Here is a 108,838-nt window from a genome sequence, read left to right on the forward strand (position 1 = left end):
TGTCATAGGTGCTTTTAAAACTTCTGGGGAAGTTCACACCAACAGTGGTAAGTAGCAATGCACCCGGACTTTTTTTGCTTGTTTGTTTTTTGTTTGTTCTGTTTTTTGTTTTGTTTTATTGTTTCAAAACAAGGTTTCTCTGGGTAGCTCTGGCTAGTCCTGGAACTCAATTTTTAGACCAGGCTGGCCTCAAGCTCACAAAGATCCTCCTGCTTCTGCCTCCTGAGTGCTGGGACTAAAGGCGTGTGCCACCACACCTGGCTTGGCCTGTTTTTCAGTATTCATGTTGCAGACTGTAGGGATGCCACAGTTGCTCATGTTCTGCTCTTGAGACTAATATGAGTAACACCATTTGTGTTAGACACCTATTGAGAAAGTGCTGTGATGGCCAGCAGTCCAAGTGAAGTCAGCCCTTGACAGAGACGTTGTAAAGACAGTTGACTTTATATACGTCCTTGAGCCGTGTCTTCCCACCAGAAGGCCTATAATTACCCTTTACTAGGCCAGCCTTTAATAAAACACTTGTTTCTTTTTTAAAACAGGTATCCCATGGTTTGAATTGGGAATGAACTCTTCTGAAATATCAGGACAGAAATCTTTTTGTTCAACATGGACGACAAAAGACGCCGAGCCCGGGTGCAAGGAGCCTGGGCTACTGCTGCCAAGAGCCAGGGTACTGCCCAGCCAGGCAAGAACCTGCAGGGACTGTGTGTGGATGTGGACAGCTGCCATCTAGTTTTATGATGATCTCTCACTTGAGTTGCTAACAGTTTTCTTTACCTGTGACTGGCATTTTGTCAGATCTAGTTGATGGTGAGCTAAGGGCATGAACTCAGTTTCTCCTGCTTAGTCAGTACCCTTAGTCAGAGTGTATGGAGGCTGTTTGTTGCTTTTGTCAATTACATTTTGAGGTCATAAGTCATCTTCAAGGAGGGTTATAGGCTCTTGTGTGAGACTCTTCTCTCCTATCTCAGGTACTACTGCTAGGAACCATCTTTCCCAGACACCGGGGCAGGCCTGGAGGACCAAGGATCAGCAACTGCCTGACAGAGAGTTTGTATTCAAAGAACCTCAGCTGGTAAATTGTTTCTCCTTCAGTAGTAACAAAGTTGTGCTTATACTATGGTTCTGTAGTAGGTACTCCACAGTGGCTGATAAGTTAACTTATGAGTAGCAGAACAAAGAGATTCTAATAATAATGAAATGTGAACTATTTTAGTTTTCTTATATGCCCGAAGTGTCTTTGTATTCTATCTTCATTGTATGGCTGTGTTTCTCTCCAAACCTTCCACCTTTTTTGGTGGGGTTTGTGTGTGTCAGGGAAGCTATACCGTGACTACCAGCTTAAGGTTATATTGTGACTAGAGTTTGCATGGGTTAGCCTAGGTCTAACAATTCTATAATGATGCTATCTTCAGAACTGTTACAGAAAATTCTTCTGAAATTTCAGTGATTATAGAAAAATGCCTGATTTTTAACCCCCCCCCCCCATTCCCCATAGGGAATAGATGTAAAAAACACAGATGATTCAGTTTTAGGGGAACAAGGATGTTGAAAGGGCTGGGGATCAAGCCCATAGTCATATGTATGGGAGGCCAGTGCTCTCCCTTGAGCTTATCTCCCAGTTCTTATTTATTTTCATGTATGTGTTATGCAAATACATGTTCATATGTATGGGTGCATGTGTGTGTGCCTGCATGTATGAGCAGAGGCCAGAAATGGACATCAGGTATCTTCCTCAATTGCTCCTCACCTTTTGTTAAGTCAGGATCTCTCAGCTGGATATAGAACTTTCTAATTCAACTAGTCTAACTGGCCAATTTGCCCTGGGAGTTCCCTGTCTCCACCTCCCACCTTCTGGCATTGCAGATGAGCCTCTGTGCCCAGTCAGCATTTAGTGTTGAGGGTTTGAACTTAGCCTCTTATGCTAAGTGCCTTATCAACTGAGCCATCTCCAGCCTCTTCACTTAAATAATAATAAATGGAAAAAACACAGTTTTAAAAGTAGGCATAACAATCAAGTAAATCAGTGGTTCTCAGCCTTCCTGATTCTGTAACCCTTTAATAGAGCTCATTACGTTGTGATGACCTCAACCATAAAATTATTGCTATCTTGTAACTGCAGTTTTGCTACTGTTATGAATGGTAATGTGAACATCTTTGTTTTCTGATGGTCTTAGGTAACTCTTGTGAAAGGGTCATTCAACCCCCAAAGAGGTTATGGCCCACAGGTTGAGAATAGCTAACATAAATAATTATTTGAACTCCTCTCAGAGTGTATCTTATAATTTTTTTTTTTTAAGTCTTCTTTTTTAGTAAAAGGTTTCTGCAGAGTTTCTGGCCAACAGGAAGGTTGATTAGGTTTTTTTTTTTTTTGCCAGCTGGAGAGAGGGACATAGTTCTAGGAATCGAAGAAACAATGCTCTGTTGGGGTAGTGGGGGTGAGGATGAAAAAAGGATAGCTACAAACATGGCTTGTTTGGGCTAGAAATGAGCGATATGGGTTCTTGGGAACCATCAGAATTTACATCTGCCTGTTTGCTTGCAGGTTGTGCGGACAGCCCCAGAACCCAGAGTGATTGAGTAAGTAAGCATTGTCCACAGTGCAGTGGGTGGCCAGGATCTTTCCCTCAATGAGTTTTCCATTTAAAAGAGAATGGCCCAGTAGCTTTTCATTTTTAGCTGGAAGGAATAGTCCTATCTCACTCTTTAAACTTGATCTTTTGAAGAGACTTTTTGGGTTTGCTGATGGTATAGAAAACACAGCAAGATCTCTGCATGTTGAGTTCTGCCTCTGGGGTAGATTTCCTGGTGTCTGTAATAGTAGGCTGGAAACGGAAGAGGCTTTTTCCTGAGTCACTGGTGCTTGGCTTGTTGAGAAGCCTGTAAGTACCATTTTACTAGCAGTCCTTATAAAAGCTGCTATCACCTAGATGACCCTGCAGCCCATTTATTAAAACCACAGGGTTGTTCCTGAGCAACTTAAGCAATACTGAATGTTCCTCTTGTATTGATCTGTGTCAGAAATATTCTCCAAAGCTGGTGAAAGATATTTTGGCTTCTTTTCTCCTGCTTGTCACTTTCCACCTGATGTATCTGTCTTTTTTCTGTTAGCATAAGATTGATGTTCTTGCCCATGAACGTCTGTTATACTATATAAATATTTGTAGGTTGACTTTTATAAGAATTTGAAAGTAACACAAATGTCAACATAATTTTAAAAATATCTACTTATATCTTTGCAACTAGTTATCTATATATTTAGCCCTGAGTTCTTTCTATCTCCATAGAGTTTGATTTTCTTCCTTATATGCTAAGGATTGGTATTCAGTCTAGGTCTTTTACTATTTGAATAGTAGCTGTACAATATAGCCTCCATCAGTGATAGAATGATCAAAGCCATGAAACCATTACAGTCAGGCTTAAATGGGAGGGATGCAACTGCAAGTTTGCAAGTCTAGAGAATAGTCACAGTATCTACCCCTGTTTGTTTAGGATTCAGCCTTGCTGTATCTAAGGTTAACACTCAAGACGTAGTTTGTCAGTTCCCAGAAATGTGCTCCATGTTTAAAGTGAGACAGTTTCTAGATAGAGCTCAGCATATCTCATTAAAGCATAGTATTCATCCCTTGGAACCTATATAGACAATTTCTGTAGAAATGTGGTCATTGTGACCTTGTGGTGCAACAGTAGCACATCTGACTTCAAGAAATGTGGTTCTTGTGAAATATATGCTAGCTATGCTCATTCAGCTGCCGAGGCTGAGAGGCTATAAACCACTGACCCCTTGAGAGAGGTGACATGAAAACCTTTGAAGTAGTAAAGACCTGTCTGCTCTGTTGCTTTTCTGCCAGAAAAAAAGAACATATTTGTGTTTCATACCTTTCCACATTTGTTTAAATCCATAGAACTTTCATCACCCATCCACTGTGTGTAAGCTGTGAGAATAAGCCACTCTTTGCCCCTTAAGGTACTCACAGTCTAGTGAATAAAATAGCCGTGTAAACAAGTAGTAGTTTTGTTCATAAGATCTAATACTGGCACAGGGTAAGGTGGGTGGTGTTACTGGCTCAAATTAATGGTCAGGGAAGGTTTAGAGGTGGGACTAAGTGAGATTTTTATAGGGGATGTCAGAATTTTTCACTGGGCCAGACTAGTTGACTAGGGGCTGCTGACTGGTAGGGAAGTATTCTAGCATACTATGTTAAGGGAATGCAAGCAGTTGATGCTGAGGATGGTGACTCTGTGGGCATTGTCAGAAGACAGGTCTAGGTCTCAAGGACCATGAATGCAATTATGGGGACACTGAAGGCTTTTTACTCAGAGGAAGAACTCACAAGACATCTATCTTTGAAACTAATGGAAGCTCTAGGTCTTGAGATGCATGCACTTGCCACCTGGGTTGTATGCCTCATTCCAAACTCTCTTTTGGTGATACATTCTTGGTTGTATCAGCCTAAAGTATGGATGAAACCTAGAGGGGTAGATAAGAGGTTACTTTCTCCCACTTTTGTCTCCATGGCCTGATCCTACCAGGGTTCTGTTCCCAGTACCATTAATGATTCACTGCCATTTTGCCCCTTGTCTAGCAGTTAAGGAGAGTGGAACTTATGCCTCCCTCACAGTGTTCTCTTTAGGTAACCAATCCCGGTGAGCCAGGACCTTGGGAAGGGGCAGGGGGAAACAGGGTGGATTATTTTGCCTCACACTAACATGGGCTTTTCCTCTGCTCTTTTTTTAGCAGGGAGGGTGTGTATGAGATCAGCCTGTCACCCACAGGTGTGTCTAGGTAGGTGACTTCTCATTGGAATGTGACGTCAGCTGTCATTGAGTTATCATCTCTTGAAATTGCCTTCTCCCTATTAAAGAACAAGACTTGGGTAATACCTCCTTTTTACAAAATATTTCTAGCATCAAAACATTTTCCCAGCTTCTGCCAGTTAGTATGAATACAATCTCATGAGAAAGCAAGGTCCAGAGAGACAGTCTTTTTCTGTATCACCCCCACTCCCACTCACAATAACTTATTGTCAGAGCTGGCTCTAGTCTTTGGTGAGTGCTTCATTACTATTGCTGAGTGTCATTGACTGTGTATATACCCATTATATAGTGTTGCCACATCAAGGTGAATTGAAGGTAAAGTTAAATCATATATTAAGTATAGTCACAATTTTAAAATATTTTTAAAATATCTTAATGTACATGTATATTAATTATCAGCATAAACCAATGAGATCAACAAATATATCAGAAATGACAGGAGCCTCTACTGGATATGGAGCAGCCCATAAAATTGGTTGGTGTGGCTGTTTAATTCCTTTTAGAGCCTCCCTGTCTTAGTTTTTATTGCTGTGATAAAGACCATGACCAAAAGCAATGTGAAAGGAAAGGGTTTACTTCATCTTACAACTCTCAGGTCACAGTTCATCACTGAGGAAGTCAGGGCAGGAACAGAAGCAGAGGCTATCTATGAAGGAATGATGCTTGGCTTGCTCTCCCTGAGTTACTCTGTGTTCTTAAACACCCCAGGGCTATCTGACCAGGGATGGTATTTCTCACAGTAAGCTGGGCCTTCCATCTCAACTGTCAATCAAGACAAACACCCACAGACTTACTATAGGTCAGTCTGATGGAGGCAATTCCTCAGTTGAGATTCCTTCTTCCCATATGACCCTAGCTTGTGTCAGGTTGACAAGCAACAACAAAGCAAACCAATCATCCAACTCCCTTTAAAGCAAAACTTTAATGTGAGAACATCGGCATTGTCTTGGTCAGCCAGGTCTTGTATTAACTAGGTAGCTTTAGATGATCCTCAGGGTCTTGTAAATCATGGGCACCTTCTGAGGTCTTGCCGCTGTTAAGACTGCAGGAGAGTGTGCTTCCAGGCTTTTCTTAGCAAAGATATACAAAATTACATTTTGGCTGAATCTGTAACAGGATGAGAATATATTTAGTAAAAAGAGACCTCATTTGGGTATGTTTGTTTTGATAGCCACGATAGTCTCTGTCTTCTAATGGATGCAGTTTTAAACACTATCTTTTGACCCCTGCATTTAACTAGTTACTCTCCATAGTGACTTTATGAAATGGATGTCATCTTTAGGTTACACTTTTGGAAACTGAGGGACATTAAGTGTCTGCCCCAAGGTTTTGAAACCAAGCCATGCTGGTAATCTCTGTCTCTCATCTCCTGGACAGTATCTTGAATACTGTTTGAAGCAGAAACCTAAAAACAGCCTCACACATCCCTCATCCTTCCTTGCGTCTTTAGTGGTACCATGAGTGGAGTTTGTTTTACATGAAGATCATGTGGGAGGACAGTGAAGTAGTCCCATCCTCCCTTTAAAGTGACGGTCTAATCAACCAATCCTCCAGTAGTTACTCTAGTCTGCCTTTGCAGTGTAGTTCAGCTAATGATGGTTCTTTCTGCCTTAAGGGTGTGTCTATATCCTGGCTTTGTGGACTTGAAGGAAGCTGACTGGATATTGGAGCGCCTTTGTCAAGATGTCCCCTGGAAACAGAGGATGGGCATCAGAGAGGGTAAGTAGGCCTCTGGGCCTGCACAGTCCCCATCAAGTGTTTTTAAATTCCTCACATCTGCTTAACACAGCTGGTCTCAAACAGGTTAAAACCCAAGACTCCCTAAGGGACAGATAGGAAGGAGTGCACCAGGGAGAAGCCATAGCCAGCAGAGGCCCAGATGTCAGGGAGAGTGGACAAGAGAGAGGCAAGAGCTCAGAGAGCCAAGAAAGCCTAACTGCCTCCTCTGTTAGTTCCAATGGTGCTCATTTCTTCTTTATAGAAGTTTCCAGAGCTTTCTTTTTGCTAATCCACTTGGCACACATTTTTCTGAAGTCCTTCTTACTGACTTTGTGTTCTCTGTTTCCTTTCACTGGAATCGGCCAGGCTCCTTCAGTTACAATATCTGCTCTCCTGATCTTGTAGAGATGCAGCACAATCGATTACCTTCCTGTGATTTGCCCCTTACTGTTGCTCTCCCTGCACTTGCAATGCCTGTGATACCACACATGGCCACGAGGTGGCATCTGTGCTCTGGCATAGATTCTTCCAGCAGGCCATGGCCTTGGAATTGCTTGTGAAAAAAAAGAGGCAAAGTGCAAGTAAACTGGCTGCCGTTGCTGCTTCCTCTTCTCCTTCCTCCTCCTCCTTCCTTTTTTTTTTTTTTTTTTTTTTAACATGGATGTCAGAATAGGAGCCAGCCTTTTTAAGGAATCCTTCTCCCTACTCTATTGTTTTAGCAATGCAAGTAATTGTTAACTTTGAGCAAATTACAGTTCAGTGACTCTGTAATTCTAAGTTTTCTTATCTTTTAAATTTATCTAATAGTACATAAATTATAAGATTCATATGTGAATTAAATAAATTAAAATGATGCATATCATCTGGTGTGTGTGTGTGTGTGTGTGTCCTTTAACTGGCTCCCCCCACCTCTTTTTTTTTTTTTTTTTTTTTTTTTGGCAGTTATGGGTCAAACCTGGGTCTTATGTAGGCTTACAAAACTCTACCACTGAGTACCCACCCTTATACTTAATCTTGTTGTTGTGCTTGATGTCTGTTGGGGAGAGATGGAAACCCCCTAACCTCTCTAAAGCAGTTTAGACACCATATACTTGTAACAAAAGCAGGTGTGTGTTACAGTTGCTGACACTTTTTAGATCAGAAGGCCATGTATAGTGTTGCTAGGACACATAGGTGACAGGGTTCTCTTGTTTTTCAAATGGATTATTGGTACCACAAATTCCTTTTCACAAGGTCCAGGATTCATATTCTGATTTTTGAAACCTTTTTTTGTTTTGTTTTGTTGCCGTGACTGAAACAAACTGATCATACACATTGCTTCCCAAGAGCCTTTGCCCAGGCTGTCCCTGCCAGCATGACTGCTTTCCTGTGTAGCCCTTCTAGCTTCCACTAGCCACCTCCCATATCCTGTCTGAGGAAGGGACTGGGTCAGCCTCCCTCTTCCTTTGTGCTCCTCATGCTTTTCGTCCAGTGCAAGCACAGATTGGCTGGTGGCAGCAGGCACACCTTATCAGCAGCAACTGTCTCAAGAGCCCTGTATTTTCTTTCTTAGATATAACTTATCCGCAACCAAGACTTACAGCATGGTATGGAGAGCTTCCTTACACTTACTCAAGAATCACTATGGAACCAAATCCTCACGTATGTTGAAATGTCACCGGTGTGGTTTTCTAGTCTATGTGTTGAGTCCTGGAAGTAATTCCTCAGAGAGGCACATGACAGTTCCTACTTCAGAAAGTCTCCTCTGGGTTCAGAAACCTCCTATTCCTCGTCCTCTGTGTGCTCGCGATTTGTAAATGAGCACAGACGATGGGAGGAAACTGGCACAGTGAGTCGGGACTGGAGTGGAGGGTCCCAAGGGAATGAGCTCTTGCTTCAGATGCCTCCTCCATGAACACTGCGGTGTTTGCTGTGCAGCACATCCCTGTGGCTGGCCAGTGAGGGTAGAGTGCCTTTCCATTTCTCAGCTCCGTTGTTACTTGTGAAAAAAAATCTGGGTTTTGTTAATTTTCTGTTTGTTCTGTGAGTACACTTTCCAGACTTCCTCCTCACTTCCACTTGGGCCTGTTTCTGCTGCTGCTTTTGTTTTTGAAGATTTCCATGATAGCTAGGCATGGTAGCACATACCTATAATCCTACAACTCAGGAAGCTAAGGCAGGAGGAGCATAAGTTCAAGGCCAGCCTTAACAACACAGTTAAACCCTATCTCTTAAAAAAAAAATTCCATGACAGTAGACAAAGATATTTTGGTATATAAATAAGCTTGTCCAAAGGCTAGAGTTGAGGTCCAAGAAATAGCTCCCTGTTTAGTTTTTGGACTCTTGCCGTTGACAAAAATGTTATGCTTTATTGAAAAGAGACTTTGAAGAAATGGAGTTTTGCTTATTCCTTTGGACACACAGAAGTGTGGCATGTTTTAGAGCCCTAGCAATGTAAGCACAAAGCCCCTGTGTGCTGAAGTACGGGTCAACATGGACCCAGTGTGGCTGTCACAGGAGGAGACTGATGCTTTGATGGGCCATTGCCTAGGCCTGGTTGAAGGCACACTTCAGAAATTGTGGAGGCTCCTTTCTCTGAAGTAGATTTGGAGACACTGAGGGAACAGAAGCTGCCCCCACTGTGTTACAGCCATTTGCTGGTTTGTCCATGGTCACAGCGGCGAAGGCAGGGGCTAAGCAGGAAGGCAGGGGCTAAGCAGGCTTGGGGAGAAGGTCCTTCATTTGTTTAGCTTGTCTTTCAGTCAGCTTTCTCCGCAGGCATTGCTGTGTATCTGTTGGGGGTAGTTCCTGGGCTAAGACCCACCATCTTTTAGAGTACACAGAAGCCACATAGCCTTGCTAAATACTATCTTTCACTTTGGAGGCATTTTTAAAACCACTTTTCAAAAGAATTTTTTTTTTAATGACAAGCTTTTTGACTCTTATTGAAATTGTAGTCTCAGCACTTTAGGAAAAGGTAAGAGGGCTCTAGGTTTCAAATAGTTAGACCCTGCCCTAGAAAAACAAACGTGGCTTGGCCAGTGCTAACCTGGCATGCACAAGGCCCTGGGTTTTGTTCCTAGCACCACAGAACATAAACCAAACAAACAAAACAAAACCCCCTTAAATGAATAAAACAAAAAAATTGTATTTCATTAACGAATCTTAGAATTAGTAAATGCACTACATGGATTTAATACCTATATAATATTTAATAGTTTTTTAATGCATTAATTTATTCAAGCAAGCCTCTTGTTGGACATTAAGATTGTCAGGATAGGGCTAGAAGGAGTCTTCAGCCAGGAAGTGCTTGCTGCACAGTCATGCAGACCTGAGTGTGAGCCATGCCTTCCAACCTAGGTGGAACAGCATAGTAGTTCACATTTGGAATCCAGCCTGAGAAGTATGCTGGTCAGTTAGTCTAGCCTACTTGGTGAATTTGAGCAAGTGAAAGATCTTGCATCAAAATAATAATGATAATAATAATAATAAAGAACTGGGCTACACCTATAGAATGATACTAGATGTTATCTTCTGGTCTCCAAGCATATACATGTACAAACACATATGTACACAAACAATTCTCAAATTATAATTCCTATTGTGTAATTTTGTGTGTTTATTGCTACTGTATTTAATACACACACACACACATTATTTTGAGATGCCTTATTAGATAGATAGGCTGGCTCCAAATTTCTGTAGCTAAATTGGCTTCAAATTCAAAATCCTGCTGCTGTAACCTCCCATAGTGATGTTAGAGGCATGGCCATAACACCCAGCTTTAGTCATAGGTTTTGAAGATTGTTTGTCTTTGTACAAACTGAATTATAATGGGCCCAATGTATAAAAGAGATTAAAACTTGGTCAGCTGCAAGTCTGCCAACATGACCTTCTTCCTGTAGACCCAGACCCCCGCTGTGGCACTGAGGCCACTCTGAAAACTGTTTCAAGTCTGTTCTGTGTTCTCACACTTTCCCTTGTGTGTCTTTTAAGGATAGATGCCTTCACTGAATAGCAAGATGATGCTGAATTTTAATTTAGACATTGAGTTCTAAAGGATCTCTATTTAGAGAATTGGTTAAAAGAGTCTAAATTAATCCTCCATTACCCAATCCATATCTCCCTTTCTCTATACTTCACTACCAAAAATAACCAAGAAAAAAACATACCCACATAGAAACATAAAGCAAACTTGATGTTTTCGCAGTGTTGAGTCCCAAGCAAGTCAGGCAAGTGCTAATGAGCTTCTCAGTCACATTCTAGAAAAGCCATCTTCTTTACATTCTTTTTTCTTGTTAAGTGTGTAATCCTAGCATCTGATCTCTCTCTGTGAAGGTAGATTACAGCTGGGAGATGGGCAGGAAGCATAGCTTGCCCATGTGGTAGCTGGGATTTCACTTTAGAATCTGTGCTCTTGAACAAGGGCCGGCTTATTAACACATATGTTTTGCTGTATTGACCTAAGTTCTGTTGGTTGTTACTGTTTCTTTTCTAAAGCCTCTGTTTAGTAAATGTGATGATGACAATTACAAAGAGGCCTGTCTTTCATTCTGGTTTCACATTGCTGGGCTACTCCAGTGCTTATGTGGCAGGGGCAGGGCCAGACTTGGTACTGCACTGTCCTCTCTGAGTACTCATTCTGTCACTACCAGGTGGAACACAGCTGTTCCAGAAGCTTCCTGAAGCAGCAGTTCTTGAAGCACAACCTGTGGGTCCAGGAAGTCTCTGTAGGGACTGCACTATGTTTTCACAGCAATGCCAAGAGTGTGTGTAGCATCTACTCTGATGCACCTCAGCACCTACAAACTGCCAGTGATCTCTGTGTTCCCCACCACTGTGCTCTCCCACTTAGAGCCTTCAAAATACCGAGTTTAGTTAGTGCCCATGAGATGGCTCAGTGGGAAAAGGCACTGGCTCCAAGCGTGGTGATCTAAGTTCAATCCCATGAACCCACATGGTAAAAGTGGAAACTGACTCCTGTAAACTGTCCTCTGATCTCCACATATATGCTATGCAAACATGGGTGCAAGTGCACATACACTAAAGAAATGCAGTTTTAAAAGTAAAAGGGCTATCGAAAGTTAAGAGCACTTGTTTTTGTTAGTGGACTTGGATTCAGTTCCCCACACTCATGGCTGCTCAAAACTATAACTCCAGTTATAAGAGCTCTGATGCCCTCTTCTGACCTCTGTGAGCCCCAGGCACACTCATGGTATAAATACATACATGCAGGCAAAACACTTGAACCCATAAAATAAAAATATGTGCACACAAAGTAAAAATAAACCTATTTTTTTCCAATTAAAAATAAAAATGCTAAGCCAGGCATAGTAGTGAATACTTTTTACTAAGACATCTGCCAGCCTGATCAACAAAGTGGGCTCCAGAATAGCCAGGGCTCTATAGAGAGACCCTGTCTCAAAAAACAAACTAAAAACTAATTTCACTTAAGGTTGGCCTTTTGAAAACCATAACCTTAGTTTTATTAAATCCTGGAATCCAAGTACATCTGAAAAGTTCACTTGATGATATTGAAACAATACATAAAGCATGTCTCCTTTAAGAACTGAGTGTGATTGAGTTGTAAGCTGCCCCCCCCATAGATTACTTTTATATAAAACTGGCAAACAGCTGGGCAGTGGTAGCTTATGCCTTTCATCCCAGCACTTGGGAGGAAGAGGCAGGAGCATCTCTGTGAGTTTGAGGCCAGCCTGGTTTACAGAGCTCCAAAGCTATAGAGACAACCTGTCTCAAAAATATAAAAACAAAACAACAAAAAGGACTGGCAAATATATCTCTTATTCAGATCTGAGAATCTGACTACTATTTCCTCATCAACAAATGAAATTAGTTTCACTTCAGTGAAAACAGTAGACAGGGTTTGTTGTCAGTGATAAAAGTTGAATTTTCAAGCAAACACCAGACTTTGGGGAAGCTAGCATCCATCACTTTGAGCCTGGCTTCTTCCCATAACCTAGACATCTCTGATGAGATTAGTGACTATTTACAGTCACAGTATTTACAGTTTCATTACTGTGTAATGAAATGTGTGAATGTTTAGAAGGTCTGTATAATTCAGCAACGGGTGTTTCCCAGGTGACAAGGGGCAGGTCTCACAAAAACCATACAAGGATAAACGGTCCATTCAAACTGTGATGTAAACCACTGGGTTTAAGTGTAAAAAAACAAGAGAAGTTGGAGGTAGTGTCAGATTCTTAATGGGGCTAACTCAAGAACCCCACCAGGCTGAGCTCAGGATGCAGTCACAGAACCCGCTCTCTGACAGGCTGTGACTAATTTTAGCAGAGTGAATGAAGAAGCGGGAGAGCTGGCTGCCTCCTGTGAAGACAGACATTGTATTTGCAAAGCAGGGCCACTCTTGCCACATTTTTATACTGAAATTACATTTTTCATACAAAGTTGCACAGATTTGTTGTTGCATTTTGAATGAATTACTAATGGTGTATTTATTATCTTGAGACAGGGTCTTGCTATAGCCCAGGCTGGTTTTGAATTCTTTGTTCTTCTGCCTCAGCCTGCCTGGCATTATAGCATGTACTACCACTCTCAGTTCAGCTTTAATTTTAATGAACAACAAAGGTTCAAGCTGGGCATGGTGGTGCACATCTTTAATCTCAGTACTTGGGAGGAACTCTGTGAGTTCAAGATCAGCCTGAACTACATGGCAAGTTCCATAGGCCAACCAGGTCTACATAGTGAGACCCTGTCTCAAGCAACAACAGTAAAATTCAACGAAGGTGTTTTTGAGACATCAATCTTTTAGTCATAAAAAGTTTCAGAACCACTGCCTAAAGTGTGTGCTGGGCTCTTGACACTTAGTGAGACACAGAACTCTAGGGGAGCCAGTGCACAGCTAAGACTGATGCTCTCAGCTTCCTGTGCTCATGGCCACACAGTGCAGACTACATCGCTGAACAGGGTATGAACAGCTAGCAGTGCTGGGCAGAATAATTAAGTCTGTAATTTTATAGCTCTTAAGAGTGTGTTCTGGATCCCATTCTATAGAAAAGAAGACCCGTATGTGTTTGTTGACATAGCATAGGACAGGATGGCCTCAGACTTGCCTCAGCCTCCCAAGTGCTAGGATTACTGGCACACACTACCATGCCAGGCTTTGGGTTCTATTTTTAGACAGTTAGCTACTCTAAATATTAAATATTTTTCAAGAGAGCAAATCTGGTGTTGAGAGTAAAATAGGAATAGGACGAATGAAAGGCCTCCAGGTAAGAGTTCTCTTTTTCCCTTGAGACTGTGTGTATGGACTCACTGGCTTGGTCAGCTTCACTGATGTACTTAGCACAGCACTCACTTTGCAGAACCATCCTGAACCTACTGGCACTGGCTTCTTTGCGAGGACATGCACTGCAAGAGAAACAGGAGATGGTAGACAGGCTCCAGCCTTCAGATTTAGTGCTCTCCTATAGTGGAGGAGGTTGACTTTCTTTAGCATAGAGATGGAGGGAGGAGACTAAGCTACTCCTCTTGCCTTCTGTTTATTACGTTGCCCCGCTCAGAACTTGTCTGATTGTGCCTTTCTTTCTGTTTTTTCATGGCTGCCTACTATGTCTTGTGTGCCTGTCCCTGCACTTGCTTTGGCTTGCTGGCAGTGGCATCCTGTGCTGTGCACTCTGAAGAGCCGCATTGAGGAGAACACTGGCCACACCTTCAACTCCTTGCTGTGCAATCTTTACCGGGATGAGAAGGACAGTGTGGACTGGCACAGTGATGATGAACCCTCACTGGGGAGCTTCCCCATCATTGCATCACTTAGTTTTGGTGCCACTCGGACTTTTGAGATGAGGAAGAAGCCCCCACCTGTAAGTATTCTCTGCCTTAAACACATGCTTTCTCTTACCTCCTAATCAGTGAAAAACATAGATCTTCTAAAAGGCTCTGTTTCCAGGACTAGAGGGTAGGAGTACGTGATATTGGTAAAACATTTTCAACTGATTGTTTCCTCCATTGGAAACGTGTGGCTACCAAAGTGCCCACTCATGCATTTGCTTATCCAACAGGAATTGTCTCCCCTATGCCAGGTCCTGTGGGTGACATAGTCCTTATCCCATGCAAGGCATCTGCTAAGTAGAGAATTTAAATGATTGCAACTGTGATGCATGCTATGACTGAAGAGTTACAGAAGGGTGACTTGGAGTTAGGGATATTCCGGAAACTCAAGAAACATGCCGTGAAGTGGTTGTCATTTCCTGTGTTCCTGTGTGGCATGCCACTCTTCTGTAAGGGAGCATCATGCAGATCCTCATTGCCTTCTTATCTTCTTCTGAAAGGTGTGTGAGCCTGTGACTTCTTGAGTGAGAAGAAGCTCAAACCAGATTATCAGGCAGTAGTATGCCTCAGTTGAGGTTGGGAAGCAGTGACCAAACTGACCTTTAATCTCAGTTTCCACCCTAGCTCTCATGTAGATTACATGAAAGGGTTAGGACTGTTGATCCCCAAGTCCAACCTAATGTTTTGAATCAAAAGCAAACCTTAGAACCAAGAAAGAGAGCTAGAAGAAACTCCCAAGAGAGGAAATTCACTAAGTCATCCTGAGTCTAGTGTTCTGGTTATTCAGTTCACATCCACATGGTTAAACCAGGCCTCATCAGTGTAGAGGGCCAGCAGGCTGTTTTGATTATGACCTAATTCAGGCCTCCTGACTTACTCAGAGCTCCTGTCTCTTCTACATCAGATACTTCTATAAGAATGCAATTAACAGGCCTATGCAGTGCCATTGGGTTTCCATGTGAGCCGTCTTATAGCACATTGAGTTATCTGGCTTACATGACATCAAACTCCAATTGCTGCTGCTCAAGTTTGCTTTGGTTTTGTTTCTACCTAAATTTTGCTTGCTGTTGGTAGAGCATTCTCAATCACCAGTTTAAGAACCGTGACTGTATTCTCCAACAACCTCATTGGAGACCAGGGAGTAGGAGTTTAGCACCAAACTGCCTGGCATTTGCTGGTGTCTTTTACATGGGCCTGCACTTGGATCCCAGGCCACACATGTGAAGAATCTTCTTGCCTTTGTAAGACTCCTGTATTAGAGATATTGGAGGAAGACTGTGTGCCTGATGGCTTCTCAGACCCTCTTCTCAAGCAGATGCTGGGACAACAACCCTTTTCCAAGTGGGTCCTGGGACTGCAAGTGTAGCTGTGAGTAAGCAAGACAGCTCCTCCAGCTCTAGTACTGTAAACTTTGGTGTCACCCTCTGTTTGGTTCTTCTCTGTTGTTTGCTTTGTTGCCAAGTGTTTAAGTCTTCAATGAGGTTTTTCTTTACCCATGAATATTCAGCACCACCCCCTTATGAAAAAAATGGGGCCCCTATTTATAGATGGGAACTTAAGAATTCCCAAAGTATGCTTTCTGGGTAGTTAGTTTCAGTGCACATGCAGTTCCCAGCTGCTAGACATTAGCAGTGTGTTGGTACCCAGAAACACCCCTGACTGTCTCCTTTCCCAGCACTAAAACTCTTCATTCTCTCCTAGAAAGACCTGTCTCAGGGACTAGGGCTGAAACTCAAAGTGCATGTGCAAGACCCTGGTTCTATCAGCACCATAAACAAACCAAGCAAAAACCCAGCACATGGTGAACAAGAACAACTTCTTGGCAATGGCCTGTTATGCTGTAGGTTGGTGCGTGGTCAGCAATCACATATAGCATTGTTTCTGGGTGTGGCTGTGTGGAACAAATCTCTGTTCAGAGAGAGATTGCCCACATTGGGGATGTCTCTTCGGGCTTCCTAAAGTCTGTTTTCAGGAACCTGGTGAAAGCATAGGTTGTGGAGTGATGAAAGAGGTCAAGTCCCCTTGGTATCCCTGGACTGCAACTGTGCCAGCCGAGTTAATGAAACATAATACATCTGCTAAGTGAGAAAATTTATCTGAGGTCTTGAAATAAAGTTGGCTGTGGAAATGAGTTTGGGAAGAAACATAAACTGTCAGGACCCCAGGTTACTGGCTCTAGTAAGTTTGGCTTCTGGCCTCATTTTAACTGGGATTGAATTTGGCACAATTCTTGTACCTACTCTCAATTTTGACTTTTGTTTAAGATGGAGAAACTGAATGTTATTGTGTTTGAGATTATAATCACACATTGGTGGTTACAGCTTAGAAGTTCCGCTCTTGAGTAAACACAGCACATGTTTAAACTTCTGAGGACTCACTCAGACTTCATTAACAGATTCCAAAACCCCGGAGCCCCATAAATGTAACCAAATGCAGAAGCCTTTCTTTGAGTTGACAGCCATGGAAATACTTCTCAGGGCATATATCTTATTGCAAATGGGCCTTTTCCTCAAGGATTCAAGGGAATCAACTCTTCAAATCTTTGTCTACTTTTCTGTCTAAATTCAGGTACTGGCTCAGAGAATAAAACCCATGACTCATAACCCAGAGTTAAACAGGATGTCACTCTTCTGTGTGGCACTTGGAGGTCTGACTCTTTGTACTCTTAGGTCCTGTCTCTGAATGTCACTACTGGTTGTAATTTTCCTGTCTGTCAACAAGACATTTGAGTTAGGTAATGGTTGTAGGAAGGACTCTTGTACACTCCTGTTAGCTTTGACCTATCAGAGGAGAGCTGTCACCTGTCTGATTGGTTTCTCATATGAAACAAATAAAAGGCCAAGAGATTTCCTGGGTTTCACACAGCTATGGAATTTTGAGACAGAGGTCCTTGGGGGCTACTTTCAAAGATGTTTTTTGTTTCTTGAGACAGCATCTCAGGTAGCAAAGCTGGCCTTGAACTTTTGAGCCTCCTACTTCTACCTCCCCAGTGTTCGAAATGCATTCACCACGATGCCCAACAAGAGCCAGAGAAAGTCTTGTTCCCACTCAGCTGCTTTTTTTTTTTTTTATCCCCCACCATTGGAGCAGTTGCTTGCTTTGCAGTCTGGCGCCTAGATCAGTTTGGCTGCCCCATGTTCTACACACTATTTCAAACAATTTTTCCCTTGCTGACATGGAAGGCGATCTCCAGTCCCTGCACACCCTCTGATTTGTGGGTTAAACATGGAATAACAAGGTGCCCATCCTTCTTCCTTCACTGTCCTCTGCTCCAAGCCTGTGGAGTCTTGCTCTAATTTTGATTTTAGAGTAAACTACTATTTCCTCTGGTGGCACACTAGTCTTCATTGGTCTTGTTCTGTACCCTGACCCTTCCTTTGTGTGGGTTAAATCAGAAACTGGCCAGTGCCAGCCTGTCCTGTCCAAAGACAGGAGAAAGCAAACCAAATACAATCAACAGACCTTTTGTACCCTATCAGAGTGGGTTCCTGAAAGCTTTTCTGCACTGCTTATCCCGAGCCCAGTTGTATTATCCAAACTACATCATGTTCCTGTTTGCAAAAATTAGCCTGGTTCTTTCCCCCATCTAACTCTAATTCTATATAGAAGCGCAAACTAGAAAAGGAGCTACAAAAGCCACTTGGCAGGCTGCTATTTCTCTGTCGGTTACCGTGGAAACAGTGATGGCTGGGGGGTTATTAGATAATAGCAGGAAGTTTGTGATGCACTGGAGGGTTAGATGCCAAAAGCCTTGTTTTTGTAGCAAATTACCTTGGATGAGCTCTTTTCCTGATCAGCTGAATCGTGCCTTTAGGAGGGGTTTCTCTCCACCTTGAGATGATTGAGTTGAGGCAAAAGTGGTTTCTCTCTGGCCATTCCTCTCCCCAGCACCTTATGTGCATCACATTGGAGGGGGTGGCTATAAAAGCAAGACTAATGGTAGAGTCTCTGAGAACATACTTCACTAGATGATTTGTTATACACTCCTGGGAACACTGGAGTATTAAAAAGTCAGCTTGATCATAAATATTGATTTTTCCCCCCCAGGACTTTAGAAAGAAGGAAAATATTGAGATCTAAAATGTTATGGCACTGAGCGGCTTAACCTTAGAAGCTGGACATGCTGGAACTGTGTGACATTCAAAGTTATTGACTGAGCCTCCACCACAGGCAGTGACCCCCCTCTGCTACAGTTTTCAGTTATTATCATCTGTCCTTTGAATTGTTTTGAGGCAGAGTCTTGCTTGACGTAGCCACCCTGGCCTCAGGCTCACAGTTAGCCTCCCAAGGACTGGCATTACTGCTGACCACCATCCAGGCTCCCTCCTTTTCACTGAGCCATCTTGATCGCAGCATCTGCCCTGAGAGCTTACAAGAAACACTTGAAAGAGGTTCTTTATGACCTGTTATTCTCAGACACCCTGCAGTGAAGGTCAGAAGATCAGCCTTGCTTCCTGATCCTGCCCCTGGGCTGGGAAGCAGCACTTACCTATATTCTTTTCTCATAAAGGGAAATGATCATTGGTAGTGACTTCAGGGGAATCACTGAAACGCTTTCCAAGACAGTTGTTGGGGTAATTGGTGGATTTGAGCTATCCTAAATGGTATGTTCATTGAATACTTAGAGCTAAAAAGGGAAGTAAATATAAGAGTGTAATGGGGTTCCTGGAATGGGACAGCCACTGGATCAGAAATAGTGAGGGGGTTTTTGAACTCCTTGGAGGGTGGAGGTTTGGATGAGAAAATAAACATGCATGGTGAAGTGGCGAGGAAATAAAGATACATTGTCCTGTAAGACTTGAATTGCCTTCAGACTTGAAACCCTGAAAGACTTGGAATTGTCATTTGCTACCTGGGAACCTTGTCTCAGCTAGAATTTGTGTCTGATAGGTTCTGGAAATAACTAGTTCCCAAGTTTTTGTTTTGCTTGTTTATTTGTAAAGAGTGTCACTATGTGGCCCAGGTTGACCTGGAATTTTGGATCTTCCTGCTCAGCCTTCTGTATGTCAGACTGTAAGTATGCCAGCACGTCCAGTGATTTCATTTTTTTCTTGTCATTTACATGTCAGTGCATGTCAGTGATATGTGGATGTGTCAAGGCATGGGTGTGCCACATCACACAGGTGAGATCAGAGGCAACTTGTAGGAGTTTGTTGGTTCTCTCCTTGCCTGGGAATCAAGCTAGATCACTGGACTGGATGATAGAGGAGCCTTTACCTGCTGAGCCATCTTGCCAACCCAAGGTTTAATGGTTTTGTTTGTTTTTAGTGTTGGGGAAGGGTGTTTTGTGTGTATGTGTTTAGAAATCAGAGGTTGACTCTGGATGACATCTTTGATTGACCAGTGTTTCCCACTGTACCTGGAATTCACTAGTTTTTCTGGACTGAGTGATTAGTAAGCCCCGGGGGATCCTCCTGTCTCTCTCTGCCTCCCAGTGCTGAGATTGCAATCACATGATGCCATGCCCAGCTTTTTGTATGGATAATGGGGGTCCAAACTCAGGGTGTTGCACTTTACCAACCATCTCTTCTTCTCTACTTCTGGATTTAAAACCATATTGCTGGCAAAGGCTGCTAAAGCCTTAGCAGAGCAGTAAAGTTTTCTCCTACCCTTTACAGTACTCTAAGACTGTCCCTGAGGGTTCTGGTGATTCTGTCATCTTTCTTGAAGGATGGCTGAATAGCTCAAGCAGCAAAGGACTTAGTGTTTTTGAAGATGTAGGAGGTTCCTTCCTGAGTCACAGTGAGCATACATGAGGAGCACAGCAGGTGTATGGATGGGCAAAGCTGGATCCTGCAGACACTTGGGAACATCAAGGAGGAGCATTTCAGAACATGAAGAAGCCATTGAATGTGTGGAGCAGAAGAGCTTGGCCTGGGTGACTGCTATGAAAGGCTAGAAAGAAGCAAGAGCAGAGCAAGGCCAATGAGGGGCTTATTAGACATTGTTTATACCTGGAACCAAGGGAAAGTAAGACAGAGGAGAGCAAACTTGATCGCCTGAGATGGAGGGAGCGTGGAATTTAAGGAGGTAAGGTAGCAGTGGTCCATGCATGTTAAGGAAGGGGAAGGATACTCAACCCTTACTAGATCGAAAGGTGATCATCTTTTGCATGAGAGGCCTTCAGGGGATGTTCAAGCTTGTGGAGGCAGTAAGGTTTCAGTTAACATAAGGAGGAAGAGGGTCCCTTCAGGTTGAGGATATAGGCAGCCTTCTCTTCTGAACAGGAATGCCAAAGGATGTGATGGAAGGTACAGGAGGAGGTGGGGTATCAGATCATGTCCAGGAATGGTCTGGGAAGGAGCGTTCTGCTATTGATGGGTCACCTCTGGAGTGACTGTGGTCAGCTGGATGCCAGGCATGACTGGATGTGCTTGCCTGCTCTTAGAAGATGAAGGCTGTTTCTGGTGCTGCACTCTTGAGGGAGCTCTTTCATGATAGCACTTCCTTTGAGCTACATTTTTAGGAAGTGTGTGTTACTGAAAATGGCATCCTCATCATTAACTTCAGATTTCAAGGTGACATCCAGGGTAACTGGAATGGCTAGAGCTGTGAGTGGAAAGCTAGGTTTGTTGTTGCTTCAGTTCAGTAACTACCTGCCCTCCCAGTCCCCAGGACTGCACCAACCATAAATCTGAACAGTAAACATCATCAGCCAAGTGCTTCCCTCTGGATTCTATCCCTTCTAGCATGTCTGCTAGACATGGAGGAGGCAGGGGATCCGCCTGCTAGTGGAGGCTGCAGTGCTCTGCTTTGGTGCCTGCAGAGAACTGTGCTGCAGCCAGGAGTCCTCAGACCTCCAGACCCTCTTGTGATCCTGCAGGATCAATGAGTATGCCTGGAGTGGATTGACTGGTTGCACCCACCTGCCCTGTCTTCTTGCTTTTCTTATCTGAACCTTTCAAATCAGGGGGAGGGGAGGTTGTTAAAAAATGTGAAGAGTTGCACGTGGCAGGAGAATTTCAAACTGTTGGCTTTGAACCACTAAGTTCTGGGGTCCAAAGCTCTTATTTCCAGATCTCACTTCAGAGGCTGCTGCTTCTGTTTTTAAAGTAATGTGCTTCAGATCAATGCCCAGGATGCTGCCACTTCATTGTGGGATGAGTCAGAGAGGACTTTGAGGGGTCCCCTTTTCACCACTGTGCACATGAGCCTCTCTGCATTCACTGCTGTGGCAACCCTCAAGCCAGAGGATTGATTGCTGCAGGTGTGCTGACCCATGAGGCACTGTCAGTGATCCCAGCTGGCTATTCACAGGTAATGCAAACACCACTGGGGGGAACCAGCTGCAATGAAAGGATATTGTTGACCAAAGGAACATTATTGGCATAGCCATGCATTGGGAAGGGCAAAAAGGGGACATGTGGCCTTAGCACATAGGTAGCTGCATTTACTTTTTAAAATATCATTGCAGACTGAAAAAAGAAGTTTTTATCATACTTACCAAGCAATTTTATTGGATTTCTGATCCCTGGGCCAGAGAGCTGGGGTGGGGTGGGGTGGGGTGGGGTGGAGAGTCTCCATTATGTCCATTATCATGTGAAGAAGGGTTACTTGCTCCTGTCCTTCTCAACACTGCTTCCCTGTGTGTGGGGTGTGGGTGGCTACTGGGGAAGTGAGAATTAGAGTAAATGTGCAAATGCAGCCAACCAGGGTGATTGCCTAGCAGATAAAAGCACTTTCTATGCCAACTTGACAACTTGAGTTTGGTCTCTGGAAAAAATTCAGGATGTAATGATACACATCTATAATCCCAATATTCCTACTGAGAGGTGGGAGGTGAGTTGCTGTGCCAGCTACCATGGAGTGAAATGACAGAAGTGAGAAACAGAGACTGCCTCAATACTCTGGAAAGCTAAAGGCTGACCTCTGACACACGCTTGTGCAAGTGTGCACATGCACACACAAAGAAAAGGCTGGGGAGGGGGAGGTAAAAGGAAGAGGGGAGGGAGAAAAGAAGTGAGGAAGGGTGTTTGGAATGAGCTGTCTGGGTAATCCCCCTTACATCTTAGCTCCTCTTGAAACATCTGCCCCTCGTCATCCCCCACCTCCACCCTGCCCTAGTCTGTTAGACATATGTGGATGCTGTTATCTAAAAATGAAAATCCCTGCTTTTCCCCAGCCTTCATCTCGTCATGCACTATTGCTCACTAGTGTCCACTTTTGCAGGCATGAAACTCCATTTTTCTCTTACAGCTTCTGAATTCCTATCTTATCTGGATTACTCATGTACTTTCCTTGGTGCTACTTATTTCCTTTGAGTTATTTCTTGACATTCAAAGGTGGATTAAATATGTATGTTAGCGCTCATCTTTGGTTCTGTTATCTCTCTTATTTTTGAGAGAGTTTTGAGCTTCTAAATTGTAAATACCACATGGGAAACCTCTGTCATGTCACTGTGTCCCCAGGGCAGCACTGATGTGATTAAGCAGCCATAAGCAAACAAATAGGAGTCGCTGAGATCCCAGGCCTCGCCTGTGCTTTGTGGGATGACTTCTCACTCTCTTATCCCAGGTGCTACTATCTCTCTGCATTCATGAGACATTGCTACTTCACAGTAGCACATGGGAGCTCCAGACTCAGCTTTAAAGTTTGAGTTATTATTTTTTTCCAAAACATACCACCATCCCACTGCATATAAATCCATTTCTGTTGATTATATCACTATGTTCTTGGTCAGTTTATACCATTTTCAGTTCTTTGTTCCATGGTCATCATCAAATCAGTGTCTAAACTATCTTATCTCTTATTTTTCTGTTTTGATAATATATTGCCCAGGCTGGCCTTGAACTCTCAATCCCCCTCCTTCAGCTTCTTGGACTGTTAAGATTATAGTTGCTATACCACTTCCTAGCTCTCTGACTCTTGTTTCTCTCACTCTCTCCCCCTTCCTTTATCTTTATTTCATAAAACATGGCCTTGCTCTGTAGCCCAAGAGAACCTTGACCTTATGACCCTCTTGCATCAGCCACACTGGCTTGCACCCTCGCCTGCCCTATCTTGCTCTAGTTCTTCGCTGAATTGTCCAAGGTTTCGCACATCTCTCAGTGACCACATGTCCAGATGCCAAAAGCTTCCTTTTCCTTGAGTGCCCCATTCTTCATCACCCTCTGTCTATTGCCCCAGTGTTGGGTAGTAATTTTAGGGGCAGCACTTCCAGTCTTTCTCCTCCCCACCAACCAGATATTAGCTTAGTACCTACTGTGTGTCAGATACTGTGCTTAGCTCTGGGATGTGACATTGAGCAGGAGGAAGATGGACATCCCAGGAGCTGGGAGGACTGTGGGTTTTACTTTGTGCACAGTGGGAATCGATGGAGGCTGGGACATGATCCGTGTCCATGTTTAAGGGTAACTTTGGCCTTGTGTGGAGAGCAGGAGACTACCTGGGGAGCAGTAGACTCAGGGGAGAATGCAACCTTGAACCAGATGCTGTGGGAGGAATTGAAGTGAGTGGATTTGAGGTATGTTTGGAGAGATGAAGCAGCAGAACTTGCCAGTGAGGGCAAGAATCAGGAATGGTTCCCATGTTTCTGGCTTTCTTGCTTGGTTGATGGAGATGCTGTTAAACTTGGATAGTGTAGGAAAGGAATTTCTTGATCCTGAAACTTGAGTTACAGACAGTGGTGAGCCACCATGTGGGTGTGGAGAACCCAACCCAGGTTCTTTATGAGAGTATCAAGTGCTCTTAACCTCTGAAACATCTCTCTAGCCCCAGGAATCATTCTTCTGCATGCTAGGTTTGAGATGCCTGGAACTTATATGTGTAAAGTAGGCCATTAACTTGGCCTCGGTTGTCAGAGACATCATTGCGAATGTGAAAGTTCCACCTGGGAAAACACTGATAACAAACACCAGTCATAGAGTGTTGCCTGTCTACAGGGGCTACATTCTAAAAGTTTATCCTTAGTCTGTCCTAATCTTGAGTTAATGCTGTTACTATCTTCATTGTACAGATAGAGTAATAACAGACATAGCGTCACCTCATTGCAGAGGATGGCTTAGAAACTATTTGTTGAACTTAAAGTAATAATTTATTAATGAATATTATGTAAAGCAGTGGGATTTGTCCTGTCCAGGACAAGAGAACAGAGGGAAAGGGGTACAGACCCAACCTTGAGCTGTTTTTGTCTGTCACTTGGTTTAATCTCAGAAAAGTCCGTTGCTTCTGCTAGAACAATAGGAAGAATGAAACCCCTAACCAGATTGTCAGGTGTGCACATTATCCATGCCTGACCTGCACGGGGTTCCTGCTCTTCTTCATGTGGTTGCTCTATTTTTCTGAATTAACTCTTTGCCTATCAGGCATGCTTGGCACCTCCTTGTGTTAAGCACTGTCTGGGCTCCAGGACCATGGTAGCCTGTGAGTCTCCTCCAATGCCTCCAGTGTGCACCATGCTTCCTGTGAGCTTGGACAATGAGAAGCAGGTAGCAGGTGCTCACTTTGTTGTCATTGCCCTTTCTGCTGATCTGTGTTTTGTTTTTTATTAGGATCCTAGTAGCAAAATGAGTGTTTTCTCTTAAATTGCTCTTTGAAGATTCAAAAACACTCTGCTGTTAACCCAGCACACACTGGGAAGCATATTTTGTTTGAATAGCCTTTCTGCTGTGGGGGAGACAAAAACATGATACCTGAAGATAGAGTAGCTTATAGCACAGTGGAAGGGGTCAAGGAAGAGCAGCAGTGGCAGCTGGCCCTGGGAGATTATAGGGTAGCTAGTGTAGCTGGTGTAGGAGTAGGACGGTTATGCTGAGGTCCTGCTGAGAAGACTTGAGCTAGGAGTGGCCTTCAGTGTCTTTAAAGAGACTAAATTAACTGCCCACCTTTATAACTGGAGATTTCATATAAAGCCGCCACTTACTTCTTCCCCAAAACAGCCAGAGGATGAGACAACACTGGGCAGCAATAAGAGAGGCTGCTCCTCAACAGCATTCCCCCTGTATGCAGACAGACACTGAGCTCTTCAGGATCCCCACTGGCCACTGTGTCAGTCCCGGCTGCATCTCTCTTTTATGTTCCTTGAAGGTGGCTAGTTCCCTTCAGTAAGGTGAATATCGTGAGGAGGCAGCAGGGCTGGATTTGAGGACGAGTTCACCTTACCGAGGAAGCTGTGTGGGAAGTGATTATGGGCTTGAGCACTCATGGGTCTGTGCTGCCTTGCTCCTGCCAGCTTTTCATTCTACTTCCCCCAGCTTATGAGACATGGATACCATTTCCCTGTGGGTTTGCAGTAGGGTTAGTGTTGGCTGTGTGGTGTGTGCAGTGCATAACATGTCCACCTCCACCATGGTACCAGCACGGTTAAGCCTGTCTACAGGCCTAGCAGGAATCTTTCTATTCAGTACTTGGATATTGTTATGAGAGAAACATTGGATCTACTGGGTAGACCCCACCCGCAAAGGCATGGAAAACAAACAGAAACTCCTAAAATAAAACAAAAATGCAGTGTAGGCTAAAGAATTAAATCGGAAAAATGTGAACTTTTTTTTTCCTAACAAAAGGAAATGCAGTTGTATATTTAACTTTCCTCAGGATCGAAAAGCCTTTCTAAGCATAAAACACATGAAAGAGGTCAACGGAAGGTCAATAGAGTCACGTGCAGACACTGTTGAGCTATTCAACATCAAACAACACTTAAAGGGCAGATAGAAACAAGAACAGTTCCTGCAAGACTTATGCCAAGGTGAATGGCTTGCCAGCTCAATGTCTGCAGTCACTGGTGAGTTAGAAAAGTGTTAACACCCACAGCACAGAGACTGTGGCGGAGGAAAGACAGCAGCAGATGTGCAGGTGGGGAAATGTTGACCTGGGCTTCTTAGTTGTGCTGTTCTTTCCCTTCATTTCCCTACCACCAGCAATGACAGTGTTCAGCCAGAAGATTAGGACTGCCATATTTTCCTCATGGAATTACCAATTGCTGGAAGCTTTGTGAAGTAGCTTGGCACCATAATCAGGCATCTTAAAAGTTGTATCATTGTCCAGGAGTTCCATCTTTAATAATGTATCCAAGATATATGTGTTTAGTAATGCTTCGCCTCAAGTCTACTTGCAGTAACCTTTTCCTTATTCCTTTAAAAACAACAGCAAATCAGTAATACTGGTATATCTCAGTCTCACAATGTACTTTTCACTGCTATACCCCAGCACCGGTGCAATGCCTGACACACAGGTAGTCTAACGTATCTGTGGGCTTAAAGAAAAAAGGGTATGCTTGTGCAAAGCAATATTACATGACAATATTTTTGAACTATTATATATTTAAAGCCTAGTGCTCATACATTAAAATGGAAATGATCGTATAGATGGAATACTGCATGTGAACTCTGAAAGGGAGGAGCAGATGGGGTCTCTGTATTATTGGCACTTTCCTCAGTCACTTAGCATCTGTCCACTGATGTGCCCTAGTTATGGGTATTTATTGTTTCTAAGGAACAGCAATCCACAGCCTTTCCCCTGATTGTGAATGGCAAAGCCGACAGTGGCAAGTTAGAACTGAATTCCTTACATGAGTTATGTATTCTATATGATGTATTCTAGAAAGAAAATATGAAGATTTTGAAGTAATGATGAGCTAGGTGGTAGTGGTGGCGGTGCACATCTTTAGTCGCAATACTCGGGAGGCAGAGGCAGCGAATCTCGGTGAGTTTGAGACCAGCCTGATCTACAAAAGCTAGTTTCAGGACAGCCTCCAAAGCCACAGAGAAACCCTGTCTCAGAAAAAGAAAAAGAAAAAAAAAAGAAAGTGAAGTAATGAAGGCTGACTGAAACTTTGGGTTTGTTTTGTTGTTGTTGTTGTTTGGGTTTTTTTTTTTGTTTGTGTGTGTGTGTGTTTGTTTGTTTGTTTGTTTGAGACAGGGTTTCCCTATATTATTTTGGAGCCTCTCCTGGAACAAGCTCTATAGACCAGGCTGGCCTCCAACTCACATAGACACCTTGCCTTTGCCCAGTCCTGGGACTAAAGGCATGTGCCACCACCAACAGCTCAATGGCTGAAACTTCTAACATCCTTTAGGACAATAAAGAGGAGATTACCTGAAAAAATTCAAATTTCATAATGTGCATTTTACCTTTTTAATGAGAAGGAAATTGCCTTGTTTCCTGTCTTTAGTGGCCAATAATGATATAAACTCACCCAGGGTTTCCCCCTAAGTGCTGTCTTCCTAAGGAAACTAAATAGGGTGATGCCTTGGTGGGATGAGGGCAGGAGTGTGCGAGGCCCCGACATTCCTTAGGAAAGAGTCCCTGAGCATCCAGATGGGCTGCTATACTTGGAGAGTGAGGGTTCTCTTCAGCATGAATAGAAAAGCAAGCCACTTGTGTCTTTCTCTTCTATTTATAAGGTTTCAATATGTGGAAAACTCCAGAACATCTATAGTCACCACCAACTCCTCATAGGTTGACTGTTAGCCTAGAAGCTTCTTTTAGTTGATAGCAGGGATAGACATTTTTATCTTAAGCTGTGTGTGCTGTCTTGCCTGGGTACAACAGAGGGTCAGAGAGGTGATGTAGCCATTGGTAGCCATGAACAAGCTTCTCTGACAGTGTGGCCCCTGCTCCCCACATTACCCAGCCTTTGCTCATAGCATGAGTTTCCCCCTGGCCTTTCATCTGCTTCCCCTGAGTTGCTGCTCTGCCTTAAGAGGCTGGTCCATTAATGAGCTGGTCCATTGAAGGCTTCCTTGATGTCTTAGTTCGGATTCTCTATTGCTGTGAACAGACAGACACCACAACCATGACAACTCTTATAAAGAAATCGTTTAAATGGGGTAGCTTGCTTAGTTTCAAGAGTTTCAAGTCCATTGTCATGACAGGGAGCGTGGAGGCATGCAGGCAGGTGTGCTGCCAGAGCTGAGAGTGCTACATCTTGCAGGCAACAGGAAATTGAAGTAGACTGACAGTCACATTGAGGGAAGCTTGAACAAAAGATCTCAAGGCCCACCCCTATAGTGACACACTTCCAGCAAGGCCACACCTCCTCATAGTGCCACTCTCTTTGGGGGGTCATTTTCTTTCAAACCACCACACTTGCCTTCATTACTGCCCATCTCCTGCAATTAGGAATGTGTTTTCTAAGTCACTAGTATTAGGAGGAATAAATTACAAGTAGGGAAGAAACAATATCACCTCCACACCACATCCCAGTCCCTAGGGACCACATGAATGTTCATCCTCAAGGATGTGCCTTTTGGTGTGGCTAGTGGCCATGCTGCATATTAAATGTTTGAAATATGCCTGGAATTTTCTTTCACTTGAAAAATTCAGATTGTAAAGAGTAACTAACAATTGGAGAGTGCATCTGTTAAGCTTGTTTCCATCAGTGTTGATGGCTATCTTGCATATGGAATTCTCTTTGGCCTCTGGGATGCATTCCTGTTACATGGTTCCAGATGGAATTACATCGCTCACCCCTTCCCCATTGCTTTCAACGCCTCTACCTCTACAGTCCTATGGATGTTAGAAGATCTCAGAATTACCTCCACAGTCCTATGGATGTTAGAAGATCTCAGAATTGCCCTTGTGTGGTAGTGAAGTCTTTCCTCTGAGCATCATTTCACTCTCATCGTAGTCTCTGTACAATTTACAAATTCATGCCATGTTGCCCTCCCTATCTCTGTAGCGAGCAGGAGAGATCCTTCTGCCTCCAGCCAAGATTTAACTTGAGCTGACCTGCCTTTCAGTCTATGTTAAGCCTTGATAGCCCTTTGATGTTATGAAGAATAGACCCTCTCTTTTGCTGTCTTTCCTCTAGTGAGGCATTTATCTCCATCTGGCATACTCTTTCCAAGCACCAACTTTTGCCTTCTGAAGTGCAGGTGAGTGTGGAGGTGGGCATGGGTATGCATGGGCAAGGTCCATTCCCAGTGTGCTCTCTGGCCGGCTGAGCAGTCAGAGGTCAGTGTTTGCTGCTTATTCATTCCTGGAAGAGGAAAGGTGACAGAAGACACAAAACAAAACCAGCCAACCAATCAAAAGTTATTTCAAACATTGCTTATGTCTTCTGTCTGTAAAAATTCTGGCTGTCCTTGACAAAGTCACTGCCAAGGGTTGGGCTCTGGAACGTAGACTGTTTATACAAGTTCAGTATTGTTTTGATTTTAGATTTTCCTGGGGAAATCATTGTAAACAGTTAAGTTCTCAGAAAGACCCCTGCAGTAATAAACATAAACAGACTCACACTACAGTAAATCCTGCAGTAACCCAAATGTAACCGTTGCATGGGAAGGGATGCAGATGGATAGATGGGCCCATTGGCCCTGCCCACAGTGGAAGAGAAGAAACTAAGAAGCTTGGGTCTGTCCCAATCTCACCCAGGGAGCTCTTGGGGGCTGAGCCAGGAAGCCAAGAAGCTGTTCACTGCACCAGCTGCTTAAAGAGGAGCAAAGCACCTGTTGACCTCCTTGAGATGTGCTTGGTGACAGTATCTGCCACAGAGCTGAGCTATCCAATGTGCTGTTAGGGTTTAAAAGCACAAACACCAGGCTTCATTGACAGCACTGATCTAGTCAAGCCAGAGCTCTCGTGTTTGAGAAATCCCTGCCATTGAGAGAATTCCTGTTTGAAACAAGACAGGCATACATCTCCCAAACACCTAGAGTAGCCAAGGGGACAGCCAGGTTAGTTCTAAAACAGTGGCTCCTCACCTGTGGGTCGCAACCCCTTTGGGGGCCAGACAACCTTTTCATACGAGTTGCCTAAGACCATCAGAAAACACAGATATTTCTATTACTATTCATATCAGTAGCAGAATTACAGTTATGAAGTAGCAACAAAAATAATTTTATGGGTGGGGGTCACCCTAACATGAGGAACTGTACTAAAGGGTCACAGTATTAGGAAGGTTGAGAAACTTTGTTCTAAAGTAGTTAGTAATCAGTAAATTAACGTATTATTGCCAGGTGAAGCATGCCTTTGTCAAAGGCCATTTTCTTCCCATTATGTTGGGTCATAGCTCTGTATAGCAGAGGTAGGTGAGTCATAACCTCCCTCCTAGGTCAGGGTGGGCTTCTCTGAGGAGTGGTAACCACACACAACTCACTCTTACACATTTCTTCCTATTGCTGGTCCCCAAGTCATTTACACACCGTCTGAGGCACAGATCAGCTCTGTGTGGCAGATACTACTACTTTTATCTTTATTCCCATGTTACAAATAACAGAGAGGTAAAATAGCTGGCTTAAGGCCAAGGAGCTGCCGAGGGACAGAGCCTTCTGCAAGCTCCCACAGCCTGGCTGAGGAGTGACTGCCTCCAAGGTTCTCTTGCTTCTTGACCAAATGCATAAAAACTTCAGGGGGATGGCTGCTGTTTTGTAGGAAGAGAATGGAGACTATACATATGTGGAAAGAGTGAAGATACCACTGGATCACGGGACCTTGCTAATCATGGAAGGAGCCACACAAGCAGACTGGCAGGTGAGGGATTAAAAGTACTACCAATTCACTCTATGGGGGCAGCTTCTGCACTGGCTAAGGAGTAGTCATTTCAAAGTACACATGAGAAGGGAAGCAAGTGCTTATGCTGAGCAAGTAGCAGTAAAGTGATGTCATAAGCCAGGAATCAGTCAAAACAGACCTCTCTGCAGAGGTTTCTGGTTGAAGTTCTTGTAGTGATGAATGTGTCCGTATCCTTGCTGCCATTGCAGCCATTAGCCATTGCACCAATTTACTTGTAAAAATCTCAGGCTGCCATCTTGGGCCTCACAGCACCACAACTATCCAGGTCAATGTGGGTGAGGTCACATTAGATACAGGCATTTAGGGTAAAAGTAACAGGTGCCTTGCTGCCGGAGCACTGCCACGGGCTGCTGAGACTGGGGAATTTTGTTTCAGAGGAGGAGATCTCTTCCCACAGGCCTGTAGAACACCTAGAACTGTTCATTTAGACAGGGATAAAATGGGACTATTTCCTTATCTTCATAAATAAGTTGAACAAAAAAAATGCATGTATATTTATGCTGGACAACTATTAATATTTCCATTTAGCACCGAGTGCCCAAGGAATACCACTCCAGAGAACCGAGAGTAAACCTAACCTTTCGGACCATTTATCCAGACCCTGGAGGAGCATCCTGATGATGGGGCACATCTGCAAAGCTGGCCACTGAGATGGGGGGCTGTGCAGCCCCTCCCCCCACTCCTGGAAGAACTTTTAGAGGCTGCTCCACACCCTCTCTTTGTGTGGCTGTTTGGAAATTGTGGAGTTTGCCTCCCTGGTCCTTGTCCTTCTGCATGACAGCTACCAGTGCTTCATGTTGCCAACATGTCTACTAAGGGCACAAATTTAGACAAATCTCTAAATCAAGGGTTATCATTAAACAGATTGAACACTGCTGTGACTGCTCACAGATGATTTGGGCCATCAGCTCTTTTCTTCCTGCCCTCCCCCATTAATCTGAAGAAATACAAATGTCCTTGAGCCTCTCGGGAAGATCTGAGCATGTTTGTTCCTTATGACGTTAGCAAAATGGAGATATAAATACATGTCAGTGACTCTGGAGCCTTCCACAGGCAGACAGCTGCTGAAACCCAAACAGAGGTGGCTTCTCTGGGCTTTGTTGAAGTCTTCCTTGACTCCTTAACTTCTTGGCTTATGTGTTATTGTAATGGAAAGCTGTGTGTTCAGGAACACTGTTTATTCAGCTGAATCTCCCAGCTGTCAGTCTTCCTGGGGCACACTTAGGCTACAGGCCTCTGAATAAAGAGAAGGCAGCTTTGCTGCTCCTTCCTATACCCCAGGTAGTCCTACCTGGAAAGACAATGCTGTCTCCTGGAAACAAGGAATAACTGGGTGTCAGGAAACCAGGCTGCAGTTTTGGTTGAAGAACAGCAAATGCCCTGTTAGTAACAGCTGTTCCAATGGATTAGCTTCCCCTGGAGATTTCCTTGAGTCATTTAAACCCAAGCCAGATAGAATCTGAGCAGCCCTGCAGGGAATAGCCTGGATGACCTCATGGTTCTTCTACCTTAGATTTCAGAAGCCTGTGACTAAGGCCCTTCTGACTCAGTGTTCCTTTTTACTGGCTGACCAAGTTCAGGGTTTAGCCTGTGATGTCACCAAGGTTTCCAAAACAGAATGGGGTAGCTGCCCCTTGTTGCATCATAAAAACACATGACTCTTTGACCTAGGCTGAGGAGTAATGTACCTGATTAACTCAGGCCCCAAGGAAGAGTGTCAGTGGATGAAAGTAGGACACAGGGTTAGAGTTTCGCTCGTCCTGGGAGGAAAATTTACTATCTTGGTTTTTATCCTGTTTCCATCACATGGATGATCCCTGTGACATGGAAACGTGCCAGAGGCCTGCAAGCTTATTCAGGGCTCAGATGGAGCTGGCCTGGCCAGACTCCCTATTTCCTTGTGTCAGAGTCTGGTTCTTTAAAATGTATATAGATCCTTTTGTAAGAAATTCTAAAGGCTGTACTAGAATTTGAGCATTGTACTAAGCCTTCCTAGGAGGCAGTATGAATCACCATGAGCCTAAGCCCTCTATTTCCCAGCCATTCTCCAGTGAAAGCAAAGAGAACCTAGTATACTTGGCTTGGATTAGGCCTTCAATCACTGAGGCCGGAAATTCCTCCTCCCTTCCTTATAAAAAGACTGGCTGGTGGCTCCATCCTCATTGCAGGGGCTTGTCTCTTCCTACTTTAGGGCAGTGTTCACACTCTGCACTCAACACCATCCTATCCAACCACACAAGCTGGACCTCCACCCATGTTTCATAGGCAAAGAGCAGAAGCCACAGCTGCTGTTTCTTGTCCTTACTGTAGATTGCCACATGCTATTCCCCGCACAAGGACCCTGTGCCTTCTGATGTGTCTAAGCTGGTTCTTGCCATAGACCAGAGCTAGAGAGTTTTGGTGTAGGTAGGAATGGTGGTGTTAAATCACCGCACCAGCCTTTTGTAGATCCTGCCCTGACAAAACTGAGGCAAAGCTGTTTGCAGACACAAAGCACATGAAACACAGACCCAGTCAATATTGCAACTGAACCAGTCAATATGCAACTGATCGTGAGAAACAGTTTTGTTTTAGTTGCCCTCTGTGAGCTTTGGTTGCCTGAAGGCCCTGTACTATGAATTTTTATTGTCACTCTGTGGGGACAGGAAACTGAGTCCCTAAGAAATATTTTAGTGGGACTTGTGGTGGAAAGAGACAAATTTCAAAGGCTATTTCCAAAGCCGGTGCCCCCTTTCTCATCCATGCTGAACTGAGGTGGACGCCTCTGAAGCCCTTGCTCCAGCAGAGCTGGCCATAGCCAGCTGCAGGCCACCTGAGTGTCCCCTGATTTCTTATGTATCAGGGTAGATGCCTGCATTACATTTCTCCTCAGCCAACATGAGCATCTTGTCAGAAGCTGTGACCCACCGAATTCACAGTGTCATTAAACTGGGGAAACTCATTTTGGCTGGGGCTGGGTGCAGTGAATTTAGAAACAGTCTTGGGCAGCCTCCCTAGCAAGCGGTTCCTAACCATATCCAAGAGGATATGCCTCAGAACTTCCACCGATCGGTAAATTTTTCCCTATTGTTTCTTCTGTCATCTCTTGAGAACATGGCAGGAGGGAGCCCTGATGGTGTCCAAACTAAGTGTGAGGCATGGTAACAGCATCACTTCTCCAGACAGGTGCACTGCTGGGCTTTACCCCAGAAATGGAATTTGCCTCCAGGCACATGAAGGAACAGTGTGACACTCAGTGCAGAAATGGGCTTCTGCTGTGGTCCAGATCCACTAGCCCAGCTGATGACCTCTAATGCGTTCAGATCACAGCTCATACATGAATGTTCTTTAGATTCCTTTCTCCACCTCCGCTCCCTTGACTCTCCTCTGGTGCATGGCAGGTCTGTCTGGATCCCATAAATAAAGAGCCTAGGCTGCTGAACCATGCCATAGCATCCCTGAAAGAGTTAAGTAGGCATGCAGTGAGCAGAATGCTCCCCTCTGAGGGTTCCAGGGGAAAGCCTGACAGATGATGGGTTCCTGCTCTGCTGGGAATATTTCTTCCTTGAGTTCTGGCAGCTTTTTCTTGGCTGCAGAGTAGCTAAGACCCACTTTGCCTTTTCTGGTCATAAACACTTGGAGTGTTGAATCTGAAGTCTTGACTACTTTATTTTTTAACAGTTCCTTTGAAAAAACCGGTTGTTTCCATAGTGATGCATTCTGTTTGTTTAAATCTTTATACGTGATTCCACCTACAAGCTACCACCAAGGGACTAGTTCACAACTGCCCTTTCCCCTGGCTTCCCATTTTTTTGTTCTGAAGCACACACACAGACACAGACACACACACACACACACACACACACACACACACACACACACACACACCAGGCAGATTTGAGCCTCTAGCATCCATTCTTAGATAGGAGCCCTGGATCTGGTAGGCAAATGACTCTGATGTTTATCAGGGCAGAACCGTAATGGTGCTGCCCCCAGCTGGGTTAGTAGACATACTCCTGGGCTGTTACAAAAGCATTTCCCTGCTTGTGATCATCAGAACCTAGTTTTGGGCTAGGCTGTCTTTGTGTAATTTGGGGGTTGGGCAGTTTGAGAGAACTCAACTAGGAAGCAGGTAAGGCAGGCAGCACTTAACAGCCAGTACAACAGAAACCAGACTTCTCCAGTCAGCCCCCTTTGAGCAGGCAGTGTGTGTGTGTGTGTGTGTGTGTGTGTGTGTGTGTGTGTGTGTGGTGTGTGTGATCATAAGGATGACTTGTGCTGTCACTCCCCTCTGGAGAACGATGATGTCACTCAGCATAGGGACAGTCCCTTCTCATGTGCACTGTAGGAGTATGGATTTGTCACTGTTCAAGCAGGGCCTTGGTCCTCAATCCTACCCATTGGTTTGGCTTTGTAGACAAATCCTCTAGTCTGAAAGGGGAAGCAAGCCCAGAGAGAGAGTATGTTGCCGGCACATTCCATCAGACTTGAATAAAAGCAATCCCATGAGTTGTTCATTTGTTGTACCCTGGGAAAGTGAAGCATAGAGGAGGTGCCGTGTCTGTGCAATGGCAGCAGCAGGTGACAGCCGAGCTCCTGGAGCCACTGATCCCTGCCATCGGCATGCTGTGAACACTCTGGGCACAGGCAGGAGGAAGTCGTGGGCCACGCGAGTGCTGGAGGGCCGCGTGACCGGGATGCAATTAGCCTCCCACTGCAGGAAGGCCGTGGGCGTGCGTGACGAGCGCCAGGGTCCCCAACCGGAGCACGCAATACCTCGTCTTTCAGAGAGGCTGCAAGGGGAGGTGCTCCACCTTTCCCGGGCTCCCTCCGGAGCCAGCCTCACTACCAGCTCCACACTTCTGTGCCGGGAGAAAAGCCTCTGTGGGAGCCGTTCTGAGAAGAAAGTTGTATTCTCCCTGCCTGAGCGTCTGTGGGATGGTTTTGTGGATAGTATCCTCGGACTCCCCAAATTCGACCGAGGGATATTCCCATCGCAGGACCACCCAGGCAAGACTAGAGAGGAGAGAGCCTCACAGAAGCCAGGAACTCCCTCAGCCTCTTGGGATGCTACCTCTTGGGCCTCAGTTTCCCCCCCCCCCCCAAGAATCTTGGCCTTCAGCCTTCCCTCACTATCAGGTAGAGAGAAGGAGAAACTCCAAGCCAGCACCGAGGCTGCTGGGAAGTGAGCCAGAGCCTGAACTATGAGGAGCCATGAGTGCTTGCATACACATTCCCCTCCTGGCGCCAGTCCTGCCATGCCAGCATAGGTTAGAGACTACTGTCCCCACTGAATAGAAGACTGAGGCATAAAGCACACCATCTCCAGTCACCCAGGGGATGGGGCAGCACGGTATGTGGCAGGTTTCATCCGCCACTCCCAGTTACCTAGTGGACGAACACACAGCAGCCCCCAAAGGGCACTGTGCCTATGAGACAGCCCTGCAATAATTGGTGCTGATGGTGTGTACACCACACCAACCCTGTGGCTCCTCCATTTCACCTTGCAGAGTAAGGATGCCTCTCGGCCACAGTGCTGCCTGCAAGGGCAGAATTAGGGAGCAACTTGATAACCCTAGCCCTACTCCAGCATCCACCTCTTAATAGAACCACTGAGGAGTTCTTGTGGGGAGTGAGGTTAAGCATCGGCCTGAGTCACACCAGCCTGGGCTTGTGTCCCAACTCAACTCGCCCAGTGTTACCTAGGAGCAGCTAGCTAATCAATCTCTGTGCTTCAGTCTCCTCAACTATGAGATGGATGCACCAGCAGCCTCCTCTTCGGGGTTACATGTTACATGCCTAATAGTAGCATGTTTACTAATACAATTGTCTGAAGCACATTTCACATGCCCTCCTAACCCAAGCCTTGACCCTTGCACTGAGTGAGCGGTCCTTTTCTGACTGACACATGGCGTCTGACCCTGTCCATTCCCTGATGTCCCCTGACTCTGCATGTGCTGCTATCGGAGTCATCAAGGTTGGGGGTGGGGATTTTCCAGAGAATGGCCAGAATGAAAATTGTGGGACTAATCATATTAAAATCTGACTGCACTTAAATGTCCCTCAGACAATCAAGCTGAAGAAAGCTCCCAGGTGCCAAAGTGGCCTGGTGCTGATGCTCAGCTGGCCCTGAGCTGCTCCACCACATGCTCCCCAGGTAATTGATCTAATGCACACCTGTGGCTGGAGCCCAGGATTCCACTGCCTTCTCCCCTTAGGGTTACTCTTTGACCTCTGCCAGCCCCACAAGCAGGTCAGCCACTGACTAAGTACAGAGTAAATGTACCCCAACCCCCACGTTGCTTTCCTTGCTGGTTGGCTTTTTCTACACCCTATACTGAATGCCTTGGACTGGCAGGCGCAATAAGACTGCCAGGCTAGAGCTCTGTTCATGATTGGGCTTTTGGTGTCAGATGTGGTGGTGGACAGATAAAAGGGAGACATAATCTCTCACTATAAATGGAAGCAAACTAAGGTAGCTTGTATTTTCTTTTGCAAAATTAGTTTTTTTTTCACCATCCTTACCTCAAAAAGAGTGTGTGTTCTTTTTAAGAAGTTAAAAAGATAAAAGAAAGTCACTTTGTAACTTCATAAGCTGGAGAAGGCAAACCTACATTTCACAGTATTTTTTTTTCTGAACACCTGTGTACTTTTCTGTGACGTTAGCCTTGTGCCCTGGTTGTGAGGTGTGAGTGGCTGTACGGTGTGGGGGATGGTAGTGTGTGGGATATGTGGTTCCCATGTAGTAACAGTGTATGGAATATATAAGTCCTGGGAGGTACTGATGCTGTTTTTACAATTGGTCACTTCTGATTTGGAAATTGTGAGGATGGACTTTGGGAGGCAGGATGGTGGCACAGCAAACAGCCAAATGTTGGTCTCATTGAGACCTTAATTGAAACACAATAGCAAGTGACACTTTCACTTGAAGTGCTTCAAGTGTGTTAATGCCTCACTTACATAGGTGAGGTGCTAGTGTCTCTCTGAGTGTTCATGTGGGTCACATGCTTTACATGTATTAACCCTTGACGTACCCTCACAGCAGCCTTGGCACGCTATAGGCACACATATATACACATGCATGTGACTGCTAGAGGTCAACTTCTGGTTTCATTCCTCAAGAGTCCTTGATTTTATTTTTTTTTTTTTTTTTAATAATGTCTGTCATTGGTTGGTCTGAAGTTTGCTGATTAGACTAGGCTGGGTGCCTTTGCCTAATGAGCCCTCATGTGTCTGTCTCCCCAGCACTGAGCCATCTCCCCAAAACCCAAGGTGCTATTTTTACCACCACTTTACAGCTATCAGCTAGCCTTACTATATCTATCGTGGCTGTGCAGCCTCCCTGCAACCAAACCTTTAAGCATATCTGCAGTCGCTTCTTAGAGTGAATTTTTAACAGTTTAACACAGAAGGCTGTGTTTTTCTAAGGCCCTGAATGTAATGCAAGTAGTTTCCAGAAAGGTTTACCCCCGTGCTTGCCCTCTCCCACAGGGATTTCAGCCTGTCTGAGGAAGTTGATTCCAGCTGTGTGCCAGGCCTCACACTCAGTATTTTTCTAAAACCTGTTTGAAGCAGCCTTGCACCTATCCGTCACAGCCAGCATTTGGATGGTCATTATTCTAGTTTCTGTCATTTGTTGCAAAAACCAAGACATACTGTTGAGGAACCACAAAAGCAGGGCAAACGTGAAGCCATTCTGAGGAGTGCTGCAGCAGTTGGCAGAACCGGCAGCATAATGTAGGGAAGTGGTCAGGAAGCGCTTCCTGGTGGAGAAGGGGGAGATAAGAGTCCACATAGTACAGTAGCTCAAAGCTCAGGAGCAGGGAGGAGCCCTAGGTAGCTTGTGTCTAGAAGACTTGTGTGGGAGGAGTGTTAAGCTGGGTAAGACAATGAGAGCATGGTGGATGTGGAGAGAGCAGAGAGCGGACTTGGGTAGGTACTTGGTGATAGGGAGCCTCTGAGGACTTGGGGGGCATTTTAGAAATGCATTCTTACCAGGACTGATGTGATTTGACTCTAAGAGCCTCCACAGGCTATCTAGCAAGTCCTTGGGTAGGTGTTACCTTAAGGCCTGCTTCTAGAAAGTACTCCTTCCAGGCAACTCTTCCTCAGAGGACCTCTGGGAGCTGAGTGGTTCATATTCTCTGTGGTAGCAAGTGTAGAGATGGACAGACAGGGCAGGGTCCCAGTACCCCACAGAGTGCCTCTCCCAAACTCTACTAGCAGGTAGAAGTTCAATAAAGTCAGGTCCAGAGAGGGGTGGATGGTGCTTTTCAAATCTTCTTCCCTCCTGGAGATGAGGGGACCTTCCTCATTGCAGTGTATGGTAGGAGTTAGCGCCCTCACCCCCCAAAAAACAAAAGAACAAAAACTGTAATCGCGAAGCCTGGGAGGAAAGGCTGCCTGCAACTGGCAGGAAGGGTGTCCCTGTGGTGAAGAGGTCAGTATCCAGCAATCAGGGATGTAGTCTCCTACATCCTCCGCTTAGGACTTCGTGGCCTCTCTACCTGTGAGTCAGGCTCATTGCAAGAACGGAGAGAAACAATGACTGTCTATCTAGTCTAGTGCCAGCAGCTCTTGCTTCTGTGGACCATTGATGAAAGGATGCCACAACCCCACTCCTGGGGCATGGTGGGCAGAGCCTGTGGTACTCTGGGGAGGACTCATCTTCATAGGACAGCTGCCGAATATGCAAGTCTAGGAGCAAGGACCCAGTCTGTTGAAAGGAGATTGGGGTGGCCACAGGACCGGGAAAGGTACATCATGGACATCAGTAGAGGCAAAGTGATGAGAGGACTAAACCCGAGTGTTCCCACAAGGAGGAGAAAAAGCAGTGGCAGAGATCGGGAAGGAACAGTCCTGAAAGGAAGAGACTAGAGAACATTCTGTCACAGCAACCGTGGCTCTCTCCCACCCTGTCCTTAATCCAGCCCAAGACTGGATTTGTCCCTCATTTAGGCCAGGAACAGCACAGTGCTGTAGGTAACAGAGCAGATAGTGTCTACAGAACAGACAGTAAGAAGTCAGGCCTGTGACCCAGATGCAGAAACTGGCTGTGTGATCTCCTATCTCTGGCTCATAGCTTTTTCTTATCTCAGGCTCAGTTTCCCCAGATGGAGTAGCTGCAGGTGCACTACCCAAGAGCCTACTCTCCCACCTGAGTTTGTTGTCTGACATCCCCAGGGCTGTCTACCAGGTGGCTGCCTGCCTGTTTTGACTGTGAGTGGACTCCATACCCTTTCCTGTTGCATGGGAAAGTAAGAGTGGGCAAGGAGGCTGTCTGTATGCTCCTCTCCTCCACTCTTACATCTCCACAAACTGCACCATCAGCACTCATTTTTGCTATTAGAAAATTACCGCCAGTTGATTGACAGTTGAGATCCTAGAAGCTCCCCTACGCCCAGCCAGCTCCTTTTTCTCCTCACCTTCCACAGACACCCTCCCTGGGCAGGCCCAGATGTCACCATGTGGATAAGACCTTTGAACAGGCCCAGTTTCAACCCCCAGCCCCACTTCTGCCTGACTGTGTAGCCTATGGGAAGTTTCCTCCATCTCCAGGGGTAATATTCCTCATCTGGGAGAGTGGAATCCTGGGAACATGACAGGCACACCCTGCTCTGCACTGGCATTGGACCTGAGATCAATATGTAGGAAAACCTCACTCTGCTACCTTCCAACAGATTGGCTAGAGCAATAGCAGCCACTCCTGCTTGGAGAACGAGAGAGGAATATGCCTTCTGCTTCAGAGTGACCCTCTGCAGCTCGGTGTTCTAAGAGTGGCCCCATCCTCCAACACACCCTATATCCCGAAAGTTCAGAGATCTGCCACAGCAGACTCTTCTGGTGTCTACAGTCTTAGGAGAACCAAAGGGTGGGGTATGATCTGGGCCCCCAGGATGTGCCAGCAGCTTAGAACAAGCTCTCCTCTCAGGGGCAGCCTAGTACATAATAGAGCAGGGCATCTTTCCAACCCCAACTTGTGGACTCCATTAAGATGTGCACCCTTGATAAGAGCTTCATTACAGTATGTTCTTATAAATTACCTAATTTGATCCCCATAAATGCCCCCTAACAGGCATGAGGCTTCACAAGCTCAGGGTAGTGAGAACCTTCTAGCAAGCACTGGAATCAGGACAGATGGAGCTGGTTTTGAGTCCTGCAGCAACCCAGTACCAAACCCACATGAAATCCTGTTCACTGGTATCTACCAGGCCCTCAGTGTCACCTCCTCCATGCTTGAGACAGCTGTGGACTGAAGATGCCTCTGTCGTCAAGAGACTGCTGGGTCAGGCCTGCCCTCCCCAGACCTTGGAAGGTGGTCCCTTCCGGCGCTCCAGGATTAGTAGCCATCCATATTCCTAAGACATACTTTTGACAGCTGCAGGGCTCTGAGAGCCCAGGTGACTTGCCAAGCCCCACTGTGTGGACAGTGGAGGCCCTTTTCAAGGCTGTCATGGACAACAGGGACTTGATTCTGCCTGGAAGAGCCTCTGACAGTCTGCCTTTGTGGTCCTAGATCCAGCTGCCCTCTGCTTAGTTTGCTGACAGCTAAGAGACTTCCAAAGCAAGGCCTGCCGCTTCCTTCCTGTGTCCCTCCTCTCCTCTCGATTGGACCCTGCACGTTTTCCACATTGTCTCAACCTCATGGACAGGAGTGATCCTTCTGCCTCAGACACTTGTACTTCCTTTCATCTGGGGACATAAAAAATGTCATTAGGGAGTCGGGGTATGTCCCAGGGCTTGATTTTCCCTACCTTAGGGGGTGGGGCTGGATGGGCCTAATCCAGAGAGCCTGTGCCACCAGGAAGCAGGGAGGTTTGGGGTAAGGTCCCAGGGCTAGGCTCTCTCTCTACCCTCCCTGCTGTGTGCTGTGTGGCCTTGGCCTACCCCCTTCTCCTCTCTGGGCTTCTCTGGCTTCATCCAGAAGATAGTAAAGATACCCTTGCCTTGCTAAGGTGGCAAAGGAGAAAGTATGTTGCAAAGTTCAAGTGTGTGCAGCACTTCATCCCTGACACTGATTCCCAGACCCATGGGACCACAGGTTGGATGGGATTTTCAAGAGGGTCTGCTGGGCTCACTCCAAGGATTCCCAAGAATGCCCAACTCCAAACCGCTGTTCCTGGGGTCTTCTCCTGATGGAAACAGCCCTGCCATGCTAGCCTGCAGCCTGTCAGCAGCTGGTGTCTCGTTGCTTAAGGGACAGTGCAGCCCAGACTAGAGTGAGCTCATCGCAGAGGACCACTGGAGACTGGGGCGGGGTCTGACGAGGCCTTTCCTGGGGCCTCCCTAGCTCCTCCCCATTGTTCTGAATCTCTGTGCCTCTCTGCCCTCTCTCTTTTGCCTGTTCCCTGCTCAATGCACACTGACACCCCCTCTTGGAGCTTGCTGAGTATCGTCATGGCAACCCTCCAGCCAAATTATGGAAGCACTTTTTACGCTCCCAATTGTTCCAGACAAGTGCTAATTCTGAGTGAAGAGAAGCAGTTGGTAGGATGCTGAAGTCATGGGCTTTGTGCCAAGGGCCTGCTGCAGGGTGGTGTGAGCACCAGTGGGAGAGGAGGGTATTACCAGGGGAGACACGGCCATCAAAACAGCCTGTCTGTTGCTTGTCTGCTCCCTTTCCCTCCCCTTATGTTCCATTCACATTATACACACAAACATGCACACACACACACACATACACACAACACACACACACACACACACACACACACACAGAGAGAGAGAGAGAGAGAGAGAGAGAGAGAGAGAGAGAGAGAGTACCTGAGTTAGAAAAATCCCAAAGTACAGACTGACCCAGATAGCCCATCTGAAATGTCACCTCACATTGAGGTCCCTGAGACCCATTCTGAGACAACATCCAATGCTTGAGCAGCTCCCTATGCAACCCCCACCCCGGGTTTGCACACCTCACCATGTTCATGACAGAACAGAAGGCTTTGCCAGGTGTAGCGGCACACGCCTGTAATCCTAGCACTTGGGAAACAGAGGCTGGAGGATGAGGAGTTCAAGGTCATCCTTGGCTACAGTAGGCTCTGAGCCAGTCTAGGCTGCATGAGATCCTATATCAAAAAACCAAGATGGTCTGGAAAGAACCCAGCCAATGAAGTGCTGGTCCCACAAGAGGAGAACCTGAGGTTGGTCCCTGGCATCCATGTAAAAACCGATGTCTATGGAGGCACATGTTTGTAATTCCAGGGCAGGGAAGGTAAAGAAGGAAAGGTGGAGGGTCCTGAGGAATAACTCCCGAGTGGACCTTCAGCTCACTCATGGGCACTCGTGAACACACACACACACACACACACACACACACACACACACACACACTGCACATATACTGCCACACAATTTTTGAAAAATTAAAAAAAAAATACCTCAAAACAGAAGGCACTGGCCCTTTTACCTGTGGATGGTGAATAGCTGGGAATATATTAAATAATGAATTAATGTCCCCACAGCTCCCTGGGCCCTTCTTTGGGTATGAGCTACTGCTCATACCCAACACCAGGATTCCACCTAGAAACCTGACTTCAACTCACCATGGTTTATGACTTCTATGCTGTGAGTCAGGCAGGGAGATAGAGTCACTGAGCTTCAGATGTCCTGTGGAGTGGGGATTTCCCAGACCCCTGGCATATCCTCCACTAAGACGGGCTGAGAAGACTCAAGCATGAGATCATAAGGGCAAAGGGGGCTTTACGTTCACGCTAACTGGTGCTGGGCTCTGTGAGGCGCTGCCCACACTTAGATCATTGACCTCCAGACTTTACTCCAGGCATTCCAGGTGAGCAGCCAAGAATCAGAGTGACCAGCCCATGGCAAAAGAGGACCTGGAATATAGCTGTGTGACCTCCAAACCTGACAGTAACCCTTGGCTAGCACTGGTGGGTGGGGTGGAGGTGCAGAAAGGCCATCTATAGAGGGGCTGGTCCTTGCGCCATCCTGAGGTAGAGGTAGTTGTGGATGAGTTGGGACAGTGCAGGACAGATGGACCAGTCCAGGTGGGAGCTCAGATGGCTGCTTACTTTGTTGTTGCTGTTTGGTTAGGGTGTGTTGGAGTTCAGTAACTCAAGCATGCTGGGCAAAAACTGCTGCCGCTGAGCCACGCTACAGCCCTCATATTTTTGAGGGGAAATTCCATCTCTCCACCCTCTCTTTTGAGCAATACCCAGGCAAGGAGGTTGACCTGGTGGCTAATTCAGGCTGTTTACAGTGAAGCACAAACCTCTCTCCCTATTTTCGCGCCAGGCTCAGGAAATCCCCATGTGAGAGTAGAGAGGGACAGTCCAGGGCAGCTGCCCCTGGCTGGGAACTTGGAGCCAGGAGAGCTTCCTGTTTGGCTTGGCAAAGAGAGCATGGCCTGCTGGGAGCCACAGGAAACGCTGATCATGGTAGTTGTCCATTGCAAAAAAGACCTGTGTGCCCTTTTGTGTGCCATCTCTGTCCCAGGTGCCAGAGGAAGGCAGTAGCCAGTGCCGAACGCCCAGTGAGAAAGAGAAGCAATGCAGACAACAAATAGGAAGAGGTCCCAGGGGGAGATCGGTCCATGACAAAGTAAAAGGGGGTAGGGTGACTGAGGAGCTGCCCTGAGGAAGGCTAGCTTCACACTGGGAGGAGGCACTGCAGCTGTGGGTAGACCACCAGGTGGCATTCTGGTCAACCCAGGCTAGGATGGATGGGTCTCTGGACCCTCATGGTATGAGATTCTGACGTTTTCTCTTGGTCTCTCTCGTTGGCCTGGAGCTCATGCAGCAGCAGTGGTCATTCAGAAGCCATCAGCCTTGTTTTAGTTTATTTTTATTTTTTTTAGACAAGGTCTCTCATTGACCTGACCTTCCCGTAGAGCTGACTGGCCAGTGAGCCTGTCTCCTCCTCCCTGAGATTGCAAGCAGATGCTACCACACCTAGCAGAAGTAGGAGTTTCTTTCCAGCCAGGTCCAAACTATACCCAGCTTACATGAGTTGAGTGGAAGCAATTCAGAGCTTCACGCTTGCATAGCAAGCTGTTTACTGCTGACTTATCACCCGAGCCTTTCTAGTGTAGGCCTGTCCCAGTCCTCTGTCTGGAAAGTGGGTCTTTTCCCATGCCTCCAGGATTGACAGCCTTGATAAATCCCAAAACCTTCACCCCAACCCCACAGTCTTCCCTAAACCCCATTCCTGACTGATATCTCCACTTGGATGTTTCATGACTCTCTTAGGACAATGCCATGCTAATGTAAAGACTCAAATTAAAATAGCTTTAAAATATGAAGTTTTATGTGGGACATTGGTGGTGCATGCCTTTAATCCCAGCTCTCGGGAGGCAAAGGCAGACGGATCTCTGTGAGTTCAAGTTCAGCCTGGTCTACAGAGCGAGTTCCAGGACAGGCTCTAAAGCAATACAGAGAAACCCTGTTTCGAAAACAAACAAATAAAATATGCAATTGTTCTTTCACAGCTTTGAGGAAAGTTCAAGCCAGTAGCTACTAGCTCAGCTCCATGGGAATTTGAGGGATCCATGTTAATGGCGGTACTGTTGTCTTTAACATGACGTCCCATGGTCTCTTCATTGCTGTTCCAGGCAAAGGGAGAGAAAAGCCACAGAAGGCATTTCCTTTTGGGCAGATGGGTAGAAGTGACATACTGTTGCTGCCCACATTCTACAGATGGCAGCTCAGCTGAGTGACCCCCTGCTATGGGTGATATTGGGGAATGTGACCTAGCTGTGTGGGTAGCTAGAGGGCTCTGCCCAAGCCTACTCTCTGATACCATTGTAGGAAGCTCTGTGTGGATGACCCCATTGCCCTCTGTATCCCTGACCACTGGCCAAACTGGCAGTTGATTACCTGTTCACTTTCCATGCAGAACAGTCCATCTGGGGTTCCCATAGACCAGGCTTGCAATTTTGTTGGTGATACCAACTCCCCTAAAACCTTAGCTGGCTTCAGGCTTATGTAGTTCTCTGTGTGACCGTTAGCCACACCCAGAACCCCTTTCTTGACCGTTACTGACTTTCTGGCCCAACTTGTCACTTTTCACTATTTTACAATGAAAGTCACCCCCCTGGACATCTGAAATGGCAGACTTGGATGGCACTTTTAATGTAACACTTGGCCCCAGGGGCAATTTTGAAGCCTTAACCTTTGGCCTAACAGGCAGGCTGTAAGAGACGCTAGTACATGGTCTGATCACTGCCCCTTTGGATGTCTAAATGGCTTTTCCAACCCCAAGGACAACAGTTTTCTGGTCTCTATTTCTGCCTGTCTCCTCTTCTCTTCTTGCCAGCCAGCCAATCTCTTTCTTGTAATATCTTGCTAAAAGTAGCACCAAGCAGCCAGCACATGCAAATGCCTTCCCTGCCCCCCTCTTCTCAACCATCTTTCTTGAATTACATAGACACAGTAGGCATTTGATCTGACTTCCAAATTACCACATGTGATATTGGTGATAAGCATTTCACTCCCTCATAACAAAGGTCCCTGGCTTTCTACTCCATAGTAGCTGTTAAAACCAGTACTACTATTTGAAGGCATTCATTGGGGGTAGCTTTCCCTTCCTGGTACCCATATTGATACTGATCATTGCTAAGCAGCTGTTAAAGGCTATGCAAAGAACAGCAGTCTCACGGATTTTGTTCTTTCACCTGATATAATTTTATCTGATATAATTTCAGATCTCACCCATGCAGAAAATGAGTTTTGATGGACAGCTGGCAGACTCTACCATGGCACTCCCCCTGGTAGTCAACAGTATCCTTGAATGCTTGCTGAAACCAAATGCTTAGAAGCTAGCCTTGATCCCTTTGACCTGCCCCCGCACCCCATCTTCATACAAATCACAAATCAAAATGTTTTCCTGAATGTCTACGGCCTCAGCCCTAATGCAAGGCTTTAGTGGCCTGAATCTGAGGTCACATGGCAATTGTCTAAGTGAGTTCCCACTCTTCTCTCCTCAAAATCTCCAGAGTTCTGAAACACATCAGTTGAAGGAAATCCCTTCAATACCTTACTGATGCCCTCATGATGAAGTATGATTTCTGTGACATGGCCTCAAGACCTTGAGAGACTGTCCCCAATGTCCTCATCCTCTCCTACTCAGTCGCACAGGCTGCCCTGTGGTTACTGTACTCACTGATCTTATTGTTGCCTTAGTGCCTTGTGCCAAGGGTCCTGATGCCCAAACACCTTCTTCCTGCCTTGGCGTGCCCCCACTAGTGTGATCAGTAAGAATGAGGGCTTGGAGCCATGGCACCTGGATCTCGACTCTGCTTAGCTCTCCTGAGCCTTTGTTTCCTCTTGTATGCTCAGCAGTGACAGATAGTGGTTCTGGCTCCCCAAGGGTGCTGAGAAGATAGCATGACATAATTTGCATGAGTTGATGCATAACCAGACTTGCCCTAGTGCATTTGGAGTGATTAGCAATACTGTCATTGTCTATCAGGTGCTGGCTTAGTGCCACCCACTTGGAGAAGCCTCTCCTGGTAACCAGCTCCACACACCTCTCCCTCTGCATTTCCACCAAGCTGCCTGCTCTTGGTGTTTTTATGCCCTCCTCCAACTAGAACGCAACTTTTATGATGGGCTCCGTCTTTTCCTCTCTCCTCTCATGTAGCCCAGGTTGGCTTTGAATTCCTGATCCTCTAGCCTCCATCTCCCAAGGGCTGAGGTTTACCACCTCCTGTGCTCAAGGGCTCTTTCACTGTTGCTCCCCTTTAGTTCTTGAGCTCTTACACAAATTCTCAGTAGGTCTCTGGTAAGGGGGCATATAGGAAAGCCAAACCCCACTGATACCCTCTATTTCCAGAGGCTATGGACAGGCTCACAGAGTTACCTCCTGGCGCCCTTGGGCATGAGCAAGGGCTGCTCTGTGAAGCTTCATTCCAAGGTCTTGGGTCACTCACTGGTCGGATTTGTCTTGAGAATGCTACCTTTAGAGTTGGGCTCCAGAGTCCACCCCACCCGTTTCCATCTAGCGGACTAGTTAATTATCCCTTCCTAGCTTCCCTTTCTCATGTGAATTTGAAGGAATACTAATTATCCCACTCGGTTGTTAGGAGGATGAACAAGATAATGTATGTACAGGGAGTTCACTGGCTGGCTCTGACAGAGTGCTCCAGATGGGAGCTATTATTATTGTTGCTAGTGCCACTCTGCGTTCATGAATGGGGGTGCCGGAGGGACTTGCGGTGGGGAGACTGAGGAAATAAGCATGTAATGAAGAACTGAAATGGAATAATGTATTCGTTCGTGAGCGCCCCCCCCCGTGTGTGTGTGTGTGTGTGTGCGCGCGCGCGTGCGTCCCGTAAGGCACCTGGAGAGGGGGTGGCAGGGCTTCAGAAGCCCGCCCATTTCTCGGAGCTCAGCTCCAGGGAGCTGGGCGCCCTGGCTGCTGAGACAGGCAAGAGAGCCAGCAGCTGCCCTGTGGTCAGTGCTCCTGGCGCAGTACCCGGCAGAAGAGTCTGCGTCCCCGGAGTGACTGGAGTTGGGGGCGGGGGAAAGCGACCTGAAACCCTGCGGCCACTGGGTCGGGGCAGACTTAGTATTGATAGTGGTGGCCCAGCTCTGTGGGTCTGGGTAACAGAGTCCGGGAGCAGCTAGCTGGTGCTTACGCTGGATGGACCGCGGCAGGCGGGCCGCGCCTTCCGGAGCGTGCCTGGCGGGGCCCGGCAGGCGGAGCGGGGAAAGAGCCGTTACTTTCCCAGAGTGGCGGGGAGGGCGACGTCAGGCGGAAGGGCGCGGAGCGCGCACGCTTTAAATGGCATTCGCTGTCATCTGAGCTTGCATTCGTGTGGGCAGAGGCGGGCTATATAAGCAGCGACGCGGGCCGCCGCGGGGCACAAGGCATCAGCGACGGCAGCGGCAGGAAGCCTCTCGGAGCGCCGCCGAGCAGAGCAGCAAAGCCCCGCGCCCCCCGACGGGCCTGCCCGCCCGTCATCCCTCCCCAGCAGCGTCGGCTCGGGCCAGCGAGGCCCGCCGCCACCCCGCAGCAGATTTGGATCCCCTGCCCGGAGAGCCTCAGGCTGCCGCCTCCCGGGGGACCCCGGAGCCGCGGCCGCCCCCGGAGAGCCCGGGCGCCCCGCCGTCCCCCGGCCCCGAAGCCGCCGACGGCGCCATGGCGGCCGCCAAGCCCGGCGAGCTCATGGGCATCTGCTCTAGCTACCAAGCGGTAATGCCGCACTTCGTGTGCCTGGCCGACGAGTTCCCGCAGCCCGTGCGGCCCGCCAAGCTGCCCAAGGGCAAGGGCCGGCTGCGGCGGCCGCGCCAGTCCCGCTTCAAGACTCAGCCGGTGACCTTCGACGAGATCCAGGAGGTGGAGGAGGAGGGGGTGTCCCCAATGGAGGAGGAGAAGGCCAAGAAGTCGTTCCTGCAGAGCCTGGAGTGCCTGCGCCGCAGCACGCAGAGCCTGTCGCTGCAGAGGGAGCCGCTTGGCAGCTGCAAACTAAGAAACAGCCTGGACTCTAGCGACTCCGACTCGGCCCTGTGAGACAGCAGCCGGCTTGGGGACTCGCTCCGCCGCCACGCGCCGGGAAGCAGCGGGCGCGCCTGGAGAGGACCTGCGCCCCCAGGCGGCCCCGACTAAGGGGACCCCGCACCTCTCTCTCGCTCTGAGTCTTGCCCGGCCGCGGACACGCCAGGGCCCCGGAGCCTGTTCGGGGACGCCAGGGAGGGGAGCCGCTTTCTTTGCCCTTGTAAATGTTTATTTTTTAACTCTTTCCCAGTAAGAACTCTGCTGTGAGTGTGCGCGGGAGGCGGCCCGCGCTGAGTCAACTTGCCGCGGCCAGGGGGTCGTCGCTGCAAGGCCTTTTGGTTTGCAACTCCGATTTTGCACACCGCTCCACTGTGCCCCACCCCCAGCGCACACCCGTTCACACTCACGCCGACACTCTCGCTGAACACTTTTATAATTGTTGGGCTGGCCGAGGGGACTTGGGGCGCAGCGCGCCTGCTGCTGCAGCCGGAGGATTGATATTTATTTTTGCATTGCTGAAGGCGTTTTATTTAACGGTCTTTTTACCTGGATGTTGTCTGTGAGGCGTCCGAATGGACACAAATAAAGCCAATATATTTACACAGTGCACTTCTCCGGCCTTTGGACTTCTTGAACCTTAGGGGTCCGGTTTGGAAGGCAGAGGAGGAGGAGGAAATGTGGATGAGGAAGGGGCAGGGAGAGCCAAATGGGGATAATCCAAGAAATTTCCATCTCCATATTGAGGCTACACCTCCGATGCACCTGCCTACCCAAGTGCCCCTGCCCAGGGTGCTCCTGCCACCCTGGTCTGCTCTCCACATAGTCTGAGAGGGGAGGATGCTTCTCTTAGGATGGAGAGCGCCCTCCTGGGCGCAGTTGACCTCCCAGGGAGGTCCAGGTCACCTAGCGTGCAGGATAGCACTCTGTGCCCTTTTCTGGCGATGGCTTCTTTGTGGGGAGTGCTGGAAGACTGCAGGGGACCGAATCCGAACCAACAATGGGAAAGTCCGGTTGGGTTGTTTGAATCAAGAGAGGGCGAGTGTGTGGGTGCGCATTCGTTGTCCTGGCAGGTGAGCGACTCTTTTCCCCTTCACCGCCCCCTCACTTCGCGCTGACTCAGCACAGTGCACCTGTGCATCAGGTCTCTTCCTCCTATGCTCCCTCAGGCTACCACGGAGGGAGCATAGCAGGGCGACAAGGTCCCACCGCACCCCCACCCTTTCTCAGCATGGGTCTTTGTTTACAGAGTAGAAAATAAGCCCGGTAGCCCGGAAGAAACCATATGGGGAGTAGAGAGCTGTAGGTTCTTTTGACTCTGGGTCGACTTTCCCTTCTCAGGTCTCCACACGCAATACCGGTGTATCTGTGTTGCTTGGCGGCAGGTAGCGACCGGAGTAACAAACAGCGTTCGGTTAAGAGAGCCAGTGATCATACCCAGTTCCAGACCAACTCTGCAGAATTAGCCACAGCTCACCTGGGCCAGACTGCTCAAACCTGAGAACAAACGCAAACTCTGCTCAGTGGTAGCCACGTCTCTGTACTTGAGCGCCCCCTGGTGGTGGTGGTGGTGGTGGTGGTGGTGGGGTGTTTGTGTGTGTGTTGTGTCCTCTTTTTTTTTTTTTAAATGTGTGTCCTCTCTGTCTCTCTGTTTTGTGTGTGTGTGTGTGTGAGTGTGTGTGTGTGTGTGTGTGTGTGTGTGTGTGCTCTCTGTCTCTTTGTCTGTTTTCCTGCACATGACCCACTTAGGATGTGAAATGTCCCTTTTCTCCTCACACTCTTATCTCTTGAAGTCCTACTATCTGCAAGACTGAAAGCAAAAACAGAGGAAACAAAACACACAAGGTATGAAAGGATGCCTCCCTATTGGCTCAGAGATAGGAGGACAGAGACAGGGTGCTGGTGATTGGAGTCTTTAGCCCCATCCCAGCTCCTGAGAACATCATGACACTCGAGATGGCTCCATTGTGGCAGGAGGCCCTTAGCTGACAGGGCCTCACTCTTATGAGGCAACTGTGGTTGACACCAGTCACTGCAGCTGTCAGGCTGGACTAGCCTGAGCTCAAGGGTTGGAGGCAGGAGTCTACAGCTCCACTAAGGACTTTCATGCCCCTTATTTTTGTCTCACTGTTCCTTTCCTCCCCAAGAGCCAGATGCTGGTGTCTGGATGATCCATCTACCTCACTGAAGGCCTTCCTGGAAATCCTCCATGGATGGTCCTTGCCCACATGGAAGATTATTATAGGAACCATATCTATTCCTCTGTTGCTCTGTTCAGCCACTGTGGTGGGAACCAGTGCTAACTAACCCCTTCTGAAATGCTTGCTGGGTTAAAGTGAATCAAGAGGAAGTACAGAGGGCTGGAGAGATGGCTCAGTGTTTAACAGCACTGACTGCTCTTCCATAGGATCCTGGTTCAGTTCCCAGAACCCACATGATAGTTTGCAACCCCAGGTCTAGAGGATCTGGCATAGACACACATGCAGGCAAAATATCATGCACATGAGTTTTTTTTTTTTTTTTTTTTTTTTTTTTTTTTTTTAAGGCAGCAGGGAAGCCATGAGTGCATCATATGTACTTCCTCAGGGGTGGTCATATGTTTGGCAATGGTGGTATGTGTGGATATATGTTTTGGGGTTGAGAGAAAGAAGGGGAAAAGGGTTTTATTTACCGCAGTTGGACTCCCGATCTCAATGCAGCTGAAGACAGCCTTGAACACTCTCCACTTTCCAAATGCTAGCATTATAGGCATGTTTCGCTGCTTCCAATTTGTTTTAGATTATTCTATATTTAATGTTCAGGAAATATTTGTTCACTATAGTGCAAAGCACATCCCTCTTATTCCAGTGGTGAACAGGTAGGCATTTTGGAAGCTCTGCCTTGGTATACATGGGTTTGTGCTCTACAAGTTATTTTCATCCTGCATTTTGACTTGAATGGATTTGCATTTAGTGTCAGTACATATGGATCTTGCATCATAGTTAATAAAATCCTACTGGGTATCTAACCTACATTTATTTAAGCCAAGACCCCTACCTACACATACAGAACTGATATCCTCTTTGTTCCAGGTTCTTAGTTTGACCACTAAGTAGCAGTTCCGAGAGATGATGGAAAAAGATGTGCAGCACAGTCAGTGACCCAGGGAGCTGCTGGGAGAGAAGCACAGAGGTTTCCGTGTGGGCCATGCCTGAGGGCGTGCCTGGCACAGTGGAAGAGGGAGGTAGTCTTGGGTGTAGGGCTCCTCCAATGTGCCTGGGAAGAGTTCAAGGTTATCCCCCTCAGCTACATAGCAGGTATGAAACTAGCCTGGGCTACATGAGATCTTGCTACACACACACACACACACACACACACACACACACACACCACACACACACACACCTGTTTTGTAGTTTCTTTCCCACCTTGTCCGACAGCCATTTAGCCCCAAATAAACACACAGAGACTCTCTCCCCAGAAGTCTCCTTGTCTGGCAGCCCCACCTATACTTCCTGCCTGGCTACTGGTCAATCAGTGTTTTATTCATCAACCAATAAGAGAAACATATATACAGAAGAGCATCCCCATCACACCCCAAATATAATTCGTGCATTATGACCTGGTATTATATGTTTTTAATTCCAACCTGTGCTATTTCTAGACTATAGATCCTTAGCTTTCTGCTCTAAGCCTCATGGCAGACATGAATTAGCCTTTCAGAGTTCTTCCTATGAGGCATGTATTTGCCTAGCAGATGTTTGGCCTTTGAGTCCCATCACCTCCTTCAATGATGCTGACACTAGTATGTACACACAGCTAGTGATCTGAGGAGGTATGGAGAGTTTGTAGCTGGGAGTCTTGGGCCCTAGCATTTGCTAATGGTTCTGCTGTAGCTTTCATAGGTGCAGTGACTCTGCAGGGAACTTTCTCCATCTTGTTGTCTCTCAAGATCATGTCACACCTTGCAGCTACTCCAGTCTTTCCTAGGTTCCTCCTTGTTTCATTCCACACAGGTATTTCTTCTCTTGACACTTAAAAAGTTGTGTGTGTATGTACATGTAGGCATGTGTACCAAGAAGTGCATGTGTAGGTCAGAGGAAAACTTGCAGGAGTTGGTTTTCTCCTTCTGTTATGTGGTTCCTGGGGATTGAAGTCAGGCTGTCTTTATGGTTGAGCCACCACACCAGCTCTCTCTTGACATAACCTCTTGTTGATGCTTGTTTCTTGGATAGCCTGGGCTGGCAGATCCTTTCATTCACAATATTCATTGTGTTCCTAGTGCTCCTAAGTCTTTGCCTTGGCTGCCACTTGGCACAGAAAGGGCAGTGGACACCATTTTTATGAGAACTTGGGGAAATGGCAATGCTCACCTTACTAAAAAATAATCTGGGAATTAGAGGGTGTGGCCTGGGTATGTGAAGGGGTTGGGGATGGGGAGGGGCTCCACACATTGGGTTTCTGGCCTGTCTATACCCGAAACTACCTTGATTCCTAATGACCTCTTGCCCATTCACCCCCTCCCCCAGGCCACGTAGCCAATCCCCATGACCCCATGATGCACTTTCTTATGTGGCCCTAAGATTGTGAGTAAATCTCCTCTCATGCTGCAATCACATTCTTTTCCTTTCCCACAAATGGAGACAGAGAATAGCAGCAACATTGTGGCAATGAAGCCTACAAGAACAGTGACCTTGGAGATGGCAAAGAAACAAAGGGAGAAGAATCCCAGAGTCATCACATCTGGAGTGATCACCGTGGAGTTCTGTATGACAATACATGCTACTGTCTTCTTCGAGCCATTTAGTTAGCATACCTGCAATATAAGCCTTCGCTGAATGGAGATGTGTGCTGGCAGTGGGTGCCACCACTCTGGTCACTTTTTGCTGCATTTGGGGATGGTACACATTTGGAAGATTGGTTACATGCTAGCAAAGCCAATGGCACTAGAAGATGTAGGAAAGAGTGTAAGGATGGAAAAATACAGCCTAACTCTCCAATGACCCCAGGAAGCTAGAAGTTTAAAAATACTAAATACCTTAGGCGAAAGGTCACACTCCTTGCCGTTCACTCACCTGACTTTGTAAACCCCTGCCCCAGTGACCTAACCTAACTGCCATTCGTCACCCCACCTAGGAGCCCGTACAAATGCAGACCTCCAAGGCTATAGAAAACTGATTGGTCTATAAAGCGAGGGCTTGGATGGTTTAAATTGATTGGTCCGCGCCGCGTGTGCTCTGGATGCTATGAGATGTTTGGTTTACGATGCACAGGCTTTGTTGTAACCCTATAAAAGTTGTCTCAATTCTGTACTCAGGGTCCTCGGTCCTCTACCCCTGCGTGGCATATGACTGTGGACCTCAGTGCACTTGGAATTAAAAGTCCTCATGCTATTTGCAGCAAGAACATTTCTTGTGAGTGATTTGGGGTGTCACCTTTCCTGAGTGGGAGTGTGAAGGTCCACGCTCTGTGAGTCTTTCAAGAGCAATAGTTAGTATGTGTCACTTGTTTTTCCTGCCCTGTAGCCAATCATTACAAGAAACACAGGCAGTGTGTCTTAATTAGGGTTTCTGTTGCTGTGAAGAGACACCATGACTACAGCAACTCTTTTTTTTCTCTCTTCTCTTTTTAAACTTACTTTGGAAACAATCTTATTTTACATATCAATCCCAGTTCCTTCTCCCTTTCACCCTCCCTTGCCTCTTACTGACCCCCCCATCCCAACCCCTCCACTCCCCAGGGAGGGGTGAGGCCTTCCATGGGGAATCGCCCTGCTTTTCCTCCTCCTTTTCCTTATTTTAGTTACTGGCCTATTGCTGTGAAGAGACAACATAACCAGGACAACTTATAACATGAAGCATTTAATCTGAGAGCTCATGGCCACAGAGGGCTAAAGTGTATGCTCATCATGGTGGGAAGCATGACAATAGGCAGGTAGGCATGGTGCTAGAGCAGTAATTGAGAACATATACCTGATCCACAGGGGAGAAAGCGAGAGAGAAACAAGTGGGAGAATGGGGGGGGGTGTGGGGAGGAGAGAGAGGTGGGAATGGTGTGGGCCTTTGAATCCTCAAAACCCAACCCAATCACACACCTTCTCCTCCAACAAGGTCATACAGACCTCCTAATCCTTCCCAAAAAATTCAATCAACTGGTAATCAAGCATTCAAATATATGAGCCGATGGGGCCCATTCTTATTCAAACCACCATTCTTCTCTTCCTTTTCCTTTCTCTTCTCCTTCCCTATTTAACTTCTCTTTCTTCTTAATTAAAAGAGAGAGAGAGAGAAAGATAGGGTCTAGTTTTGTATTCCAGGTTGGAAGTCATGCTACACTGCTTCATACACTGAGTGCTAGGATTACAGGCATGCACCAAGCCTTGCTAGGGGTAATCTGGCTTCACCAAACCACAACCTGGAAGGAATGTGGGTCCCTGAACTATTGAGTGAGATAAGCTGCCTGCTCTTCTGGGCTCTATTAGGATAAAGAAGGTTTTTCACTGTGGCAAAGGCCTCTTACTTTGCAGAATTGCCCCAGAGGCACACCAACTTTGCTTTTCTCTCCATATGACCCAGTAGGACAGAGGTGGATACTAGTGTGCTGCTGACCTCCATGCACTGCTGACATTATTGTTGAGTAGAATAACTTGGTTATCTATTGCACAGCTATTAATTACATCTATTTGCATTTAATTTGGATAGCCATTCTCAAATATTACATAGCTCCTTGTCATCATGCTTAATGCTCTTTTGCCTGGATTGCATTTATTTGCTAATAAAATCCTGGCATCCTAATTATTCTTATCTGTCTGATATGATTCTACTCAACCCCCTAGTTTTCAGCCTCTTAAGTGTATTGGGGTACCTCTTGAGCCAGTGTGGCTAGCCTTTGTTTGGGGGTTTGAGAGTGAGGTTCTGTGTCCCAAAACTAAAACAAAACAAATTGTGATTTAAGCTGAAACTTTTTAAGAACCAATCAAATTGTATTCTTATAACAAGTAAAGACATTGCATTAACAATCGAAAAACTCCCAGTGAAGAAAAGTCAAGTGCCAGACTGGATCAGTGGAAATTCTACTGTGCCTTTTTTTTCTCCTCAAAATCACCTAAAACATGTCTCAACTCATAACAGGAGGTCAACAAGACCCTGATAACAAAGCCAAACCACCATGAGAAAACTGTAGGTCAACATCTACACACAAAAGCTCTCAACAAATACATGCAAACCAGACCCAATGGCATACTGAACAGATTACATGGCACAACCAGTCAGAATGCAAAGGTCATTTAATATAAAACAAGCAACTAGTGAGTTATACTCCAGCAATAGAGCACAGTGGTGAAGAAAAAAATTACTGGACCTCTCAATTCATTCAGAAAGATCACTTGAATGAATCCATCACCTGGTCTTGGCGAAACAAAACAAAGCATTGGGCAAAGTAGAAATGGAAAGAAACTTGCTCAAGGGCCTTGTATCAAAATACCACATCTAATATCAAAGTCAGGAGCCTCTGAAAGCCTTCTGGGTGGCCAGGAGGAACAACACACTGGGCATTCTACCTAGAACCATTAGCATAAAAATAAATTAAAGTCAGCTGGGCCATGGTGGCATACACCTTTAATCCCAGCACTCTGAAGGCAGAGGCAGGTAGATTTCTGTTAGTTCAGGACCAGCCTGGTCTACAGAGAGAGTTCTAGGACAGCTAAGGCTCTCAAAGAACAAAACAAAATGTTAAAGTCACCCAGCTTGGAAAGGGAGCTGTAGAGCCATCCCCACTCACAGCTGATGGACTTCCCTATGTAAAAAAAAAAAAAAAAAAAAACACTAAAGAAACAACAAAAAAACTACAGGCTAAAGAGTCATTTGGGAAACCTGCCTGATAGATGACCCACATCCCCAAATTGGGTGTATTTCTACAGACTAACAAAGAACAATCTGAAAAATAAATCAAGAAAAGAACCTAACTTATGATAGCACCAAAAAGCATAAAATAGGCTCTTGTGTCTCTCTGCTTCTGGCTGCCCCCACCCCAGCCCATAATGGACTCTATTCCTCTGGAACTGTAAGCCTAGTTTAACCTTTCTTCCTTAGGTTGCTTTTGGTTATAACATTTTATTATAAAAAAAAAATTTAAAAGGCATAAGGTACTTAGGAATAAATTTAACTAGGGAGACATAACTATAAGTCACTGAACACTATAAGACATGGCTGGAAGAAATTAAAGACAACTAAGTAAATGGAAAGATAAGCAGTGCTCATTGGTTAGAAGAGTTAATATTGTTAACGTCTAATAGTCTTACATTGGCGTATAGATTTAGTGCAACTCTATAGCACTCTAATACCTGCCTACAAGTGGAAAATCTAGTTCTATGATTCATGCACATTCTAAGGAGCATTGAGTAGACAGAATCGTCTTGAAAAATAACCAAGTTGGAAGACACACTTCTCAAGTTCAAAAATGACTAAAAAGTTACAGGAATGGAACCAGAGTGGTAGTAGGAGAAACTTAGTGTAATAGAACTGAGACCCCAAAACTAGAATCATATGTCAGTGGCCAGTTGTTTCATCTAAGTGCCAAGGATGGGTGTGAAGGTTCAGTTTGACTTGCCAATGGGACAGGATTTAGAATCACATGGAAACAATTTCTGGGCATGTATGTGAGGGATTTTCTAAACTAGGTTAACTGAAGCGGACAGACTTGTCCTCACTATGGGCAGTACCACCCCATATACTGGGGTCCTGGGCTGTACTAGAAGGAGAGTGACCTGTATAGTTTTCATGGCTCTGTGCCTTGATTACAGATGACATTTGGCAAGCTGCCTCAAGCTCCCACCACCGTGACTCCCCACCATAAATGTACCTTTGGACTGTAAGCTAGAATAAACCCTTCCCTTCTTTATGCAGCTTTTGCCATGCAGTATTTTGTTGTAGCAACAAGATAAGTAACTAAGAGCCGGCAAATGGTGTTCTTTATCAAATGGTGCTGGGACAACTGGACCCACAGAACAAAGATTGTCAGTGGGCCTTTGCTTCATGGCATGAACAAAACCTAACTCAAAATGGGTCAAAAGTTCACAATCTAAGAGCTAAAACATAGGAGCAAGTCTTTGTGGCCTGATGGTGTCTCAGAAGTAATGCCAGATGCACAGTTAAAGAAAGCAATATAAAATCTTTCTGCTGGGCCTGGTGACATGTATCTTTAATTCCAGCATCCTGGAGGCTGAAGCAGGAGCATTAGGAGTTCAGGACAGCCTAGGTTGTTTGGCAGGCCCTTGGTTTAAACATTAAAAACTTTCATATATTCAAGATTCCAACAAGAGAACACAGTGAGTATAAAGGTTTGTCACTAAGCCTGATGACTTGAGTTCTGTCTCTGGGACCGATACTGTAGAGGGGGAGGACTGATTTGCACAGGCTGGCCTCTGATCTATACACACTCACGCATGCACACGCACATATACACTAAATAAATATATAAATACAAGTTAAAAGTATCTTTAAAAAAAGATGAATAAGCCAGGCAGCAGTGGCATATACCTTTAATCGCAGTACTCAGGAGGCAGAGGCAGAGGCAGAGGCAGCTGAATTTCTGAGTTCAAGGCCAGCCTAGTCTACAGAACTAGTTCCAGGACAGCCAGGGCTACCCAGAGAAGCCCTGTTACAAAAACAAAATAAGAAGATGAGTAGACAACACACAGAATTGAGAAGATGCATTTCTGAGTCATATATCCAAAAAGGTATTGTGTCCAGAATATTTAGGAAACTATTACAACTCTACAGCAAAAAGCAATACTAGTAAAAGTAGGCAAGGGGGGCTGGAGAGATGGCTCATTGGTTAAGAGCATTGTCTGCTTGATTCCCAGCATCCACAATGAGGCTGACCACCACCTGTAACTCTAGTTCCAGGGAATCCAGCGCCCTCTTCTGTTCTCCATGAGTACTGCACACACCTGGTGCAGAGACATGCTGCCAGACAGCCACACACACACTTTTTCTTTTAATAGTTAAGGAAAAAATAAAGGACTCAGTCATTATCCAAAGGAGACATACACTATTTAAACATCCTAGGAGTTTTGTGCCACTCTTCAGCATTGATTGCTGTGGAGACCAGTCTGATTTTTTTTTTTTTTTTTTTTTTTTTTTTTTTTTGTCTTGGCTGGTCAAAGGAATTTTTTCCCCCTTTAAGCCTGGTAATTTTATTAGAAGATTCTTTCAATTGGCTGTTCTAGGTCAAAGTCCCTGGCACACATAGTGCCTTTCAGGTAGATTTATATCATTGGTTTCAAGAGCATCTCTTTCCATTCTATTTTAAGAATTGTGTTTCATTGTTTGGCTTTTGTTCTTTAGGAATTCTAATTATGTATATGTTGGCTCTCTTTTGTCCTTTTCTTCCCCTGTATCTGTAATTTTCACTGGAATTTAAAACAACCACTGTCTTCATTCTGCCCCATTGTATTTCCTTTTCTGTCTCTAGCCTGTTACCATTACTTTGCTGTGGCTAAATGCTTCCAACTGCAACCCATTGCTCCATTCTTTCACCAGTCCTCACACCTCCCCCACCGGCCCCTCCCCCACCGGCCCCTCCCCCACCGGCCCCTCCCCCACCGGCCCCTCCCCCACCGGCCCCTCCCCCACCTCAGTCGCCTCCCTGCACTGTCCTGCTTTCCTTAACTGTGCTCGAAATTCTGCTTTGGGGCCCTCCCTCACAGAAGCAATTATCTTCTTTAAGAGATTGGCTTATTCTTTTTCACTGAACACTATTTGGTTGGAATTTTCATCTAATCCATGGCTACAATTTCTTTTCTGGCTAATGTTTTCCAACTGGTAGGCTCAGTGGCCTTCCCCATCCATTTTCTTTAGTGTCTTTGTCTTTAGTCTATGCTAATTCACTTTAGAAATATAAAAGCCCTTGAGTTGTGTGTTCAAAACTCACTATTTGTAGGAAGATCTTTCAGGTGTGTGCCCCAGGGGTGTGCAGTACTCATGGAGAACAGAAGAGGGAGCTAGGGAGCTGAATCTTCTGGGACTAGAGTTACAGATGGTTCAGAGCCCCCGTGTGGGTGCTGGGAATCAAACTCAGGTCCTCTGCAAGAGCAGTCAGTGTGTTGTGGGATTTGTTGCCAAGGAATGTTGTGCTACTTTCCCTGTGCCCTGCCCTGTGCCCTACCTTCAAAAGTGAGTTCCCCCCCCCTCTGTTCCCCCCCCCCCGCCCCCAGTGCTCACAGATCTGTACTGTGTCTCATAGCTAAAGGATCCGGATTATTGTTTTACAGTAGGAATTATCGACCTTGGAAAACGTTATCCTCAAAGATTTGTGACAACATATAGTTATGTTTTGTTTGCTGCAGTTTGGGGTAGGGGCTTGTTATTGTAGAAGCGCCACCCCAGCCCCCGGCATCCATATACCCAAAGAGGCTGGGATGCTATGGTGGAAGGTCCACCCTAGTCCCCTCCCCCATCTCCCTCCAAACCCTGCTGCATTTCAGAAAGCCTGCCCCAGAGATGCTCAAGACCACTCCCACAGGGTATTTAAACTGCCCCCCAGAAAACAGACTTGTGGTTTTTCAGTCTCCCTTTCCTGTCTCCTCTCTGGGGGACTGGAAGGCCATCTGTGAGCTCTGGATCCATTAAACCTGGACTTTTTCTAATTTGGTTTGATTTGGTCTGATTTGGACTGCTGCATTAGTGGAGAAGTTTATACGGGTGTAGAAACTTTTCAGGGCTCATGCTATTGGTCTCTAATGAGTAGAACACAGCTGTATTAGTTGCTGTTCTCGTTGTTATAACAAAACACCCGGCAAAGGCAGTTTGAGAAAGGGAGGGCTTGTTTGGGCTCATGGTCTGAGGGTATATAGACCATCAATGTGGGGGTGGCCACATCACCTGAAGTCGGGAAACAGGGATACTGGTACTCAGCTTGCTTTCTCTTTTGTCCCTGTTTGTTCAATCCAAGTGGAATGGTGCCACCCACATTCAGGGTGGGTTTTCCTCTCTGCAAATGCCCTCATAGACATATTCAGAGGTGTGTCTCCTAGGTGACTCCAAATCCATTCAAGTTGACAGTGGAGATACACTTCATACATCTACCCTGCCAAACCACCTACACTACATAGAACCCCAGGCCCAGACTATAGAGATCAAAATGCCAGTGCCAAAGCAGCTGGTAAGCTTGCTTCCAGCCACAGGGCAGGCCTACTTGTTGGAGGGCTTTTGTCTGTTTTTGTTTTAATTGGACTCTCTGAAAAGTCTCTACACCCGTATAAGCCTCTCTGCCGATAGAGCAATCCAAATCAGACCAAATCAAACCAAGTTAGAAAAAGCCCAGATTTAATGGATACAATGCTCCCAGATGGTTTCCCAGTCCCCCACAGAGGAGACAGGTAAGGAAGACCAGAAAAACTACTGGTTTCTGGGGGGCAGTGGGAGTGGTCTTGAGCATCTCTGAGGGAGGGGTCATCATTTGACTGGTTTTCTGAGAAGCAGCATGATTTGGAAGGAAATGGTGAAGGGGGCTTGGGTGGAACTTCCACCATAACATCCCAGACTCTTTGGGTAATAGAGCCAGGAGCTGGGGCAAAGCGTCCACTCTCCTGGGCTAGCTCCCCACCCTTCACTTTGCCCCAAATACTTATCTGTGTGAATAGAAATTTCATCATCATGTATTTTCTGCGAGATCTTGTTTGATGCAGTCTTTCTGTGTCAGAGTCCCTGGCTTATAGAATGGAACACGGGTTGTTGTTCTGTTTACCTTTGTGAATTTTGACCTCCCAGGAAATGAGGAGGAAATTAGCATCTAGCTCCTTTCACATTCTTACCCAAACCTCTGGAGGGCTGTTTAAACCTAAGACTTCATCTTCAGATGTTTCCATTTAACCAAGGAATGTGGACAGAGACTTCAAAATCAGTGAGAGCCACCAGGGCTAGGAAGTCTCAGGGAGTGGCTTCTACCATCAGCTCTGTATTGGGACTGGTACACAGAGGTGGGTTGCCTCGTTGTCTCTATGCTGGCAGTGGAGCTCACTAGAGACCTAGCTTTGTGTTGGGGCTGGAAACTTATTAGTGCTCAAGGGCTCTCTAGCTGTTGGCTGCTGTGTCCCCATCTCCATGAGAAACAAGGCTAGTGTTCACATTATGTAACTGGTGGCCCCAGGGTGGTAGCTGTTTTGGTATCAGATGTATAAAGTGGGGACATGACTGCTCCAGGGTATGGTTGAGGGGAAGGCTTTTCTTGTAGACATGAGGGAGAGAACAACCAGAGGCATCTGGAAGAGACCAGAGCAGGGACAGAACACTGAGCATGGTCAGCAGACTGGATGGGCCAGGAGAGGAGAGGTGCAGGGAGAGGAAGACACAGATTGCTAGCAAAGGAGACCAAGATGGTCAGGGAGGGGTGGGGGGGGCAAGAGAGGAAGACAAAAAAAGAGAGGGGATCTAGACAGCACATAGCCGAAATGCCAGGGTTATAAAGGAATGAGAAGCTGGGGAAGAGAGGTCCGTCCGTGAACTGGAGAAGTTTAGGAGGGGGCCAGGGTGAGAAGAGCCACTGGTAGTTAAGAAACTGAGGAATCCTGGAGGCCAGTGTCTGTGTCTGCTTTGGTATTCTAATAGACACCACGGGTAGTCATTTGTCCCAAGTTTCTTTTGGACCTGACAGTAGACACCCCCCCCCCCAATCTCCTGCCACCAGCTCTTTGGGTTTCTGCTTTCATTTAGCTTTTGGCTTTTGTTTTTGAGTGTTCCATCATTACTGGTTAATTTTGTAAATTCTCAGTTCAGCCAGCATTTTGAGTGGCATTTAGCATGAAGGTCAGGGAGCTAATCTCTTTCAAGTTCTGGCTCTAGACAGGTCTTTCCTCCCCTTGCTCCTCCAAGGTGAGTGTTGTATGGATTAGAGTTCCATAGTAACATATGTAAATTGCCCAGAACAGTGCTTGCTTAATAGAAACTCAAAGCTGAGTTTTGAGTCACTTCCTGCTACCTTTCCCTGTGGTGGGAGAGAGGGGGGAGGGGGGAGACCTGGGACCTGATCCTGATCCTTGGCACTCAGCCAAGCCCATCCCAGCAGCCTTCCAGCTCAACTTCTGCCAGCTCCCCACTTTCCGGTCACAGATCTTGGAAGAGGCCCTGGCTGTGCAGGCTTTCACTGTTTCCGCTTCCTCCCTCACTGGAATAGGGCCAGAAGTACTGCAATGTTTCTGTCAGCAACCTGCAGGGCTACTGAAAACACAACTGTGCACCCAGAGTCTGGGCCTGCAGTCTGCTCTCTGTCTTTCTGTCTCTGTCTCTGTCTTTCTGTCTCTCTCTCTCTCGTCCCCCCCCCACCTCTTCTCCAAATAAGGATGAGAAGAATTTGCTTAGATTGGGTTTACTTTTTAAATAATTCCAGATTTGTTGTTAAAGGTTCTAAAAGCACTGCAAAGAGCACTTGTGTGTCCTTACACCAGATCTCCAAATGCCCATGCTTTAGTTTACTTGCTTTGCATACATCACATATCTACCTTTTTTAAAATTATTTGTGTATTTCATTGGTGTTTTGCTTGCATGCATATCTGTGAAAGAGTCTTGGATCTCCTGGAACTAGGGTTAGAGACAGTTGTGAGCTGCCATGTGAGTGCTGGGAATTGAACCCAGTGCTCTTAACCACTGAACCATCTCTCCAGCCCCACATCTTTCTATTTTAACACACAATGCTGATGCAGGTAACTTTAAACCTGCAGTTAGGGCATCTTTGGGGTTTTGCTACTCTGAAGTCAAGCTTTTATTCATTGTAATTAATAAACATTTTTGGGGGGAGTATATAAAGATCCCAGTCCTCACTCAAATTCACCCTGTGGTTTTAGCACCCACCAACAATCCCCCACTGAACTCAGTTATTACTATGAGACTTGCTAAGCAGACACTTACGATGTGTAGTTATGGGTGCCTGCATGAGTTTATATGCATGACATGTGTGCGAGTACCACTGAAGATCAGAAGGATACACTGGACTTCCTGGAACTGGAGTCACAGACACATGAGCCTCCAGGTAACCAGGAACCCAACCCAGGTCCTCTGCAAGAGCAGCAAGTGCTAGCAGTCACTGAGCTGTCACTCCAGCCCCTGATCAGAGACCTTTTAAATACTCCGCATCACCTCCTCTATGTCCTAGTTGGCATTCTGACATAGTGAAGACTGCTATTCCTCACAGCCCATTTATATATTTGCACAATTGCTTATTTATTTCACTATGGACTGGTGATTCATGGCTTATCTAGTATATTGCTGATCCTATCATTGATTTTTGTGTATGGTGGTGGTGTGGTGGTGGTGGTGGTGTGTGTGGGCACATGCACCACTGTATATGTATGGAAACTTTTATGAAGCTGATTCCCTCCTTCTACCTCTATGTGGGTCCAGGGATTGAAATCAGGTCCCTGGTTTTGCAAGGCAAATCTTTACACATAGAGCTGTCTTGCTGGCCTTTCTACCATACTTTCTGAGACAGGATCTCTCACTAAGCCTGGAGCTCACAGATGTCTGCTAGATTGACAGGCCATCAAGCCCCCATGGATCTGCCTGTCCCTGCCTCCCCAGTGCTAGGATTGACCTGCCATGCTCAGATTTTTGCATGGGTTCTAGGGATCTGCACACAGATCCTCACAACTGTGTGGCAAACACTACCATAGACAACTCTACAGCTCCTTATTTATCTTAAAGCTTAAGTTGTTCTGGACTTAACTCAGTGGGAGCCCACAAGCGTTTTTCACTTCTCCCTACACTGTGAGTAGAGTCTGTGCCTATGTCTCGCTAACTGCAAGTCCTCCCTCCTCATACAGCACTTACTACTCTTCAAATGGGCGAACTTTTCTTAAAGTGGTAGTAATTAACTAGTAGGACATTCTGCAGGAAATAACTGAGCTGGTGCATATAATGTCCTCAGGGCACCAGGAATGTTTATTACTGATTTACCACATAATGCCAGGCTCTGTTCTGAAATGCTTCCATGTGTCAATCCCTTTAAGACACTCATCCTGTGTAGTAACTAGCACTATATTTTGAAGAAGAAAGGTTTAGGGGCTGAAGAGATTGGCTCAGTAGTTAAGAGTGCATACTGATCTTGTAGAGGACTGGAGTTTGGTTCCCCGTATTCACATAAGATGACTCGTAGCCCCTTATAACCTCAGCTTCAAGGATCTGACACACTCCTCTGTGGTCACCTGCACACATGTGTGCATGAGCACACACAAACAATCACACATATACATAAAATAATGTTTAAAGAGATAGGTCAAGAGTGAGAATATATCTTGTACTAAGTCACACCAGCAATAATCAGTGGATCCAGATGTCAACCCAGATTTGTTTCCTCCAGACCTTGAGTTCTACCAGAACATGACAGAAATTTCCATAGTGATTAAGATGAGACAGATTTAATGAGTATAACACAGGGAAGGGGATATATATATTGGAGATGTAAAGGCACCCAGAGGGACCAGCATAGATGATATAATCCAGAAAGTAGAGTGTGAGATATGAAGGTCCAGACCCCTCAGCAACTCCCTGGGGGGGTCATCTCATCTGATGACATTGTCATAATCTGACATCATCTACTAGCCAGAACTTGATAGTCTGTTTCCATGTTGCCTTTTACCCATCCCTCTACCACACCTTCCTTGACCAGGCAGCTTCATTCACTGATAGCTTGGGACACAACTCCCTTCTCTGAGTGCTGCTGGCCATGACATTGACCACTGCTGCAGTTCCACAGCTATTCACTGGGTTGCTCAGTTCTATCTATCTGTCTGTCTATCCTGGAGCCTCTGGATCTGTATGACTTGAGACAGGTGTTCCCTAGAGACCCAATGCATGTGTGAGTCGCCAGCCCTTTACTTTCTCTTTTGTCCCCACACCGACTTTCCCAAGGAGTCCCACTTGAGGGCCATTCAACTATAAAGGGCAGTGTAGTGGTGGCTCAGAAAAAGGAAGGATCTTACCCCAAATCCCACACCAGCCAAGTGTAACCAGGGGTCCAACCTGTTTCTCAGTTTAGCTTTATGCAACTGTGTTCTGCTCTGTCCCTTGCTCAGTGTTTACACCCCCAGCTCCATGACAGAGCTTTGGGATGGTAATTTGTTCACAGAAAACATGGATACTTAAGTCCCAATCTTTGCTTTTGAGGTTTATGAGACACACCGAGAGAGACAGCAGCTCAAACTGACAACCATGCTTGGTGACTAACTGGAGGAGATACCTTCCACCTCCAGGGGAAGCCAACCCCACCTGTACTGTCAGGTGTCAGGGACAAACCTGGTATATTAGGAGACAGAGCTTAGGAATCCTGTCATTTGCTATTTGGTCAGATTGACCAATATAGGACAATTGTTTCCATATCAGGTCCACCACAGGGACAAGTGGTGACAAAACATTAACTTTTAAAAAGTTAAAGGCCACTCAAACCCTGCACAGAGATCAGGGCCCAGGTGGGGGAAGATCCAGGGCCATTTGCTCTATCAGAATCTTAGAAAGAGCTGGAAAGATACAGAGTCTTGGTTCTGATACATTTATTTACTTTTCTGTGGCTGTGATAAAATACCCTGACACAATCTACTTATGGGAGAAAAAAGGTTTATTCTGGTTACAGTCATGCGGTCCCTCATGGAGAAGACATGGCAGTGAGTCAGGAAGTTGGCTGGTCATAGTGCATCCACACTCAGATGGGATCAGGCTGTAAGTCTCAGATCCTAGTGACTCACTTCTTTTAATGGGGTTCCACAGCCTTCCACTCAGGGACACTAGCTGTGGCCAAGTGCTCAAACACGTGGGCCTGTGGGATACACTTCACGTTTATATTACAACCTGATTCCAGCAATGCTAAATCCTAACCTCTAGGATGAATTCTTTTATTTATTTATTTACTTACTTACTTATTTAGGTTTTTCAAGACAGGGTTTCTCTGTCTCTGAATAGCCTTGGCTCTCTTGGAACTCACTCTGTAGACCTGGCTGACCTTGAACTCAGGGATTCACCTGCCTCTGCCTCCCGAGTGCTGGACTTAAAGGTGTGTACCACCACCATCTGTGCCACCGTCTTGCTCTTTGATTTGTTATGAACTCTGATCCAGGGCCTTGACATCCAATGTCTTAGAGAAAAGGCTACACAACACAAGCTGGGACGAGCCAAGGCAGAGACAGTCTACAAGCAGGGACCTATCGTGGTAAATAAGGATCAGGATAAACAAATAGGCCAAATAGATGTTTATTCAGGGAGAAATAACTTACAACCTAGACAGATGAACACCAGGAAATTCAACCCGATCCTCTCCTGTCCGAGTCATGCCAGAAAGAGAGCACCTTTCCTGGCCCCCTCCAACCTCCTTCCACAGGAGCCCATGGCTCCACTCCCAATGGGCGTGGTTAGTGCCACAGAACTATCTCACTACAGGGACCCTTTTCATCTTAGGCACAGTATATGACTCTTGAGTAGTGACTTCAGCACATGTGTGTTACATTTGTGGATTCCATATGCTTCTGCCATGTATTTTTAGACACAGATAATGTGTTCTTCAGTTTATTTTGGTGTATAGACTGGGAAAGAAACCTCAGTGTGTGCAATAATAATTTCCAAGTGATAATCTTAATGAAATTTCATGTTCTTAACAGTCTAAAAATTACTTTCATCTTCCCTTGACCCCTATATGGGCTAAAGTAGGACAATTTGATTGCATTTGATATTAAAGGGAACTCCCAGACTATGGGGGAAAAAAGGAACTTAATGAAATTGAAAAAGAGGCAGAGTCGGAGGTATCTCTGGGGATGTTGGAGGATGATGTTTCATCTTCTCTTAAAGAATGAGGTCTTTGGGCTAGGGAGATGGCCCAGTGGGCAGGAGAACTTGTGCTGCATGATTAGGCTCTGGGTTCAAATCCCCAGCACTCACATACAAAGCCGTGTGTGTGTGTGTGTGTGTGTGTGTGTGTGTGTGTGTGTGTGTGTGTACCTGTAACTCCAGCATTGGGGAGCAGAGACAGGAGGATCTTGAGTGTTTACTGGTCAACCAGCCTGGCTGGAACAGAGAGCTTCCAGTTTAGTGAGTGATGCTGTATCTAGGAAATATGGTGGATACAATCAAAGGAAAACACTTGACATCTTGTTCTGGCCTTCATAAGCATGTGCACAGATTCATGTGCCCACTACTATGCAAATGCACCACAAGCAACACACACACACAAGTTCCATGATATAGGAGTCTCTCAGAACTAGGGGGAGAGTCCCCCAGGATAACTCACCCTGCCCCCATCTTTCTTGCTTCTGAGAATTGAAAGCTGGGCCTCCTGCATTCAAGGCAAGCATGTTACCAGTGTACTTCTGCAGTCAATGTCTGTGCTTCTTTATTCACTAAACGAACCTCCTCCCACACCCCTGAACTGAACTTGGTTTTTCTGCAGTGGATATCCAAGGTCCCTAAACATGGAAAAATAAAAAGAGCCAAAGTTCTAGGGTACAGAACTGGCATTCGCTGGAATGAATACTCGTGGAGGCATAGTACTGTTTCTCCTGTTCACTGTGATCCACAGCATTGGGAACAGTGTCTGGCAAATAGGGGAGGTGCAAGAAACATCTGTGGGATGCCTATCTTGAGATTCCTCAAGGCAAAGCTAAGTAGAGACCTTGGTCTCAAGATGCACATCTGTGAACTCGGTGAGACTCACACAGACGCCGACTTCTTGGGCAGACAGCTGCTGAGTGTGCTATGGTTGTTGCCAGTCTAGTGTTGGCAGGGATGGTGCCTTCTGGAGGCACCAAGGGAAAAATCTACCCTGTGATTCTTTCCTAGCTTCTAATGGCTGCCCGGGATTTATGGCACTCCTGGGCACACACACATCACTCCTCCCTCTACCTCTATCTCCATATGGTCTTCTTTATCTATATCTTTTGTTTTGTCCTTCTCTCCTTTTTCCCCTTCTCTCCCTCCTCATTCTCCTCCTCTTTCCCTTCTGCCTCCTCCTCTTCCTCTTGTGCTGAGGTTTGAAACCAGAGCCTTCTGCATTCTAGGCAAGCACTTTACCAGCGTGCTGTGGTCTGTAGCCTCTTTTCTTCTTGTGGGCTAAGGAGGTGGCTCAGCGGATAAAGTGCTTGCTGGGAAAGCATGAAGACTTGAGTTTAGATCCCCAACACCCATGTAAAAAGTTGGGCCTGACAGCAAGTGCCTATAGTGCTGAAGGTCAGAGAGGTAGATCCTGGGCAGTTCTCCGGTCAGCAAGTCTAGCCAAAATGATAAGCCCCAGGTTTAGTGGAAGATCCTATCTAAAAATAGAAGATAATGGCTCAGCAGATAAAAAGCTTGCCACCAAGCCCAACATTCTGAGTTTGATTCTAGGGCCTACGCGGTAAGAGGAGAGAACTAGTTCTTACAAATTGTCCTCTGAGCCCTCCCCCTTAAAAAGAGACCATTGTCATTGATTTAGGATCTACCCAGATAATTAGCACAATCTAATCTTTTGCTCTGTACCCTAATCACATTTTGAAAGACCCATATTTCACCCAAATCCACAATCAGTTATGGGCAAACATCTATTTGAGCGGAGGGTACAATTCAACCCCAGTGCTACCATCCAAGATGCCCCAAGGATCCCTTCCTCCAGTTCTTTGGCTCAAACACTGATCTGTGTGACCTCTATGTCATCTACTGTGTCACAAACAGCCCTACAGAAAGGCTCATGTGATATGTGACGTACACAAAGCCCAACATTACACAGAAGCATTATAGGCAGCTCCTACAGCTGAGGCTAGGCCCAGCCAGCTGCTGACAGTGTCCTGACTACAGCCTCAGCTGAGGCTCTGAACCAGGGCTCCCACTAAGCAGCTCCCAACCCTGCACCGAGAGACTGGGGGGGGGTTGATAAATAGTTGATGTTTTGAACTGTCACATTTGTCATGATGCAATAGTTTATAAACCACGATTTTTGTACTCAGTGGTAGAAACATCTACAAATGTAGGGGAGATTTTGGAATTGCACAGTGAGAAGTTGCTAAGGACATCTTGTAGGAAGATGACTGTCCCAGAGAAGCTTCTTGAGGAAGAATGGGATCCATGTGGAGGCTGTTTGCATGGGGCAAGGAAGGGCAGGAGAGAGGAATGAAAAATGGAAGGATGGGGAGAGAAGGCAGGAGGGAGGGAGGGAGAAAGGGAGGAAAGGAGAGGGGAAGGAGGGAAGGCAGTGATGACAAGGAGAGAGGGGAGAATGCAGGAAGAGAGGAATGGGGGGAGGGGGAGTTTGCATGGAGCCTGTGTAATGCATTGGCAGGCATTTTAACTGTAAAATGTGAAGAATTGGGAATTTGATAGATTTGAAAATTCTAAGTGTCTTCAGATGTAAGCAACACTAAAAGTAAGAAATGCATCTAAGGAAGAACAAACCCAGGGTGCCGAGTTCCACCCCTGCCCTGAGCCTTCTGGGGAAAACAGTTTAGGGTACAATGGTCAGATAACTTATTAAGACTTCAGGCAAACATGCAAGGAGAGCCCTGCCAATCATTTTTCCTCTGCAGAGGACCCTCTGAAGTCTCAAGAGTGTAACACAAGTTCACTCCATAAAACGATAGGGCATCGAGAAGGCTAAGTGTGTCTGTACTTGTTTGTAATTCTAGCATTCCAGACACTGAGATGTGATGATCCAGAGCTTGAGGCCAACATGGGTCTCATAGTGAGTTCAAGGCCAGCTTGGTCTATAGAACCTGTCTAGAAAAACTAAATGAACAGATATTTTTTTTTCTATGACAAGGCTTCTTACAAGCTCTTATTGTCTCTCAGCAGAAGCCCAAGATGGAGATTTATCTCCATGGGACCTCTGTGTGGTAAAGAAAACCCCAAGGATTCATAAGACATCCAGGATATTTCAAAGGACTTCAGCAGAAAGAGCAGTGCTCAGTCTGAGCAGGGGAAGAAATGAAAAAGGATGATCCAGCTCTCAAACTTTTTTACAGAAGGCTGATCAAGAAAACTACCAATCAGCGCCTCTCACAGAAACGGAATGGTGACTCACTGTGCCTACAGGGTGCAGCCCTGCTGTGAGAAACTGCTTCTTGAGAGGAGTAAGACTAGTTCTTAAGGGGCCTACTTTTGTATTCTGGGCTGTATTGTGGCTGTTCAGTGATTTCTGTCTCCCATTCGCCTCTTTTGAACGGTAATTACTGTAGGTGATTTTCCTTGCCGGTCTCACGGTTGTTTGTTGTCTGTCGGGAACAGGAGAACTTGTCTCAGCAGTTCTTAGGTCTAAGATGGAGAAGGAATGTATTCAAGCAGCCACACTTGGGTACAATAGCTGTAGAGCATGATTCAGGTGATGAGATTCTGGACTTTAAGCTGGTGTTGTAGTAGGGCAAGACTCTAGGGGTGATAGGATGGAGTAAGTGCAGCACACATGTAGGAGTTATGTAGATAATCAGAAATGAAGGCAGACTATAATAACCAACTTCTTATGTTAATATTCATCTTCCGGTATTAGCACCTTTGCATAGTTACAGGAACAAACATGTCAGAAGGAAACATCTAGAACTCATCAATATAATATGAAAATGCCTTGGATAAGCAATGACAAGGGCTATTCAGGAAGCAGAAGGAGATGCATGTCCATTTCATCAGAGTGCTACAAGGATGGAGAAGAGATAGTCAGAGATGCCATCTGAAGAGTTAATGGCCATCTGGAATTGATGGAAAATAGCAATCTACAAACCCCTCCCAAAGCCTGAGTAATCTCAAACAAATAAAAACCAAATATATCCCTAGGCATTTCATAATACAAAAACCACTGAAAAAGAAAATACCATTGGGATCAGCCAAGAAAGAAAGACAAGTGACCTGCAAAGCGTGACAGGCTGTGGTTGGCTCTCAGGCAATACCAGAGTGGGAGAATCTCTGAATTACTCCCTTAAGGTGTGCAGTGAAACACAGATGTCAGCCTGGAGTTGTGTCTCCTATGAAAAGATTGTTCATTCAAGCAAAATTTCCAAAAAGGACAAATGGACATTTTTTTTCTTCGTGTGTATGTATGTGTGTGTGTGTGTGTGTGTGTGTGTATAGGAGTAGTAGTAGTAGGAAAGAAGGTAAAGTCTGTCGACTATAAAAGGAGCCACAGCACATTGCATCATGAGGGTTATGTAGCAATAAAGACTGGGGAATACCTCTGCATTCTCTTCTAGAATTCTCTAGAAGGAATTCTGAGGTATGTTAACTTTGAAAGGCACATACGTTGTTAACGTTCATCTTAGATCATGAACAGGATTAAACCTTAATCTTTATTTGTTTGTTTGTTTTGAGACAGGGTTTCTCTGTATTACTTTTGGAGCCTGTCCTGGAACTAGCTCTGTAGACCAGGCTGGACTTGAACTCACAGAAATTCGCCTGCCTCTGACTCCCGAGTGCTGGGATTAAAGGTGTGTGCCACCAGTGCCCGGCCTAAACCTTAATCTTTTTAAGAAAAAAGTTTATATATGAGAATAGTGAGAAGGAAGGGAAGGAAGGGAAGGAAGGGTGTATAGAGGTCAGAATACCTGAATGGATTTGTGCATTTGGCTTGGAAGTATGTAATCTCTTACACAATACTAAATACATTTAAATGTTTACTTTATTTAATGTATATGTGTGTGTGCCTAAGTCTATGTACACCACATACATACAGACTGGAGTCTGTAAAGGCATTGGATTCCCCAAAACTGGAGTTAGAGATGGTTGTGAGTTACCCTGTGGGTAGTAGGGATGAAACCTGGGTTCTCTGCAAGAGCAGTTCATGCTCTTAACTGCTGAGACATCTCTCTAGCCCCCAAAACGAAATTAAAATTAAGAATGAATCCTTAGAATTAGAAATAAAATAAATAGATCCAATTATATACCGAGCTGGTGCCATATCAGCACAGTGAGGAATCATTTCACATGCATGCCACACAGTGTTTTTTCACACTTTAGGAGCCTTGCAGAAGAATAAAGAGCATCCAAAGCAACAGCATCAAAAATAGGACCACAGCCCAGGGCTGTTTCTAGTAATCACGCCATCAGTATTGGAACCTGAGAGAATTGTATGCATTGTGTGTCCTGAGAGAGTTGCATGCATTGTGTTCAGGTGTGAGTCAGGGTGAACTCAGATGAGGCTAGGAAAGCTAGGGTACAGAGGCCAGGGACCTGCACTTCGGGGAGGTGATGCCATATTAAAGCCTGTGCCCTGTCACCTCACCAGCTCTGTGTAGGATAAAGTCAGAACATGAACACTTCAGAAACATCAAGAACCATATTCCTTGGTGGGGGAGAGTGACTGACAAGATTCAGTAAATCTGAAGTGACAGAATGGAAGTGTAGTGCATGTCTTCTCGTGATGAGTATATTTGTAGAAATAAGAATACATTTCCTAGCTCTGTGCACTGAAAAGCCCAGGGACAATGACTAACTCAGTGATTAGAAACAACCCTGGCTCCCAGACTGTCATCTTTAAATACTATTTACCACTACCAGTTACCATGGGAATTTGTAGAAGTGTGTGGGTGAGACTGGCATGACATCTCTCTCTAGAGAGCTATGAAGCATCAGGAGAGTCAGTCAGAAGGACTCAAGGGCAGCTTGTATAAACCCCTCTGGTCATGGGCGGGGCAGTTAGAGCACCAGGGAGGATACTGTGGCCTGAAGCACATCAGATAGGCTCAGTTTCACAAGCTCATAAAGACACTAGGAAGCCACTTCTGGAAGACATCAAGCAATAAGATAGTCTTGCTTTGTAGACCAGGTTGAACTCGTGATCCAGCTGCATCAGTCTCATGAGGGTTGGGATCACAACAGTGTGTTGTTAATACCCAGCTCTTCATAGAATTTTTTCAGTTCTATGTCAGAAACAGAACATGGCCTGTCCCAACCTCTAATGAACAATGAATGCGTGGGTCTTGGCAGTGGCCTTCAGTCCATGTTTGTATCACCCAGAGAACAGGAGGCAGACCAAATGTACTTCCTGATGGAAAACACATCACCTTTGCAATAGTCTTGCCAAAGAATCATCAGACCTGAATTTGATTAGGTCTCTGAATCCATTAGCAGGCTTACAGAAAACAGATATCATAAGTGGGGGATATAGATAGCAAAACCCTGACTGTTGCTTTAATAATGACAGCAACATATGCAAAGGGGGGAAATGGAGAAGAAAACCTACAGAAATGTAACCAATAGATTAGCCAGCAGCAATATAGAGATCTTGTTTGTGTCCCAATTCAATCAAGTAAGTCCTAAGAAAAGCGATGACAGTTGGGGAAATGTGGATGCCGGTGAGATGTGTGATGATATAATGAGTCATTGCTGTTGTTTCTTTTCCCCTGGTATATGCTGCAGTCTTGTTTAAAGACAGAGTTCTTGTCTTTAAAGAGATAACACTAAGATATTGGCAGGTGAAACGGAATGACAGCTTGGCATTTGCTGAGCAGTTCGTCCTGAGAGGACAGGGCCATCCGATGCAGAGAACAGTGATGGCTCTGGGTTCTGTAATTGCTGGAACTTGTAGTATAAGTGGGTGTTCTTTTAGTTTGTTCACTTATGTTTATGTGGACGTTTGTCATAATAAAAAGCCTGAATGGAAAGCATCAAATAGCAGTTTTCAGACAATCTGTTATACTCAAGGATATTCTAAGGGAAGGAACCTTAATCCAAAGGGACATTATCCTAGGTGGACAATAAGAAAATGTAAAAGGAGTGGGAAGCTGGACAAGGCAGCACATTCCTGGACTTCTAGCACCCTACAGGTGGAGGCAGAATAATCAGAAGTTCAAGGTCATCCTCAGCTGTGTGGTGTGTTTGAGATCAACTTCGGCTACAGGAGATCCTTGTCTTGAAAAACTAAAAACAAGCAAAGGAAAGGAGATAAAGAAAATGTAAATCCAAAAGAACACTGATTATGTAAAAAAAAAAAAAACATGATAAACAACCTCTAAACTCCTAGAATTATAGCATGAACAAGCAAATTTCCTGTAACAAAGGGGGGTTTAAATGGCCCAGGTCCTTGTGTGGCCTGACCTAGAATTAGGTATTGAGTTGCACTAGGCTCCGGAAAGTTTTGGGTTCATAACACAGCTTCCAAGGTAATAAATTCAAGAACACACAAAGTACATATGAGTCCAGTGCTAACTATGGGGAATAAAAAACTGGAAGATGTAACTAGAGAGATGAATCAGCTCTTGCAAAGGACTCTCAGTTCAGTTCCCAGCACCCACATGGTGGTTCACAATGGTTCCTTACTCTGGCTCCCAGGAATCCAATGCTCTTTTCTAGTCTCTGTGGATACCAGATGTACATATGACATACACTCATGCCTGCATGCAAGCATGCACACATATACATAAACTAGAAACTGGGAGGAATGGAAGGATATACCTCTCACTGCCATCAAAGGCAAAAAATAAAAGTAAAATAATTAATAGACTAATAATTAAAAAGTAATTATGGTCAAACTAGATTCCAAATATCAAACTGTATGCTACTTTTGAGAGATGGATCTAAAATGTAAAGTTACTTTGAAAGAATGAAAAGCTTAGTGCATGTAAATACTAAATAGTAATATAAAAGGGCAGTGATATTAAGCAGATTCAAGACAAAACCATGGATAGATATATGAGGATTATGAAAAAATACTAAATGTTAAAAATTTTTGATGACATTTATTTATGTGGGGGGGATGCTGTGGATGAGGGTGTACTAAAGAACATGTGTGGAGAAACTTGTGGGAGGTGGTCCTCTTCTTCTACAATGTGGGTCCAAGGAATCGAACTCAGGTCACCATGGCAGTAGGTGCTCTTAATCCACTGAACCATTTCACCAGCCCTCAATGTGTACTAAACATTTTGGTTGCCGTGAGAGTGGGGTTAGGGGGATACAGGGTGTGCTTGGGACAGCCAGGTGGGCCTGATGGCTGCCAGCTTGGTTGATTTCTTTGCTAGAGATCAGGCATCTGGGTTTGCTGGATGCAGGATAAGCTACACCTTTACTTCTGGCCTCTTTCATGTCACATTTCATCATCAGTGAGTGAAAGGTGAGGGTGTTGTGTTCTGGACAATCATGTTAGCTCTGTGTTCTCAAATTACCTAGTGATGGGTAACTCACTCAGCTCTTCTAGTGACCCCGTGAGGTGGATCCTATTTTTTTTTTTTTGTTCCCATTTTAAGAACTGGAAATCAGGGCAAAATCAAGTGTAAGAACTAGTTCAGGAACATAACCAGGGAGGGAACAGACAAGGTTGGAGCCCCAGCCCTGCTTCTGTGCCAACAATGTATATCTCTGGATGAATCTCTCGTATCTGCACATGGGAAAAGACACACCGAAGGGCAGTCAGCCTGGAAGAGCAAAGGTGATTTGGGGGGAAAATGAAGACATCTTCATACAAGATACCAGTATTTATGAAGATGCAACAAGGTTTAAACATTGTGCTTTGCAGAGTAGGGGGGAAGCAGCACCTGCACCATAGCTCACAAACATCTGTAACTCCAGTTCCAGGCATGCAACTGGTACACAGTCAAGCACACAAACAAAACACCCACACACATAAAAAACAAAAAGACATCCAGTGAAAAGGCAGCTAATTTTTAAAAATTATTTTATTTTATTGAAATAAAGTCTAACTAGCTCAAGCAGCCTCAACATCTCTATGTAGCCAAGGGTGACTTTGAACCTTTGCCCTTCTCTATCTTCTGAGTGCTAGAATTAGAGGAGTGTCTTCCCTTTCACCATGCCCGTTTATGTGGTGTTCGAGATGGAACCCAGGGCTGTGTGTGCTAGGCAAACAGTCTATACCAATCAAGCTACATCCTACATCCAAGACCCCGAGTAGACAGAAGGCTTAATGCACCACAAATCCATACAAGTTGCTGTGTGATTCAAGATGGGCTCTTCTGAGATGCTGGAAAGATACAGGGCTCAGAGACACTCTCTTCAGTCTCCTCACACCCAGGGTCCCTCCTTCCCACACCTTCCAGGTGATCCTGCTTCCCAGGAAGGTGATACTACTTGTCTCCCAAGGCTGTTTCCTTGTGGTGGGGAGGCTTGTCTCCTTGTTGAGACTCCCTGGGGTTGCGCTGAGCTTGAAGGAATGCCTCATTGACCGAAGCCTCACAGGAAATGGATAGAATTCCTGGAAGGAAAGGGTGGGTGTTTTACCAATAGAAGGTAAGGCTGCTCTCCTCCCGGATGTGTGTCCTTTGGCCTGTCCTTCATGTGCTCCTGTGTCAGCTGGTCTGGTAAGGTGTCTTAGGGCTTTTATTATTGACCCAACTCTTAGATTGTGACTATGGGTTATGAATACAGCCAGGTACTGCTGATTTTATTGCTATTCCTGCTTAGGGATGGGTTCAGTTGTTTCTGTTGGAGTAAGAGTTCAAGGGCAGTCTCATGAATGAGTTCAAGGTGGCTTGTATCTGGCAAGGGTAAAACTGCCCGTGATGTCTACTTCACCAACCTGAGTGAAGGCAAGTGGAAACAGATACCATGGCATTCACATGGGAGCTGGGGCTGAGGTCTCTGGTCTCTGGTCTCTGGGGAGGTCCTGGGCTCTCACTTTAAGAAAAAGAAAAAGTTACTGCCACTCAGAAAGCCTGACCTATCAACAGACCCTCTGAGCTGTTATATTGATGTAAAGTGGATGTTTTCCAGAATAACCCCACTCTGTTCCCTAAAGGGTGGACCAGGACTAGTTCAGACCACTTCTGAGATACTGTCTTTAAATTTCAAGGGTGTTGTTTCTTAACACAAGCAAGACACCTGGTTATTGTGGAAAATATGAGACTTATCAAAATATTCTTAATGTAGTCAGACATGGTAGCCTATGCCTGTATTTATCATCTGCTCGTGAAGCTGAGGCATGGGCACTGCTTGAGCCTAGGAATCTGAGACTGTTCTGCTCTGAAAGAGGGAGGGAGGAAGGAAAGGAGGCAGGGAGGAAGGGAGGGAGGAAGAGAGGGAGGAAGGGAAGAAAGGAGGTAGGGAGGGAGGAAGGGAAGGAAGAAGAGAGAAAAGGAGGGAAGGAGGGAGGGAGGAAGGGAGGGAGAAAGGGAAGGATGGAGGGAGAGAGGGAAGATGATAGTAATGTATTCCTTCTGTGTTTTTCTTCTTTAAGGTTATTTTCTTTTTCTTGGCATAAATGATTTTGAATGGTCAGTCTACAGTACACATATTATATTTCTTCACTGATAATTCTACTGTTAGTCTAGACCCTACCATAGTGTCTAGGACTGCACATATATAGTATAATAATAATAATATAATAAACACATATTATATAATTTTTAAATTTTATATGAATGAGTGTTTTGTCTACATGTATACCTATGTTATCATCTACATGCCTGGTGCCCATAGATTGATCCAGGGCTGGAGTTGTAGCTGGTTGTAAGTCACCATGTGTGTCCTGGGAACTAAACCTAGTTCCTCTGGTAGAGTAGCCAACACTCTTAACTGCTGAGCGAACTCTTCAGACCATCATACATATATTAGTTAACTGTTTTTGCTATATCCTTATTATTATAGGATATTGTCAACTATTAAAAGCATTCCCCACAGAGATAAATACTGCAAGTTCTCATTTGCATGAGAGAGGTAAAACGTTGACTTCATAAGAACAGAGAAAACCATGGTCACCACTGCTTGGAAGAATGTGGGAAGAAAAGAGAAAGCAGGTGATTGAGGGTGCAGGGTTGGGCTGGGGTGATGGCTCAATGGGAAAAGAGCTTGCTGTTCAGAATAAAGACCAAAGTTCAAATCCCAATGACTCCCATAAAAGCATTAGTGTGTGTCTGTAACTCAGAGGAGATGGGAGACAGAAATAGGAAGCATGTGGCCCAGCTTAGTTGGGAATACCCAAAGGAAAAAACAACTAAGAGAGACCCTACCTCAAAACAAGGTGGAGAGCAGGGACTTACTCCTGATGTTGTCCTCTGACCTCCACATATCTGTCAGGATGCTTTTGTACTTTCAGGAGGACCCCACACACAAATGTAGTATTCACATAGACATCAAAGAAATAAAAAGGAAAGGCATGGGGTAAAGCCATAAAATGGGGTATTCTATGGCTTATATGGGAATCTGGTTGGTAATAAGTCATTGGCAATTTCACATTAGCTTGTAGAGAATATTGGCCATGGCCCCATGCAAAGACATGATTAGTACTCGGAGGACATTGATTCAGTTCAGTTGCTGTCACTACACTTTGCTTGTAGATACTGAAATGTCACACAGTGAGTGCCCAATTAAAGAGAATCAAGTATATTTAAAATAATGAGAAGTTAGGAATATTGTCAATTGGATACTTTCCTCCATTTGAAGTATGGCTTTCTTATCATTTCATTTGTGATTACTGCTGTTCAGGTAAACATCTTTGAATGTCTATTGGACATTTTATTCTTTGAGAATCACCTGTTTGCATCCTTTCTGGAACTTCCTCAGGGTAGTTTTGTCTTTTTCTTGATAATGTATGAGTTCACTGTTAGGGATAATTAATTACCCTTAAATTGTCATTTCCCCCTAAATTATCCATAAGGTATTTGTCACTTGGCTCTGATTTCTGTCCAACTATTAACTGTAGGTGTCAGTTTTGAGTGTGTGCCAAGTATCAGGTCCTGTAAAATTTGATCTGAATCATCTCATTAAGTCCTTGCAATGAACTTCAAGAGAGGTGCTATTATCACGGCTTCTATTTAACAGATGGGGACATTGAGGTGCAGATTTTTAAGACACCTGGTTTGTAGAGGATGGCACCAGTATTCCATGTGATCAGGTCCCACGGTCTCCATCACTGAACACCTCAGATGTTTTAGATGTGCCAGCAGCAAACCAAGATGAATCAGAGGGTAACCTTTTTTTGGATGTGTTTTCAGAGATCAGTGAATGGGTGGAGAATGGAGTCAGGAAAGAAACCAAGTTTGCATTGATGAGCAAGTCACCAATGTGGTCTGCCTGGGGTCAGGGTGGTTCTGGGACACAGGTAGCAAATGCCTACCTTGAGTCCTACCTGAAGGCAAGAAGTAGTGAGATTAGGCCAGTGGATACCTGACCACTGACAGGAACCAGGTCTGAGGACATGGGAACTCAAAGGGCTTCTGATATGACCCAGGTACTGGCAAATGCCCTCCGGATGGCTGGGGGAGAGCCCAAGGCAGAGACCTTCAGACCTGGTGGCAGGAACCTGGAAGCCATGGCATATGCACATAGGTGGGACCTGCTACCATAGTCAAGTTCTTGCTGAAAACTGACCTTAAGACTCCAGCCACGGGCACTTTCTGTAAGTGCCTCCTCCCAGTGCTACTCCCAGTGTGCCACTCTACTGGCTCCTCCTCACTGTGAGTTTGAAGTGGGAGGAAGCTGGCTCTTTGCTTTCTGGAAGTGTGCTTGGAAAGGTAGGTTCAGGAGGCTTGCTTGCCTGAGCTAAGCTCAGGCCCTTTGCCCACTGCCTTCTTAGCATCTTTTCTGGGCAGACAGCCAAGGATGGAAAGGATGTGGCCAATGGTGCCTGTCCTAACATAGCTTTTGGACAAGATTGTGAGGGAGACTGACTGACATTCCTATGTCCAGAATCTTCCTCTCCCCTATTCTGAATACCCTCATCTTTTCAATTTCCACCTCCATCTAGACCGTTCTCTCTGCCAGGGAGCTGATCATAGACAGGATCTCCACTGGTGGGTTTTGATGGTTTGTGACTTGGAAAGTATTCAGTGGCTAAACCCCACCTGCTGTGGTAGCACAGATGATGCCTCACATGAGTGGCATGTTCTGCTTCCCCATATGGGCCTCAGAAGCCCTCTTCCTAATTCACTAATTCACACCTTGCCTGAGAGCTACAGTCTGGCAGGACCCCAGCTGGTCTGTCTTTCCTCCTCACTTTCCAGGGAGGACTTCTCAAGGTGACCACCTGACCCTTCTACCCTGACCCTCTGGACAGTTGCCTTGGTTTCTGAATCTTTTTAAGTGTCACATATGGCCACTTTGCTTTCTCCACTGGTGTGTGTGACTCTGACCATCTGCTGAGCATCTTGCAGGACCCTATCACAAACCTGTGCCTTGCATACAGACTCCCACCCTCCTACATGAGCCTGGGAGTCAGGGGTTTAGGGTTATGGGGTGAGTGGGGGAGGCAGAAAATAATCACAAGGGAGGAGCTGGGCATGTAATCAGTTGGTAGAATAATTGCTTATTCTGCACGAAACTCTGGGTTTGTTCTCTAACCTAGCCTTGTGGCACACACCTGTGCTCCCAGCACTTGGGATATAGGAGGAGGAGATGCAGGAGTCACCCTTGGCTACACAGAGAGTTCAAGGTCAGCCTGGAGATGGGATCTCATTGCATCCATTTGGAATACTCGCTTAGATTCCTTGGCACTGAGATGTAGTTTTGACCTTCATGGAGGTCCAGTGTGGTCTGAGAGACAGGCAGTCTTAAGGAGTAGAGATACAAGATGCATTTGGGTGATGGCCAATGCTGTGGGAATAAAAAGAAGCATGGCATAGTAGAGGGTTGTGGGCACTGGGGAGCTGTACTGAGTGGGGCAGGGCAGAAAAGGTTCCCTAGGAGCCTGAGGGAGTGGAGGGAGCTGGCCACTCAGACAGTGGGAAGCAAATTGCAACATGTTATTGGACTGAGATCACAAGGACATGTTACTCTTTAAGGAATGCTGAGCAGATGGAGGTGTCATGCCTGGGACAGTTCTGTAAATGTCCTCACTCAGCATATCATGGCGTGTGGGACAGGAAAGGAGTCACCAGGTGCTGGCTGGGATTCTTGATCTTAACTCCTCTCAGACTTTCAATTTCTTGTTTATGAAAGTATTAAGAAAATAAAATTCCAAGCCCTGTTCCTGGCTGGTGCTCAGTAGGTCTATGTTACATATGGCCATTACTGTGCACTCCAGTACTCCAGACAAGGATGCTATTATGGCTTTGTCCTCAGGGCATCTTAGGTTAGGGCATGGCTGTGGGCTTTGCTATTGAAGCCTCCCTCCATCTCCTTGTCATGCCATCTGCTTTATTTAGACATGGTTCAAAATATCTTTCAGTAGTTCCTGAAAGCACATGGCTTGCTGGTCTTCAGAGGAAACACAGTGGTGGGTGACAGGCTCAGACCCACCCTCTAGGTCAAAACAGAAGGTTTATGGATAGACAATCATGTCCCAGAGTTCTGTGTCCACTTGACAATGATCCCATGAGGCTTGGTCTCCTGGGATACTAGACTAGGACACTTTTGTCAGCTGTGAGTAAATTAGTGGTGACCTAGAGTTAGTGACGTTCAAAAGGACATTTCTTGGCGGGTCGTGCCAAGATATTCATTTCAAAGAAAGTCCTGGCTCCTCCACACTGCCTTTCCCGGTGGCCACGTGCCTTCCCCGGAAGGGCTGTGTTACACAATGGGTTTTCTAAGCAGATTTAGACCTGTTATAACCTTGTCCAACTGAGGGAAACTGTTCTAGGCACGAGGCCATGGGTCTGTGTGGAGAGAGCAGGTGGCATGTGTCTGCTGGGAAATGACTGGGTGCTCTGAAGTAGTCTCCTGGCTCCATGCCACCAACTCTGGAGATCGTGAATAGCTGTGGTGTGACAGGAACATGGGAGACCTTTATGTCTGTATGTATGTCTGTATGTGCATTCATGCCTGTGGAGGTTAGAGGTCAACAGTGAGTGTCTTTATCGATTATTTTCCACCTTATTTTTGAGGCAGGGGTATCTCACTGAGCCTGGTGCTCGCTCATTCATGTATCTAGACTGGCTGCCCATGGACCTCCAGGGTCCACCTCTAGGCAGAGGCACCTGTCTCTGCCTTCTCAATGCTGGTATTATGGGCAAGCACCACTATGCCAGGTTTTTATGTGGGGTGCTTGGTCCAAACTCAGCTCCTTGCTCGAGCATAGGAAACACATTGCTAAGACCCATCTCTGCAGCCCTTTTCTCTGGACATCTTAGGATCCTCCTAGGGAGAGTTCAGAGCTGGACTTTAGAGATAAGGGAGACTCAGTTTTGTAGAGCTTCAAGGAACTGGCCACATTGCCTCCAACTCCCCATTTGTCAAAGGGGGAAACTGATGTCCTAGAGTTGTCCAGTGCAACTCAGTGAACTCCTTCCATTAGGTTCTCAACCTGTAGGTCATGACCCCTTAGGGGCTTAACTGACCCTTTCACAGGGGTCTTGTATCAGATACCCGTATATCAGGCAATTTCATTATGATTCGTAACAGTAGCAAAATTACAGTTATAAGGTAGCAATGAAAACAGCATTCTGGCTGGGCGTCATCACAACATGAGGAACTGTATTAAAGGGTTGCAACTTTAAGAAGGTTGAGAAACACTGCAGTAGGGCCTCTGGCAGTTGTGGAGGGAAAGTGACTGTAGCATGGACTATATTTGAACCTGGAGGGCTGAGATAGAAGGCTAGGCCTCTGGAGACTCCCATTCAAAGGCTAAGGAGGGCTGGGTGTTCAAGTTCACTCCTCACCTGGCCTGGGTGCCCTGGCCTTCCCAGCCTAGCCCTGTACTCTCCTTGGACCAAAGGTCACAATCATTGCCTGTAAGTCGCCATTGACTCTCAGCTCCAGGCTGGTCCCTGTCTGTTTCCCAATTCACCCATCAGGACCTTATCCCTAAGGTTGTGGGAATAGGAGATGGGACCTTCCAGACCTGATTGGGGCAAGGGTGGAACTTGTGAGTGGGTCAGTGTCTTTACAAGATGCTTAAGAGACCAGACCCCTCCTTCTACAGTCTGAGGTCTCCTGAGAAGACCCCATCTATGTATGCCAGATAGCGGGCCCAGACTGGCAGCCTCTACTGGCATGGGATCTTAGGCTGGGAGCCTGGGAGACTGTGAGGACTAACTCTGTTGTTTCCAGTACCAGCTCATGGCTTTTTGTTTAGCAGTTTGGAAGGATGAAGGCAGATTTCTTCTTAGATGCTTTACTGTGGATTATTTTAAATGCAGTGTCCTTGGGGAGCAGGAGGTGATGAGACCCTTGTGTCCTTGTGGAGCAGGTGACAGGAGGCCTGTGCTCCCTCCTGCTGTACCAGCACCTCTCTGACACCCCTCTGCTTCTGTCTGTGTGCCACCCAGGGCGAACTGAAGCACACCTTCAGGATAATAGAGGCAAAGCGTTGCTGCAAACAGGAGCTGGCTGGGAGAGGTGGTTCCAGTTAATCATTTATGCCTGGGGACTGTGCTTCCTGGCAGGAAGCTGGGAAGCCAGAGCAGCAGAGAGGAAAGAGCAGGACCAGGGCGGAGTCTCCCAGGGGAGAGCAGGCAGGCCCTGGGGCTGGCTGTGGACATCAATCTGGTTCTGGTGCTGACTTCTGAGCATATTGTTTGTTCATAAATACTTATAAGTCTTTCCAGCAGACCCAGTAAACTCAGCACTGAACGTTCACACTGAGAACAGAGCCAGGGGTCAAGTCAGGCTGGGTGTCTGCCCTCCAGCACTTCAGTGTGTGTGTGTGGGGGGGGAGTGCGGGCTGCAGGGGGGTCACAGCAACCAGAGAAGGCATAAATAATGCAGTGGCCACAGTTGTTAACTGCCCATTCGACAAGACCCTTGGGCTGCACAGGGCAGTCCAGACTTCAGCTTATCTGAGACAGGCTGCTGGCTTCATTTCACTCCCCACAGTCTTGGGAAAGGAATCCACAAGCTATCAACACGGGGCAACACAAGTCATTCTTCATGCCTCCCTCACACTCTGACTCCTGTGGCAAGCCTGGTCACCCTGACCAGCCCAAGCTCCCTTCAGGTGGCCTGCTTCTGGTCACCAGTCACTTCTGGTCACTAGCATCTCCCAGCCTGTGTCTCTCATCCAGTCCACCCCCGTTCACCCTTTTATCCAGAGGAAAGTGTACTCTAGAGACAACCACCAGACCCAGAAGTCCTCATACAAACGTTCTCCAGCTTCCTGGTGCTTGCAAGGCGTGATCTAAGCTCCAGTCAGGAGGAGACCAGTTCTGGCCAGCCTGAAGGTCTCTCCCATGGTACTTGAGCACCCACTGGTCTCTCTTGGATGACGGCATTAACTCTTACTTACTCCAGGACCTGTACACCTACCTACCTGCTGCCGCCTGAAGAGCTCCTTCTCCAGGCTTTTTTGGTCCTTTCTTATTTTCGTGGCCCAGCCTAAATGTCTCCAGCTCAGAACCAGGGAAGACCCCAACCACCCTCTTTTCTCTCCACCAGGTGCACCTCAGCTCGCTTGCCTTTGTCGTGTAGGTGTCTCAACTGGTGTATGTATTCCTTTGTTTGCTTGTTGGCTTTCTCTTTCTCCTCCCAAGTGCAGGAGCCCTGGCTAGGTCTGTAGGATTCATTTCATGATATGCCATGACAAGGTCCTGTGGCCGAACAGCAGAGTGTGTCCCCTCACCTCACTGTCCTACAAGATGAGAAGTGGGAGGCACTCTAGGAAGACCAAAAGAGATGCCTATACATCAACTATGGCCACCCCATAGGCATGGCAGAGCCTGGGACAATATCATATCTCTTAGTGCTTGTAGGGATACACCCAGCAGGAGTCCCCTTCCTTTAGCAGCCATCCAGGTGCTAATCTCTACCCTAAAGCCTAGGGGTTTCTGAGACTGGCAGCAGAAGGTGCTGAGTGGGGTGAATCTGAGTTCAGCCAGCCTCCCAGTATTTAGCTTTAGGCCAGCCGTTGCTTCATTCTGGTCCTCTGTGTGTTCTGTGAAATGGGAATGGTGGCTGGATGAGGTGTGATGTCTGGCTCTAGGCTGTGGCCCCGCCTGGACACTGCGCTTATGGGGAAGGGCTGCACGTGCCCAGCTCAGAGGCTGCATGCAGCTGGTCCCACTGCTTCCAGCAAAGGTCTAGGTAAGGGTTCCCACAGGCCTGCTGTCAGTTCCTGCACAGCTGGTGTCTGGGAATGAAGGGAAGCAAGGCAGGAAGTGGAATCTGGGTCACTAGCCCTGTTCCCTGGCTGGCTCTGCCTTCCTCTGAGAATGAAAGGTCAGTCACTCAGGCCAGGGCCAGGGACTATTCTGATCTGTGGGAGGAACAAACAGGGAAAAGCCTAGAGACCTATTTCCCCCAAACAACTCCCCCCAGCCCTTCAACCCCCCCCCCCAGTGAACAGGATCAAGGAAGCCCAGGTTCAAAGCAAGGCTCGGTGGGTGGAAACCCTGCAGCAGAAGGTAGAACCATGTGCTTTGGGCAAGTGAGGCTTTTCCTCACGGGCCCTTTAAAAGATGCTTCTTCCCCCAGCTCCTGCAGGGAATTTCCAGAATTTGGAAGAGTCTCTGTGGAAACACAGGGGTCAGATGTGTGACCCTTCCTTCATCCCCTCCCAATGAAACAAAACAGGATGGGTGAATTCAGTGGCCTCCCTAGCAGGAGTTTTCCTCAGAGTGAGGCCCTTTCTCATACAGATTTGGCCCTTTCACAAAGAAGTCTCCTCCCTTCTTTTAAGGACAGTAGGATGTAACACTAATTTATACTAAAGTGCAAACATCTCCCTTTTGGCTTCTGGCTTGCTCTGAGCATTTGGCTATGAAGTTTTGGAGCACTAGGCTGTAGTTTAACTACTCTTACAGTCCCAGTGATAGGTACCAGGCCTGGCCTCATGTCAACATCAACAAAGATGGTGGCTAAAGTGACAGTTAACGATGGCAAGCAATTTCTTGTTTTGGTTTGTTTGTTTGTTTGAGACAGGATCTCTTTACATAGTCCTAGTCTCTCTACATGTCCTAGAATCACTCTGTAGACCAGGTTGACCTTGAACTCACAGATTCCCCTGCCTCTGCTTTCTGAATGCCCTACTTGGCAAATGATCTACAGTGTTGTCTGCCGAGTTCTTTCTGGCCTCATCTAACCTCACCCTTCAGGGTGAGCACTGTTTTATCCCCATTTATAGATAAGAAAACCAAGTTTCATGGAAGCCATGGAAGGTAGCCTCACTTCACAATGCATGGGCTTCTACAGCGAGCCAGCTCTCCACACCCTCTCTGAAACAATGACTCCAGCGGGTTTTGGTTCAGTGCTTAGCTCTACTTCCCATCCTTCTCCTGCCCCTCCTTGGTTCCCAGGCCTGGTCTCTTCCTTTGGATCAGGTATAGACCAGTCTTTGCAGCTCCCTGGGTGTGCCCTCCCAGCCTGTGTCCACAAGCCTGCGTCCCCTCCTACCCTCCTGTGTAGCCCGGAGCTCTCATGAACAGGAAGCCGCTCTGGCCAGACACACTGAAGCAAAGCAAAACCTCAGCCTCCAGTCTCATCCCCAGACACCATGTTCTCACTCTCCCTTCCAAAGCTCTTCCGGGTTGACCCAGCCGTAGGTCATCACCTCTGGTTTACATCCTACAGGTTCTGGGCATTTCTTCTTACATTGTCTTATTCTGGCTGCTGGGTGGAGAAGACAGGACACCAAGACTGGCTGTCATCTGGGGCTGGAACTGGGCAGAAAGCATGAACTCACAGTTCCTACCTCTCCCTGCTTCCCTCCCTGTGCCCATTTGTCTCTTTCCTTTGCCCTTTGTCTCCTCATCTCCCTCTTCTTGCTCCTGTCCTTTGTTTCCTTCCCTGTCTCTGATCTGGGTCCATGAGGGCCTTGTCCCCTCTCAGAAAGCCTCCAGATGGCTGGCACTCAGACAGTTCTGCCATCAGGAGACCCTGGGGACATTGGCCTGACCTGGCTACTGTTACTGTTCTGGGGTGAGTGTCCTAGGTATAGCCTCAGGACCCTACCTTATACCTCACCTCAGGGTCCCAGTACTGGAATCAAGGCTAGCCAGTGGGAATGGAGTCACCATAACAGTGACTACATGAAGGAAGTCTGAGGACATGGACTGACCACTGGGTTTGGAGTACAGAGACAACTCCCTTGTGACTGGCCTAGCTCTGGTTCCAGGAATAGCAACCACCCTGTAATTGATTGTGGAGTGACTGCATGAAGAACAGATTGGTGTCCTAGCTGGCCATTTCCCTGTACATACAACCTCAGCTCTCTGAATCTCAGAATCCTCTTGGGGAAAATGGTGAATACTCTCCTGGCCACCATCCCTTCAGGGTGACTTGGAAGGCTAGTTAGGCCCCAGTGTGCCTGGCTGGTGATGGAGGGTGCTTGGGTGATTATGGTGGGTGTCTTGATGATGCCAGAGATACATGGGTAAGGCTGGAAATGGCGGTCTGGCCGGGACTGGTTTTGGATTAGAAGATGGGTCTGTGGGGTCTGCAGGGTCTGTGTCAGGACTCAATCACACACAGGGTTACCCGGTAAGGCCTGGGTGGAGTGAAGCCACTCTCCTCCTTGTTGTCTCTATCCAAACTTTCTGCTGTGGCTATCATAGGCAGTCCTAAGGCAGGTATGACCCAAGACTGACCTCCATGATGAGTCACAGACTCTAGCTTCTCCTGGGATCTGGTCTAAGGTCAGAGGCAGTCCAAAGGCATCAGACCAACAGTAGCAGGCAGCCTATGGGTGCTGTGGGGATAACAGCCCTGGACTCATGCCAACTCAGTTCTGTCTTCTCCCAGCTTCATAGCTTTGGGCATGTGTCTTGATCTCTGATCCTCAGTTACCTTATCTGTTGATGATACCCCCTCTCACCCATGTTGGAGTCAAAGGAGATGAAAAGCCTAGCAGGGGAATGTGCTGAGTGGATGGTGGGCGGTTTACTGGGCTCTTCTGCCCAGGCGTTGGGAGCCTATCCGTACCCAGGCTTTCCCCTCCCCTGCCTCTCTTCCGGCCCAGGCTTGGCCAGATGGTGGGAGCTGGGAAATGCAGCAGAACTACACGCTGCTCTATTTTGAGAGGCCTCCTGTTTCCTTTCCTGCTTGGGGCCATGTGGTGGCCATGGGTTTCTGCTGACAGGATGGGCTCAGCAAAACTACCCTTGCCCCCCTTCCCTGTGGTCTGCACCCCATGGGCTACCATATCCTGGCTCTCAGCCCAGGCACCACAGCCCCACTCAGCCCAGATTAAGTTCAGGCACCCAAAGGAGGTGGGTTGAGGCACTGGTAGCAGAAATGGCAGGTAGCACAGGCCTTTGTTGTCCTGGCTCTGCACCCCCCCCCCACTTCCAGGGGGCACAGCACCCTATCACTGGTCAGCAGTTAGTCATATGGAAATGAAGGTAGCCAGTTCCTGGGCAGAAGCTGTTTGCATTCCAGGCACTCTTTGTTTCAAATTTCACCTAGCTCCCACAGAGAAACAAGACCACCCAGAAGGCTGGCCTGGCCAGGAGGTCAGGGTCAGGCTGTCCCCTGGATTGCAGTTTGGCTTGTCTGGATTCCAGGCCAGAAGGAGAAACAGAAGCCCTAAGAATTGTCTGTTACACAGCCAGAAACCGGGACAGCTTCCTTGCCTGTCTGTCTCCCTTAGCCCTCTCTGCACAAGCTCTGACCCCAGCATGTCTGGCTCCGAGTCCCACCTCTGTCTATGCTAGTCTGTGGCCTTTCCTTTCTGTGCCTCAATTTACCCACTCGTAAAAGAGATGAGCTCCCTTCTCTTTGACTCTCTGGAGTAGAGCTGCAGAGTTGATGCAGGTGAGGGGTGAGGGGGGCACCTCCCTATCTTAGTTTGTTCCCACCATCCTAACAGATGGCCTCGGAGTGAGTCACTTAGTCCTGGAGTCTGGGATGACTCCTGAGAGCGAGATACCAGTTCGGTGTTTGCTGAGGGCTTGCTTTCTGCTTCCAATATGGTGCCTGGTTGTTACCTCCTCTGAAATGGATGAACACTGCCTTTTCATGGCAGAAGGGATAGATGGAAAGCGAGCCTTAGGTGCTGTACTAGCTATCTGTGTCACCAGATGGGGTCTGAATATTCACACACATGAGCTCATGGGGGCCACTTCCCATTCAAACCACAGCAGAGCACGTCAGTTTCTTCTCAAGATGTCAGCAATCTGGTGTAGAAGGCAGAACCTTCATGCCTTCATCTTCTGAAGACCCTGTTTTACAACACTGAATAAATGTCAGTATGTGTGCTGAGATACATCTGATGGCCGACCTCCGTACCCAGGTGAAAGGTGTGATTAAGGTTAGATACCCAAACTCCACTGTAATAGAGAGTTCCTGTCCAGTTGTCCCTGCTGCCACCTCATCAGGTATGACCTGAGTGTCACTACCGGCTAATATTATAAAATGTATCAGTTGGCCTAGGCTTCAGTAAAGAGATCACAGACTGAGGAGTAGTTCTAATTCACTAGAAGTTAAATAGAGTCCACAGCAGAGGCTCTCTTCTAGAACTTCCTACACCTCTGGCCAGGCAGCTATGCATGGACCTGTTGCTAATGTCCTTCACACAGAGACTTCAGAAGCCTGCTCCTCTCCATCTTGTGGCTGCCCCATGACTCAGGCCCTTGCCATTTGTAAGGAGAGGCAGAAAGAGCAAGTGCAATCATGGAGGATGGACAGCAGCTCCTAAAACCTGGGGTCTGGGCCCTACATGGAATGGCTACACATGCCCCACTGGCTAGTACACACCACCTGGGAAATGGTGCCTGATGAGGAGACTGCAGCTGGAAGCTCTTACGCATCCAACCTGGTCCTGTAGCCGCTTATAAAATAATCACTCTGAGGCTTAATATTAATTTTAATTGTTTGGCCAATGGCTTGGGCATATTACTAACTAGCTCTCACAATTAAATTAACCCATTTCTACTAATCTGTGTATCTCCACGTGGCCATGGCTTACTAGTAATATTGTGGCATCTTATTCCTCCAGCAGCTACCTGGTGTCTCTCAGACTGCTCTTCTCCCTATATCTCTGCTTGGATTTCCTGTCTGGCTCTGTTCTGCCCGACTAATGACCAAATCAGCTTCTTTATTAACCAATGGTAATAAAACATATTCACAGCATACAGAGAGGCATCTGACATCAGGAGACCATGCACTGGGGTTTGTGGAGATCATCTGTATTTGTTACTTTTGCATATCTATGACTAAAATATCACAGAAAAACAAATCAATGGAGAAGAGATTTGATGGAGGGTGTCCTCCTGTATGCTGTTAATATATGCTTCTCTTATTGGTTAATGAGTAAAGTGGTTTCAGCTAATGGGCAGGCAGGATTTAGCCAGGTAGGAAATCTGAATAGGGATAGAAAAAGGTAATAGGCAGAATCAGAGATTCCATGTAAATACCAAGAAGATAGGATGTCCAGGCATTCTCCAGTAAACCAAGACCACGTGGAGATACATAGGTTAATAGAAATGAGTTAATATCTGGTCTACAAGAACTACAAGAAAGGAAGAAAGGAAGAAAGGAAGGAAGAAAGGAAGAAAGAAGAAAATGTGTTAATAATTAAGACAGAGCTAGCCAATAAGAAGCCAAGCTATTGATCAAACAAATTAATATAAGCCTCTGTGTGTTTATTTGGAACTGAAAGGCTGTGGGACGGGCAGGACAGAACCTTCAACCTACAGAGATTTACTCTGCTGCCCTGGTCCATGCTCCATGTCTTGCCACTATCATTTCTGAGGACCATGTGAGACACAGCATAGTCATGGGGAAGGAAATGATGAAGGTGCCAGGCTTGGTACCTCACAGAAGCCAGAAAGCTTAGAGGGAGGACAGGACTGGGGCCAGGTATAACCCCTAAATCTAAATACCAGTGATGTAGTTCCTCCAGCTACACCCCACCTCTTAAAGTTTTTTTCTTTTGATAAATTTTTATTTAAATTTGAAACAAGCTTGTTTCAATCCCAGTTCCCTCACCCTCCCCTTCTGCCCTGTTCCCTCCACCAACTCCAATCCCACCCCCTTTTTGCTCCCCATGGAGGGTGAGTCCTTCCATGGGGAGTCTTCAAAGTCTGTCATATCATTTGGAGCAGGGCCTAGGCCCTCTGCCATGTGTCTAGGCTGAGAGAGTGTCCCTCTATGTGGAATGGGCTCTCCAAGTCCATTCATATACTAGGGATAAATACTGATCCACTACCAGAGGCTCCATAGACTGCCCATTCCTCCCAACTAACACCACATTCAGGGGCTCTTGGGTTGGTCCTATGCTGATTTCCCAGCTATCAGACTCAGGTCCATGGGCTCCCCCTTGTTCAGGTCAGCATTTTCTGTGAGTTTCTGTAGCCTGGTCTTGACCCCTTTGCTCATCAGTCCTTCTTGTCTATAACTGGATTCCAGGAGTTCCTTTCAGTGTTTAGCTATGGGTGTCTGATTCTGCATTCATCAGCTACTGTATGAAGGCTCTAGGATGGCATATAAGGTAGTAATCAATCTCATTAATGGGGAAGGGCATTTAAGGTAGCCTCTCCACTATTGCTTAGATTGTTAGTTGGGGTCATCTTTGTAGATCTCTGGACATTTCCCTAGTACCAGATTTCTCTTAAAACCTATAATGGCTCCCTCTATTATGGTATCTCCTTTTTTTGCTCTCCTCTATTCTTTCCCTGACTCAATCTTCCTGCTCCCTCATGCCCACCTTTCCCCTCCTCTTTCTACCAACTCCCTCCCCCCATGATCCCAATTTGCTCAGAAGATCTTGTCCCTTTCCCTTCTCCAGGGACCATGTATGTCCCTCTTAGGGTCTTCCTTGTTTCCTAGCTTTTCTGGCACTGTGGATTGTAGGCTGATAACCTCTTAAATTTTGAGTGGTTTTCTGTGTTACTTTCCTGTTGCTGTGATTAAAAGTACCCTGACAGGGAGTGAATCTTCAAGAGCTTCTAACTCATCTGAAGCAGAGCCTCTGGTTATTCACCACTGCTAGTTGGCCTGTAACCTTCTAGGGATTCTCCTGTCTACTTCCCTTCTCAAGGTAAAACTGCTAGGACTAAAGAAATGTGCTACCTAATCCAGGTTTAAGTGGGTTCTGGGGACCAGAACTCAGGTCTTGGTGCTTGTGCAACAAGTACTCTACTCAACGAGCCACCTCCCTATCCTTCTATTTCTATTATAGTCTGCCATCTAGGCTTCCAGACTGTGGGACGGTGGCACACATATTTAGTTAGTCATCTCTGGAAACATCCCCCAGACACATTCAGAGATATACTTCATTAATCTCCTTGGCAGTAGGCAATCCACTCAAGTTACCTCAAGATTATCACCGATGGTGAGACTGCCCTGAAGACCTGTCACAATCAGAGTCTGGACAGTGCTCATGTGGGGAACATCCCAGCCACACAGGCAGACAGTACAGAGCGGGGGGAAATTGATGACACAAGTGTCTCCAGCTGTCTTCCCAGTGAGGACCAACTCTTCTGGGTTGGTAAACAACTCCTGCTAAGAAGAACAAAAGGGCTTGATCTGCACTGCTGTTGCAAACTAGGAAAATGGAGTGTGAGAATGCTATACTAGGCATGGTGGTGCATCCTGCCACACCAGCACTGGGAAGACTGAGGCAGGAGAATCACAAATTGTGATGTCAATCTGCGCTGAATAGCAAGGCTGTCTCAGTTCTTCTTCTTCTTCTTCTTCTTCTTCTTCTTCTTCTTCTTCTTCTTCTTCTTCTTCTTCTTTTTCAACAAATATATTTAGATGTTAAATAGAATGATATTCTAAGCTCACATATTCAAGAATAGACCCCCCCCCAGCAGTGCTTTTCTAAGTATGGTCCTCAGGCGGCAATATAGGATTTCAGATATGTCTCTTCAGTTCACTGTAAGTAAATGTGTTGGGTTGGAAGGCTGGAGAAGAGCAGTACCCGGCAGGAGTACACAGAAGCACACGGGGTGTGCCACACAGGGGCAGGTTCTGTCTGCATGCCTCAATCTGCAGTAGCCTTGACTTCTGTCCGCTATAGGCCAGCTCCCTCCCTGATCACAATAGCACCTCCAAAATTCTCCTTCTGGCACCCCCCCCCCCGATCTCCCATCCCCACCCCATACACCATCCCCAACCAGGACTATCAGGCTAGATGCTGGTGCATCTTTTCTGCTTATGTTTCTCGAGATTCTTGGGGCTGATCTGTGGCTGAAGAGAATGAACAGGTAGAATGCTGGAGTGGTGGGCAGGTCCCAGGGGAGCTGTCCAGGGTTCCTACTTAGGTTGGGTGATGCTGTTCAATCCAGCAAGGGTTAGAGCTAAGAGTCTGGTTTCTGCCTTATAGAGGCTGCAAGCTGCCAAGAAAAGGGGGCTCAGCTTTCAAAGAGTCCTTTCAGAATGCAGCCAGGAGCATTCAGCCATGGAAACTGGCATCAATGTAGCTCTTGAGATGATGCTGGGGCCACAGATAGGTCTCTGAGTAGCTGTGACCATCTGAGAGGCAAAGATGTCACTTAAGACATCCCAACCCTGCCCCCGCCATCCTGCCTGAATATGAAACTATGAGACCCTGAATATGAAACAGGCCCCTGAGAAGTGTACTGAATCAGACCCAACAGCTACACCAAACTACCCAACCTGAACTAAACCTATAGCTTGCTCTGTCTGCCTAATAGGGCAGGAAGAGCCATGGCTATGGATTTGTTCAGATTGTCTCAGCGAAGCATGGCTTAATGAATGAGTGCAGTCAGAGCATAATCCCAGGTCCCTTTGCTGCAGCTTGAGTGGGGGCTTCTCTGCTATCTGTACATGATATTTTGCTGCTATGATTTGAATATGAAATGCCCCTCAAAGCTTGAAAGTTGAGTACTTAATTCCCCAGCTGCTGGCACTATTTTGAGAGGAAGCTTAGGATGTGGAGTCTCGATGGAGGAAGTAGGTCACTGGAGATTTGCTTTGAAGGTTGTGACTTGAATGGGAAATGTCCCCCATAGGCTCACATGCTTGAACACTTTGTCGCTAGCTGGTGATACTGCTTGGGAAGGCTGTGGCACTTAGGAGGGGAGTAGAGGGTTGCAGGTGGCCAGGATTAAGGCTTTAGCCCAGCTCCACGCCCTGTTTCTTTTCTGTTTCCTGAGTGTAGATGCAGTGACCAGCCAGTCTCTCCTGTTCCTGCCACCATGCTTTCCTTGCCCTCTGCCATGTCTTCCACACCCTGATGAACTGTATCTGTGCTGGTTAATTTTTCATCAGCTTGATACAGGGGAAGAGGGACCTGTCATTGAGAAGATGCTTCCATTAGATTGGCCTTAGGCAACTCTGTGGGGCATTTTCTTCATTAATGTTTGACATGGGAGGGCTCAGCCCACTGTGGGCAGTGCAGCCCCTTGTCAGGTGGTTCTGAGCTATATAAGAAAGTAGACCCAGCAAGCCATGGGAAGCAAGCCAGTAAGCAGTGCTCCTGCATGGCCCCTGCTTTGGTTCCTGCCTCCAGATTCCTGCCTTGAGTTCCTGCCCTGACTTCCTTCAATGATGGATGGTGACATGGAATTTTAGGCCAAATAAACCCTTTCTTCTCCAAGTTGCTTTTGGTCATAATTTTATCATTGCAACAGAAACTGACATATGACATTATCCCTCTGGAACTATGACCAGAACAAACTCTTTTTTTATAAGTTGCTTTCGTCACAGTATTTTAATCACAGTAGCTGTAATATAAACTAGGACAAAGTTTGTACCTGTGCTTTATAAGGCCTGCTCTTTGGTCCCCTCATCTCTGTCTGCTTTGTATGCTGCTCCTCCTCCACACAGCCTTGTCTCCATAATGTTCTGCCTCTTCATGGGCCCAAAACCACAGAGCACAAGACAATGGCACGGAATCTCAGAAACTGTGAGTCAAAATAAATCATCTTTTAATTTGTTCTCCCATGAATTTTGGTCCCAGCTACATAAAAGTAACCAACAAAGAAAATTGGTATCAAACAAGTGGGGTCATTGCTGTGGCAAAACCTGGATATATAGTTCTTAAGCCTTTGGGATGAGTTTGCAGGAAGAACATGAAGAACTCGGGAGACGTAAACTATGAAGTTCCGAAATGCTAAGAGCAGAGCTTAGTGAGTGATTCTTGTGGGATCTTGGAGGACTGGAATACCTGCACAAATGGGAACATCAAGGGCTATGCTCATAAGCTTTCAGATGGGGCAAAGGCTTATCCACATTCTGTCTGTGTCCTGAGGCTTTGTGGAGGCCGAGTTTAAAGATGGTGAACTAACTACACTAGCAGAGGAAATCTTAAGGCTTGTCAGTGCTCAGACTGTGGCTTGATTATTGCTGGTGCTTTATCCAGATTTATATAAAACTCAGGAGCTAAAAGCACGATGGAAAGATGAAACCTGTGGTTGGGTGAAAAATGCTGTGTGAAGTTGGGCCCAAGAGAGGCATGATTTATGAAGAGGTTGAAAAGAAGCCATCCAGGTCTAGTGGAGCAAGCCTGTAATCCAGCTACTTGGAAGGTGGAAACAGAAGGATCGCAAGGCCAAACCCTGCTGGGCTACAGAGTGAGTTCAAGGCCAGCCTCAGCAGCCTAGTGAGATTCAGTTTCAAAATAAAAAGAGGGATAGAGATGTAGTCAGTGTTAGCCTATAAAGAACAGGACCCTAGAGTAAATCTCTAATAAACACACACATAAAGGGCTTTGAATTCAGACAATAAGTGAGTAGGAAAGAGGCCTTGAGGTTGTCTCAAGTAGTGGATGGGCTCCACTAATCAAAGACTAAATTCACTTGAAATATTTTCCTTTGAAAAGAAAGTTTGTCTGGATGTTCATCTAGGAGGTTGTCCCCAGAATTCATTTCCCTGTATTCAACACTGACCCCATGCATCCCCAGGCTGCTTATGATAGTTATGGCTCAACTATTGTTCTTGCTGGCGACAGACCTTGGCATCCTCCACACCATGCAGAATTCAAGTTATGGAGTCATTGAGGCATCTACCAATATTTCAAAGGAAAGCCTGGGAGCACAGCTGTGAGTGATAGGACAGAATTCTCTGCAGGAAGCCCCTCAGATAGCTATATGTGAAAATATAAGTGAGGCCTAAGATGTCTTGGAAATTGCAGGATGTTAGAGATGCCATGGTCGTGGCCTCTGGCCTTAGACTTTGGAGCAGTATTGACTTGTGGATGAACTAAAGGTGTTGTGCATGAGATGGGCCTTTTGGGAACAAGGGAGGATGTCGTGGTTTGCTCACAGCTTTCTTCACAGGCTTACATATTCAGTGTTTGGACTCTGTCTGGTGCTGCAACCTGGGAGATGGTAGAAACGTGAGGAGGAACAGCCCAGCTGGAGGAAGTGGGTCACTAGAAGTATGTCTTGGGAGGTTAAACCTCATCCAGTCTCTTCCCCTCTCTCTGCTTCCTGTTCACCTGGACTGTGATGCCCCCCACTGTGATGCCCAGAAACAACGGAACCAAGGACTATGGACTGAATCATCTGAAACCTGAGCTCAAATCATGTCAGAACATCACATGTGTTGTTACAGCAATGGACAGTGATATGAGCCCACTATTGATCAAATGGATCACAATGCCACTTTAGAACACACTGTTTTCCCTGTATTTCTCCTCTGTGATGTAGGTTAGATCTCTCTCTCTCTCTCTCTCTCTCTCTCTCTCTCTCTCTCTCTCTGTCTCTCTCTCTCTCTCTCTGTGTGTGTATGTGCGCGCGTGCACACACACAGGCTGATTTATGTGTAGGAAGAGGTTGATCCCTGACTTTCCTCAGACTCTTTTCCCACCTCCCCCAAGGGGCTTCCAAGGGCTAGGGGCTCTGAGGCCCCTTCTCCCTGTACACACCCTCATCTTCTGCCCCCTAGTGCTAAGCACTCTCCATAGCAGAAGACTTGTTCCAAGGATTAATGGCTCAGGAAGGAGCCTTGGTGTCCAGCCAGGGGGACAAATGAGTTTCCAATTCCAGCCTTTGTCCTGTTCTTTTTTTTTTTTTTCCTTTCATCTCTAGGCAAGGAGCTAGAGAAAGAGCCTGCTCTCCTTCCCAGTGCTCCTGGCACCACAGGTCTTCCTCTTTTTGTGCGATGGGGGGAGTAGGAGGAAGAGGCCCCATGCTTGGCTCAGACCTCCCCAGTCCCATGCCAACAGGTCTACTTACATTCCAGTATCTGGTCAGAACCTCAGGAATGATCCACCCTCAGGGAGTGTTTCTAGAAGAAACCTTCGGATGGTTCTATGGCAAGATTTTGCCATAAGGGTTTCTGGCAAGTCAGTAAATTCCTTCCTCTGTTCTCTGTGGTCTTCACTGTTGGTGGGACAATGTCCCAGGGGACCATTTTAAGGTTCATCATTCACTGGTCCTTGGGAGCTGCCAATCAGGATAGAGGGGCACTCCTGGGCTCCTACTGACTTTTGGGTAAGGACAGGTATCTTCTATGCTCTGAATGCTGTGTGACCTCAGACAGAATATTTAACTTCTCTGAACTTTAGAGTGCTCACCAAAAAAATGGGGAGAGCCTTCTTATCTAGCAGTGGTTTGGGGCCTGAGAGTTAAGTTAGATAGGGTAGGAAATGACTTCCTTAGTCTGCAAGGGAAGCTGGAAAGTTTAGCCTTTTATCAGGAAACTACCAACACCTTCTCCCTCCTACCTCCAGAGAGCCACCCCCAAAATGCCTCTCTCCAGACACCCCCCCAGCACTGAGTAACTCCACAGTGGCCATTCTTGCTTATAGGGTAGGGGGGTGACTTCTCCATATTGTGCCTTACCAGCAACCTTTGCTTATTATCTAATTTAACTTCAGTTTGGAGTATGGAGCAGGTAGGTTACCTGAGCTGCTCTCCTGCTGGTGTCTATCTACCTGTGCCAAATAGCTCAGGCTGTATGGGTTGCATTCCAAATCAAGAGGTCAGAGAATTAGGGTCTGGGAAGACAGTTCAGTAGGTAAAATGTGTGCCATGTGAGCACGAGGACCTGAGTTCAACCCCCAGTGCCCATGTAAAAATGTGTGGTACATACTTATAATCCTAGCACTGGGCGGCAAAAGCAGGTGGCTCCAGGAGCTTGCTGGGCCAGCCCAGCCTAGCTTCAAAGCCCCAGGTCCCAGTGAGAGATCCTAAGCAACAAGGTGGGAAGCATCTGACAAACAACAAGCAGGGCTAATACTCATAAGCATATACATGTATTTGCACCCGTACACACACATGCACCCTGCACCCTCCACCCTCCACGTGCACATACAAAAATAGGCGTGAGAAAATTAGTTTCACCAGCTTGGTGGAAAATTTGAGCTCAGGTGCCATTTACCCTCACTCTCAGGCTTTTTGGGCCTACAGAGCCAAGCTGAAGGCAACCCTTCTTGAGAAAGTTATTCTGCCTTCTGCTACTCAAAGGTCATGTTCAAAGTAGTTCCCTCATTCCACCTCAGCCCAGCCTTGGGAGGCAGGCAGGAATGCCTTTCTTTTTAATATCAGTACAGTGAGGACCTGAGAACTGGGGGGGGAGGCTTCCTCAGGTCACACAACAGAAACATGACCTTGGGGTCCTCCCTTCTAGGCCTGCCCTATCCCTAGAGATGGGTAGAGATCTTTCTCATCAAGTTGTGGTGCCAAGCCAGACAGCATAGGCAGCCCCTGGGAGTTTCTGACCCCTCCCAGGGCCCACAGAGCCTACATTTTACTGCTAGCGAGCGCCCTGGGAATGTGCTAAGGCTTTCCGTGGGGACAAGCATGACTTAGAGAAATCTTTCCTGTTCAGGGGGTGCAGCTTCCTGTCAGAGGGAGGCTTCCTGGAAAGGGTGGATTCCTAAACCAAAGGACATTGAGACCAGCGGAGTTTTTATGGAGGCATCTTGATGGAGAGGCTGGCCTTATCTTCAAAGACCTGGCTGCACAAGGCTTTCCTCTGTAGGCCTGCCCTGCGCCTTCTCCACCGAGTGCACCCCACCCCAGAGTGCACCCCATCCCCCACTGTGCTCAGCAGCTGTAGAGGGAGTGGGGGAGCTGTTTGAATGGTTTTCCCCACACAAGACCCCATCTTTCCTGTCCTCGCCCCCACCCCCCATCTAGTGAAGCTGATTGTCCCATTCAGCACCCCTCCCCCTGATTGGCTGTTGTGCTTTCCAACCCCTTTAGCTGCCTAGTTACCGCTGCACGTGCAGCTCGCTGTGAATAAGTGATTCTGTAATTATCGCTGGCACCCAGCCCGGCATGGCAGGGTAGGGAGGAAAAGGGCTCTGAGGACAAAGGGGCTCCAATGAAGGAGGGGCAATGCAGGCAGTCCCAGGCTTTGCTCTGCTCCAGGGCTGGGGCTCCGGGTAGGCAAACCTCCTGCGGTGAAGACAGGAGCATCCAAAGGAGCTGCAGCTGAGAAGGGGGCTGTGGCAGTAACAGTAGGATTTTTGCAGAGAGGGTGGGATGATGACAAGACTCGTGCTTTGCATATTGCATCCCACAGGGCCATGAAGTGGTCCTGATCCCCAGGCTTCTGTCAAGCCTGGACATGTGGCTGCATGTCATGTTCTCAGCATCTGGACCAGGGAGTAGACTCTTCACCCTTATTTTACAAGTGAAGTGGGGGAGGCCTAGGGGACAGAGAACTCATGCTGAACGTGATCTTGGGTTATTAACCCCTAGATCTAGAGGAGTGGACTGTGACCAACTGCAGAGTGGTCACCCCACAATTTTCCACTAGCAGCCCCAGGCCTGCTGGGTATTTAAGGCAGGGTTGAAGGGCCAAGCTCTGGCCTGGAGCCTGAGTGACTGACCTAGAACTGCGCTTGTCATACGGTTGTCTAGGAAGCTGGAGCTGCCTTATGGAGATGGAAGGCTTAGCTTGAGGGAGGGCTGAAGCCCTTGTGCTCAGGTACCTGTTAAACATGGCTCATGTGACTGGCAGTGAGTCAGCTGCCTCTGTAGCTCTTTGTTGACCTTGTTGTGATCTTGGGCCTGCTACCCAGTTTCCAGAAGGTGCTTGATGAAGGCAAATGAGGATGGTGTTCCCCTTCCTGCAGCCTGAAAGAGACCATCCTTTGAAAGCCCTTATTAGCATGATGCCTACAGGGGAATCATAGCTAGTTACTATATTGCTATTGTGTTTATTTTAGTCTCTTCCTCATCTTCCTCTTGCTCCTTCCCCTCCTCTCTGAGGTTGGAGACTCATGCTAAGCACCCTGCTACCCCTTACCCCATGGCTGCATCAAAGAACTTGGCTGGTTGACTGTACCAATGAGAAATGAGGACAGAGACCAATGCAACCCCTAGGGCCTAAAATAGAGAGCGTTCACTCCAAAGCCAGGCTTGGCAGGATCATTTGCCCATACAAGGCCAGAATCGTGCCACCTGGCAGCCCGTTGAGGCAGAGAGCTGTAGGGCAGACACAATCTCGGGTGTACTCTGGTTTTTGCCAGATCTGACCAGGGCCACCCCAGGAATTCCTTGCTCAGATGGATGACTCCCTGGGGAGTGAGTTTTATTTGCTCCAGACCCCACCCACCAGCCCAACATGCTGACATGCTGGAGCTCTGACAAGAAAGCAGTCCAGATGGAGGCTTCCTAGATGCCCCTCCTGGACATGGAACCTGGAGCCACTGCTTCTGAGCAGCATTGTCTCAAAAGCGGCGACTTTAAGATGCTGCAGGAAGATATCTCTAGGTGTTTGGGCAGTGATGGACCTTGGGTTAGTCCAAAGAAAGGCACCTCCTTTCAGTAGGAAAGACCCCTAGAGGAACCCTGCCTCTGCCTTGAAGAAGCTGTGTGGCCTTGGGCTAGGCACTCCACTTCTCTGAGCCTTAAGCTTACCTGGAAAATGGGAAATATATTGCACACATGCCTTATTGGTGTCTAGTAGGGATTAACTGAGACAATAGAAAGGAGACCTTGCCAAGCTCTGGGCTGACACATAGTAGGTGTTCTGTATATGTCATCTCTTCTCCTCTAGCTGTAAAGTGGCATGCTCATGAATGAATGATGTAGGGAGGTTTGCCTTAACTTTCAGAAACATCTTGCAGGGTCCAGCTTGCCCTCAGGGAGAGGGCCCTCAGTCAGTTCCAGCTTAGGGGGTCTCTGGGCCCTGTTTCAGAAGTGTATAGTGTCTTCAGCCATAGAGATGTAACTCCCATCTCCGTGGGCATCCACGTAAGCTGTATGTTTTGAGAGTCTCTTAGATAGCCCTGGCCAACAACTTAAAAGAGGGCTTCTTGTGTCTGGTGTGGGAGTTTGTGTCAGGTGATCTTTAGCTCTTGGAGGGAGCACTGTCAGCCAGATGAGAAAAGTTCATTAAAATCATATATATATATATATATATACATATATATACTCATAATATATATTTATATTTATATATAATATATACTTATAATATATATACTTATATATAAGATATATATACTTATAATATATCTACATTTATATATAAATATATTATAAGTATATATATTTATATATGTATTTATATATATTTATATATATTTATATATATAAATTATATGGAATCATGCACATTATAGTCTCTTTTAGGTAAATAGTTAATTCCTTGTGGCCCTTTTAGACATTCTTATTGTTCTTTTACCTCCCATCTTTGGTATTTACCTCCTTTTCTCTTCCCAAAGAGCTCCCCCTTTTCCCATTTCCCTTATCAGATAACCCATACCCTGCAATTCCCCTCTCTATTGCTCCTCAGCCCCGATCTTGGCAATGGTTCCCTTTTACTTTCCTGGTTTCTTAGTTACTACAGGCTGTGTACTCACATGTAAAGATATAGAGCCAGGAGCCTCCAGAGAGAGAGAGGGCATTTGACATTTATCTTTCTGGGTCTGGGTTACCTCATTTAATATGATTTTCTTTTCAGTTCTATCAGGTTACCTGCCTTTTTTTTTCCCCTTGCTGACTAGTATGGTAGTCATACTCCTCCCTCATAGCACTGGGATTACAAGCATGTAGCACCATGCTTGCTTTTTGTTTTGTTTAACATGAGTGCTAGGGATTGAACTCAGGCCTTCAGGCTTGTCTGCACAGTAAATGAGTTACCATCTGATCTGAGCCCGGCCTCCCCACAACCTCCATAGGTCTCCTTTATTCTCCTTTCTTCAACTATTGACAGCATTAGGAATGTGGGCTTGGGGCCATGCATGAGACCTAAGTGTAGCTTTGCCATATGTTAGTGCTGTCAACCTGGGGGAAATCATTCTGTCTCTCTGGGCCTCAGTTTCCTCATATGTGAAATGGCTGTGATTGGGGCACAAGTTTCTTGCAGCTTCATGTGGTCCAAGCCACCTGGTCAGGTAGATCAAATGTCTGCCTTGTGCAAATGCTGCCCCAGTATGCCACTGTTACCTGCAACAGTGAAAATCACCTCCCAGACAACCCTCAGAAGCAGGTGCCACTTACAGGTTATGGGAACTGAGGCTCAAGATCACACAGCTGGGGAATGTCAGAGCTGGGATTCCAAGCCAGAGACTGACCTCAGAGCTCACAGTGTAAGAAACAAACATCGGCTTACTGTGGTTGTTAATGAGGCTTAACCAGGTGCCTGTAGATCCACCAGTGTGAGTTGTGGTGACGGAACAGGAAGTAATATCTCTGTCCCTGGGTCTCTAATGGGGAATCTGGGGTGACTCAGTTTCATCCCTGCACCGCTGTCCAGGAGGGGACAGCTCCAGCTCCTAAGGCCTAGCCCAGGACCTGCAGAAGGATTGGTACAATGGGCTGAGGCAAGCCAAGAATGCACGGAAGAAGCAGTGCACAGTTTCCACACTGGTTCCCCTTAAGCAGCTAGCAAGACATGGACAAGGGCTGGTAGTCCAGTGGCAAAGCACTTGCCTAGCATGGGTTCAATCCCCAGCACAACAGAAAGTAAAACATAAATGAATAAAAGAAATGTGAGCAGGAAGGCCTGCGGAATGTTTAATGGTGCACAGGAGACAGGTGCCAAAATTACAGCCATTCCACAGATGAAACCAGGACCACCCAGGGGCTTAGCGGATGCCTGTGAGAATACATTCACCACTGAATGTCACTGTGTCCCCAGGCTTTCAGGGAGCCTTTACATTCTAGGGAAATCAGCAAGAGGGCTGACCTTTGGTGCCTCATATTTTATAGATGCATTCCCTATTCATGTGATTTAACATTCCCTCTTCCCTAGTTTCCTGGTTCCTGGAACAGTCTCAGGCTCCTCCCAGGATGGCAACCATGGAGGGAGCGCCATCATAGCTCAGTGAGTTCTGAAGCATAGCACCCATCCATCAAGGTAATCCTTCAGTGCAGTAAGTGTTGGAGGCCATTAGAACTGCCATACCTGTATCCTTAAGAAGGACCCTGAAGTCTCATAAGGTTGGTGTGATGAAATGAGGGATGGGAGACTTCTTTGAATATAAGTCTATTTCCAACACTTAAATGACAAACTGATGGCTTTATTCTAGGTATCAGGGAGCATAGCAACATACCCTTTAATGTTCCCAAGTGTTGGGTGTTCCACTCATAAGCCCAGCTTGCTAAAATGGGATTACCTGGGGGCCAAGAGGCCAGTCACATCACCAACCTTCAGCCCTCTCCTCCCTCCTTCCTGAACAAAAGCTCCATCTCTCCCAGCAGGGGTTTGACTCAGGTGGTAAAGTGTTTGCTGCAGAAGCATAAAGACCTGAGTTCAGATACCTGACACACGCATAAAAAGCCAGCTAAGGTGGTTGGTGTGTGATTGCGTATGAACACGAGCATATCATACCATATGGAATCTGACAGAAACTAAATGAAGGGGCCAATGTATAAATGGGAGACTAACCATCTTCATATCCATTAATCCTATTAATAGCTACTGGACACAGTGTATGCAAGCTTTTCTCTTGGTTGCTGGAGACACAAGGTGGAAACCCCTGAAATAAAGCAGGTATATATATCCCAGGCTAACTCAGGTTTCACACTTACCTTAGACTGGCCAAGGTTCTTTGACACCTCCCAGGTCTGAGTGGATCATGTGACAGGGAGAAGAGCATTCCTTCCTGAACATTCTCTGTAGAGCTGCTTTTGCTTTGTTCCATTCTATTCACCGTGACTCCTCAGGTGAATCACTGGTGGTCAGCACTGTAACATAGGATCTGCTTGGCAAGACAATGACAACCAGGCAAGCTAGCTGTGCTCTCCCAATTCCAGGTGCCTTGCCTGGGTCCTCTGAGGAGTTGTCTGATCTAGAAAAACAAAACAAAACAAAAACAAACAAAAATCAACTGAAAAATGGGACAGAGATGAGGTGTATGGATGAATAACTGGATGAGGTTTTGCAAATGTGAGAGCCAACCCTGAGGAGTTTACACTACTTTAAAAGAAGAATTTATAAACATATCCATGGAAGTCACCTTCACCCTTTGTCAGGGAGGGTGATTCAAGTGAGGCAAACTGCATGTTGGAAAAGCTGGGACAGAAAAGTCCAAATAAGTTAAAATATGGTGCTTAGCAGCTGCATCCAAAGCCTGGAACCTGGGATGCTTCCAACACATCCTTGCTTTGGAAAGGGCCCTACAGTGAATCAGAAACCAAGAGTCCCAAACCCTGGTACCTTCTCATCCCACTGGGATTCTATTTCCTGACTGACTCCCAGATCTGTTCATGTAATGGACCCTCTAATGGCTCATCGCCTCTCACTTGGACATCTGCTTGCCTGGCACACCCTCTTGGCCTCCACCTCCCAGCTCCTACCCAGTTAGGCCAGTTACCACAGTCAGCATAGGAGATTTACTGGTGAGCTTGTGGGAGTGAGGGCTGCTTCTTCCACTTCATAGCACCCTTGAAGGCAAGGCCTGAGTCCAGTTTTTCTCCATCTTTCTGACCTCTAGGCTTAGCAAACAGTGAGGAAGGAACTTTTCCTTTACCTACAGAGCCATCTGGGAGGCTCAAAGAAGGGAGTTATCAAGATAAAAAGGAGAAGTTATGTTTGCACACATGAAATCTATTTTTCTCCTACAAACAATGGAATGATAAATATCACCTGGCCTATTAGGAGCTCTGGTGTGGTGTCGGGGTCTCTGACACATCTGGGTGTCTGTGTGAGAGAGATGAGGTGAGGAGAGGATTACTTGGTAAGAGTATGAAGAGAAAGAAAGTGCAGATTCTATTTGATCACCTGTGAAAACACAAGTACTGCCAACCCAGGATCCTGGGGGCTGATAGCAAGCATCTCTATAGTGAGTATTTGCACAAATACAGTGAACACTCATGTTGAGGTTTCACATTCATGGGCTCCATGTCTATGAAGTTAGCCAGCCAAGTATTAGAAGACCTTGGAAGAAAAAACTGTGTCTCCTCAATATACACAGACTATTTTTACTTGTCATTATTCCCAGGATGATAGAGTGCGGTGACTGTTTATACAGCACTTACATTTTATTATGCATCATGAAAAATCCAGAGGTTATTGAAAGTATTCAGGAGACTGCTCATGAGTCAGTTTATACAAGGGGCCTGAAGAGCTATAGATTTGGGTACTAGAAGGAAGGGCCTGAAGTTAGGCCCCATTGGCCATTGAGAGACTAATGTACTCTGAATGCTTGTGTGATATAGTAAGGGAGAGAACATCAGCCATGGGTGATGCCTGGAGAAGATGTAGGAAAAAAGATAAAGGCTTCCCTTCCAGCCTTTCTCTGTTTGTCCTACTGTGCTCCTGGTATGATCCTGTGAACTCCATTAAGGAGGTGATGGCTCTTGCCAGAAAAGGTCTTGCTCATCAGTTTTGTACTCAGCCTTCATTGAAGATCCAGGAATGCCTACATGTGAAGAAGCCTCTCTTCTTCCTCCTTCATCTTCCTTGTGGCAGTGGGGATCAAACCCAGGGCCTCACATGCGCTAGGGAAGTGTTCATCCACTGAGCTATACTCCCAATTCTTTGGATTTTAGTCTTCTGAGACAGTATCTTGGTAAGTTTTCCAGGCTCTAACTTATGACTCTCCTGCCTCAGCCTCCAGAGTAGCTGGGATAGATGTACCACCATACTTGGCTTATGCTTTATGGGGGCATAAGTTTGATCAACTGTTTCCAAGGGAAATTTAACAAAAAATATAAAGAAAGGGATAGGAGGATTGCTTAGTTTGATCCCTGAAACTCACATAAAAAACAAAACAAAACAAAACACACCAGTGTTGTGGCACATGCTTGTAATCCCAGGGCTGGGAGATAGAGACAGAATCCTAGGACTTGCTGGCCAGCCGTGCTAGTGTACTGGGAAAATTCCAAGTCAGTGAGTGATAGTCTCAAACAAATAAAACTTACTTTGTATGCCAATTTACAAAACAGCAATAGGCACACCAGTTTTAAAAATTAAAAGTGGGCAAAGCTTGAGGCACAACAACTGAGGCTTTCTTCAGGCCTCCATATACATGTGCACACACATGAACACATTCCTGAATACATGTGTACCTTCTTCCCACCCCTCCCTACATATACACATACAGTGTAAAGACACACATCCTTGCTATGGCAGATTATATAAATTAGGAATTTATATAGTGGGTTCACTTACAGTTGTATGAAGAGATACATGCATAAAGATGTCCCTTGTGCTGTTGTTTACACTAGCAAAGAGTTAAAATGATTCAAAGTCTGACCATCAGGAAATGGCCCAAACTACTTTGATCCAACTGCATGGTGTCTCTAGATAATGCTCTCTGGATTTTTTCCTGACTTGAAAACATTCTTTCTTTGTGGCCCTTTCTGATTCACCTTCCAAGCATGCATCTTTATCTAGCCCTCAGCATCAGCAGCTGAGCAGCACCAGGCAGCACAGCATATACAAAGAAAGTGCATAGGATGCATACTACAAGATCTTGTGCAGGGTAATTGCTTGATAAATTATCTTTGACTGATTGGAAGTGTTGCAGAATAATCTTTTTGTACCCCATGAAGATGTGTGTTTTTGCCAAGGCACTTTTTTTTTTTTTTTTTTTTGCCAAGGCACCTTCTGATTGGTTTAATAAAGAGATGAATGGTTGTAGCTAGGCAGGAAGAGGTTAGGTGGGACTTTGGACAGAGAGAAGAAGAGATGAATCTAGGCACAGGGGGAGTTGGAGAGGAAGCAAGACATGCAGGAGGAGAGGGAAAAGCAACAAGCCACATGGCAGCATGTAGATTAATAGAAATGGGTTAATTTAAGTTATAAGAGGTAGTTAGAAATAAGCCTAAGATAAGGCTGAACTTCCATAATTAATAATAAGTCTCTGTGTTATGATTTGGGGCTGACTACATGGAAGAGGTAGAATCTCAATGTGTCCATCAGGAAGGAGTCTGAAGACAGGAGGCTACAAGTAAAGTCCAGACCAGTGAGAACATTGTTTTTCCCCAGGGTCAATTAGACAGAAATAAATGAATATGCTTATTTATATGTAGGAAATGTATATGAAAGTGGGTGATTGTCTGTGGTTGTTTGAGAAAAAAATGCCCACCCAAAAGGAGTGGTACTATTAGGAGATATGGCTTTGTTGGAATAGGCATAGTCTTGTTGCAGGAAGTATGTCACAGTGGTGGTAGACTTTGAGGTCTCCTATGCTCAAGCTTCATCCACTGACACAGACTACTTCCTGTTGCCTATGGGTCAAGATATAGGACTCTCTGATCCTTCTCCAGCACTACATCTACCTGCATGCCACCATGTTGAGCTATGATGTTAATGGACTAAATCTCTGAAAATGTAAGCCACCCCAATTAAATGTTTTTCCTTTATAAGAGTTGCCTGGTCATGGTGTCTTTTCACAGCAATAGAAACTCTAACTATGATAGGGTCTAACCATATATCTCCATGAGTGGAAAGGAGTACAGAGAGTTCTTTATGTTATAGGTTCTGAGCTGTTCCAATTGGTTCTTTAGAACCATCCCTGCCTGTCACAAACCCAATTTACAATAAAATAGAAAACTTACGGAGCATGCTGATTTATACTTGCAACCCCAACACCCAGTAGGCAGTGTAGCCCAACCCAGACTATATAGTGGGCCCTGTTTCAAACAAATTAAAACAAA

General features: G+C 46.3%; 2 protein-coding genes across 2 annotated transcripts; both read left to right on the forward strand.

The window, feature by feature from the left end:
• The first annotated feature begins 545 nt into the window (after window positions 1-545).
• Alkbh3 (alkB homolog 3, alpha-ketoglutarate dependent dioxygenase) lies at window positions 546-32,451 on the forward strand. The gene is made up of 9 exons (XM_051184121.1): window positions 546-688; window positions 975-1,078; window positions 2,549-2,583; window positions 4,742-4,789; window positions 6,437-6,540; window positions 8,093-8,181; window positions 14,151-14,360; window positions 30,640-30,738; window positions 31,309-32,451. The coding sequence occupies exons 1-9, from the start codon at window positions 610-612 to the stop codon at window positions 31,396-31,398; spliced, it is 858 nt and encodes a 285-aa protein (XP_051040078.1). The 5' UTR covers window positions 546-609; the 3' UTR covers window positions 31,399-32,451.
• A 16,029-nt stretch (window positions 32,452-48,480) lies between these two features.
• Window positions 48,481-49,816, forward strand: CUNH11orf96 (chromosome unknown C11orf96 homolog). The gene is given in 1 exon segment (XM_051184122.1): window positions 48,481-49,816. A coding segment is annotated over 1 exon segment (729 nt). The 5' UTR covers window positions 48,481-48,495; the 3' UTR covers window positions 49,225-49,816.
• Window positions 49,817-108,838: the final 59,022 nt, after the last annotated feature.

This window comes from Phodopus roborovskii, unplaced genomic scaffold (assembly GCF_943737965.1).
Source record: "Phodopus roborovskii unplaced genomic scaffold, PHOROB, whole genome shotgun sequence".
Lineage (NCBI taxonomy): Eukaryota > Metazoa > Chordata > Mammalia > Rodentia > Cricetidae > Phodopus > Phodopus roborovskii.

Excerpts from the sequence above, each read along its gene's own strand:
- Alkbh3 (XM_051184121.1), top strand. The coding sequence starts at position 610 with ATGGACGACAAAAGACGCCGAGCCCGGGTGCAAGGAGCCTGGGCTACT. Across the intron at positions 2,584-4,741 it reads CCAGAACCCAGAGTGATTGA|CAGGGAGGGTGTGTATGAGA; the intron begins GTAAGTAAGCAT and ends CTCTTTTTTTAG. Across the intron at positions 4,790-6,436 it reads TCACCCACAGGTGTGTCTAG|GGTGTGTCTATATCCTGGCT; the intron begins GTAGGTGACTTC and ends TTCTGCCTTAAG.